We start from the raw sequence: 125,270 nt of genomic DNA on the forward strand, positions 1-125,270 counted from the left end.
CTGTCCCGTGGGATGCGCTGCGCCTGTCCCGTGGGATGCGCTGCGCCTGTCCCGTGGGATGCACTGCGCCTGTCCCGTGGGATGAGCATCACCTGTCCCATGGGATGCGCTGCATCTGTCCCATGGGATGAGCATCACCTGTCCCATGGGATGCGCTGCATCTGTCCCATGGGATGAGCTGCGCCTGTCCCATGGGATGCGCTGCATCTGTCCCGCGGGATGAGCTGCGCCTGTCCCATGGGATGAGCTGCGCCTGCCCTGCGGGATGAGCTGCGCCTGTCCCGCGGCTGCCCACGGGGCTCTGCTGGCAGGCAGCGGGCTCACACCCGCCTGGTGACAGCGGCCCACACCTGTGAGCAAGCCCTGTGTGGCTGAAGGTGGTTGCTGCTGTGTGCCTCAAAGCAAGCACAACACACGTCACTGACAGCGTCACACTTGAAAAATCCTTGAAACGGGCAGTTACCAAAAAGTAAGAGCACACTTACCTGAGTTCCTGTCTGTTGCAGGACAGAACTGACAAGCAATTGCCTACAATACAGTGCTCACTGTAAGGAAGCAACAGAAGTCCACAATACCTTTCAAGAGCCATGAACATCTCGTTACTGCTTTATAGTAGGGTGGTGGATTTTATGCTGATGTGCCTTTAATTGGAACACGGCTGGACTTAAAACCCCAGGTTATGGCTGTGTAACAGAGATTTTCAAGCAAGGACTTCAGAACTGAAGAACTTAAACAGCTGGGAGGATGGGGTCCCATGACCTCTGTATTTAGTGAAGCCCAGCCAGCGCTGACGAGCAAAGCGTGCCGTGGTGCAGGAGCACGCACGGCCCAAGGCCATGTCTCCTCCCCGCGGGAGCCAGAAGGCAGCCCCTCGTCTCAAGCCGGCTGCTCCGGCATGGAGCAGGCTGCGGCTGGCCAGACTGGAGGCGCCAAGGCACACGCAGCACACTGGTTCACCACAGGGCTCCCCTGCTGCCCACCTCCTTTACGGAGTAGAGGCTGGTGCGACGCACCGTGCATTGCCACGTGCAGGAGCAGCACGGGCGGGACTGGCGAGCAGCATTCCTGCACCACTGCTGCTGCCCGCTGCCCTCCCAAGCGGGAGTCCCTACGACACGCAGGTGCCCCTCCAGACAGAGCCAATTCCCCCTTCAGGTGCCGCAGGGAAGGGTGAGCAGCAGGGATTTGGCCTTCCCCAGCTCCTGCAGATGGACGGGAGCACCGTGCTTGGCAGTGGCACCCCCGGCCAGCATGGCCACAGCACAGCAGAGCCGGGGCTGGGGGCACACGCTGCTGCGGGAGAGCTTTGGTCATGCTTGACACCTTCGCTGTCTACAGGCTGCCTGAAACAGCCCTCATAGCCCTCACAAAATGGACATAACAAACAGAGGTTTATACTTCATGGGAACACAGCGACAGAGTGTGCTTAATTTATTAAAATCTCCACATCTTTCTGAAAGTATATTGGTATGTAAAATATGCATACAAAATACAACATTTCAACAAATTATTTACATCCAGGGGCAGCTGAGATTTCAAGCAGTAACTTGAGCAATAGTTTTAAAAATAACTTGCTGCAATGTACACTAAATTAGGTATTTCACAATATGTAGACTGAATTTCATCCCTTTACTGCTATACTAAGTTCTAAAATATTACAGTACTTCCAGATAAAATATTAATGCTTCTTTAAAAAAAAAAAAAAAAGACGACAAACTGGTTTTTTTTAGATTGACAAAACACTACACATTTCTCTTTGGGGACTGAAAACCACAGCAGATTTAGACACAAATGTGATAGCTACATTCAAAATACATTCAGTCTATTTATGCCAAAAAATACATTCATAGCCTTTGGTTACAATTTATTGCACATTTCTTATATTCTGTAGAAATATATTGTACCTCTTAATGCTTTCACCCTCCTCTGCCCTCCCTCCCCGCTCCCCGTACATTCATAAATTGTGCTGCCTGTTCGAACAGAACACGGATGTCTTTCCCTACAGGTTTACACGTACCGGAGTGCCACAACGCGACACGACGGTCCCCACCGCATGGCTTCAGATGCCAGACACGCCGCTCGCAATGCCCCTTCCCAGGAGCTGCTGCGGGCGGGGGCACGGCGCTCTGCCGGCTGGCCAAGGAGAGCTCTGCGGAACTGATGCTAGACCAGAGAGGGAGCTTTGAGTCTCGGTATTCGTAAACATACGCCACTACACAAAAACGCACGCACGCATTTGTACCTGTTGACTGAGACCCATGCCACAGGGTGTCATCCCACCAGTCCTCTCAAGGAACTCTGCTGCGTCAGCGGGACCACTGCTCGCCCTACCCAAGCAACACCTGCCACAGCAAGGAGCACTGGTGCCAAGCACTTCCATGTCGTGGTGAGGCACTTTGTAGGATACTGTCCTCAACAACGACATGTGAAACAAACAAACAGAAACCTTCCTTCCCATTAGCAAGGACGTGCTGGGGCCTGAGGGCAGCCAGAGCCCATCACCAGTCACAGGAGATCCTGGCAGGTACAGACAGCAAGAAGATATTGTGCTGCCCAACATCGAGACCTGTTGTAGGGACTAGATATGCTTCTACACAAATTTATTTATAATTCCTGAATGTATACCCCCCCCCCCCCCCCCCAAAAAAAAAAGTGACCTAACAATGGCTAAAATATAGGATTACATGAGGGAATGATCTTGGTTAAGTGCAAATGACTATTAAAACAGCAAAGTGCAAAAGAGATTACAGTTTGAATTTCTTGTAGGGTATTTTTGTGGGGGGAAGACTTAAGGGAACAAAAAAAAAGGTTCAAGAGAAAAAGTTCATTAATTAACTTTCCCTTTCAATTCATGTTCCATGCATTAAGTTTTAGGTTGTTATTACAAATAAGTTAAAAAAATAGTAATTCCCCCAAACTAGAAGAATCATTTAGGAAGGGCTAAATATGGTCACTAGCCTTGAGCATCATCAAGCTTGAAAAATTCTATGAGCTTCAGAATTTGTGCTTTAACTGGAGATTAGCAGGAAATATACTAATCTCGCTCTTTAGAAACCAAAGGCTCCCTAAAAGAGGAAAGAAATAGCTCAGTATAACCTGTATTTTTAAATTTGAACATGACACATCTACATTGAGAGAAAAGGCAACTCAAACAACGGTTTTGTTTTGTTTTTAAAAGAAGCACATGGTTTACAAACATTTTAAAGCCCAATACAACAGTATCAGCCACTTGGCTCTGTTATGTTAAACTCTGGTTTACTAAAATATATATTTACCTCTCAAAAACAAAACAAAACAAAACAAAAACAAAAACAAAGTCAATGCAAAAATACTGAGCAAAATGAAAAGCGAGGAAAAACAGACCATAGCTTCTGGTGCCACGAGATACACACAGGACAAGATTTGAAGTGTTGACAGGCTGGAGCTGCGACCAAGCCAACCTACCATTTAGCCCAGCAGAGCTTCCCCTGGCTCCAAAGCAGGCTTTTTCAAATTCCAGGACAGTGATTTGCAGGGACTCTATGGGGAAAACTGAAAAACCATAACATAAAGATCCACTGCCACATCTGACTGAAAAAACAAGAAAGAGAAAGTGGCATTTTCAACTTATAAAAAATTGTATATGTTGGTTATTATATATTATGTTGGTGTCCAAAGCCAGACTGGAATAAACAAGTAGGAGGAGCAGGCTGTGATCCAGGGCAAATGACAGAGGAGAAGCAGAAGCATCTCCTTGCTGTGCCCCACAGCAGGTCACCACAGGGGCTGCCCTGCGGCCTGACACCCAAAAGCCCAATATTTAATTTCATGGTGAGACTTCAGTCTAGCACAAGTCCTGACCCAGATGAGCTTCTGCACAGACACCAAATTCTACCAGTGTGCAATGAAATTTACAGGGAAAAAAAGCCCCAGCAACAGTGATCTGATATGCTTCAAGGGCATAGATACTTTCGAAGGATAATATAGGGAAAAAAAAAAAAGTGCATATTAGTGAATTTGAAACGAAGGAAAAGTCCTTACAGAGTATTCTGATCACTATTCCCATGAAGTTCAAAGACTGCCTCCATTTTAGGAAAAAAAAAAATGTAAAGGTCATATAAGGTAACCTTAAGGTCTCCCTCGGTCATCTTGCATCGTGTACATTTTGTACAGCAACTGATCAACTTTCCACTCCTGAGTCCTAGCGCCTCAAGGCTGCTGCCGACATCACCAGCACCACTGCTGAGGCGGTTCCTTCACACTGCTCCTCCCTGCCAGCACGAGCCCGCTCAGCTGCAAACCACGCCGCCAACGCGAGACCGCATGGCTGCCAATGCAGGGCTGGGTGTGCCTCACACAAAAGGGCTTCTGCTGCATTTTACTTACGGCACTTTTTGTTTTATGATTGCTTCCTTCAGTTATTTCAGTGTTGTTTTAAAGTATTATTTGTGTTTTGTGATTTACAACTTCCATGTTCATAAGCAATGCTGCAATTTGTGCTGCCACACCATGCTGTGAGTAGCAGACGTTCAAAAATACACTGGAGCAATTTTTAAAGTTCCTCAGGGTAATTGTTCACATCCACTGTGTAACATCAGGGGGCCCAGTAAGACGGCTCTGACACTTCAGTAGCTTTACTCTTTGGTATGTTCTCCTCGCTGTTAATTGTTCGGGCATGCTGTTTGTAGTGCACATTTGAACACACTGCTCTGGCTAGTCACAAATATTTGATTCTCTTTCCTCAGCACAAAAACTAACTGCATCTGTCAGTGTTGAGAGTTTTGGACAGACTGACCATTTCATCCAGGCACCTTCCCGGGTCCTAAAGCAGTTCTGAACAGTTCATCTCACCTGCACAGCTTAAATGCTTTGAAGAAGCAGCCCTACATCAGCATAGTGCTTGCAGTTACTCTATTCCACTGCTATTGATTTCAGACACCCTATTCTACAATTTCAACACAAGCTGATTTCAATCCATGAGAAGTTGCCTTTTCCCACTGTACACACCTGTTGAACTCTCCTGGTGTAGTTCATGCAGTTGAAGCATTTAAGAATTAAAACTATCAGACGACTTCGATTACATCTCAGAAAGCATACCAGAAAAAAAAAATCCACTAGTAATCTGGTAGAAATGTTCTTCGCCATTCAGCTAACAGACCATAACATGAGGCAAAGACTTGCATTGTTTAACACAAGCAGAAGCGAATAAAAGTTATACAGGAAGGTAAGTTTCACTAGAGCCTATTTACGTGGCAACTAACACCCATAAGAGTCCATAATGTCCTAGAGTTTGTGCATCAGGATGAACCATGCGATATTGATGCTACCAACGTCCCACTCGCTGAAAGTTCAAACCATTCTTCCACGTAGAAGCCCCTGTTCAAGAACTTTCATATCAAAACTTGATCTTAAATACCATAATCAGCTAATAGCTTGCTTCCACAGAATTAAGTGGGTGCTACACCAAATTTTTGCAAAGCTTTACTCTGGAGACATCTCTGGGTTTAACTTCCATGGACTGCCTAGATTTAGATACCTAAAGAAACAAAGTACTTGTGAAATATATAATGCTGGCAACAAAAAACACTAGAATAATATATTCAAATGTGTGGACCACAGATTGGGACAGAAGTCACACAATGCCAGAACATGGGGGCATTTTGAAGACACCCTGCTTTTCACAGCTTGCAGTACTATGGAAATAAGATCAGGGACGTTGAAACTTTCCACCAACCTAGTGCTACCACAGAAATTCATAGGAAACTTCTGAATAGGATGCATTGACTTTTTGCAAGCACATCAGCACTTCACATTTACATTTTATCTGGTACCTAGGCTGTGACAGAAAGCAGTGACCCAGTCCAGAGTGCAGGTACCTCGGGAACAGTAGTGTCAGGCATCGAACGCTCAGGTGGCAGGGAGCACACTAACCCCGAAGCCGCAGGACAGCCCAGTGCACGGCCGCACACCCGAGCCCCATGGTGGCGATGGCAGCGTGCCCCGGGGCGAGGTGGGCTCATCGCCCACGTCGCCACCACAGGAAGCGAGCCCTTCTGCCAGGCTTCCGCTGCTTTCCAAGAACCAGCTTTGTTAAAGCTTCCCCCTAAAACATCAAAAGGCACTACAAAACGTTAACAATGATGGATTGGCAAGATGCTGTTTAAAAATATACATTTTCTCAGCTACGGTAAAATTTCTCCCATTCCATCTCTATGTATCTATCAGAAAATTATTGCCCGCATTTTTTTCCCTACTAACTGTTAAAAAGAAAAATTGTCCCTTGATCAATATGTTCAACTCAGATGAAAAGAGCAAAATAATTCCAAATCTTAACTATAACAATATATATGAAATCAAGACAATAAAAATAAAAGTTATTTAAAAAAACAACTAGATACTTTTGTTCATAATATACACGCTTAATGGAATTTTCATCTTATTCACTTAGGTATTGATAAATACAGTATTTAAAAAATCATTTTACTTATAGCCCCTTTTCAGATTCCTGCGTAGAAATAAGTAAAAAGCTTGAGTAAATTTGGTCTTTTACTTCATTTGAGGATAAAATGTGTGGTTTTTCTTGCAAACACTTTAACCAATCCTGGCTGTTTGCAGTAAGTTTTGGGTTTTGACTAAGGTAAAAAGCGCAATAGCAAAAGGTATTTTTACACTGTGGTAGTGTTTAAAGCTCCTTTCTGCCATTCGACCTAGTATCTAAAATACTTTTGAAAACCCCCACAAACCAGGGACTTGCTGTACAAAACAAGAACTACAGGTCAAAAGCTGCCCCTGCCAGTGGCCAAATATGAAGCTAGATGTCAGTGCTCTGGTCCGGGCACTTAAATACTGAACCACATTATGTGAGGTAGACCAAAAATGAAAATAATATCACATGTTAAAAGATGAACAGAAGAATGCATTCCCATCTTCCTTCAAGGAGTTCTGTTAGGCTTTGGAGTCTTCCTGCATGCAGAGCTGTGAAATTGTCTTCTTGATGCGGAGCGCAGTCAGCCGGGCGGCTCCGTTAGCGTACCAGCACTCGCGCATTATCCGGCCCATCACTCGTAGTGCCTTCAAATCACAAGTTAGGAAAACAGGTCAGGAACAGAACCATCGCCTGCTGCTTTCAGCTGCTTACATGCAATACTAGAAGATAAAATATAGCTCTCTGAAAAGATAGAACAACAGCAATGCCATAAATCAAGACCTACATACCACAGTCAAAGAAAGAAGTTCAGAATTTGGTGCTAAGACAGTTTCCTACGCATTGATCTGGGAGCTGAAACAAGCCTAGACATCTGAATGCATTTAAACTGAGTGGAGGCTGGGCACGGGCTTCCCTCTGTCTCACTGAAAAATTCTGTCTTTATTTAGGTAGGTTTTATAATAAACTGGATAACTGCTTTTACCTCACAGCTTTGCCACTGGTTTGGGATATTTGGTCTGAGCTTCTGCTCACAAACTACCCTTCTCATATCTTCTATCGACGGATCAGAAGGCACAACATCATAGTAAGGCAGCTGGTATTCCTCAGTGATTCCTAGGAAAGATTTATTGTTTAGGGCACACAAAATGCACAATCGCTGCTCCAGAATAAACTCTGATTGTTTTTATAGGCAATGAGAAGGAACAGGGACATTTGGGGCCACCTTGTTTCTTGGTGCAGAACAAGTGCTCAGCAACAGGTTTCTGCCTCCACATTCTACCAGGGTAATTGAGAGTACGGGGCCAGGAACATGGTTCCTTTAATTGTGTTTGGTTTATTTAGGATGAAAGCAGTCTGGACAGCAAAAAAAAAAAAAAGGGCAGAAAGCTCACCTCCAATGCAACACCTTCGTGCTACCTCCCAGTACACTAGCCCAAGAGAGTAGATGTCTGCACGCTTGAAGGACTCGAATATGTTTGTGTTCATTGCATCATCAAGTATCTCAGGAGCCATATACCTTTAAAGGACACACAGGTCAGTTTGCTAGAGCCAGCTCGCACAGATAACTGCGGCTGCACTGCCAAGTGATGGAGCCAGGTAGCAGCCAGTCCTACTGTAAGAAAAGGGAAAACTGAAAATCCTTTTTACAGTAATTCTGAGTGAAAGCAAGAGTGTTGGACTCAGTGAAAAACTACACTGAGACATTCAGGGAAAGTGATTCACACCGTGCAGCGCAAGTGCTTGCTGCACCCTATGCCACCTGAAGCCCCCCTGACATCCAGAGGGGGGCTACAGCAGAAAACTGGGCACATCCTCTGCTGCAGGCAGCAAGCCTCGGCCTTGCTCTGCTGACTTCTCACCCTCAGCTGCTAGCAGCATCACTGACAGACATGCAGACGGGAAAGGGGGATGCCATGGCCGCCTCGTGTCATTGCAGCGCTGGGAAGGACGTGTGGGCTGCCCCAGCGGCGCGCGCAGTGGCCTCCTGTGCCCAGTGCCACCAGCCCATGCTGACCACACAGTCCTGGCGGCACTGCGCCCACTGCACCATGCTGCACCCACCGCACCGCACCGCACCGCAGCGCGCCCACTGCACTGCACCCACCGCACGGCACAGCACCACCCCGCCAGCGCTGGCAGGGACGTGCCGGGAGCCTGCGGGGAGCTCGTTGTGCTGCCTGCCCGCACCTCCTCGTCCCCACCCGCGGGTTCTGTGGGATGTCGATGGTGTTGAGCACGGAGTCGTGCTTCACAGCCAGCCCCAGGTCTGCGATGGCACAGCTCTCGTTCCTCTTCACCAGGATGTTCTTGGATTTCAGGTCTCTGTGTGCGATCGCTGGCTTGCCTGCTCACAGAAAAGAACTGCTGTCTGTTCTGATGATCGCAGTACAAATTTTAGTATAATGAGCAAGTAAAACAAAAACAGTTTTATTCAGCTTTGGTGCTATACCTTGTAAAAAACATGACAGGCAATTTTGTTCCAAGTAAAGCTCTGATCAATGCTATCAAATTATTTTATTTTATTTTTTTAAAAAAAGGAAGGCATTTTTGTTCAGATATGTCTATTTCAGAAACAAAACTGTAAATTCCCACTCCAAAGTCATTTAGAGAATCATTCATTAGCACACCTATAGAGCTGTTCCCACAGATGCTCACTTACAAAGGCTGGAGCAGACAGGCAATGAGTGTTTTTTGAAACAGACACAATTATCTGCAGCACTACCCAAACACAGTGGTTAGCTTTGTGAAGTGGCTGCTTCATTATCACATCAATATCAGAGGAGAGTTTTGTTTATCCGAACAGAGACCGGCCCAATATTCTTTCTGCCTGACTGGCAAGGAAGGGGTGTATTTAGGCTATCCCAAATTACAGCAGAAACAGTGCCAAAGATCAGAAAATCTGCGTTTTAAAAGCTAAAAGGACCACAAACTCAGTTGGGAAGATTGTATTCCTAGTCTCTATTTATCATGTACCATGTATGCTTATGCTAATACCATTTCTGGTGGTGCAATTGTGTAGGATGCCCTGCTGTACCAGCTAAATAATACGTGCTCTACCAGCACCACCGGGTCCCGTAACATACCTGAAGGGCAGAGGGGGAGAAGTGCTTACCCTGCGTGCCCACGATCTCCATGTGCAGGTGTGCCAGGCCACTGGCGATGGACAGCGCCAGTCTCACCATGCCCTCCACTGTCACTGTGCCCCTGTTCAGGTAGTCGAACAGGGACCCTTGTTCGTGGTACTCGGAGACGAGCCACAGCTGGGTCCAGGTCCCGTTATCTGCCAAGAGGATGCGAGATGGTTCAGCTTCATAAGAAATGTCACCAAGAAAAGTCCTCCCCGCCTTTTGGCCAGCACCCACCCCCTCGGCAGATCCAGATGAGGTCCCAGCACGCCCAGAGCGCCGCCCGGCCCTGCCGCCCCTGCCCCGTGCCACTCGTGCCCCGGGCAGGTGGTAGCAGCCCTGGCTGGGGACCTCTGCGGCACTCACTGCAGCTGGGACCGGGGCAGCAGAGCCAAGCCTCAGGCAGACACTGAGCGGTATGGATATGCTGTTGGCCAGCCAGCTTTAAATTGTGAAACTGAATGAGGAAATGCAATTATACCCTTGTTATCAGCAGCAATAAAGCCCAGGATATTTTCATGTCTCAGCATAACCGTCTGATAAATCTCTGCCTCCCGAAACCACGACCGCTCATCTCTTGAGGAGAAGATTTTCACAGCAACATCTTCCCCACACCACTTTCCACGCCAGACTTCGCCAAAGCGGCCTTTTCCTACGATTTCCTGCAGAACAATAGTCCTTGCAATTGTTCTTTGTACGAGCAGAGGTAAGCCTAGTTTGAAAGGAAAAGATGGGCGTCTGTGAAATAGTTCGGCAATTTCGCAACTTTTGCAACAAGGTGTTTTTTGTTGTTGTTGTTTTTTATAAATAGATGTTGCTAAGTCCCGTATACTGTTTACCGCAGCATTTCTCAAATATATTAAACATAAACTGACTTTTCAGATTTGTATGAAGTTTAGAGCATTTTCTTCCTCTCAGAAAAGGATTATATACCCAGGTGCTAAGGAACATTGAGAACAATACCATCTAACATTGTCCTCACTTGGAATACACATACTCACACTCTCTCCTTGTGGCAGCAGCCTTATCAATGTCAGTTGTGTGCGCAAAAGTTAAACACATACGAATTAATAACACTCAACCTCCACTTGGTTTCTTATGTGTATTCTTTTGAATAGCATTTCATTTTTACACATACATAACTGTACTTATGATCCTAGTTTTCCATCGGACCATGCCTCAGTCAGTACATATCCCAAATAGTGTTCATTTACTGAGCACCTGTCACGTTGTTTTGCGTGTGTGTGTGTTTATTTATTTATTTATTTTCCCTGATTATTTGATACGATTTCCCATGCTTCATTTTCAAAATCTTGCTCTAACAAATCTGGAACTTTCTATCATATCTGGAATCTTTTCTATGGTATTTTTGCCTTTGTTTTTTCAAGCCATAAAGCCCTGCCTTGTTTGATTTGATACTGTATTTGTCTTAAAGCAAAAATTTTTATTTTTCTTAAATCCAGACAGCCTGACTTTTAACAGAGCAAAGTAATCAGCAAGAAAAATTACAGTTTGAAGGTCAGCTTATTCAAATTTATTCAAATTTCTCCTCTGGTTTCCCAGGCACCTAGTACCCACTGCTGCCTCTGTACAGCCCTGTCCTGGCTGCTGGTGGTCACCCTGCAAGCATCACGGCCGGGCCACAAGGAATGCGCTTGCTATTTGCCCAAAATCAGACTAAACTGCACCAGTGCCGGTAGATTCTTCCTCTGCCTCCACTGCAGGCTGGCACAAAGACAGCCCTGTGGTTAGCTCAGCTGCGTGTGAGCAGTTAAACCCTCAGGGTAAACAAAGTTTACTCATTATATCCACAAAGAAAGATTGGGGAAGTATAATAAATTGAGCCTGGAGGTATGCAGTTCATGGAAGATATAGTCAATTACATTAAGCATCATTTGCACATTTTTCACCTACAAATAAAATTCAGCACAATTTATGTATTTTTCAGATAAATAAAAATTATAGTTACAGCAAATTGGGCCACATACACCAGATGTGCCACCAACACGATGAACTGGAATTTGGGATTTTGTGATTCTTTGATTAGGCAAGTTCTCAATAGCAGTGGGGGCCTCATAGCAGGAAGGATATTACAAATGGGGAAAACATTAAAAATGTTGGCATACTGCTCAAAAGAAGTATGCGGAGTAATTGTATTTTGGCACAGTCGGGAGGAGGTCAGTAGCGGCTTTCTGCTTCATCCAGTTAACGGCAGTACTTTCTGCGCCCACTATGACCTATTAGCCAGCAATGGCTCTTTTAGCACAGGCAACACACTTCTGAGTCACCTTTTTAACCTTCGCAGTGGAGGAAGGAATCGAGCTTTTGCTACCCGACAGAAGAAGAGCAAACAAAGCCCAGTCAGCCCTCCTGGCCTTCCCCCTCACGCAGCCTGTGCCAGGCATGGGAGCCCGTGGGTGCCCCTGGGGCAGATCCCAGGCGGCCGCGCTCAGAGCACGTCTGCCATCGCTCTGCAGGGCAGGCGAGCGCTTGGCTCAGCGTCACCAGCGTTTGCTCTGAAGCCCCGCAAGGACCCAGAGACAGGGCGAGCACGGCAGCCCCACTCCCCACGGTGCCGGGGGGCACAAGACACAGCACACCCAGCGACACCCACGTACCGGAGCCAGAGCCAGACGTCGTCATGTCGTAAATGAGGTCCTTCAGCGTCTTGCCCGAGTTGACCAGGTTGCACTCGGAGAGCGGCTCCTCCACGTTGGGCTGCTTCTTCCTGCCGTAGGCGCAGCGCCGGCCCTGGCAGGCGCAGGCAGCCAGCACCGCCACGAGGGACAGGACGCAGACGGGCACGGCCACCGTCACCGCCAGCACCACGGGCCCTGCGCTGGCACGGCTGGGGGACTCGGACGCTTTTGGGAGAGACAAGGGAAGGGGTGGGGGAAAACAGACAGCAAGTGAGGGACTGCTGAGCGGATGAGACATCGAGGTTTAATTATTTCCCTGAGTCCTGCTGGCAGCAGGACAGACCAAGGCTCTGCACACATCTTTGCGGGTACCTCAGGCTCAGGCCAACACCACCTTACCGCTGACCAGCGTCACCACAAACACTGCGGATGAGGAGACAGGACCGGCCCGGCAAGCTGGCAGCAGGGCAGACCAAAATGCAGCCAGGCGCCAGGGCTGCCCCGGCACAGGCTGGGTGCGAGGCACCCATGGCACGGCTGGGACTCGGCCCCGCACCCGGCACGACCGAGTGGTGCCACACACCCGATCAGCTCTGCCATCGGCGGCACCGGGCCCTTCCCTCTCCTAATGGCTCGTGTACAGATTTCTCAATGCACTGTCCCAGCCCAAACCAAATCCTTGGAAGAGCTGTTTCCCTAACACTTAATGCATAGGGGGATACAAAGGTATAGTAAATGAGGCAACAAAAGGATTTCTAAGACAGAACACTTTGAAACTTGTGTTCACAAAGTTATATTTTACAAGTGTCAAGAAACGGGACTGTTCTACATCACTTTCCAATTTAAAATTACAGGGGTAAAAACATACCAAGATGCTGCAGGAATACATTATTATGGTATTTACTTGCACTTGGTCTCCTTAATGCCCGCAAAATTGTGAATAAGCTAAAAAAAACAACCACTCTGAATCAAAGCACACTGAATCACAAGTTCCAAATTGTGGGCCTAAAGGCTACAGAAGATTCAAGAATCATCAACTTCACACCATACAAAGTCACTCCTGTAGTAGTTCTAGAAAAAAAAAAAGGCCCTCTTTCCGTTTCAGAAAGTGCTAGGCAGTGAGTGTGTTGCAGTTTGGGAGCAGCTGAGACACTACACAGAAGCACTCTGGAGCTCAGACAGTGCTCTGGAGTCTCAGAAGCCTGACGAGTTCCTGGCTCTCAGTACGGACAGTTACTTTCCTCCAGTTAATACTCTGACTGAAGCAGTTTTTCTTCAAAGGACAGTGTCAAGGCATGCACTCCATGATTCAGAAGTGCCAGGATCAGCAGTTAGCTGTGCAAAGTTAATTTGGTCCTTTTTCTTCTCTCCCTTACTTTTTTAACACAATGCACTTGAATAAGAGAAAAGAAAAGAAAATAAAAAGTTAACAACAGACCCGTGTCTATTCACAGAATACAATTCAAACCATTCTGAAAGCAAAGTCACTACATCTTGCCCACGGGCTTTTCCTTCAATAGTCTTCAACAGGATGTTCACAGGGTTAGCTGGCAGATTCATAAGAGGATTTGCAAGCAGGATTCCTCCTGGTGGCTGCTGCTCGTTAACCGATGCGCTGTGATTTCCTAAGCTGTTTTTGACTGCATCCACATGCCAGAAAGTTCCTCCGGAGGACTGCTGAAGCGCAGAAAGCAGGTATCCTTTATCTCATGAGCTTTGGTGCCGCAGCTGGCTCTGGACACTGTGGGGCCGTGCCTGCTGTGCAGGCACGCAGGGCTGAGCAACTGCTCGCCGCTCCACGCACCAGCTTTGTGTGTGCCGGGCCCTGGGAAGGGCTGCCCAGCTGCACGGAGAGGTGTGCACCTGGTGCGACGAGCCAGGGCAAGGAGCAGGGGCTTGGGTGGTTGGCGTACCAACCACAGGGCTTCCAGTGCATTGCCCGAATCGATGCCCCCGCACACAGACCTAAGCAGGTTCATTGTGTGTCAGCAGGGGCTGGTAAAGGCAAACATGCACAAGGCACTTCGAGATATCCATTCCTTCCACCAACTGCTGAAAAACAACATAAAATGAGAAAATATACAACTTTACTGTCCTTAGGCCCATGCAAACAAGATCAAAAGGAAAAAAACTCGTGAGGCTTTGAACAGCAACAGTCGAGCAGCAGGAAGAGACACTCAGAGAGGTGCTTCCGTGTGCGGTCTTTGGAGACGGGCACACAAACTCAGTGCCCACGAACTGAAGTGACAATCATCCCTTCCTGCAAGAAGCACTGACAGGTGGTCCTCCTATGAAATATTTGCTCCAGCTGCAAGTGACCTTAGGCACCTGCCATGCTTGTGGGTGCTGCCCCCGTGGGATGGCTATGGGAGGCAAAGCAAGCAGTAGTCCTGATGGGACATTCTTCACCCGCGCCTCCTGCTCCTGTCTGCAAGCCTCCATCGCACGCACACACCTGCTTCTGCCGGACAGACGTTTTACTTCATCACCACGTGGTCTTCTGCAAGCTCACTTCTGCCCCTTCCCATCATGTACATTCACTGCTCTCACGTATCCCCCTCCTGGTCCTTCCCTTTTGTCCATTTTCACAGCATCCTCCATTCTAGAGCACTATTCTTGCCAGAAGCAAACTTCTTCAAAATCTTCCATTTAATTCCTTTTTATTTTTTTTCTTTCAAACCTTGTGAGTTCCCTTGCAAGCTTGGATGTCACAGGTGGCAAACCTGTACAGGCAAAAAGGGTAACAGTTACTGTTGGCTTTCTTTTAATCTTAAAATTATGTACTTATCTATGTATATACAAAAAAAACTTTCCGTGGTTTCCTGAAACTGGGTGATGAATGCAAGCACAAAATACTTTGAGCAATACACAAAACACTCTGAGCAAGGCGAGTGGTGAAATGTGCACTCCCACAACCACTTCTTTCATTGCAGGGCATGCTCCTGACTCACACAATGAACCTAAAAGAAAGCACCAATTTTGATGGGATTTTAATATTAAAGCCATACTACGGCAGTCTCTATGTCTACAATTCTATGTCATACATTCTGCAAATCTAGGTTTGGTGTACAGATTTGCAAACAGAACTAAATGGCACAGCAATCCATCTGGGGCTTCTGGAGTGGGGACATGAAAATTTCTGAACTTTCAGTGCACTGGTTATACATTGTACAAAAGAGGTTTTATGGCAGAATTTTGGAGCACCAAAAAAAAATCACTCAGCATGTCTTTAAGAAAAAAACAAAACTATTCTTATCAGTAAAAAAAATGTCTCAAATTGTAGCACCAAAGTGACCTGACATTTTTACTGAATATAAAGCATAATTTGTATTGCTAAACAATAGCAGTGCAGGCTGAGAGAACTTTGCATAACTTAATTTTTAAAGATATTTCCCTCTCAGCACGGTGCTTTGGGAGCCAGGCAAGCAGTGGGGCAGGCTGGAGAAGCTGGCAGGTCTAGCAGGGACACAGCAAGTACAGCAGGCCAACAGGCACATTTTGACCTCCTTGGGCACAGAGCAAAAGAAAACTTGCCTCACACAGGAGGATGGGCGAGGGGACACAAAGATGCTCACGGCCATCCTGGGGACTCAGAGTGAGACGTCAGTGAGGCAAAAGCAAAACTTAAGCACTCTCACATCCACTCAGGAAGGTAACATCCAGAATCAGGAACACAAACAGATGCCAACTTAGGCATGACTTAGGCAGTAACAGTTGTTCAGAATAAAATCAAGCTCAGTGATGCTTACAGGTCTCCTCTGGGATGCTGCTGAAGTTGAGAGCGCTCAAATGCAGGAGGCGAGGTAGCGGTGAGACTGGGAGCTGAGGCATCCAGGGCAGTTTGCACGGGGTCTCCACCAGGTTCCTGGGAAATGAAGAGATCCTGACTGTCTAGAGAAGGTTCTTGGAAGGAGTCAGCTGGAGACCACATTTGTCCTCCCTTAGTCTACTGGCTGTACCAAAGCGTAGATGAAGGCTGCTGGCAACTACTCAAACCCCTTCCAGTTCTTCACAGAGCACACACGGGAGACTTGAGAATTGCCAGCGTTGTGCTTTCTGCTTCACGCTCGGTCGCAGGCCGTCTTCAAGTGCTGACCCCTCGCGGCACGGCGTCCTGCAGGAGGCACCGCCACCGTGCCCTGCAATGTCCCGCTGGTGCTGGGCTGGGACACCGCCATCCCCATCCCCTGCGGCTCCCCACAGCAAAGCCGCATGCCGAAGGAGTGATGAATAGCACAAGCGCAAAATACACAGCGCACAAGGTACAAACAGTAATTTAAGACAAAATCACCAAATAAGTGTGGTAATGTTTACAGCAGTTGTGCAATGTTAAACACTTTGGGAAATAAGAAAATCTCTCATGACTACCTAAAACTATTAAATCAACACCATTAATCAAAATGTTTTGCAATCTTATTTCTAATGTATTATTCAATGACTTACTGATCAAGAATAGACCCTGAAGACATGTTGCCATGCATGAAACAAAAATAGCACATCTGGCAATCTTTAGCAATTTCACAATATGGTACAATTATATTCCAAGTTGTGTAAATAAAAGAGTGCTTTTAGGCAGAAGAAAAAAAAAAAAGAAAAAAAAAGGTTATTTTTCCTCCAACGGAAAAGACATTCTCACACACAGCAGCATTTTCCTGTTTTTTAACATATAATGGCAACCTTTAGACTTCTAAAAGCCCTAAACTATTCATATTTAAGTTCCTAAACTACTCAGGTGGAAAAAAATATGCATTCTTTCCAACGCTGTAAGAAAATATATTGTATCTAATGCAGAGCTCTAATCAGATGTACAGAGTATTTTTAAACAATTTCAAAAATACATAATCTGGACTAGAGACTAAAATCAAGTTTCCCCAGTCTCCACCATGACTGCAAACTCTACCATCCCTTTTAGGACATTCAGAAATCATCTAGGAAAGGTCTGCTGAAGGATCTGGAGATTCAAGCAAAGCCATCAGGGATACAGCTGCAAGACAAACAGATGCATTACCTAAATTCCTATTTCCCCTACTCCCTGTCCCTTCCCCTGCCTTCTCTTCAAATGGCTGTGTTCTTACAAATTCCTCTGGAGAACATGAACCTGGGACAGCCAAGATGTTCAACAGCATGTGAAATATTTGCCAAATTACACATTCACAGAGCAGCTATGACAGGCTGCAGCTCTGCCTACAGGACCTTTTTCAAGGAGAACTTCAGATCGGTCCAACTGGGAGATTATCCTAAGAATTGCATCAGTGGTACAGCACCAAATTGGATAAACATGGAAAGGGAACAGGTTTAGTGCATCTCATGCGGTTATTTTAATCTCTGAGCAGCTCTGCACCACACTACAATCCATGCTGAGCAGCTGTGCTTTGAGTCACAAGCAGCTAACCTCCTAATGGCCAGGCAGAGAACGTGTATAATTTAGAGGCTAAGGTCTTCAGGACAGCTGCTACTGGATCCAGCGCTCCTAAACAGGTCCCAGCGATCACGGCTGCTCCAGAGCTTCCTGGCCAGCTCAGCCAGACACTAGCAGGCTGCAGGGCCCCGGGGTCCAGGTGGAAGCTGGTCAGCAGCAGCTCTTCCTCCCCCTTCCTTTTCTACTCCTGACCTCTGTCCTGATGTCCGTGCCACAGCGGACATCATCTTTTTTGTCAAAAACTCAAAACAGAAAACAATCAACTAAATGAAGTTTCTGCTATTGCACTGCAGCAGAGTAGTAACACAAGCTGTTAGTGTTGGCATTGGACTCTGGTGCTGGCTTCCAAACCCATCAGTTCAGAAGAAACAAAGTGGCCTCAAAGAAGAGCAAAAATATATACCAAAATATTTCCCTTCCTCTTTTCTTTTTGTTGCATTCCTCATCCTCCCTATTTTTATCCATCACTAAACATTTTAGAAAAGTTAGTGAAATAATTGTCTTTTGTCTCTTCGCTCTCTCTGCACCTTCCTTCTAAGCTATTCTTGATGATGTTAGTACTGGGAAAACAAAGAGAAACCTTTACATTGTGTTCAATAACAGACAATGAATGCCAAGAATAAAGAAAAGGGAAAGCCAGAGCTTTGCCCTGAACCCTGACCAGCAGGGCAGCCTGCTCACACATCTGCCCTTCAGGATCCTTTATAACCATGTTCCTTAATATGGATTTTTTTTTTCTCCTTTAAGTTACAGAAAACAGTTACTGCTTTTTCTTACATTTAAACAATTGAACGTATTTCCCTTATAATATATTTTCAAATACTTGATTTCATTCAGAAAGGTATTAGTTGAAGGCTGATTCTCCTAATTTTCTGGATTACTGCGTACCTTATGAACTAGTACAGCAGTATCTGACTTCTTGAATATAAATAAATCTGTGCATTCCATTCACCTAAAAAGGTTTTAATGTCTTTAGGGATTTTCAAAGAGGTAAATATAGTGAAAAGTAATTATTTGTTCATTAAAAAAAAACAAACATGCAGACGATATTAAAAAAAGAGAGAGAAATATTGCCTGGTAATTAGTCTAGCTAGTACAAATCATCTTTCTTATCAATATGAATATGTCCAAGGAATTTTTGTTCTTAGGATTTGTTCTATATTCCACTTTCTTTCATCCTGCTGTGTACCTCTGTAGGTGATATGAGTGCCTTTTGTGACTGCACAGTTTGGGCAATGACAGTAAAGAGAAGAGCTGGCAAGTTACTTATAATTCAGTTTGTTAATTCCACTGGTATCTTAATCTTGTTCCATAAAGCCTCCCCACTCCTCTGACTCATTTTCCATCATATAAATACAGAACAATACATTTTTCATCTCAAAGTCTAGAGATGCTGCACCGCCAGGACCCCAGAGTGAGCACAGATATCATTCTAGCAGTGTGGCGCTTTTTGCTGGAACCACAGGGGTAAATTTGAAGAGAGAGGGGAAAAAAAAAAAAAAAAAAGCTTTAGAATTAAAGCTTTTACAGAGACTTTTTTGTTGTGTTGGCTTTTCCCACCAACTCACAGGTGTGTTATTGTACAGTCTGAACACATCACCAACTTCCTTCTCATAGAGGTCGAGGTTTTCTTTAGGCAGTCACTGAAAGCAGGCTGGTCTGAAAGCCCATAACCCTGTGACAAGTTTGCAAAGCTACCAGTGCCCATCCAGCCTCAGTTTTCAGTATCTGTAAAGACAGAGACTTAATATTCAGCATCACTAGGTGTTTTGAGATCAAGAGTTTAGAATGACAGTCATGTGAACTTTTCCCACGCATCTATAAACAGACAACATGCGAGGTCAAGAAAGCCCTGATTCCTGCACCTGGTAACAAGCCTAAGAAGTCTGAACCTTCAGGCTTGGGTTCAACAGTTATTGAGTCACCGCCTCCACCGAAGGAGGTGACTGAAGCCAACACCAACATTGCTGCTTTGGAGAAGAGATGGGAAACAAGTTCCCCAGCCTGTATGTATTGAGCCATGCTGGGCTCAAACACCGCCCTCCACCACAACCAAATGTAAGCATCGAGTTATGAGAACCTCCAGCCACCTGCCCCAGGGCTGCAGGTAGAGGTCTGTCACCTATAAACAGGCTTGTGAGGGGGCAAAAGCCCTCTCACAAGCGGGGTGGGGACAGATCACAAGGACCATCTCCCTAATTTGAAATACGGTCTGATAGCCCTGTGAGACACCAGTCTACAACTTGAGGAAGTCTTCAAGATCTTAGTAGCAAGTCCTTAAAACAGTCTGCAACATGCTGAGGTGAACACAGGCAATTTCTCGTAGACAGACACATTCATCGAAAGAACCAGCAAGGAAGCAGCATGCAGGCCATTTTCTGTAGACCTGATACGACACCCCACTGACAGAGAAAGGTCCTCTCGGGTCACCGGCTTGGGCAGAAAGTGTTGTAGTTTAAGTAGAAGAAAACTGGAAATAAATTCAGGGTAACACAGAAAAACCCTAATTACTGAAAACCAGTCCTGCACTTTGAAATATATAACCTGTTAATGCAAAAATATTGCGATGAAATCCATGACAAGTATATAAAAAGCAGATATGAAGGTTGCATCTGCCCTTAGAAATGTTTCTTTTCTTACACATGGTAAAAACCCCAACTCGGAACAAGAGCAACCTCCTCTCGCACACGACACAGCAAGGACAGCTCTGCTGCTGAATGAGGCACGCAATGCCACCTGCAGCCTTACCGTGGAAATTCATGCGCGGGCAATCAGATAAAAAACAAATTGCTTTCTGCCTCAGAGATCCTCACGGTGCACGTCACTTTATTGTTTCCCAGTCACTCTTGGTATTTCACACCACGAGCCCTTGGTAATTAACACGCAGCCGAGCTGAAGCGGGTGGGCGCGGAAAAAAGTTGCTGGAGAGGCCTGGGCCCCCGGGCTGGTGGGGGCTGCAGGAACTGGGTGGGAAGAGCCTGCAGAAGCTCCTGCACATCCTGGCAGGGATGTGCCCTGCCCTGGACCTTCCCAACACTTCTCCTCAGTGAAATTTAATCCTGCCTAATGGCAAATTTTCCATATCCATGTGTTCTACTCTTAAACCAGGATCTGCAGAGTGGAAATACATGTTGATATACATTTAACTCTCATATTAAGATGTCTGTACCAGGTACCAAAATTTACTCTTTTAAAGAGAGGGTGGTGGTAGGCGGGCTGGCCTAAATTAGCATCTTGACAAAGCAGCTATATGTTAAAGACCAGAGAGCCTGCATGGCCAAGTGAGGCACCAATGGACAGACGCAGTGGCTTGGTTACCTGCCACCGCTGGCAAGGGACAGCCAACACGAGAACAGCCATTCAGGAGGCGTGTGGTGATGTGCCAGAGGATGAAGCCCACTACACGTGGGCTGCTGGACCAACCACTTCTCTCTGGGGACTTAAATGAGCACACCCTGAGCAGAGCCCTTTCACAAGTCCCGGCTGTGTGAATCCTAGCCTGATCCTTACACAGCAGTGGAAATGAAACTTTTACCACTTCAGCAAGATCCTGGACTGATCACTAAACTTAGAACTTCCTCTGGTTTGCTTTATTTTGTTAATCACACCAGCTGATAGTTGCAGTGCCTACTGGTTACTTGCTACGGTGCCCCCATTTTACATTTCTTTCCTCAGTGATGAGTCCAAGACCTCAATTATAATGTCCAAGTATTACATAGGACTGAAACGAAAGAAGAAAAGATGCAAGCTGAGCAAGGAGTAGCCTAAAAGTTGCTTTGGAAACAGAATCTCACTCAGCGAAGGACCCCCCCCACCGAGGCAGCAGAGGTAGCAGCAGCCAAAGCCTTCCCCGCGGCCCGCAGGCCTCCCTCCAGCTCAAGGCCTCCTGCAGCACAGTGGGCCCGACACAACCCCATCTCCTGCAGCCCAGCTCTTTCGCCTACATACTCAGCAATACCCTTAAGAAAGTTTATTCTTGCTGGAGCCTAAATAAAGCTTTCAAATAATGTTAATTATTTGGAAAAGGGCTGTCCAGCAAGACCAGCAAGCAAATAACATTGGTGCTGTAAACTTTTGACTAACGTGAATTCCCCCAAATGTTTAGAGCAAAGGGCTCAGGCTAAAAATTAAGTAACTTTCTCTGGTACTGAAACACGTAACCAGAGGTTTTGCAACTACTAGTTCAAGTGTTAGGAAGACAGACAAGCCTCCACTCCATCTAAAAATTACAGCTTTCTCCCAAGTTTCCAGCATCCCAACCCGAACAGGTACAAGCTTTTGCTTCTCTAGAGCATAACTACTATTAATATCTCCCTTCTGTTGTTGACCAAAAGACATATACCCAAAAAACCCTTACTCCTTAGGTCAGGTTGGACACAGCGGAGCAGCCCCCCAGCCAAGAGGCCGCTACCCAGCCCAGGTGCTCAGGGGATGCTCGTGGGAGCCAACCCCCCTCCGGCAGCGCCCAGCCCCCCAGTCAGCACCAGACACCGACAGTCCCCAGGGCCAGCCCGGCCACACTCCCTTTGGGTGATCCCACAGGCTCTGCAGGCTCCCACCGCTGCTCCCCTCAGGTGCAGGTACCTGGGCCACGCACACATCACCTGCGGCAGGCACAGGCACTGTCCTGCGGGGTCTGCAGGCCCTGAGCCAAAAACGTCTTCAGCATGGAGACGACAGCAAGGCAACAATGAACTGAAGAAGAGAAGTAACACAGCATGCGAATGGGCTTGAAAAACCAGAGTGGATTGCATCTCCACGGATAAGAGATTTAAAATGCTCATCCATCCATCTGCACACCACTCAGTCAACTCGTACTACCACTACTTGCATAGTAGCGAGTGTCTCTGCTGACATGGCACTAAGTGTCCCCTAAATGGGTCTCCTCGCACGCCATCACCCCCTCCCCCCCCAGCTGCAGTCTCCCAGCCCTCCCTCCCCAAGCCCATCTCCTTCAGTGCCCCCTCTAGGAATCTGACTTTTCGGGAGTCCTTCCCCTCACTGACAGCTGAGTCTGCCCTCCTGTATCTTAAGTATCAAATGCTCACAGAAACGGATGGTTTTAATTCTGTTAGCTACTCTACAATAGCAAATGAAGTGCAAATTACAACTGTAAATTATGTATTACTTTACATCTTTCTTATCTGTAACATCTCTCACTACTGTAACTATACATATAAAGGTATCGTTTGTTGAAGTAGTAGATTTGACAGCTGATTCAAAAAAGCTTGGATAAAGCACAAGTTTTACTAGAGAGAAAAGTGAAGTATATTATCAATAATTAAATCTAAAAATAGTGTAAATATGTTTTTAAAATGGACCAAATCAACTTTACCACAGTTCTGAATCTGACAGACTTGAGTATTGCACCGACTGTGTAATATACAGAGCTCCTGGAAGCATAAATCTTTTTCCTCCCTCTCAGTGGAACCAGGAATCTCACACCTTCCTGTGTCTGCTGGGCAAGAATCAATGACACCGATTTAACACAGAACAAAAGCTGCCCTACAAGCCGCTAAAATGAATTGCAGAAGCCAAAAGCTGAAGACAGACTTACAAAATTGCTGAAACGTAAGTATTTCCCCCAGCAACGACTTTGTATCCTGCGTCTCTCCTCGCCCCCGCCAAGCCAGCCCTAGGTACCACACAAGCCCACGTCACTCCTGTCCCCTGCCCGTCACAACACAGCTGCAGATGCGGCTTCCAACACAGCGACGTGCCTGCACGACCTGCAGCAGCTGCTGGGCGATCCAGGCCAGGAAGGCAGGACGCAGGCTGCGCAAGGGGAACAGGGAGAGCAGCTCCCCACGTGCCGGGGCTGCTTCATCCTGGTGCAGGCTCACCGAGCATCCAGACCCTCATCTGGCCAAAAGCAGGGGCTGGGTTTCCCACATGCCATTCATAAGTGTCTACAACTGCCTTCTTTCCACACCTCCCTAGTCTGAATTCTTACCCAACCTATCTAATGCAGATCTTCTACACTGGCTGCAGAGACGTTTTAGGCTGTATATCTTAGGCTGTAAGGTCCTCATTATCTCCTGGCAAAGCACCAGTTAACACATGATCCGCTTGCTCAGCAACACAGGGTGCTCAGCTCCCCACAACCACCAATTTGCAGCTGCAGTGAGTTGCTGATCCATGCCACATGAGAAGCCCCTGTATGCCAGCCAAAACCTTCCCAAGATCTAAACTAATGCCAAGTCAAACCACAAACTCACTTAAGATGCCCCAGCCTATAAAGATCTGTAAGGTGACAACCTCCTTTTGTCTTCATGGTTAACAGCTCCTGGGATACAAAAGACAGTGTCTGGAACATCTAAGACAATGTGAGAAGTTTCCTTTTCCCCAAACATAGTCACAATTTAGTTTTTCCTGAGTTGGGAAAAAACAGCTTTTGCTTTTACAGCTAGCCTTTAAAATCCAAATTAGCTGCTCTCACAGCCGTGCTCTCTGCCCAAGGTTTCTGCAGCTCCCATGCCATCACAAAGCACTTGCACATCACTTTGCATTCAGGCAGTACGTACCTATGGGCAGGCGGAGGGTGATGTTGTTGCAGAAGTCTGTGTAGCAGCACTCGGTTTTTGTGATGTTTTTGGAACTGTGGCAGAAGACTTGAGCGTTCAGCTCCGGAAGGGAGACACAGGACTTGACCACTTCTTCCTTCCCGTTGGTCAGCATGACCGAAGCCCAGCACGCTCCCTCTGTTTGGCAGGTGAAGTTTGTGTGCTCGCACAGCTGGCACACGCACTTGAGACCTGAAAAATACAATTCCATTTTCCATGAGAAGACTGGGGCCATCTCGCCAAGGCTGGCCCTTTGGTCAGGAGCACCCATGGGCGGCCAGGGCCGGGCACGACCAGCAGGAGCCCACACTGGCCAAGGGGCTTGGGGCGGCAGGAGGCACCCGACAGCAGACATCCCCAGCACCCACTGCTGAGCAGCATTTGAACCGTGTGCCCTCAGTCGCAGGAGAGCTTACAGCATCTCTCACACATGGTGGAGAAGACTGACACCCCTGAACAAACTTCTGGGGAAGCTGTCTTTTGCTTAAATGGGGAGACAGAGATTTGAGTCTTCAGCTCTCACAGACTTGGTGCAACATCTGTAAGTCTCATGACAAGCACATGCGCACACTGCTCAGTGTCAGAACGTATATTTAGCCACAGCATTAGGTACTGAATTTTAAATAATATCAACAGCTGCCATTTATGTGACTGTGGACTTCCCAAAAAGCATCCATTTCTCATCTGTGCCAGCCAGGCACCTGCAGGCTTCCAACACGCAGCCTTGTGGAGAACCGGCTGGCTCGGAGCAATGGGACTGAGGAAGCACCAAGGCGCGACGGGACACTCTGGCACACACCTCCCTACAGGCACACACAGGCAGCAGCGACGGCCTTTTCTCCCCCACGTCCTCTGAAACGATGCACTTTTTTCAGACGTGCAAATGGTTGCCCAATTTCTGTTTGTGCAAAAGTCAGGTGTCTGCTAAGTATTACATGCTTTTAACCATATCGTCATGTGCTTTTATCTGATTTTGTAAAACATTTAATCAGTAACTACTACATTTTCAGGCTTTATCAGCTCTTTCTTGGAAGAAGGGCAGTGAACCCAAGCCATATCATCTCAATGAAACACCAGATGCTGACAGGTTTTTTGCCTTCCTTGTTTTCTTCACTTGCTCAATAAGAAAAAAATTTTACTTTCTTCATGACAAGTTTAGGAACCCATATTAGCAGTGATATGGTAAGCAACGCATCTTAACCTTGGGCTGAATGCAGTTTCTACAGGAAACCCTTCCTTAACTGCACTTTATATGATTATTTTTTTTCTGGTAAAAGAAAAAAAAAAAAGAAAAAAAACATTTTAGAGTACAGAGACTTGATCTCTTCTTTTGACTTAGTTCCTACCCTACCACAGGGTCCCCAAAATGCATTCTGCATGCCTTCACCAGGAAGGCCACCACCTTCACTCTGCAAGATCAAACACTGCTCTACCGACAGGAGATAAAGTCTACAAAAAAAAAAAATCCATGCATCCATTCTGTTTCTTTGGGAACTAGGTGGGGGCATGGAACACGTTTTCTTTTACTTAAAGATAACAGACATCTCAGAAAGGAAAGTCATGAGATGACTAGAATCTAGAAGGGCCACCAGGAACAGACGGGCTTTCTCTGATTGCTAACTAGTGCTCAACAAGGCAGTGCAGGCTAACAGATGATGCATTTCTTATTATGTTGCATTTCCCTGTCCAAACTGGGAGCTAAATCAGACTCTGCCATTGCCCCAAGCTGGCAGCCGACAAAAGATTAATTTCCATGAGAGTGCCCCAGCCCTCCGTGCAATTTATCGTGTCCCACACCCATGTGTGAGGAAGAATGCGAGGTGACCTACAGCTGCAGCAGGACTAAGGGGACTCGCAGCTCAAGCAGCCTCTTCGGGTGAGCCAAGAAGCCCTGACAGATGTCAGTATGAATCCAATTTTTGTTTCTGTAACACTATTTGTTTTCTTTACAACAATCTTCATCCTATGCTACCCTTCTGAAATAACAGCTTGTAGTGTTTATCTTCATCTCGGGCCCGCAACAAACTTCCTTGGCACCATATGTTCATGTTTATCCTGGATGCAGGATATGCCAGGAACCGCATCACTGCATGTCTGTTTCAGTGTTCTCTGCGCAGGGGAGTGAGCACAATCACCCAGCAACAGGAACAGGTGAATCTTCGGTACAGACATAGTCCTGGAAGAGATGCCAGGAGCAAGACTCATCAGATCCAAAGAAAAAAGAGACCTGGCAGAAGAGAAACAGACATCGTCATCAATGCTGCAAAATAAAAGGATTACTTGAGGAAATGAAAATAAATGACTGTTGCAAGTGTCTTCAGTGATTCAGATATGCCATTATGCTCTTTTCCCCCACCTTCTCATGGGCTAAAAATAAAATAGGAAATGGTCTTTCCAATGTCATCCACAGTAGATAACTGCTTTATCTATATCCTGACATTTCGTGGATTGCTTGAAAGGAGAGCTAATCAAAACTGTCACTGCAGTTCCTGAACAGCTCCAAGGGCATTCCGCTGAGCACCATGAACACAGGATGAGAAAAGAGTGTGTAAGAGGCTCTGCAACCCCACTCTGACCAAGCTAAGATTGTCTCTTATTTCCCGAATAAAGGGTCTTTATTTCTTCCCCCTCGAGCCTGTCTGCAACCAGGGGTGGCTGGAAGTCACAAGTGCAGACTGGTCTGACGGTCAGCTCGCTTGCAGGAAAAGCAGAGTGCCACCACAAGATCAGTATTTCCTACTGCTGTATTCAGAGACTGCCCGAAAGAAAGAGTCTAAGCCCATTTTTCCTATTTGTTCTGAATATTTTGCTTGAAACTGACTTGTCCAATTTACTGCCCACAACTGAAAGTTCATGAACCTATGGAAATAAGGGCTATTCCCCACAGAGCTGCTTCTGCAAGAAGCCATTATATCAAGTAGAACAAAAAGAAAAAGCTTTTTGGTAAATATTGTCAGTACAGCCCAACCACAATGTCATTGCTTCTGAAAGTGAAAGGAGATGACAAGCTGGGAGGAGCAGGGAAAGGAGCACAGGGAACTCGATACTCCCAGAGAATTTTTTTGCTCTCTGGAGACCACGAAGTCCTGGAGCCCAAGGCGGCTCTACCAGCACTCCTTCTCATTCAGAAATACCAAGGACACAGAAGTCATGAAAGATACACACGAAGTTTTGATGGGAACACTAAGTTCAGTTTGGAAGAGGTGGAAGAGCACAGAGAGCAGAACTTGTCCACACCCAAAACATTACATCCTAAAAAAACATTACAACATGTGTGTGTCCTGCCACACGAGCACTGCTGTCTTTTTCAGCACTCCTTTGAAAAAAGCTGTGAACCACTGCTCTAGCAAGAGCAGTCTCCAGCCGGTGCTTCCCAGCACACTTCCTTCCAGCTCTCTGTTCTGGTCCTGACTCTCAGCCCATGCCCATCCCCACCTCCCTGTCCCTTTTCCCCCCCTCAGGCAGCTGCAGGCCCCCACTGCCATCTCATCACAGGGACCTCATCACGGGACTGCCTGCAGCTCCCCTTCGTGGCACCCTCTGATCGCCTCTGTTCCTCCCAAGAGGGCTCACGCTCACAATTCACGCCCCACCGGTTCCCAAAGACTCATCGAAGCATCCTCCCCGTCCACACATCTCTTCCTTCACAGTCTCCCAGCTCCTTCTTTATTACTCGCTCTCAGTCACGCTTTCTTTCCTACCAGGTTGCCAGCTGCAGCGTTAGCCCCCCTCGACCTGTCAGTCCCCGTTTCATCAGGCCCAGTCCCATCACTCCCCACCACGCGAGGTCTGGCGCTCTCCCTGCGGGGCAGCGCAGCGATGTGCTGGCAGGCACCAGGGAGAGGTTTCCCTGCCCTCAGCAATGCCCTGCCGCTCTGCACCAGCCTGCAGGTCAGCTCCTCCAGCCAAGGCCCCTAAACCGAGGTGCCCCGGGACGGAGCAAGTCTGTGCTGACAGATGTCCAGGGGACACCCGGGTGAGAACTGGAGCAGCAGAGGGGGCAGCAAGAACGAAGGCTCCGCACGTCTTTGTTACTGACCAGATGCAAAGGGGCTCTACCGAGGCTTGCAATCTGCGCTGCCTGCCCCCTCCTGCCTGCAGTTCAGGTTTTCCTGGTGTTGTCTCTTCTGCCACTGCTCACCCGAGGTTAAATGCTGCCCAGTTTCAAGTCCTTGCTCAAACAACAACCAAACCAACTACATCTATTCGAAGACAAGATTAGAGTCTGAATTGTGGGCAAGATGATACTCTTTCCTCCTAGAAAATATACATAGATCTCTTTTAAATGTAATCCATCCAGAAGCAGGTATCCAACATGGAAAAAACGAACAGAAATTAAGTGTTTGGCAGACATTACAATAAGAAGTGCCTGTCAAGTTTAACAGTCTGAAATTATAGGAAAGTGATAACGTCGCTGATCTCTTGAACAGTCATCCATAACGTTTACAGAAGAAGGAATAAATATCTCAAAAACTGATACATCTAAAGAAAAGAAAGGAGAAAAAAAAAAAAAAAACAGACATGCAAGATTCCCCAGATACCTGCCTGTGCTACTGGCTAATTTCTCCTTTAGAGCTCAGGATAGAATACCCAAAGCAGATTCAAGTATCTGACCTCATTTCCAACATTTATGTACACCAAGAATCCACTGTTAACAGAGCAGAAAGATCACCTTAAAACGTAACCACGGCAGTGCACGGCAGAGCATCCGCCATCAGCTCTCGCCATGTCTGTCACAGCCTTGTGCAGCCTCCTCAGCCTCCCCCCCGCCAACGCTCAGGGACAGGCGACTCGCCGGAACTCGTGACCTATCCATGCTGATCCACTCTGTTTGTGACAGCTTCCTCTATTATCCTTCTCTTTTTATGAGCAGAAAAAAATTTGTCCATATTCAGTTCTACAATCCAGTGGCTACATGAAGTCAAGCTCTCTCACTACACATCCAGTTTCTGCCCTCCTTTCCCCCGCGGCTGTCCCAGAGGGGCTGGCAGGACGCTCGGCGCAGCCCCCACGGACCGGGGGCAGCAGACGACAGACCTGCCCTGCCCTGCCCATCGCACCCAGTGCTCGAGCCGACCTCGCTCCTGAGCTGCGCTTCCTCCTCCAAGTCCCCACCTGACGGTGCGGCCGCGCCAGGGCTGCCGAGAAGGCCTGGGGAAGGCGCGCGGCGCTGCTGGGGTGCCGCGCCAGCGAGAGGTAGGACAAGGGGATGGCGAAGGAGTTAAAGGAAAAGGATCAAAGAGGCAGGAGGAGAATGCGTTCCTAACATTTCAAAATAAGGCACTCAACGCAGTAGCTAACGCGACTCCGTTATTTACTCAAGCGTGACAACATTTCCCTTAAAAGATTGTATTCTCGTGTTGAGAAATTAGGAGAAAGTGGACAACTGAAACGCTTCCCGGCCTCGCAGAGCTATGCCAGGCATCCAGGCAGGGTTACCAGCGGCTACCGGGAGCTCCCCAGGGCCCCCCCAGACCAACGGTTCCCCCGCGCCCATGGGCAGGGATCCCGACAGCGGCACGTGCTGCTTCCTGCCCTCCGCAGAGAAGCGTGGTGCTTGTCCAGATCCACACCGACGGCAGGACAAACAAACAGCCTGGCAGGGAACAGTCAGGTTGGTTCACAGACCGCCAAGGACACAAGGAAAGAAACTTTTAGATATAGAGACCACATGGAACAGGTGCCCCCTCGTTTTAGAATTTTTAAGCCATCAGTAGTTTTTAAGGATTTTTTTTCTCCTGTTGTTGCAATAGGAATTGAGGCTATCCAGTAATTTCTTGGATGTGACCCACTGTGAATCAAAGACAGAATTATTTGCTCATCAGAGCAGAAAGTAACCTACATGACTTATATAAGAAAACAACATTTTTTAAATTTATTTTTAGTTTTCAGGGCAACCTTTAGAAAATGCACAGTACAGGCAAACACCCTGTGAACCTAACTTACGCAGCAGGAAGAACTGAACCAGCACTGGATTCCAAACAAATTAACACAAAGATGCACAAAAGGCTTTTTTCTCTCAAGTGTCAGCTTCAAATACATGAATCACTAGTTATCTGAGGAACAAGAGTGATGTTACATGTAAACAACAGATGGAAGAAAGAGTTTAGGCACCAGCTTAATGAAAGCAGCTAACAATTGAAACAAGTAGATAGATGTAGTGCAACTTCAAAAGTTAAATGGAAAAAATAGAGCATATATTTGGCATAAGCTGACTAATAGTGTGGGGCTAGAAGTATAAGCTAAGAACTATGGGGAAGATGGAACTTGCTACCTCCTCTGGACCACAGGTTTTACATTTAATACTGACTCTTTACTGTACAGATTAATGCAGCATCAATCTTCCATTAAGTCATAATCTGTCCCTATCCACAAAAGTCAGCAGTTTCACATTGTGATTACAGGGCAGTAGAGCATTCAAAACGAAATTTGAAAACAAACATCAACTACGTGAAAAGAAACTTTGCTGCCATGAGGCAGAGCTGTTTCCATCTTTTAACCAGGGGTTATCCTGTTTATCTCGTAACAGCTAAGATAAAAGGTAGGGAGAAAAGCTGTCAGTTTTCACAGCAAGAGGCCGTTATCTCTGCAGAAATGTGCGGTGCTCAATGTGCTCCAGTGATCTGGAAAGGGGCACCGATAATGAAGCAGTAAGACCTGCTGAGGACAGAAAAATTACACCTGACTTCAGAGCATCGCGAAGGAGCCTCACCGCGCCGAGCGACCCGCAGCCAGAGGAGAGTGAAACCAGAGGGGAGAGAACCGGGGCCGTACAGCAGCTCGCTGCTGCCACAGGGAAGGCTTGCCATCAGGAGGTGCCAGCAGACCCACCGCCACCGCCCAGCACACGGGGTCAGCCCCAGCTCCACTCCGAAGGGCACCCGGCAGCTGGGAAGGGGCACTGGGCAGGTGGCAAGGGGGACGAGGAATTTAGAAACTAGGCTCTTCTCTGTAGCGTCATACAGAAACTTTGCGTTGTATTGAGAAGAAGAATGGGATCAGCTGATCATCGTTTCTCATACCTCAAAAGCTCCTGGCACCACAGACATTCTTGACAGCAATTTTACAACAAGCAAGAAGCGCTCCTCCCTTTCATGCTCCCTTGCCCCTTCCCCAAGAGGTCTTATTGCCGACATTTGGGTGGCAGTGTTGGCCTATTTGAAGAAGTCATTAGACAAATCCACCTCCACGGACAACAGTTTCACAGACACTGCTGTGCACAGCGGTACGGCACTTGCAGTCCTTGACCTGCGAGCCGTGAGGGCTGCGGCGTGCCAGCTGCGAGCGCGTCCCCTCCTCTCCTGCCGCGGCTGCTGCAGGAGCAGCGGTGGCCGGCTGCTGCCTTGGCCCGGCCTGCTGCGACCAACCTGATGCTTCCCACACACTGCCGTGAGCTCCGGGTGGAGGAGAATTAACTTGCAAATATTGACCGAAATCTGCAAGTCTTTACACGCAGCTTGAAATGCTTATTTCCCTCCCAGAGCACTGCGCCTGCTCTTAAGGGCAGAGTTCTCCATTTCCTACAATAAGCTGCACTGATGGAAACGATAATGTGACGCTGTCAGTATATTTTCTTGAAACTATTTCTTCAGAAGAGGAAAATAGAGCCTTGAAAAAATGACAGTTCTTTAAAAAGTCTTGCTGTTTGGACTGCTATGAAATATATGGAAAAGCGCTCTTTCTGGAGAGAACTCTGGAAAAAAACATATTAGGAGCAATAGCAGATTAAAGGTCCATTATGTAAACATCCTGCAAAAAGGACTGATATCAGACTAGAAAAAAAAAAAAAAAAAGAAAGCTGTTGGAAAAGGAAAAGTAATTTTTCCAGAACAGAGGAAAGTGTCCTAGAATTAGGGACATTAAATAGTCCCACCGTTTTCATTTCTGAAAAATAGGTATGGAAGTGATTTTAGTAGTACATGCAAGTATCTTGATTTTCGAAGCAGGATGCTGAGTGCTCAAGTCCCCACTCTAGAAAAGCTTAGCAACCATGACAAAACACAGTGGACAGAAACTGAGGGCAGGCATTAAAATTGATATCAGCTGGGCAGGGTGAGGGCAACCCAGTGAAATTATTTGTTGCTGCAATAAACTGTGAAAGGACATTCACTCGCTTCTCAGTAGCTTCAAATGGACAAGGCATCCTTTGAAATGTCCTTTGTGAAACACCAGCTATGCGACACAACACTAAGGTAACTGGCGAGATGTGGTGCGATACAGCACAGACCAAAAGCCTCTGCTCAGCCTGCAAGGCGCCGAAGGGCGCTGCGGGGCCGGGGCGAGGCCGCGGGCGGTGCTGCGACAGCAGGCACTGGCAGCCCCAAAGGCTGAGGTGCCGTCCGTAACGGAGAGCTGGTGGCACCGAAAGGCAAACACAGCCAGTACGTGAAAACAGCTTGAAGAGGTATTTTGCATTCAGGAAGTCACACTGATTGCTTTCTATTGCCACACAGCTCCTCTCCAGTCAAATGCAGCCTGCCTTTTCACAAAGAGTAGATATTGCTGGAGAATGAATGAACGTCCTTAGAAGTCTGACTTTTGAAGATGAAAATTTAAATGTTTCAAAGTTGCTGTGAATAAGAAGAGCAAAGTATTTCAAAACAACATTTGGAATACTAAAACGTCTCTTTTACTTAACTGCCATTGGTTTTGCACAATTCCACGTCATTCTGACACGTTTGCTGTTAGAGAAGTAAATGGGATGTGAGTTCTGCACACATTGCTCTGATTACCTAGAATCAGCTTCCTGATAAAAATGGAATCAAGATAACCATCGACTTTTTAATGTACTTTATTTATTCTTGCCATCACCAAACTGAAGATGAACCAACAACAGGAAGATAAAAATGCTGACTGCATAAGAAAAGCATAACTTGCAAAGGCCTTTTATTCTGGAAAGAAGTGCTTCAGAAGTTACATCCAGCAGCAAAAGTCAGCTACGTCTGTATGAAGTCTGAGCTGAGCACAGCCGCAGCTACATCCAGCCCTTCAGTGGGAAGGGAACAACCTGCACCTCTGGGAGGCACTGGGATTGCAGCATCACCAACAGCATTCAGGACAGCAGAGGTGTGCTAAAGGGACAAACGCTGCCAACTGTACCAAAGCGACGTGCACATGCTCAGATTCATTGGCATATGTCCGAAGTTGTCAGTACGAGCTGTGTTCTTCCTCCCCAAAAGGTATTCATGACATCTAGTTTTAAGCATCTAACTTGGGCTCCAGTTAGGATGCTGCTCTCTGCATGATGAGCAGAGGCAGCGAAGGATAATTCAGAGCCTAATAGCTCTTGAGGTACGAGAGAGGAAATTACATTTTTTAGCTGGGATGGAGTTATTAATCAAGTGTCTCTTTGCTGTCATCAGCTCGCTGCCCAACACTTTCATGTCACTGTTTGGTGAACTACCAGGTAGGTTACCAGAATCTCCTCAGCCAGGCGCGAGCTGAACACCTAGCCTACAAAAACCATCATGGAGAAGAGCCCCTACCCCTACACCCTCCAGTACCCAACACGGAGATGACTGTGATATTACCCCGCCGCACCGCTGGGGTTCGGCATGACATCCAAGACTCCCTTTTCCACAAATTACAGCTGACTTCTCAGTGCCATAACCCAAGAGACCTCGAGGGCCTCGGGCAGCACCCTGGCAGAGCCCCACACCAGCAGCCATGTCCTGCAGCTCAGTGCCCCCCCGATGTGCTGCACAGCACACATGGGGACCACACCGCCCTCGTTCCAGCAATGCTCCCCAAAATGACAAAATATCCCAGCCAGATTAAAGCTTAGAATAATCGTCTGCAAGCAACTGGTAAGGTTCTAAAGCCTACTCCACAGAAAGTAGAACCAAATTACACCCACTCACCCCACATATAGCCTTTTATCTAATGTGCTGCCAGAATTATCAGCAGTCACCCTGGTAGCTTGCAGAGTCAGGATTTACGCTCAAGAAGGCCAAACTAGTTGACCATTAAGTACTTGTAGTTCTCATCTGTGCTACTTTATTAAAGCTTTTTTTATTATTAAAGATTTTTACTAAAAGCTACGAAAAAAGAGCTTCTGTAGCCCAGAGAAACAAGAAGAAAGCATCATATTGGTAATTTGTTACAGAGCAGTGAATTAAATCATTTAGTGGAGAAGTACAACTGCTTGCTGTTACGGGGCTTTTTCTGAGGACTTGCTTTTTTTGACACTTGACAACACGTGGGCTTTTTGATATTAGTGGTTAATAAGGAGTAAGCAAACCAAATCCTGCAGCTGGAATGAAGGTGTGTTTTGCAGAATGCAGCTGTCTGGACTTGTCAGTGAGACATCCACACGCATGTGCAGGTGCTGGTCTGCAGCTCTGTGGGTGGGCAAGCGCTATACCTACACGTGTTCGGGACTTCAGGCTTTACACAAAGTTTACGTTCTATAGGAAGCACTGGAATAAACAGACTGTGCTAAAAAATCAGTCTTAAGTTTCACAGGGCATTTGAGCAACTGCTTATCACAATGCAAGTACATTTTACAGTATGGGAAAGACAAGGATGCAACGGTTGTTTGTTTTTTTAGTACAGTACTACTCGTGTAGTAAAAGTCCGTGTAGAATAGTTTTATGCTATTTTCATGCATTTATCGTTATCTAGCAGCTTTCAATAGCAATCTGTCTTGCTTCTCATTCTTAAGCAAATAAAAAGTTTGTGTTACACCTGGCCATAAGAAGCAGCTGCTTGTGTGTGCGCGCTCCCTGCTCTGCTTTCAGCTGTGCAAACCGATGTTGCTCCCAGAGTCAGGGCAAAGAGCCGTGCTTGCCCTTTCACACCTAACCGAAGGTACAGGCATCTTCGCTGTGCTACAGGGATAGTTCATGGCATGCGTACTTTGCTTTTGGGAAAAAATTAAAATTCATATAAGTGGGAAACAATCTCTCACAAACTGAGAATACGTCTAAAGAGGCTCCTAAGAAAAGTGAAACAAGGCAATTCAGTGCCAAGCGCTGCCCAAGTCCCACATGCCTGCACTGCGCAGAGTAACACATTTCTTTACTGCAGTCCACACCCTTGACTCTGGTTTATTTAGAAATGCTACAGCACACTGAGCGCTCCTGACTTGCCCCAAAACGATGCCGTGATGAGCACAGAAGAGAGTGCTAAACGTTTAACACAGCACAGATTGAGATGTAGGACAACAGTGTCAGGCGTACGGAGTTAAAATATAAGAAAAGCAGCACCAGCAGAATGCAAATTTTGAGAGAAAGAATAGGGAAGCAAAAGTTTACCAGCACACACTTAGTAACGTATCTTGATCAGGCAGGTTTGTAGTGAAACGTGGGCAGTGCAGTGTCGATGCAGAGCTGAACACCTGATACAGCCCTGCTGGGGAGACCTGAACACCCTCCCTAGGTACGCGCAACTCCACCTGGTGCCCCTCTAAGGAACTGTGAAGAGGATGCCTGCCTGTCCAGGCCCATACACGTGCACACCAGCCCAGAGCTGGACTCTGAAAAGATAACTAACAGGGCGAGGAAAATGACGGACAAAACCGTTGTGACTTAAGAGATCAAAGCAACGCATGATCGCTGAATATGAACAACCAAAGCCAACGAGGTCTGTTAGCGTGGTGGATGGTCACCAGAGGCAGGTAGGAAGGGCATGGTGGAGCACTGGTGATGCTTCACTTCAGGTGTACCGGGGGAAAACAAGCGTAGCATGGACTGACTGTTTCTGTGGTTCACTTCCACACTTACATAAAATAAATCCAGACAAAGAGAAGATGCGTCAGATTTCATGTCTCTTGGAAGAAACAAGGGTTTACTAGATGTACCATACTACACACTAGACAGAACTACTCAAAACCTCAACAACCAAGCCTTGTTACTCCTCCCTTCCCAGAAGAAGGGACTGTACGAGTACTTTGACGTGGGAGCAGCAGCAGCCCTTCCCTTCAGCTGAGTGCTGTGACCACCTCTCTCTGCAACAGCATCACCAACATCTGCCGACTCCTGTGGCAGAAGCGTTGAGAGAAAAGGAAACTGGAGTAAGGCTAAACAGAAAAATTAAGACCTGTTCTGGACGTCCCATGCCACCAAGGGAGAAGAAGCTACGACAGCAGACTCGAGACGCCGCAGGCTCAGCGCCCCTGCCCAGAGCCCTCCAGCCGGCCGTGCACTTTGCCCCACGCGTGGTGTGATGGGATGGGACCTGCGATACCCAACGTGGGGCACCCACCGGCGCCTCGAGCTGCCCTGAGCCCCCCAGGAACGCTGAGCAGAGCAGGGGGTGCATGCTGAGGTGCTCTCGGGGTGCGACCCGTCAGACACGGCTTGCGAAAAGCCAACCATCGGCAACTTTCGAGACACCGGTACCCAAAGAGCGTGGGTTGGAGCCCGCTCAGGGCCGGTTATTCCCCATAAATCCCAACTGACCTATTTCTCGCGCGCGCACGTTGATCATAATTAAATGCATTAAGCTCCTTAACCTCCCGAGGAACGGCGCTGACCCCGGCCGGGCACGGCGCAGCTGGGAGCGCACCGGCACGGAGGCAGGGCCGGCGGGGGGGTCCCGGGGCACGGAGCAGCCCCCGGGCACGGAGCAGCCTCGGGACCGCGCATCCCCGCCCGTCCGCGCCCGCTGCGGCTCCGCCACCGCCCCCGCCCCCGCCCCCGGCCCCGGCCCCGGCCCCGGCCCCTACCTGCGCACAGCGACACGGCGGCGCCCAGCAGCGGCAGTGCCCGCAGCGCGGAGCTCGGCGCCCGCCGCATCGCCGCGCATCCGCGCCGGGAGCGGGGCCGGGAGCGGGGCCGGGAGCGGGAGGCAGCGGGAGGCAGCCTGCAGCCGGGCGCCGGCCCCGCCGGGTCCCCGCCTCCGCCGCCCGCCGGGCAGCTATAGCGGGGCTGGGCGGGGAGGGGCCGCACCGGACCGGCCTCGCCCCTCCCGCCCGCCCCCGCCCGCGGAGCCCTGCGGGGCTCGGCGCTGCGGGTAGCAGCCCCCGCACCGCTCCGGGCAGCCCCCGCACCGCTCCGGCTCCCCCCGCACCGCTCCGGCTCCCCGCAGGGCTCCCCCCGCACCGCTCCGGCTCCCCCCGCACCGCTCCGGCTCCCCGCAGGGCTCCCCCCGCACCGCTCCGGCTCCCCGCGGGGCTCCCCCCGCACCGCTCCGGCTCCCCGCAGGGCTCCCCCCGCACCGCTCCGGCTCCCCCCGCACCGCTCCGGCTCCCCGCGGGGCTCCCCCCGCACCGCTCCGGCTCCCCCCGCACCGCTCCGGCTCCCCCCGCACCGCTCCGGCTCCCCGCAGGGCTCTCCCCGCACGGCGGAGGCACGGCGCCTTCCCGCAGACGCTGGCAGGCTGCGGCGGCTTTTCCACGTACACTTGCGTTCTCCAACTTCTGAACTGTTTTCAGCGTTTCTCCACTGCTCCTTTCTCTCTTCAACATCAAAAAATAAATAAAAAAAAAGCCTTGCAGCCCCCAAAGCTCTCCACCCCACCACACAGCCCTGTGGGCTTTTAAAAAAGTTCTTAGGGGCACCATCATAAATCAATTACATTTCAGGTATAATCAGGTACGTTCCAAAAAGGCGAGAGGAGCAGACCACATAGTATGGTTTGTCTTTAGGCACTGTACACGTGCCCGGAGCTGTTTTAAGGGGAAGACGCTACCAAGAGCCCCCTTGCCCCTGCGCTGCTACACGCAGCTCCGGACTGTGCGTGTTGCCAGTTAAGCACCACTTTCCCTGTAGTACATTTTTACTACTATTATTATAGATGTTATAATAATGACATCTCTATTAAGCCTTTTGAACACGACATAAATCAGCGTGTTATCAACAGCACAAAATTTAACCTGCTTACAATTTGTTTAAAAAAAATGAAACTGAAGTGAACTCAGGCACCCGAACAGCACTTGCAGCCACTTACTTTGTTTTACCTTCCCTCAACCTCAGTTCCCTCTCTCAATCAGTTTCAGAAGTTCATCAAGTAAAACAAATACGGTGGTATTTTACTTCCTTAACCAATCAATTCATTAGTCGTGCTGTTAAGATGCTTACAACTTCTTTCTTTTCCCAGCTTTTGAATGCTGAAGTTAGTGGCATTGCCATGTTGGCCTGTTGCAGCCTACCTTGTTCTACCTGATTCTTTCAGCTGAGCTGGAAGAGGTTCCACGATGATATTAAATCCCCAGAGGGAAAAAAAGTCTCCATGCATTGATTTTATTCCTGTACTTTCCTTAAGTACTCGTTCAGGGCAACAACACCAGCCATATGCAGAAAGGCCCTTCCCGGCTCCTACTTCCCCGTTTCTCCTCCCAGCTCCTGCTTCCCTGTGCCTCCCTCTGACTTGCTGGCTCAGCCGCTTCCATCCAGCGCCACTGAACAGCTTCTGGAGGCAGTTACAGGAGGAGTTTCAGCAAGGTCCTGGTGCTTTCTGGAGAGAGGAAAAGGAAGAGAACAGCACAACACACACAGCAAGAGGAGCATGACTGCCTTCCGCACCGGCTACACTTGCATTCAGACAGACCACGGGGAAATGACCTGGGTTATCAGGTAATGCTGCAGCGGAGCATCCCTTTGTCCCCCCGTGCCTTCGGCTGCAGGGGTGTCTGGCCTTCCCTTCCCTTCCCCTCCCCTCCCCTGTGAACACTGCCCCTTGCCGAACGTGTTGACCTGAAGGACAGGGGCTGTCAGGTCAGACAGGCTGACTTCGGATCCAGTGAAGCAAACTCAACATATTCGTTTGTTTCAGTGCTGTGGGTTTGTTCCCTTTATTTTATCATGTGCTTATCTGAACTAATGTGCTCAAATTAGTGTTATTTGATTGCAGTGCTTCTTCATGATTACTAGCACAAGCAAATATCACTTGACTAAATACTTTTAGAAAGAAAATGAATTAACCTCTACCAACAGAGAATTTAAGATACAGAAAAAGTGAAATCCAAATAGCCTAGAATTACATAGCTGAGTTGCAGAGCCATTGGATAAGACAAAAAAATAGCTGCTGTTCTACCCTTTTTTTTTTTTTTTTTTTTGTAATTGTCATCCAGTTATATCCAGGTAAGGTATCTGGGACTTCCATGGCCCCCATCATCAGCTGAATGCAACGGCAATTACAACAACCTGGTTTTACCAAGTCCAACATCTTGACTGAAAAATTACAGGTAATATCAGATTGAAATACCACACAGCACCATACTACACGCCGTACTGCCTTGTACATAGAAAGCAATTAGAAAACACACGCCAAGGTCTAATTAAAACCAGAATGCAGGCGTGGATGTCAAAGCAATAAAATACTTATTGCGGTTGCCCCCTGGAAGCAGGGAGCTGGTGAGCAGTCGCTGACTCCGGCGTGGATGTGTTGAACAACATCCGTGCACGGAGCCCAGGGTCGCGCGGTGCCCCCCGGGACCCCTTTGTCTGGGGCCACCTGCTGCCCCGCGTGGAGGCATGCGCTCCGTCCGTGGGCGCCGCGAACGTTAATCGTCAGCTCCCAATTAGCACTGCTCTCTCCTCTCCTCTTTTGTTGCTGTTGTTCTTGTTCTTCTGCATTTAAGTCTGGTTTGCTTGCTTTAATTTCTCTTAATTGCAGCACACAATGGAAGAACCATGCTTCATGTTCTAATCAGCCATGCTGAAATCAGACTCCATTTGTCCTAATTAGTTTGTCCTTAGTGCACCATGTTTTTTATTACGTGAAATTTGTGAATGTTAATATTTTTTAGCTTGATTTTCAGAAAGGCAAAGTGCCTGACCTTGCATTGAAGTCAATGGGAGCAGAGGTTATAAATAGCCGAAAACACTTGTCTTGTATGTACCGCGAACAACAAATTACAGAAATTTGAATTGGGTGTACTTCTGTCAGAGATTTTGTTTTGTTAACCCTTGCACTTTCATCACACAAATATGAAGCGGCTATCAAATCTAAAGTAATTTAAATAGAACGATGCAGAACCATAGCTTTAATTTTAAAGTTTATGAAAATATCCCATTTTCTGTTCCTGCCTCCCCCCCAAAACCACCTTTTTTTATTTTTAAGCAGAATCTACATTATTCCTTCAACAGCACAGATACTGAGTTTTTCTAGTATTCTTTTGGCCCACATTATGGCTTTGTGTTTTGTTTTTTGTTCTTTGTTTTTTAAATATCTGCTTTCCCTCTTACACCTGCTATCATAACTACATTTTTTTGAGAATCCAGAATACATAAACATTAAAATATTTAAAGTATCCCGCAGTAAGTCTATTTTAATTATGTATTGTAGCAACCTTAATCCCTTCCTTGTGATTCCTCCTTTCCCCACCATCCCTAGTCACCTAGGAGCATGAGTTTATCTTTACTCGTTGACACCAAGAGGCATCTTAAGGAGATAAGTCCAAAAAGTGACACCTACAATTAGTACGTTTCTAGAAGTGTCTAATCAAATCCCTACTCCTTCCAAAAAATGAGGAGTGCTCTAGAAGGTTTTCAAGGAAACAATAGGCACCCTAGAAACACATACAGAACCCATTTACATAAATAAGTTATGTGCAACCAGTCAGTACGTTTGGTTATTGCACTGAGATAAGAGTATGATGAAAGTTTCAGGGTTTGGTATGTTATTCTATTGCCAGGTTCTATATGACTTCTCCTTTATAAATCCAATAATGTCATCTATCAGTAACTACTACTTGTTTGGATCAGACCTAACCAAGAGCATCAGATTGAGATGATGCACAAAGCTTACAAAGTTTGTTTTCTGAATATCAACGAAAGAGTGTGGTTGCATAGCTTATTACTGTTGAGCCACTGCATGACTAACTCTATATCACACGTGACCACCTATTATAAAACTGAGAATTCAGCTTAAAAGCCAGAATGTTCTTGGTGCTTTCCTTATTCTTCACCAAGATCGAAGATATGACAAACTGAGGCAAGGAAAGCACTGAGGGTTGTTATAGGCAGATTTAAAATCAGTGCTTACCAGGAATAACATTAGCTTTCTGCATTCTGACAGAGTACCTTCTTCAAGTGTAGAAGACGGATCTCTCAGGTTTGGTCAAGAACCCAGGGAGTCGGGGGACAGGACACAAGTGACGCTGTCATTTTCTAGCTCCAGTTTGAAATCCAGTTCTCTCTTTTCCTTGTTTGCAAAGAACTTCCGAATTTGTATCCTTGTACTCCCGCCATTCAAAGGCAGTAGCCTACATGGAAATCCCATGGGATTATTTGCGCCTAGCAACAGAAAAAAAAATGAGAAAATCACAGTAATATGGACCACATATTAGTTATTTTGCCACAGGCCCAGTAGTTGATGATGATGAAATTAAACAACCAGAGAGCAGCAGAGCTCAAGGAAAAGCTAACTACACATAAGCACAGTTGTTTTAATTTCAGAAGTCCTGTCCCTAACCCGGGATAGCCCTGTCCTCCCGGATACTTATGGGAGGAGCAAACACCACAAGTTTGACCAAAACTAAAGAAGATGAATTGAAATCCTAGCACCTCCAGGCTTCCTATTTTCCAAGACAGTTCTCTCTCTCTTTCTTTTTCCCCCTGCTCCAGCAACCTTTTAATCTTCTAACACCGGTTAGAAGAAAATATTACGTTTTGGGGGTGAGGAGATTCACAGAAAATTCTCTCTCACCTGAATATACTCCATTTCAGAATGTTTTTATTTTCATGACTTGATGAGAACTGGCTGGGCAGATTTGCATCAGGAGCAGCAGCAGACAAGCAGAACTAAATTAATTTTGAAAAGGAAGTACTTACATGAGAAATCCCACTTGCAGTAAAATTAGAACTTTCTGGCATACAAGGAGATTGGGTTTTGTTGGATTTTTTTTGTTTGTTTTTTTAAAGATACATTAATAACCCAGACATGCCACACATGCACCTTGAAGGTCTGAAATACATCAAGTGACAGCATTCCCACGCACTGCTGTGCAGCAGGTTTTTTGGGAGACTGGGGTGGGGGTGGACCTGTTTAAAGAGAAGCTCCTTCCCTGGGCTCCCCACCACCACCATTCACCCTGAAAAAAGAACTTCTCCTTGCTCAGAACTTGCTGGGAGTTAAACGAATGCTGCATTTCCCTTCAAAATGCTCCAGTGTTCATAGAGTGGGTGTTATTTCAAACTACAAACAAGGACGCAAGGAGAATAAATTTTTGCTAGAGAGAATTGTTCACTTGAAATTGTATTTTCTGCCATGATACCAACTTTGTTCCAAGACAACATCTATAAAATCAATGGCACAGAACCCTGCACAAGAGGCGGTAAGTTATTTTTAATACACTGCTGAGAGAAATTACATGGGGGAAAAAAAAGTAGATAAATTTATGGGTGCAAACCAAACAGTATTTGGTGTTTTTTTGTTTGGTTGTTTTTTTTAGTTGGAATTATGATAGATGACAGATGATGCATTAAGGCAAGAAAGTTTCAGTGAAATATACACTTAAAATCTAGTTCCATTAAAATGTATAGCAAAATTTCCAGCCATATTGAAGAGAATTTCATCATCTGAATGTAACACCCCGCTGTTTGAACAAGTAGGAGAATATATTGCATCTTTCCAAGCCCACCTATATTATGTGTTATTTTACACAAGTTGTATATATAGCTTTTAAAATGGTGGGTTTATTCATTACATGCATTTTGAGAGTGGAGGAGTGCCATGAACTAATTGATGTACCTGTCTATGATGTACCTGTTTATTAGCAGAACTTGTCCCAAGGGATTTCAAAGCCTTCAGCACTGACCACACTGTCAGAGGCTGGATGCGTTCGGGTCGGTGTTTAGGGACTCGAGCACAGACAGCTTCCTTCTAAAAGAGGTTTGGTGAGCTCAGGAGAAGATGCCAGATGTTTAATAATCAGAAAACATACTTTTGGCAACAAGTAAGGTATGTTTTGTGGGACAGAAGTCCTAGTCATCCGATAGACATGGCATTAAGAGAACAAAGGGATGGAAGAGTCCCCTCTAAACATAGTGACACTATATATATAAGCTCTAGAGAATACTAGTGGGGTGATGGACTAACAGACTGAATAATTCAAACAACTGAAGACTTGTTTATGAAAAGCAGTGTCATAGATACTGGTGTGAGAAGGCTGGAGTATTTTATTTGGGACCTGAATACCTATCTATCAGAAAACAGAAATTCTAAGGCTTGCTGACAAAAACAAACAAAAAACCCACAGTCCATATCACTTAGAACATGGATATTGGCAGTGTATTAATTATCTGACAAGTTTTTCACTTTTTGCCTAGTTTATATTTGTATTTATGAAATAGAAGTAGTATATCAGATTAGTAATAATATTGTTCTATAGTACTAATTAGGCAAATCTACCCAGATTTTTCATACATCACATGGCAGTGCTATTGATGTTATCTATTTTAAATAAGGCCCCCTTCAGAAGATCTGATCCTGATAATGTTGTGTGTCTTCGAAACAAATTTCAGACCTTTTGTTTCTCTGTAGGCTATTAAAATTAATTGTCTGGGTACTTAATACACTATTATATTTTGTAGTATAGGATACTTAAATGATCGTTTCAAATTGTCCATTGGGTTTTGAACTCTTATTTCAATTGGCTTCAAGGAAATAAATGTATTAGAATCAGTATAACCACTACTGATACAAAATCACAAGCTGCTCATGTCGCAGAACTGTTTTGAAACTGAATTTTAAGAAGAGCCAGCCCCAAACTCATTGGTATCCTTTCAACCTTCTCTCCTCTTAGTCCTCCATTTTTGTTTGCCTCCAGCACTTAACCTCACCCACAATTTAGGAAGCACCTAGGGTTACTACAATACACAATAAAGTCCATTGCTGAAACAGCAGCAGTACGCATAAATGCCTTTTTACAAAGTTCATGCTCTGAACATTGGCCTTTTCTTGTTTTCCGAAGATTACCAGAACTGCTTTACTCTACAGCCATAAATTTGGTAACTTGTTTGGGATATGATAAACACAGAAAATACAATAACTTGAATTGAAATTGTTAAATTGTGTAGTTTAAAATTGCAGCTCTCTGCTTGTGTCCATGAGCACAGAAGTGGAAACGAGAAGCAGCAAGCGCCCTCCGTCCCCTGCCGCCGCCAGCGCAGACACAGGCAGCGGCTCCTCCACGGACGGCTGAGCTGAGGCAGAAATCTGCATGTGTGGGCCTCTGGCTGAAGCTGCCCAGCACTTCAGGACCTACCAACAAGCTCGTCTGAGGGCCGAGACGGGAGGAGAGCCAGTGACCCACATCTCGTGACGTTTCTGGAGCTTTCGGTGATTTGCAGGTTTGGGTCCCCAGTTACCCGGGACTGCTGATCTTTCACCCTTTGTCCCCAGTCTTCATCAGGCCTTTGACACACCAAATGCCAGTGGAGAAAGAAAAAAAAAAAAGGAAAACAAAGGCATGGAGAATAAAAACAATAAAAAACCACTTTGAGGCAAATGTGTTCCCCAGTTAGATGTTTGCATGGCATGGTTCATAGTAGGACAGAAATAGCATATCCTAGGGATTTAAGAGTCTTTGGAAATGGGTAACACCATAAAAACATCTGCCAACTGGAAGTACTTCTAGGGTTGGCTGGAAAACAAGAATTTTGTTTTGTAATTTGTTTTGTTCCACATCAGGAGCAAACTAAGACCTATTGAAATTTTGTGCAAGCAAAACAGAATAAAATGCATAGACAAGAGCCAGCAGGTCAGTAGTACCACTTACCTTAGCCCTCTACATCCCAGGTCCATGTCCTAACTTCAGAGCAGTCTTGCTGTGTATTTGTCTCCCACTCTGTTCATCCAGTAGTCTGATGAAACCTTCCAAAACTGCCATAAGAATGATACATTTTTGCAAAAATATTACACTGTTGATCAAGGCAACTGAAAAAGAAAAGCCAAAGAATTCCCAAACTGTTCCAGGACCCATTTGAACATTCTCCTGGTGCCTGGTATTTGTAGGGAGTGCACTGAACTGAGCTAGGTAAAATCACCAGCACACGAAACAGCTGTTAAGTTGACAAAGCAGCCAGCGTGACAGCAGCTCAAGTGAAGCAGCTCCACTCCGATTTCACCTTCAGACCACAACGTGGGGCAGGCACACTTTTAGCATGCCAATTCGGTGATCTAGCTCGACCCAGACCCCTGTCAACAGCCCAGACTTCCTTCCGACACAGTCAGTACGGGGTAACGTGAACTCCTCCGGCAGAGGTAGCAGTGACTCAGAAAAACACACCAAAATACTCTTTCTAGGAAAGAAGTTTTACAAGAATAGCAATGGGAAACTCTCTCTTTGCCATCAGACCCCCAAACCCGCGGGACGCCAGAAGTGCCACTTTTACCTCCAGGCCTGCCAAGCCTCCACGAAGCAGTAAAAGAGCACAGCTCCACGAGGGGAAACCCAGCCTCGCTGCCCAGCTGCAGCTCCTACGAAGGGGAAAGCACGTGAACGACAGCAGACACAGCACTCCCACGTTCCTAAAAGAGTGGGGGAGAAGCTGCAGCAGGGTTGCCTGTGGTCATGGCTGGGACTGACTTGTTCAGCTTTGCCAGTGACCAGGAGATGAGTGGCAAACGCACCTCAGGAGAAAACACGAACCGTGCTTACGTGACACTGAACACAGCTCAGGAAGCGAGATCCCCGTGCCATCGCTGTCTTTTCTCCAAAATCATTTGCTCACTGTGCTGCAGCAGCTAAAAATGCCAGCAAAGCGTTGGTCACCACCTCAAATGGCATCGCTAGCAAAACAGCGCTGTTTTACCAGGATATAGCCTTGGTGACTTCACCCGAGGTGTGTATGTCTGCAGTTCTGGTCTCTGTCTGCAAGAACTTCGTGGTGCTAAAGAGCACAGAGAATCACAATATCCCGAGGTGGAAGGGACCCGCAACCACCGTCAAGCCCAGCTCCAGGCTCCGCACAGGAGCACCCAAAAATCAAAATTCAAACCATACATCCGAGAGAAAGGCAGCCAAAATATCCAGGGGACAGAGTATCTACCTCATGCAAAAAAAACTAAGTATCTTGCAAGACTACAGCCAGAACGTACTTTGTTTTCAAACCCCGGCTGGCTGCACTAGCACCGTGTCACACAGCAGGCCGCGAGACCTCAGGAGGCTGCGGAAGCAGATGGGATCAGCGAATTCAGAGGAGTTAGAGTAACACACGGGCAGCAGGTCCATAAAGAGATATTAAATGGGTATTAAGAAGGCAAGGCAGGAGTGTGACTTAAATTACCTATCCCTAGCACAATAGGGATGCTGGACACGAACGAGGGCATAGAGTGCAGGCACCAGGCACACGCGCGCTCCATCGCGCCTCCTTCGCTGCTTGGGTTACTGGTTTGGACAGCGCCTTGCTCTGACCGGTGAGGCACGTTCCTATTTGTGAGTGACTCACTGAGCTTGTGCATTCCTCTAGGCGAGGATGCGTACAGCCAACTAGCCCGTAACTTAAAGGTATTGCCTGACGCCTGTCCGTCAGTAAACGTCCACAGAAGAGCGCGTGCTCAGCGCTCAGCCCAAACCAGCAGGCAGCAGCTGGTTGCTGCTACACACTTCTACCCCCCTCCACCCCCCCCATATCCACCCCCAATGCTGCTTTTTGCAGCTTTGAAATCCTGTTAAAAAATAGCCTTTGAATCTATCGAAGTTTGTATTAACCCGAGTTGGTGTCTTTTTGATGAAGGGAGCCTCTTGGGACATTTTAGCACCATTTAGACGTGGAAAGCAGCTGCTTCATCACTCACACACTTCACATTATAAGCCCTGGTATAAAACCCTTATCTTGCTTCGACACACATGTTGAAACCACAGCACTGGACAACCACCCTCCCTGCAGGAAGGCAAGGGAGAGGCTTTCTCCACCAGTGGCCTCCGCGCTCACCCTGCCTCCCCGCCTGCTGCGACCCCTGCCTTGCCTCAGGGCAGGGAGAAGGCACGAAGGCTGCACAGCATTGTCTACCAAACCCTGAGCATAAGAAGATGGTAACTTCAGTTGAGAACAAGCAAAGGTATTTATTAGAGCTGTAGGTATAAATAGAGTCCCGAGGAGCTACGCTGCCCCAGGCCGCGGGTTCGCGTACCAGCGCCGCTCTGCAAGGCTCCGCTCCTCGGTCCCAGCGTGCTCGGACAAACGCCACCACGCGTGGAGCAGCGCACGCAGCGGTGACTGCGGTGAGAAGGCGTACAAACGTATTTATTTATACAAGTCTCTCAAGTCAGATAGCTGGCAGGCACTTTGGTGTATCGCGGTAGACACCATCCCCACGCGGATCGTGTTCCTGGACCACTAAGGCGTCTGACTTGTACAAAACTGGTTTGACCCAGCGAGCAGATGTCCCAAGCCTCTTGGAAGATCCCTTTTGCAGTCTCCTTCTGTGAAGGAAGTTTCACATGGCTTCACTTTCCGCCACACAGGCTCTGGAGGTAGTGACACAAGTCCATAACCAGCGAGGAACTGCACTCTCCAGACGAGGTCGCAGCTCCGGCGCTAGCGGTGCCTCTTGCAGCCTTCTCTTCCATCACGATGGGCCCAGACGGACGTGAACTGTGCACGGCTGCCCTTAGCTTTCCCTGGCATTCTTTGGCGTGTCTTGGCATGGCTTCTTGGTTCAGACACTAAAAAATGTTTTTTCTTCCAACTGGGAATAAAGTGAATGCGTTATTCCCAGGTGAGAGCATCTGTCAACGGTACATAATTAACTCTACATTTGATAAAATGCTTACTTTTTCCACACAAATCTTGGCTTTAAAATATGGAAGTATTCTGTGTTTGAGAAAGATTTAAATTTTCTCTATACAAACAAGCAGCACCTGTAACATCTTTGTTTCCCTTCTCCAATGCCGACACCTGTGCCAAGGCTGATCTTTTTGCTCAGCAAACATTTCTCCCCACAGGGAAGAGAATTCCTCCTTTTCTCTCTCTATCAAAACAGTTTAATCCAGGTAAATAAGAAGTCTGGAAGGCTTGATAGGGATTTTCATGGAAGCTTTCAGCACAGAAGGCCCATAAGAAAAGTTACAAACAATTGAGAGGAAGACTTCAGTCACATATTCCCAGCACACTAAAACAAGCCTCCGACCACAGGCTTCTTTAGGCAGCTGTCCTGATACACATTTGTCAAAGTGCAAAATAATCCTAACTAGTAATAAACAAATCTACTGCATATGAAAAAGTAGGTTTTTGGGGGTTGCTTTTTTCTTAGAGTACCTCTTTTTTTTGCCTAGCCTCTCCCATATAACCATCAGTGTTACCCATGTGCTGATGCCTCGATGCTTTTTTTTTTTTTTTTTTACATCCATTTACTTCTCTTACGAGAGCTCTGACATACAGCCCGGCCCTGTTTGAATGACAACACCCCAGGTCCGTGCTGGCAGTGTTCAGCGCAAAGTCGCCGGCCACATGAATAATTCAACATCAGCTACGGAACGGCTTGTGCCATCTCCATAGCAATAAATACTGCGACGCCCTGAGAGCAGCAGATTATATATAAGCATTCCAAATCTCTTCAGAAGATTAGATTTTATGGGAGGACTAGAGGACCATCCATTAATAAACATACAGGAAAAATACCATGGGGGGTACAGGGCGGCTGTCTTCCTGTACCCCACTTGGAAACTCTGAAGTGGCTTCCCCCTTGCCCAAGCCGTGACACCTTCAGGGGAAAGCATTTCTCCTGTTACTGTTCAAACAGACCCTTGGAAGTGAGACCAAAGATAACGCCTTGCTCTCACCAAGTTTTTCCTTCTCCGATCCTGGGTGCACCACCCTCCAGTTCCCAAGATTAATATTCAGAACACTTTGCTATTTCTGCTGTTTTGAAAGCACAGACGGTGCCACAGCCAGCAGCTGGACGTTAGGAAAGCACAATGCTGAATGACTTGTTGCTAACACTAACAAATTAATTCCTACGGTATTTTTCCCCACTCAGAGGTGTTTTTTTGTTGTTGTAAATTTGAATGTTCACCTAATTAAAAAAATAGTTAACGTTGCCAGTTGTTCAGTCAAAGCCTAGATCAAGACTAGTTCATTTGCAGGGCACAAATATGGATTTTGTTTAAAAGAACCCCCTGGACATCCTGATCTGCTAAAGGAAGCTACCAGCAGCACCACCGATTAAAGTCATCTGCTCTAGGGCACTGAATGTCCAGCACCGAACTACTGAGGTTCTACTGAGGTTTGTGTTCTTCCTTTAGCTGGTCGTCTCTGCTTTACGGACAGGGAAAGATGAGACTGGAGTTCTAACTTACGCTAAAGTTCCTCAATCAAGTCTGTATCCAGACTCAGCAGAAGACAGTGGTTTCCAGAGCCCTGTCCTGGAAGAGCCCCTTGGAAAGCTGTGCGCCTCCTCCCAGCAGGCCTGGCACCCCACAGCATTCCAGCTGGGTCCAACACAGATGACAGGACTGGTGCCCAGCGCTGCACTCAGAACATCCATACTGCCGAAACGGCGGGATAAGATGCTACAGAGTACACGGAGCTGTGTCCAGACTGAACTCATGTCATTCTTCTACATACACAGTACTTTTCAGAAAATGCTGCAGCACAAAGAGATCAAGTATTTGATGTAACCATCTTTCCTAGTATCTGTCAGATGCTGTGATTTGATATTTTACTGTTTGAGAAAGGCACAATGAATTCAGCCAACACCATCAGTACTGTTAATCATCTACGTGACAGATTGTCTCTCTGCTCCAATACTTTTAGTAGTAAACACAGAGAGGTGAAAACTCCAAGTAAAAAGCCTAGCAAACCCTTTTTAAGCTCACGTTGTGCACTGAACTTTGCCTGAGGCTTTGCCCCGTCTGTCCATAAAGCTACCTCCTTCTCACCTCCACTTCCAGAGGTCCCTGGCTGTCCTCATCTGCGCACTGCGGCAGTCGGGGACCTCTGCGAACAGGCTGCCTCGCGTCCCGTTTGGTTTAAGTACCAGCGCCTGTTCTGTCATACAAATGTATATGGAAGAAACGCATGCGTGCACCAGGCAGCTAGAACCAAGGAACCTCAGGCAATAATCTGCATCAGAAGATTATCGCTAACTTAGCTACTGATTTCGCAGTTGCGACGTTCACTGTTACTTCCACTCACATAACACCTTCAATCCAAGAGATTGATTCATTTGACTCATTTCTGAAATACTCTCCTTCCCAGGCCGCAGCTGTTTAACAGTCAGCCCAGCATGCGTATCCAAAGCAAACCAGAATGCATTCAGGCAACAGAGCCTTTGACCTCCTATTAAAAAACAATATATAATTCTTTTTTGGCAGCACTAGATTTTGTCAGATTCTCGTGAAGTATAATTAAGAAACCTAGCAACTGCTAGCAATTCTGTTTTGCAGAGCTATACTATGCAGTCTCTTAAACCCATGAAGTGCCTATCTGCAAGCTAGGCTGCTATTTCTGCACTAGTAGAAATGTAGAAAAAGGCAAGCCACTCAGTCATAGAAGGACAAGGAAGACTGGGACTGAAAAGGAGAAATTAGAGGAAACAGGAGAGCAGAACCTGGCAGCCATAAAGCCAAGAAAGGAACCTTAAAGCAAATTTTGAATGCAGAGATGAAACATGGCTTAATGGCTCATTACTTTTTAGTTTCTTAGATTACCTGGAGGATTTCAAGCCAACAAGGATTTTTTTTTCAAAAAAGATAAAAGGACACCGTCACTCCATAGTTACTCTTCCATTTGGAGTAACAAATGATATGAAAATATCAAGAGGTACAGGTAGAGAACACAGTCTTCCTTCCAGGTACAAAGCTGAATTCTTCCCCATAAGATTAAGGGACATCACATCCCCTCCTGCAAGACATGCTTTAGGAGGTTTGCATGGACGCAGTTGATGTCATATCCAAAAAGTACACCATTTCCGTGCTGTACTATTTTAGGATCCAGTCCAGCACAGGAAAAAACACACCCAGACAAACAACAGTCAACAAGCCTCAGTACCTTGGTTTTAAATTTTTGTTGACCTGAACCAACTCTACCTGGGAGCATGTGACTGGAAATACCCATTGCTGCATTAGTATACATTTGTTACTAATAGACAGTAACAGAACTAAAAACACTCTTTTGTTTGACTTGAAAACATTCTATTTAATTTATACAAATAACTACTAAATAGAAAAAGTAGATTAAAACAAAATAGTTATTTTTTTCTGGCAGAGTTTAAATGCATATTATATAGCTTAGAAGAAATAAAATGCATTCTCCCCACAGCATTCATGACCTAAAATTCTACTTAATTCCTCCACTGCTTTCCTCTTCTAGATCAGTAAGATACTAGACACATTGTCATGTGGGTAACAGCTATATATATGTTCCATATTTGAACTGAAAATTGTTACAGACCACACACCTACAAATGTGAAGCACTTAAAATGTGACTATTGAGTTGTAATATGATAATACAGAAAACAATTATGTTTCAGGTTATAGTGTTACAAAAACATTTGTGTAAGAAATCATGAAAGAGGCCACATAAAAATAAGCTTTAACTTTATGCACTTATTTTACAGTTTAAAAAACTGGCAAGTGCACTAGTAATAAATAATTTGCAAGTTTTGTATAAACGAGAAATTCCTAATGTTCAGCATTATTGTAAACATCAGTACACATGTAAAATGCAGCTAAAATCTGACAGTTACATTTTCAGTTTACCAAATTCATTTCCTATTATTCAGGCATAGATCAATGTAGTATACAGCCAATCATATTTTTGGCAAGTCATGTCATTAAAATTAACAGTGACAGTGCAAGTAAGGAATGCAAAGAATTCCTAGTGCAATAAAGAAGAGAAGCACAGGCAATATTGCTGATTAAAATTTACCACTTCCATGTGTTCACCCTGGGAGTGATTAGGAGAATTAAAAAAAAAGGGGGGGGGGATAGGGGGGAAGTAGCTGTTCAAAGCCATTATTTAATGCCCTGATCTTGTCTTAGGATTTCTCTGTCTTCCTTCAGGCCACTACCTTTGCAACAGTACATCCAGCATGAGTCTTTACAGCTTGACCATTTGTGAAATGCCCATTGTAGTCACTGAGCAAAGTCCATATGGTTCTGATGTCTCCCAAACAGATGGCTTGGTAGAAACTTCTGCCTCTATAAGAAGCCACATGGGGACCAATTATATAAACTGTCTAGCCAGACTACTTCTGAACCAGACAAGTGCCTTCCTGTCAGGAGAGCACCATGAGAAGGTCAACAGTCAGCTTTCAGTTTATCTAAGGAATTATCAATTTTGGTCAAAGTCTTTTTGATTCGCAGGGCTGTTAGTCTTGCTGATGGATTTTGATACCAGCATTCTTTCATCAACTTGGCAAGAGATGTTAATGTCTGGGAAAAGAAGAAGAAACAAGACACGTGTAAGTATATAAATCATGAGTCAGAAAAGCAATAGATTGGGTTGTTAAGCACTAACACAATATGGTTTTATTGCCTCATTATTAGTCAATTTTCGGAGTCTACAGATAACTTACTGCTATTTGGGTATTTGAAATACAAGAGTTTCAAGTGTTGAGAAGTAGTTCAATAACAAATGAAAAAGTAACTAGTAACTAGACAATGGGTTGATTGCAGTGTCAAACTAGCATCATCTTTAAAAAGTCCAAAAAAATTGTTTGAAAAAACACTATAGAATCTCTTTTCAGTGAAACTGATTCCTACAAGATGAATGACGAAAAGCCAGAGAAAGTACAGATTTTTCTGTCTGATTTCATCACATCCAGAGCAGCTTCAGATGGCTGGGATTCAGAGCTGGCTGATGTGGGAGCACAGGTCACGGCTCTACAACCAAAACCTAACATGAGACTTATCAGCAGTGCAGGCCCTAGCCAGATTCAAACCAAGCTCCACAGTTTTAGTAATAAAGAACACAACAGCTGATCAACCTGAGGAGTCCAGACTAATTCTGTCGAAGAAAAATGTTTCAGCAGCAGCCTTTCAAGCAGAACAGTCCCTTATCCTGTAGGTAGGAGAGGGATCAAAATTCTGTTGTAAATCTGCATGCTTACGAGTCACAGGAAGGCCTACACAGGCTACCGTTCCTACTGCAATTTCCTCCTTGGAGAGTGAACAACAACATAGAGAGAGAAGCTTTAAAGCAATTAATTCATGTTACTGAAGGGCCAGTCTGTGAATAGCTCAGATTTAACAATCAAAATTTTGCTCAATGCATTTTCTTCCTTTTCCAACACCAAGGTCCACACATGTAGGCTTCTGAAATCTGTACAGCTAATGCTCCTGGCAAGTAGCATTGAGATCATTTCAATTTCAAGTGATAACCGAAAATAGCTTGCATGACTACAGCTCGGAAGAAGAAAGATCAGCTCATATATTCCGCAAACCATACACAGGCATATCCACTTACAGGGTCTGAGAACCACCTGTTGGGAATGTTCGGCCTTTGCTGATCTACACAGACCACTTTTCTCATGTCTTCAAAACTGGGATCATTTGGGACCAGGTCATAAAATGGAGGTTTATAGTCTTCTACAATACCTAGTGAGATACAAACAAGAGAGGCATTATTTACTGTCAATGAAACAGCATCTCTGAAAAGAGAACACTCATGATCTAACCACCCAAGAAGCACAAAAAGATTTTTAAAATAAATCAACACCACCATGTCAAACTGTCACAAAAAAACGGAATAGCACTTACTACTATAGGAAGAGTTTTTCCTACCCAAAACGTTAATCGGCACATACTATAATACTGAAGATTAGAAACCATATCCATTTTGCAGATGCTTGAGCTGAAGTGATGAGAAATAAATTCACTTGCCAGAAGGCCACCTTCTATAATGCACAGAAGTTTAGCAACTACTAGAAAACTGGGATTTCTACTAGCAAAGTACAAAAATTTCCAGGTCTGCATTGCTCGTTTGTTTTTAATAGGCTCATCATACACTTTGCCTTATTTTATGATTCATGACGAAGTCCAGAAAGGACACCAGTATCTACAGACACTCAACACTGGTAATTCCTGGTAATTCACGTACAATTTCTTGTTGTTATATAGTAAAATGCCTAGGGTAATCAGAACATACCATCACAAAACCAACCACCTGGAAGTCTGTGGAAACCAGTATTTGCGTTTTCACAGACTCTGCTTTGAAAAGTGAGGAAACAAAAAGCTGATGTGTGTGCTCTCAACTTATCACCCAGGTTACATAAAACTGGCAGGCTAGAAAGCCTTTTGCCTACTCACTGAGGCATGTGCGCAGCACTGCTGCTTCATCAGTGGATTAAGCTCACAAATGATCCAGGGAACTCAACTTTCTTAGGAAGCCAATTTAAAAACTAGTGTTCATAGACAGACATTTGGGCCAGCAGCTCGGAGAAATACTGAGTGAGTGCGGCTCTCTGTGTACAGTAGGAGCATGGGCAGAACAATGCTAGAACTGCTTCTTAGCAGATGGCAGCTGTCCTATAATCAGATGCACAAGACATTCAGGACATTTTCTAAGAACCTTTTTCTACTTTAGTATATCCAAAGCAATAGAAACTTCACTACAGTGGTTGGGATTTAGTTTTCTTGTTCTGTTAAGATGAAAATCCCATAGATTCTCTATCTGCGAAGACTAGTCAAAAGAGAACCGCTCTTCAACAAACTGCAAGTCACGTAGAGAACTGTAGGTCAGTTCAGAGATCTGTCTACCCAAGCAAGCTACCAGAACGAACAACGAATAGGCTGCAGGGTTTGCCTTACGGTGTTCTGATATGGATGCATGACAGACTACGTATGCTACATGCTGCATGAAGCAGCATCACCTACATTTTCAAGCAATTCTTAATTGCATATACTGAACATCATCTAGAAGGCTGAAATCTTATTTTTACATTCCTCCTGCTTCCTCCCAGAACACAAAATAAAATTTATTGCAAGAACTTGAAACTACAAAAAAGCTCTTGTGTATCTGCATCATCTGAAATGGTAGAAAAAGTAGTGTTGTTTTTTTTCTAAACACAATTCAAATGCAAAGCCTCAGAGCTATATCACACTACTCCGAAAGTGATGCCAGGGTCATTAAGACATTAATGGATTACCTTTATCACTAGGAGCGAGTCCGGCTCTATTTTAATTCACTATGTTCATGTGGTCTTTCCAACAGAGTATATGGATGGCTACTTCAGATATGACATATCACATACGAACTGAATTTGGTCTAGCCTTTACTCTAATAGAGTAATTTTGAAGTACTCTGATCTACCACAGCCAAACATCACAGACCCTGTGGGATCACCGCTGGCTCTGCAACAGTTTGTCTGCTATGCCAGCAAGCCACTATAACCTCTAGCCCACACCACTACTCCTAACAAAACTGTCGTTCTGAACTGTGACACGCTTCCCTTTCCCACTTCCAGAGGAAAGAAAACAAGCCTCTTACTACAAGAGACACCCTTGAAGTTGTTCAGCATGACCTATAGCTTGCTATTTTCTGGACAGTTTCAAGATGACTTTTGTCATTGACAATAGGGTGTTGTTTCTTTCCCCGGGGCAGCTGTCTTTTTGCTGTTCAAATCAATTGGAACTCAGAGCAGCATTTTTTCCACCTTTAGTCTTTGTGGCTTTAAAGAAAGCTTATCCTATGCACTTTTTAATATACTGCTGGAGCAATGTAAGATCTACCCAAACACCTAAGTAACAGATACAGCCTTGCAGATACAATGCTGATAACATACCAGTGGTGGCTTTGAGCAGCAACCACCTTTCGGTTTGTGGCATTAACATCAAGGTCACAATACTGGAAATGACACTGAAGGTCCACAAGGAACTGAAGTGCGTGTGTCAGAGGCCAGGTAAACAAAGATGCCACAGCACTGTGCACTAGGGAAGGCACACATTCAGCAGCAGTGGACAACCGCTCTGCGGAGAACAAGCACTGCTCACAGAGTAAGAGACGTGTGGGGCTTAAATCACACTTCTGAGTACCGGGAGAGATGCTGAGGGGCCCCTACCCAAGCACAAAGACAATCCACAAGTACTCTTGGTTGCGGAGGAGTTTAATAACACATTTTCCTCCTTATACCAAGCCACAACAGAAAAGTATTAAGAATCACTATCACCTTGCAGATCATTAGAGAAAAAACCAATCAGACTCACTAGTCAGATTACAGCAACTTAAGAATCTCCAAGAATGGATATGCAAAACCAGGGCGACTCACGGGAACAGACTTTGTCTTTCCACTCGGTACATGATAGACAGCAAGTATCCACCAGCATAGGATAAACAGCAAAAATGTATAGCGCACCTAAATTACAACTGTCTCTTGCCCCTCTAACACATGCTATCACCTGGTTCACACGAGCACACTACCTTGACCTCAGCATGCTCACTCCAAGTGCCAAAGTCTTATTACAGATCAAACAGGGTTATCTGAATGACCACCTGATGAAGTAACGATTTCCACACAGCCAGCCATTCGGATTTTTGAGAGAAAAATGTTTACTTCACCTCAAACCAGTGCAAGGAAATGAAATTACTTCTGGCAACAGCTAGAAATACAAAACAACTGGAAACACGTACGGTTAAATTAGTATTACAGTCGCCTTAAACTTAAGACTTTATTGACATGACTAATGTCATGAAGTAGCCGTATTACTGTTAAAAGTGCTTCCATGGTAGCACCGAGCTCAGTCTGAATTAAATTACTGAAGCCTTTATTTATCTTCTTTGGTAGGTCTGCAGTCCATGCCGAGTTTCATACTATCTTTGTTAAGCTGTAAACACGATCTAAACCTCACTAAATGGCACTATATATTTAAATATTCCCTATATATATATTGATATATGTGCCCTTTCATGAAATTTTCATTTGAGAGGTAACTAGGTAAGCCTGTGTGTTATCTACCATATACACACACTACACAAAAAAATTAATAGATAAAGAGTAAGACATGTAATATTCCAAAAAGGTTCATTAGCCTCCAAAACAGCACTGTAACAAAACAGATTTCAGATGAGCTCCTTAAAATTTAAGGCTAGCAATAAAAACAAACATATCAAAACCTTACGTATGAAGTTTGGTCATGATGTAGACTGCTAGGTCCAAACAGAAGATACTCTACACGGTGCCCACCTAGGAGCACGTACCCCTTAAGCACTGCTGGTCCCACCCCTCACACCTATGAACACCATCCCTCAGAAGACAGCAGAGGAGCACAGTGCACGCGCTCATCTCATGCACAGGTTTCCATCCTTGTAACAGGGAGTGCTGCCTACTACAGTGAATTCATCAGCCCGTCCTACCATGGCAGCTGGTAGACCACAGATCGCTGAAACAGGCAAAGCACAGAATGCAAAGCTGCACTGAAAACAATGAAGTTATGGTCCAAATCCTCAAGGCACTCCACCTGACGTGAACTGCAACCCAGAGGTTTTCAGACACTGGGAAATGCAATCAGCAACGCTTTATAACTGCCTACAACATACATTTGCCAATGAACAGAGTACAAAAAAATTAACACCATGAATTCACAGGACTTTCCTCCTCTCTCCAGTTAACCACATACACCTTAACGTGAGGTCATCATCCCTCTTTGTGATTCAGCTGACATGTTCTTGTACCTCCTCTTGCTGCATCCCTCTTCAAGGAACTCCTCTGATGGGGCAGTAAGAAAGGTGGCAGGATCACAAGCTATGCTCTGGCCACAGACAGAAATCCTGTGGATGTCCCCTTCTGCTCCTAGTGTCACTCCCAAGGTTACACCCAGGAGCTGCACACCCTGCAAGTTAAACCCCAAAACAGCTGTCCAGCCACACAGATTAGCCTGGTCTTTTGATCTCAGAGGAGAATCCATTTTAGATCTCTTTAGAATTACTGAAGGCTTATAAGGACGCTTCAATTAGTTCCTGAGCCTACCCACTGCATTTTACTACCTTTAAGTCAGCTTTGTTTAAGCACCTTTTAAATATCCTAGAGAAGACAGACAGGTGCTTGGGACAGAGCTCAAGTCCCCAGAGAACTTCCCGGCAAATTTGGAAGGTCCACAGATCTTCTCAGAAGTGCCTCCTTCCAAGGGCCTGCCTTCTCAAAACAAGTCTCACTGCAGTGATGGTGGAGACAACTAGCTGCTTGGTGGCTGCTGTACTGAGAACTACCTTTGGCAAGGAAATAATACTTTATTATTTTTTTTAACTCATGGGTAAATAATTTTAGCCAACAACAAATAACATATGAAATGAAAGGTTCTTGTTTAGAAGTCCTGTATTGTAACAGAATAACACCATCTGTTTGCTACTAGAGAACCTACATGCTCCCTGCAGTCCAATGAAACACCAACTGGACAGGATTTCCACTGCCTTCAGCAAGCAGAGGGCAGATGATGCCCAAGAAACAACATGAAGCGAATAACTTAACTTCCTTTGGCATTGGAGCCAGGCTTTGTTACTCTGCATTAGCTACCGTGAGTCTTCGCTGTCCTGGCTTACGGCAGCCTACCCCCATCCAGTCAGTGCTCGCTCACACCCATCTCTCTCCAGTAAAAATGCTTACTCTGTCCCCTTCGGCTCTTGGCAGGTGCCTCCTGGGAACATCTGCAAAGAAACCTTAATCCTCTCCTCTACAGTCTTCCCTCAAGTTCCTACTTGCAATAGTTCCCTCAAAAAGAAGCCACAAACTACCGCCTGCCATTCTGACCATGCTTCCTTTGTTGGGGTTCATGCTTGGACCAGCTGGCACAGGACATCTGCGCTGTGGGGTCCCAACCGCCAGCATGGCTTCAGACATGCCACAGTAACACAACCGAACAGCCATCTTTCCTGAAGCACATTTTTTGTTTGATATCGGTAATGGAATCCCAGTTTTGGCTTACATGGGAGTAACAGAAGTAATAAACAAATATGAAGATTCAGAATTTCCTCAGATTTAAACATGTTACAATTAACAACTTGTCGCTGCCAGCATCTGCGCACGTGCCTGACGGACATCTTCTGAGTCCCCAGAGAACAAAACCCAAGGGACAAAAATCAGAAAGGACTTAGACACTGACAAGGACAAGAAAAACCACACCAGCAGATACCCAGCTTCAAGGTTCTTAAATTCAGATTCCCTTGCCAATGAAATAATGCAACACTGTGCATTACAAAACAGAAATTTCAAGACCACTTTTTCAATCAGAATTGTACTTCAACCAAATCCTGCTTTGTGAGTCTGTTTAACTCGGTAAATCAAGAGCATCCCTGAGTTCTGATCACTTCACTTCTTAACTTTCTACATGTTTTCCTTCTCTGTTCCATAGGTACTGTCATGGGAAATAGACGCCTAGGAGCATTCACTATGGTTTAACGGCACAGAGAAAAGTTCAGAGATTTCATGGGTCTAAAATTTTAGCTCAACCATTTGACATAAATTGTTTCTCATCGTTATTTCAGATTTAGCAAGGGACCCTCCTTCTCTTCCTTAAAAGAAGTGAGGCAAAAATACTTCATCGTGGTACCCAACTTAAATTCTAAAGAGGCAGCAAAACGTCAGGAATATAAATATTTTGGAGGCCCAGTATTTTGCTGTACATTCTACGTATTACAGTGGCAGATGTTTTGCAGTGAATTATTTGCTTAATACATTTTAAAAACAGAGACAGGAGTCCTAAATACTTACCATTGCTAACCATGCGTCTAGCTACTTCCCAAAGGACCAGCCCAAAAGCCCAGATGTCGACCCTTTTGTAAGAGTCGAAGCAGTCTGCCTGGATGGTTTCGTCCAAGACTTCTGGAGCCATATAGCGTTTGGTACCCACACGGGGATTGTTCCCCACATCCAACTGATTCGTGCTTTGGGAGTGCATAACCGCAAGGCCTGAGCGACAGAAAGAAACACAGTTAAATTCCCTTCAAAACTACACATTTAAAATCGAATGTGAGCAGTGACACCCACCAGACAGTTTCTTAAAAGGAAGGAACTGAGAGTCCAACCGTCCAAAGATCAACTGGGTCAGCTCCAAACCTGCTGTCAAAAACAGCCACTGTGTCCATAGACTTAGACCAATTATCTCCTAAGGGATTACCATTAAGCATGTTATTGCACTGTTGTAAAACGTTATTATAGGAACTGAGTGTTTTGCAGCCACTGGATGTCACCGGCGCTCTAGGCACATATATGCAGAAGGCCAGGCATCTGTTACTTAGAAGAAAACAATTTTACCCAGCATTCAAATTTATTTATAGAACTTTTGGGTAGGCGGTTATAACCAAACCGTGGGGAAGAGAAGAAAAACACTGCATGACGGATATACACAAGTTAAAAAAAATAAAGCTGAAAAATAAAACCCACCATATTTGTAGTAGCTTGAAAAATAAACATCCTCAAAGTGATCTAGAATGAGTCAGTCAAAACCACTCTACCTGGTTTCTACTAATTACCAAACATTTAAGCAAAGAACATTATGTGAGGGACTAAATTACTGTAAATTTGGAAACACACAAAGTACTCATCTTGCCATGGTAAACAGAGAGCACTGCAAATTGAACAGCAACAGGTGCATGACATAACTAAGCAATAGGGAAGAAACAGACTGTGATTTCCTCAACAACTCTTGCAAGAAGGACATATACTGTTCACATTTAACATGATTTTATTTTAGATGAAACTTAAGAAGCTTTTACTTCAGTCCCACAAAGCACTAACCTATCTACAATACAGATTGTATTTCACAGTAACACAACCTGGAAAACTCTCTCCTGCAATTTAAATGCCCTTCAGGTAATTTCAGGTTGCTAAGAAAATGCTCATATCTTTCTAGAAAGATACCATTCTATTTTTTTTTTTATCCTCAATAGGTACTTATTATTATTATACATACGTATGTATATTTAATCTTCCACACTGGAAACAGAGGTTAGAAAAAGAGTTCCCGGCAAACTCTGAACATGTCAAGACTCTGGAGAACTTAATCGTTAAAAATCATAATGCTCCATCCAAATTGGGCAAAACAGATCCAATAAACTGACAGGTCAAAGGTTTAGGGCTGAGGGATGCAAGTCAGCATCCTGTACGCTACAAACTAAGAAAGTGTTGCAATAAGGTCAGGGGACAACCATGTTGTAATCAGGTTCTCATCACGGTGGCATCCATGCTGCTTACAAGAGCTAGGAAGCAGATATTGCACTGCTTCATTTTCCTTTCACCTCAGGAGATGTCAATGCACATTTAAATCAAGGGAGCTCTTGAAAGATAAATCTCTGGGGGGGGGGATTGTCAGGGGTACGTATTAAAACACATTGTTTTCAGGATGCCAAACGAATCACCTTTAGCATACCGGAATATCTTCCAGGAACAGAAATTGAACAAATGCATTTTGTTAGCATTCCTCGTGCTTTCCTTACAAATACGATACAAATACTAGAGCTTGCTTCAACCTGATGGTCATGACTCTAGGAGGGAAAGCGAGGGTGGAGTGGAAGGAGGGAGTAAGAAGAGGGTTGAGTTTATTTTTCTTTTTATACAAGCTTTATTCTGCCATTTCTCAACTAAGACCTGTTACCACACACATTTGCTTTACAAGCAGAATTAACTAACTACAGGGCAGAACTTTTCCAGGTCTATCAGTGGCCACAGATTGAAGTGAGGTTGACATCTATCCTTGGACTTTATCACAGTTTCTGTTTAGCTAGGACATACCTGACACAGACAATTTTGTAACTGCAGCTCTGGATACTTGGGGTGCTGTTCGAGATGCTAGCACCCAGCACGCTTGCTGAAGGACAAGCAAAGCAGCTGATTCACAAAGCTCTTGCATTTACTGCCAGCCAGAAGGACTAAGACTGAATGGCAGCAAACACCGAGCTCCAGAAGTGGAGCATCTGAACTGCAGACAAAACTCATACTCCAAACAATAGACATATGTCAAAGCAATTTTATTCCTCAGTTTTCCAAACCAACACATTCTTATAGTGGGTACATTGCAAATCCAGAACCTGGGGTGACTGACAGAACCAAGTCCAGCTTAGCTCTGGGCAGCTGTAGCGAATCTTTATCTGCTCTAATCAGTCTTTAAGCACAATTTTTTTTACATAGCCCATTTGTTGATACAGAAGAGAAGACCACCGGAGAAGGAAAAAAAAAGACAAAGCTATAGAGGAAAAAAGGGCATGAATATATCCCAGAAGCAAGAAAAACCTTCGATAAATCTTCTCCTTACATATAAGTAACAAAGACTGCATCACAAGAGCATACATTAAGTTTTCAAGTTTAAAAAAAATAGATATTTTATCATAAAAACTAAAACAGGAAACATTTATGGCTGTGCTATCCCAGAAAATCTCTCATATTTCTGAGGCTTCTAGATAAATGTAGTAGGAGGGCTACAAAGATGATCAGAGGGCTGGAGCACCTCTCCTATGGAAAAAGGCTGAGAAGGCTGAGAGAGCTGGGGCTGTTCAGCCTGGAGAAGAGAAGGCTCTGGGGTGACCTCACTGCAGCCTTTCAGTACTTAAAGGGATGTTACAAAAAAGATGGAGAAGGACTCTTTACTTGGGTAGATAATGGTAGGACAAGGGGGAATGGGCTTAAACTAAAAGAGGATAGATATAGACTAGACATTAGGAGGAAATTCTTCACTGTACGGGTAGCAAGACACCGGAGCCGGAGCAGGTTGCCCACAGAAGCTGTGGATGCCCCATCCCTGGAGGGTTCAAGGCCGGGCTGGATGGGGCCCTGGCCAACCTGATCTAGGGGGTGGCGTCCCTGCCTATGGCAGGGGGTTGGAGGTAGATAATCTTTAATGTCCCTTCCAACCCGAGCTATTCTATGGTTTCACATGATCAGTGTGGTGATAATCAACGCCAGTATGCTCTAGCCTCTTCTCAAGTGTGAATTATGAACTAAAAGCCAGTCTGTGAAGTTTTGCATTTTTCAACATACGGCTCCATATTTTTTAATTATTATTTTTTATTTATTTATTTTTTAACTTACTATTCCCTCTGCAAATTTAGATAGGCCAGCCCTCTGTGGCCCAGGTGTGTGGCTTTTATGTATTTCCTGGGTGTACCTCATGACCCACAGGAATTATGCACTGGAATTATCAAAATCCCACTTACTAATACACTTCTCATCTAGCCAGTGACTTCCCTGTACTATTATTCTATTATTCTACCACTATCTTCTCCCATGCGTTTACAAAATAAGTTTTGGCAGACAACCCCCCCCCCCCCCCAATATGAACACACTTGCAACTCGTTCTCAGCATCCTACCAGCTAAAAGCCTAAAACCAGCTGGTCAAGGGGAATTCAGTTCTGGACTCCATGAATTACCTTGGAAAAGGCTCTAGCTAGACGGATGTCAGTAAGACGTACAGAGCTTGGAACAGTGAGTGCACGATTCTTAGACATGAAGCAGGAGGACATTTACTTCAGAAGCAAAGTGAACCCTAACAACTGCTACCTGCAGAAACCTATGAATGGCATTCAGCAACAAAAACCCCAAGAACAAGTCAAAAACAACGGAATTATTTCTGAACTCAGACACTGTACTGAGCCTCTTCAGTAGTGGCAGCAGCAGAGCAGCATCTCTAAGTTGTAAGTGCCATCTAGCGGCTGTTATAGTCCTGCAGGGTAACATCAGAAAATCTTAAGGTTATTTTAAGGTTACTTCAAGGCTTTTCAGGTTGGAGTTATCTAATATATTTATATTTATAATTATATTACTGCAGGAACACAGAGTATATTAGCACTGAAATGAACTCACCTAAATCTGCTATGCAGCACTGTCCATTTTTCTTGACGAGGATATTTTTGCTCTTCAAGTCCCGATGAGAAATGGCAGGCTTCCCCTGGGTTCCAAATATCTCAATGTGCAAATGTGCAAGACCGCTAGCTATGGACAGTACTATTCGCAGGCAGCTGACCGTGTCCAGGGTAGTGAGCTGCAGGTAGTCATACAGAGACCCCATTTCATGGTAGTGGGTAATTAACCACAGCTGGGTACTAGAGTTTCTGGAAGTCATATCAGATGCAATAAAACCTAAAATAAATAAATAAATAAATGAAGGAGAGAGGAAGAAAAAAGATGACAGAGCTCCTTCAAGACTCTCCTGAGAAAAGAATCAATACCACTATGCCTCTCCTGTAATTTAAAACTTAATTTAATTAAAACTTGTCCTCCATCATACTGCACTGAAAACAGACTGCAGGTTATTACCATGATCGAAAAAAGAGATTATTTATTCTGGAACTTTAACTCAAGCCTACACACAAGAATATCCATATCCTATTTTTTTTTCAGACAGTCACACCAAACAATTACTTGCCAGGACCACATACTTGAAAAAAGGTTTTAAAATATATTTTTTTTTTTGTTGTTGTTGTTTATTTCTACTCTCCCCCCTTCTCTTCCCTTCCAAAGGACTTGGCAGGTTTAGCTTCCAGTTAAAGAAACCACCAGGTAGTAGCACATCTGCTGTTGTCCACTCAACAGGATTACACTGCAAAGCAGCAATAAAATTTCATTTCTTATTCGAGGACAAGTAGCAGCCAGTGTAAGCTTCTGAGAAAAGGTTTAGAAGTGTTTTCATGTAAGCTTCAGATCTCAGACAGACAATATATGTTGTACCAGCTTCACATTTACATTCAAGGTGAGTCTCTGGAGCACTTCAACAATCAGCCTTCGCATGTCAGAAGCTTACTGTCCCTACAGGAAATGTCACACCCTTCAAATCAAACAGATTGAAGAAAGCACATCTCACCACAGCAACAACTTCCACTCCAGTGATCTGATTGTTTAAAAGGCCACACAGGGATGGCTGCAGCCTGACCTCTGAGGCTGCTCCAGCCTCCAAATGCCTGATCTCCTTAACTGCACACCGGCCCACAACGGAGCCGCAGAATACAGAGCGGCAGATGGCTAAGGAGAGCTTGGCAGCGCCAGGAGATTAGCCTACCAAAAATAGCAGGAGCAGCAGCTCTACTTCAAACCGGTGCGCACGTTACTTCCGCAGTGAAGTAAGGCAGCGCACCTTTACACATCACAGCCGTATCTCAGTGATTTTCTAGAAAGGAAGAAAGGAATTTCTTTTGTGAGCCCATGAACCTCAGCACTGTCTTAAAACTGAACCTAATATTCAGGCGCAGCTCCCTTCCTGTTACCTCTGAATTTGAGTAGGCACGCTGTTGGTCTCAACATCTTTAGCTGGGAAGCAGCCGAAGTTTTACTCTCAAGACAGAGAAACAAATCATGTTTATTAAAAGCCCACATATGACATTTGTCAGAAAGAACACCCACTACTTTCTCTCCTAGAAGTCAGATTTCTCCACAATGCGACACTTTTGTAATCTGCGATATTGTTTAATATTGCATCTAAAAAAATTCTATAAAATAGCCAACAAATTTGACAGTTATCAAGAAAGACTGAACACAAACAGAGGAACATGGGAAGTGCGTAACGTAATTTCAGCCAAGTTAGTTGCTCTCTGGGGAAGGAAAGTTCAATAACTCACATTTCAGGAGACCACTAAATTATTTTTGTAGTGACAAAGGAATTGCTTCAGGAACCAGAGAAACATCTAGCAGGGCAAGCTACAGAGCCAAGGAATATTCTCAGTCAGGAAACAAGAAAAAGGAGCCCAAGTAAAACTGACTGAACTAAGACAAATTGTGAGTGAGGTAAAGCCAGTAAATAGAAGACAAGGTGTTACTTTTATTTGTAAGTGTGGCACACCAAAGAAGGCCGTCTCTACCAGGAATCAAAACGGCTATTTAAGTTTCAGCCACAGTTCACACAACAAAAGCAGCCCTTTTCTAAGCTCTTGGAACTGAGCACACAAGGTACGAAGGATGCGGATTAAAAATCATCACGTTATCTTGTTTCCTTGCAAATATATATTGAAGTTTAAACTTCAATTACAGTTTAAATTAAACACCAACGACGACTTACCAGTTTGACCCAATCTCTGAGCAGAACAGTTACATTAAACAGAGAATAATGAATTCATACCACAGTTTATTCAGGCACAAGGAAAAAGATTCAAATATTTAAGTCTCCTTGTAAACTCCTGCCCACTCTTTCTCCCGGTTAAACTAAAGTTACAACAAAATCAGATCCACTAGAACTTTTCCACCTACATACTGCACAACACCCTACTTTGCCATTTTGCTACCCCACAACAAGAGCTGCAAGGCTGAATTCTTAGCATGAGGGTCTGTGGCACCTCCCTTCATCTCTATATCCTATGCTGCCAACAATGAACTGATCTCGTTGATCATCTCTTGCAAGACTATTTCTGCAGAAGAACAATGAATCATGGCTGCTGAGACACTTCCTCGTTATGGGACTCAGATTTTAGCACCTTCCTGGAAGTTTCCCCCCTTAAAAAATTTCCTTCAACCATTTAATGCAAATACAGGAGTCAACTCCTGAAGACTGCGAGGTATGTGACAAATTTGCAGTACTTTACAAGTTAACTGTTCAGTTATATCACCTTTATGAGCAACATAAATATGGTTGTTCTACTCACCTAAAATGTTTTCATGCCGCAGCAATACAGTGTTGTACAATTCAGTTTCCCTGAACCAGGATTTTTCATCCCTAGAAGAGAAGATCTTCACAGCAACATTTTCTCCTTGCCACTGACCCCTCCAGACTTCGCCATAACGTCCCTTTCCTGGTCAGTAAAAATACACAGTAATTAACAGTTGTAATAACTTTGTATTCGTTACCGTCCTTTGTCTTCTATAATATTAACGGGACAATATGTAAAGACTTATGCCATTAAACCCAAACAAGTTTCTAACAAGCATGAGCTTGCTGTCAGTATGCATAAATACTTAGGCACACGCACACACACGGAAAATATCGTGTGTGTTATTTGTAGCACAGCTGAATAAGGCCACAGGACACAGCTAAAATTTTATTTTCTCTACAACCCAACATAATTGTCTGTTTGCCTCTAAAATTTTCCACAATGCATTCTGTGCAATAATTCCTTTTCTGCTTTGTCTAGAAAGAAAATAGCAGTTCACATACAATTCCCTGAAGCCAGGTTACCTCAGCCTCATGATGCTGAAAACAGCCAATAAGTTTATACAAATATACCAAGGAATTCTGAAGTGAGGAGGACAGAAGAAACGCATACACACACACACCACAGACCATAACCAAAACATCAGTCAGGCGGGGATCAGTACACACTGTCTGCACGCCAAGCAAATAGTTTAAAATAATATATGAAAGTATTAAATGCCCATCAGCAAAGCAGCATCCCAGAGCAGGCACAATGGAAAAGTTTCTGGTCGTCATCATCTTCATGGCAGCTGGAATACAACAGCCTGAGCGTTCACATGCAGTGCGTTCTGTTGGATTTGACAACTATAAACACCCAAATTCTGCCCATCATCGCTGTGCCATTCAGTGTTCCTTAAAGGCTCATATCAATAAGCAGCAGATAAAACCAAATGAACAGAGATACCCATCACTTGATGTCTCAATGATGTCAACCCAGAAGAGAATTCCTGCACAGGCACTTTTATCTCCTCCTGCTATATAGGCTAAAACACGTGGTCTCTGGAAATATCGCCAGCCTGAGTTACCTCAGGAGCAGGCATAATTCCAAGGAGAGACAGGCAGACACACACACCTCCATACTGCAGGCTAGATACCTCTTAATTAAGATAATCGTACATATCACATTCTACAGTTTCTGATGAGGAGAAGTTACACAACCACCCAGGATTTAATGCAAGTGTGAACATGTGTGCCTGCTCACTACATACCAGGAGCCAGAAGCAAAGAGACACTGGCAAAACGTAGACCAAGTCTCTACAGACTCACCACAATTCAGTCACTGTAGTCTCAGGCTTAATTTAAGACCCTGACAAGTTCAAACTTCTAGTGACTTACAATAACATCTTAAATGCTTCCAAGTTCAAGTCACTGAAGAAGCAGCATAAAACGTTTAAAATGTGGTGGTTTTTTTCCCCACCTAAAAGAATCAATCATCATCACACCTCCTCCATCTCTCTTGCACCAGTACAGCATCAAGGCTCAATGTCGCTGCCACAGGACACCTTTGACCCAAGTGCTTCCTAAAATTACTAAGTTCAATTTTAACACCATTCAATTAATACATACATGCTGAAGAAAAATGTAATAGACCCTTAAAGTTAATACTAAAGTTCTGCAAAAAAAGTAGACTCAAAAGAGTTTTAGGGAAGAATTACTAGGAATTTATTCATTCTTAATTAAAAAGAGATGAGAAGAAGCTGCGCTCTTTTGGGAGGGACAGAACAGCAACAATACACCATTGCACACTCCCAAAGCAACGCTGCAGAGCAAGTAAGCTACAGAACATATCAGAAAGACAGATATTTTGAGATTAATATTTGACAGTCTCAAAGTCCTTTTGAAACCACTGTTAAGAGTGGAAGGCTGCAGCAAGGAGTATCAGAGACAAGCCAACTCTGTAGCCTGCGTAAAATGAGGGTTTGGTCCCGTGGCTCTAGGATCCTTGCAGGAACTGAAAGTCAGGGCCCCCTGGTGAAGTCAGGATGGTGAAAACTGCCTTTTCCTTGACTCCCTGTTGTCAGAACATTCACAAAGGAGTACAAGACTCCCATGGTAATGCCTTCTTCAGCCTGAGAAGACTTAAACCCACATCGTTTATGTTCCAATTCTAATCACACATTTTCAAAATGCTATTTTAGCTACGTTGCTTGGTACTTCAACTCCAGATCCAAAGTCCAAATGATGTTTTTCCAGTTCTAAAGCTAATTGAACACCATTTAATGATTCAAAAGCGTTTGACACTTTCAGACTACAAATGGATCTTACTTTTCTTAAGTTATGGTTTATATAGCTTATAAAGTGCCCAAACATGCCTGGTTTGTGTTTTCCAGACAAAACTTACTGAACAAATCTCATTTTTTTCCATATAAAGCACAGATTATATTTGCCACTCTCTTCTGCATAGATCTGAAAGGATTTTTTTCACCCCACTTACCAAAAAGAAATATATCCTGTAAGCTGAAGCATGAAAAGTTTCACGTTATACACACAACTGAGAAAATGGTAATTAGGATGCAAGATAATTTTCTACCTGCATTTGTTACCAAGACTCAGCACTAGACACGAACAAGACTTCTACTAACCTACACACTCTACAAGTGTGATCTGGCGAGCCACCGTTCTTTGCACCAAGAAAGGAAGTCCAGAACCACTGCCAGATGTGCAGGAATGGTCCAATAAATCCTGTTCAAAAGGAAAATCAGAAGATGGAAAACAGGGTAGATCATGTTGTAATTTAAATATACAAAGGTAAACCTCTTCACAGGACAGGTTAAGTCAAAGCTTATTGGTATCTCAATGTCTCTGGTGACACTATTTGGCCACTCAGGACCAAGATATACTGTTGCCACCACTGTAAAGATGGGCAGAGAACACTCTTTGCAAGGTTTTACCATCAGAGGGACCATACCCTGCACAAAAAAGAAGAGAAGGGGACCTACAACTTATGCATAACCAGTTTCTCTTGGAAATCTTATGGACAACACAGCAAGGAACAGCAAACAAATAAAGCCCTGTCTCATTCTCAGATTTCTTATGTCTCTATCTTATTTTGCATTACAGCACAATTTCTTTCCAAACAAGCTTAGTTTGTTTTAAGAAGAATTAAATAACATTTACTGCCTGTGAACCTGGAAGCTCACTTGCAGTGTACAAGCTATCCCCTATTAGGAGATTCTGCTCACACTTTTTTCAGCACTTTGTCCTTTCACTTAGCTTATGACGATCTCTTGACTCTGTATGTCACTTATCCGCCAAAGAAAAACAGCATTTGCTTTTGAATGTTCATGCAGACTTCTCCCATTCTTCCAGTTCCCTGTGGTTTCTCCCTATTAAAGAGGACTAGAAAGGCACAGCACCACAAACGTGCTTTTACTAATCAGAGCTCAGGTCATGTCCCAGCCCTACTGATCTGGGGCATCGGTGATTCTCAAAGTCTGCTTTATGCATCCCTGTGAATAGACATGCGTTGGAAAGCCACTGAGAACTTTTAACTTTTTTACTAAAAAAACAACCAAACAAAAACCCCTGCCACAGCTAGAAGTTCAGAACCGAAACGTGCAATATGACTTGCTTCTTCCATGCCTTTGTAACATCTGGCCCGCAAACATACACTGGAGCTCAGCTTCCTGCTTGGTTGAAGCACTTGGGCAGGGAGGGCAAGCTTCAGTTTTTAAGCACACATTTAAGGCCGCTGCCTCTAAGAGGCTGAAGGTTTGTCCAACCATTTTGCTCACCCTCAACCAGAGGGCAGCAAAAAGCTTCCACGCTGGAGCTGCTCCGCCAGGTGGTGGCACCCAGCACCCAAAACTGAAACCCTCCCGGAGGAGAGCTGTCCTCTTCGCTCGCTCCTCACTCTGCCGCCTGCCCGGTACCATTACGCTTTCCTAACGGCCTCCTCAGCTCAGCTGCCAGGCACGCGCCCCTCCCTCCTCGCACATGAACTAGCTTTTTAAAATCTAAAGTTTCTGAAGTGGCTCAAAAGAGAGAACTCCAAGCGTGCCTGTGGCACTACAGCAGTTCCTCTGATAAATTTCAAGTCCCCTGCAAACTAAAATTTCTTTTAAAAAAACATAATTCAAGTAGTTTATTGTAATTCTCCTTCATTAAAACAGCTGAACCACAGCAGATGAATACACCCTCAAAAAAACTCATCCTGTAGTAGATAAATCGTGGAAGATTTATCATTAATTTATCAATTAAATCATCATTTATCACTAAATCATTAGGAAGAAATTCTTCACTCAGAGGGCGGTGAGGCCCTGGAGCAGGTTGCCCACAGAGGCTGTGGATGCCCCATCCCTGGAGGGTTCGAGGCCAGGCTGGATGGGGCCCTGGGCAACCTGGTCTAGTGGGTGGTGTCCCTGCCATGGCAGGGGGTTGGAACTGGGTGATCTTCAAGGTCCCTTCCAACCCGAGCCCTTCTGTGATTCTATGGAACGTTTTGGCCCACACTATTCAGGATTTGACATAGCTAAGAACAACTGAGAACAGTTTTGAAATGAACAAGGTGATGGGACTATTACCTGCATCACCTACACAAGACATGCAACTGATATCCCAGAAAACCTTTCATGACTTCTTATGAGTTTTATCACTTTCTGGTATTTTTAGTGCATGGAAACCAGACTTTAAGGTGTAAGCTCAAAAAATATGAAAAAGATTCTGATTGAATGTTAAAATATTATTAACCTTTTAAGTGCTAATACCGAGCTACTTTTATAGCTGGACTTATGTACTAGTTCAAAACATCAATAAGTGGGTGCCCTGTAGTACTGGACTTTTTCTTTAAAAACAAAAATAGGATAGAAACGCATAAGCATAATCAACTGTAATATTCCCAGCAAACTGCACTACGAGGCTTCAGCTAGATCCAGTGAAATCCCATTTCTCTTAACAATTTTTTAATGAGTGCTCAAGAGAAAGATCATTTAAGAGTGACTGGAGACCGTTATTTTGCTTTCTAATATGAACTGAGAGCTCATTTTCCTTCCTGCTTGTATCAGAAAGAGACAAAAACTTATCTACAACAATGACTGTAAAAACAAGATTTCAGGAGGCCCCCACTCTTTCCATTCTCCATTAGGAAGCTTAGGGCTGTATTCATTACACTATGGAGACTAATCCTACACGTAAACGAACCTGATGTGTAACAAAACTAGAGATTTAAAGCACACAATGGAGAAGAAAAATCTTGACCAAAGACTTAGATGATGTTTAGATGAACATTTACAGACAAGGAACTATCAATTTTTTATTTTTTTTAAACACATCAACACCCAAGAGGCACAGCAGTGACACTACAATCATAAAGCTACAAGGGTTTGATAGCTGTGAACAAAACTGCTCTATTAAACAAAACAACTTACAGTTAGCAACTTTTCCTATTTCTTTTGAAAGGAATTTGATTTATTCTTCCCAGGCTTTAATCACTGTTTTCAAGGAACATTAAATGAGAAGTGTGAAAGGCCTGCAAATGGAGTGGAAATGGCCTTGCACTGATAAGAGAGCCAGTAAAAGCTGGAAGTCAGTGCTTAAAGACAGAATCAGTTGTACGCATGCCTGGTTTGTGGTGAACACATCAAAACTGACTGTTTTAAAACAGAGAATCAAGCCTTTGGGACTAAATAAAGAGAGCCAAAGACATTTTAAAAATTGCCAAGTATAGCTGATATATGGCCAACCTGAAGCAGAACAGCAGGGCAGTAGCATGAAGCTGCTGCAGTTTACAGCGTACTCGATCCTGCAGTTATCAGGGTGGCCACTGTAAGGTCCCTACAGACCAGTATCTTATCTCTGATCATACCCCAAAGCAACGTCCTTTCATTACAGTACTAGTCACGGAGTGAACTGGGTGATTAGATACATCATAAAATCACAGAATGGTTTGGGTTGGAAGGGACGTCAAAGCCCACCCAGTGCCATCCCCTGCCATGGGCAGGGACCTCCCAACAGCCCAGGCTGCCCAAATCCCATCCAGCCTGGCTTTGGGCACCATCAGGGCTGGGACAGCCTCAGCTCCTCTGGGCAGCCTGTGCCAGTGCATAATCACCCTCTGAGTAAAGAATTTCTTCCTAACACCTAATCTAAACCCACCCTCTTTTAGTTTAAAGCCGTTACCCCTTGTCCTATCACCACACTCCCTGACAGAGTCCCTCTCCATATGGAGAAGTACATAGGGACTTTGGGGTATTTGAGTGTTAGGCTATTGTAAGTGAATTAGAAGCAAGTGTGGGAGCACTGTAACATACATGAGATACTTTCCTCTAATGCCCTTCCAACCTCCAAGCACATTAATATCAGGGACAGGACCCCCTCTGCTGGATTTTTGGGGGCTTCTTTCGGTGGTTAGTTTTCTGTCTTAGGTGATCAGCAACATACAGTCTTCTCATCTTGTTTCGTTGAATGTATACAGACCTGCAGCATTCTAGAAAAATCTTCGGTCCAATGGAACTCCTTGCCAGTTACCAGTTTGTCACACCACCTTCTACATTTTTATCCTTGCTTATTTTGATGTCTCCCCCCATCATTATACTGCAGAAAGTGGAAAACTAATTCCTATCCATCTTCTGCAGTGCATCTCTCCATACTACACCCTTTCAGAAGAACCAGGTCCTTCCTGGATGAAACGCTGGTTTACTTGCTCCCTACGCAGACTATTTCAGAAATGCATACTGGGGTCATCCAGATGACTGGGAGTCTGACTACTATCAGTTTTAACTTACTCTTCCTCAAAAAAGAATTTTACCTGCTCCAGTGGTATCCCTTACTGACCGTCTCAGATGTATTTGTCAGGACGTACTATCCTGTGATGAAAGCAATTCTTCTAGCTCTTATTCACAGCAGTATTTTCTAGAAACATCTCTGCCCCAAAAACAGAAACGCAACAAAGTTTCCAGCTCCCCAGAATAGATTTTTTTTAGTGGTCCCATAGATCCATCTTCCTTTTTAGAAATGCCCACAGCTGGGTCTGCAAAGCAGTTGTCAACTTCAGTGTGAGTAGGTGCAGCAGTTTTCTGTGGTATGTTTCTGGACAGTCAAAACTGCTCCCCTACCTGGTGGTAACCAACTTTCTAGCAAAGACAAAAACTGAATATGGAGTTTACTTAAGTAAGGAATAACCTTCTTTCTCCCACTAAGAGAATTACAGTCCAAAACACAAAGAAAATAGCCATCCAATGTATACAGCAGCATATTGTTAAAAGCATTTGTTTTGGAGTTCTTTTTTTTCCTCCTTTAGCCACTTATCAACTCTTCGGTGAAGGTATGTTATGGAGTAGAAGCACCAACAAGGGAAATACTTCCGAAACTCTTAATGTTTGAAGAGGCTCTAAAGATTTTATCTGAGAAATATAAAGAGGAGAGAATTTCTCATCTATCCATGAGGGGATAGATGAGAGGGTTTGGAAGCGAAGAAAGGTCATATTTTTACCGTGCATAAAGATTACTTACTGCCAATGTACTGTCCCCAACATTTGATGCAATGAGTCCCTCAATTGTGCCATACTCTGCATCTCTAGAATTTAGCCTCTCCATATGGCTTTTCTGTATTCTCCGGATGATCAGCACAGCTACCGCAGAAAAAAATACCAACACTATCACAGGAGCCAGTATAACGATAATTAGTGTTTCCATGCTGTAACCTGCAGCTTCTCCTTGAAGGGTTTGCCCTTGGAAAGGAAAGAACAAAAAAAAAGTTTGAGAACTCCCAGAGAATGAATGTCTTTTTACAACCAGTAGTGCTGAGAACGTCTGGGTGGCTACCAAGTTAAACTAGAAGAGAGGTTGGTCCTAACACAGCCAAAGTTCTGTTCTGTAGTTCTACTACAGTGACTCCTTGCACAACTGCCAGAACTACCCCTGCCCCTCCAGATCAAATCCCACATATGAAAGGGGAATTAGCAACCACAGCCCGCTCACAGTCTGCAGCTCAGCTCTGCACTTCAACCCCCACCATTCACTCGGCAATACAGATTACTCAACCTATGGACATCAGACGTACGGCAGCAGGCTCCAAGACAGAGAATGAAAGTAGGAAGAGACTCACTGTGTTGCTTAAACCCTGATTTTCACTAGCACAGAAGCCATCTCACTCCCATTACATCAGATCAAAGCTAACCATTTTTCTTTCTCAAAATTCATTATATAAATTAACCTCTCACCTTTAGAAGAGGGCAACTGTGCAGTGATATTCATATTGCACAGGTATCCTTGGCAGCACTCGACTGCTTGGTCAGGAGATGGTGGTGTTTTGCACGTCATTTTCCCTTGTTCGTAGACTTGGAAGCATCCTTTCTGGTAAACCTTAGCACCATCATTAATGCTTAGAGAAGCAAAACATTGCTGGCCTTGGCAACGATCTCCATTCCCACAGGACATGCCCTCACACACACATTCGTAGTGGACCATATTCAGCTTCAGCTCATCGTCTGTAAAAACAGAGAGTTGAGAAAGAAACATCATCATACTCTTTTAGTTTCACATATTTAGTGATAACAGTTATTTGACAATAAAATCTTCTGTTTAAGAGAAGAAATATCAGTTGCAATTAGCACTGAAGAGCCGCCAAGTAGGAGCTAATGATACTGATTTATCTGTTTCAGCAAGACAGAAGTATGAGCTTGCACCATCAAAGAAATACCAATCTTATCTGTCCCACTCCAAGCATTCAAATTTCCAGAGTTCAGTGACATTTAACATCGCCTCACACATGTGCGCATGACTTCGGGTATCCAGTACAGGAGGGTCATCTACACAGGAACATTGAGCAGAGAAAAACTAACAGTGTAAATTTAGAGCAGATTTGCTAAACCACATTGTATGTCTATATGGAAATGTTTTTTCTCAAGTATTCTCGAAATGACTAACTAAACCAAATTAAGGCCATTTAAATTCCCAGTAGACACAGCAACACAGGGCTTGGTGGATTTAATTAGCTTGCCTGAACAGTAAAGTTGGAACAACTCCCCCAAGAAGACAAGCCTTTGAGAAGTAGCTTGCGAACCTGAATAACCATGGACATAAAAAGCAAACAAAAGCAGCACATACTATCAGCAAGTACACTGCACACCTTCCAACTCTAAATGCTAAGAAAGTGGAAGAACTTTCAAGAAAAAAATAGTATAAAGTTGGAGACTTTTTTCCCAAGTATCATCAGCAAAACGTCCAGAGACCCTCAGCTGTAAAAAAACAGTGCCCCTGCGCAGAGCTGCGCACACGGCTGCTCTCAGGAATGGCACGTGCCTTTAACACACCTCCCAGAACACCTGGTCTTTTCGGTCTTTGACTAAAGGAGAGCACACCTCTCAACCAGTGAATGAGAAACACTGACAACTCTTCAGCACCCCGGAAAACGCAGATGTGCGTCGTGGTATACGGCACAGGGCTGCTGCGCGCTCACAGGTGACTGAGGAGAGGCCTACTGCAGGACAGCACACACGGCGCCGCCACACACAGCCCCCGTGTACACACGCGTACAGCGGCTCAACTCACGTTCTTTCTCAGTTCTAACAAAGTTTCCAACCACAAATACGGTGGGTGCTCCTAAAATAGCAGCAACGTACCACCACGTGTTTGACTTTTTCAAACCTATCATTAGAGCCTGCCCACTGGGAATATAACTCAGTTTATTTTCCTCCCCTCCTCCCACAATGAACAAGTACACAAATACAAATTTTCTATTTTGGAACCACTAACAAAAGCTAAATTAGGGAAAGTGTTCTGAAATCAGGCAGCATCCGTCACGTTGATTTCAAGTACCGGTACACAAAAACCCAGACTTAAACGTCCTGACTAATAACTTGCTAATTTTGTGGAACTTGAAAAAAAAGACGTCAGACAGATTCCTATAATCAACGTTCTGTTCCTTCTCCGCCCGCAGCAGCGGTGGTGTACAAGTGGTGGTGTAAAACCCAAGCCTTTAATCGCAGCTCATCTGCCTGGAATCACTGACGGCATTCACAGCCAGGGGCCTGAGGGATTTTCTGCAGAGGCACGGCCACGATCTGCCAGACAAGAGCTGTGCCTTCAGTAAAGATCTCTGTCTAGCCCTCTAGTAGCGAGGGTTTCAGCGCAGCCCAGCGAGCGAGACATCTCTGCGTTAGCCAGCCAGCAGGCGTGCGGGCCGCAGCAGCCCGCAGGCCGCCGCCAGCCAGCCCTGCTGGTCAGTGACAGCAGAAAGGGCCGCCCCGCAGCGCACACCTACTCGCCTTCATCCGAGACATCCTCAGGCTGCAAGGAAAATTCACCTGGCTTGCAGCCTGCTCCAGCGCAGCGCTTCCCTCGCCTCGTGACCCAAGGACGCTTCAAGACTGAGGGAAACTCGCACAAACCAGAGGAAGAGCTCTGGCGGAAAGCTGCCTCCCCTCACACGCCGCTCTTTGGAGCGGCTCTGGAACCCCAAAATGGTTCAAGAAGCAACCGCACCGGCCAGTTCATCTGCCCACACAGAGCAACCTGACATCCCTTATAGGCAGTGAACTAACGCACTGCAGCTCTGGACACACACCCCATCCTGCGACCAGACTGCTCCAGTCTGAAGGCAGGGGAAGTGGTTCAAAAGACACGCGGAGGTGGTAGGCAGAGCCACGTCGCGCAGCGTGACGGCCCAGTAACGCTGACTGTGCACGTACACGTGCACTGCTACAGATCCCAGCACATCAACGGCCCCATACACATAGTTACCTGCTGCAGAGAGCCCACACATACAGATGCTCCTTCGTGACAGTTGTTACTCCTTGTGCCCAAACTGCTCCTGTGTTTACTCAGGTGGTTCTCCAGCTGCATGGTGTATTACCACCTACCAGCTGGTCCTTCCATCGTTAATGCTCCTGCAGCACCACTTTCCCCTAAGCAGGCTGAGTTTTACTCAGACCAGAGCTGACTCAGGCTGCAGACGCAGCCCCAGCACCGTGCCCTCTGCTGCTGTCTCAGCGGGCCGCCAGCTGTGCCAGGCCTGCAGGTGGGTGCCCGAGACAGACAGGCACTGCTCCAGTGCATGCTTACAAACTAAACACCGTGCTGCACCAAGATGTTCTCAGCGTGCACAAAGCCAACTCCAAAGCGTTGCTTATTCTAGCAGTATTTTCACAAAGTGAATCCAGCCGTACATGCAAAGCACAGCTTTGCTGGCATACAGCAAATCCACAGAAGAGGCAGTTGTGCTGGATGCTGCCTCTCCACAGCTCTCATAGCTGTGCTAGCAAGTCTGTGGGACAGGTGTGACCAGCAAATGCCACAGGCCAGCTGCAAGCCAGAGATGATGGCTGAAACGCCCAGCTCCCCCAGCGCACCCGGTCAGAGGAGCATACCTGCTGCATACCTGCTCCACAACAGCTCCAGGCGCGGACGGCTGTCAGGCCAGCTAGCAGCCAGGCAGTACACGCGGGCAGGAAGCCAAGCTCAGAAATGCTTCCATTACCTGAACGCATGTGCTGCGTATACATTTGTTTCGTAATGCAGAGTCGCATTGCTGCACTTTCAGTCCATGTATATTGCGTACACCTAAAATCTGACTTGCCACACAGATTCACAGGAACTTCACACAGAGCTTTGTATTCAAGTAAATTTCACACACAGTCCATCATTATGGAAGTGTTGCAGCTGAAGTTCCTCTGTTTTGTTTGCTTATTCACTTTGCAAAAGTCAACAGTTAGAGTGCTGACTCTAATCATCTAGGTATTTAAACACCACAAGATAGTCCACATTGGAAATTCCATTTTACTGATTACAATGTTTAGCCCTCTTTAAAGAGGTCCTTTTTGTGACTGCACAGAATATGCTATGCTGCACAGTGCTCTTGTGGGCAGGCACAGCCCAGCCTTTCCAATCTGAATCCCCATGACACCAAAACAGGAGACTTTGGGAACTGGGTTAACTATGGAAATGTATACATGCAAGGAAACAAAGATGAGGAGTGTTTACTTCTATGTGAATTTTGTTTCACAAGAACAGTTACTAATCTACGCAGTTTTATTTCATATGTTGTATCCAACTCTCGGATTGTAAACATTTTGGTAACTGTTTGAACATCAAGTTCTACTCTCTAAAGAGAAATACACTATAAAATGTTTCTAGGAATGCACCTTGATTTTGAGATGATCTCTTCACATCTAAAAGAATGCTTTGTGTTCTAACCGAACAGCTAGTAAAATAGGCACTAGGCCACCTTTTCTTACTCTTACTGAAGCAACAGCTTCTTAAAGTTTTTTTGATTTCAGTTAACTGTAATTTGAAATAAACACTACGTTAGCTATGTGATATGATCAGCAAATAACAAGCTAATACAAACCATACAAAAAGTCAAAACATGCACCATAGTAAGAGTCAGTTTTCTTTCTGAACTCGGTCTCTAATTAAAGTACATACTAAAGAAGGGTTTTACAGTAACAAATCATTTCCTCCCAGCAATGCAGCACCATTGCATATCCTTTCAAAATTTCAACTTGCAGACAGACCCAGTACAACAATAGTACATGCATTAATATTTAGAGAGAACGCAGTCAGGCGAGTGCTTGGAGGGATAACCTACACGCACCCACAAGACCTCCTCATACGTGGCTGGAAAATATAGGCAGGCGACCAAGAACTGAGGGAGGTATGCGAGCCTTGAATCAACCAGGCCGCAGCTGAGACCTGACTGAATGGCCATGCACATTTAAGAGAACGACTCTGGACATTTGCATCATCCATCTCAGGCACGGGGGATCGCTCCTCCCAAAGGGGATGACTTCCAACCAAATTACAGAGGTTACAAATCCTACACCAAGTCGCAGAGCTGCTGAAAGCTCTAGGAGGGTGGAAAAGGCTTCATATTCAAAGGTCAAAATGTTCAAAAGCAGCTGTATTATTTTTCTTCTTAAATGACTAGGATTAGGGGTAGAGGTGGGATCTGCTAGGGCTTCATCCCTTAATTAATTGCAGACAAAGGAAAGCAGACATGCAAAATTTAAAATCACTTGAGTCCATTCAGCTGTACATTAGACAACTTTTTTTTGATGGTTATCTTGCCTTTATGATTCCCTGTGTACGATATTAAGTATAGGCATTACATTATATAGAAAGTACTGTGCTTTAATAGCGGCTTAGTTTGCTGGGAAATGAAAAAAAGCTTATTTCCGTACTTTACAGGGCTAACAAAGTAACACAGAAGTTGGAGCCATAATAAACTTTTATTTTATAAGTATTTTCTGGACAATCAAGTAAGGAAAAGACATTTCTGCACTTGGAATTCTACCTAGTTTTGCCTTTTTTAAAAAAAAGTCATATATATTTCCACCTTCTGAAGCCTGCTAGCAATGCAGGAACAGTCAAGCATCAACACCCAAATGATGCCTGAAGATATGCCCAGACATTTTTGCTCACGGAAAAAGGGTAAAATAACAGTCAAGCCCAACTCCGAGTGAAAGGAAAAGAACTGAACTGTGAAAGAATAGATTAAGAAAAACAATGAGGAGGCTTTGCAACTTTGTTATTTTGTGCATATATCAAAGGAAAGACAAAGTAACTGTTCTCCACCAAAACAACCCTCTCTAAACAATTTCAGGAAAGCTCATAGGAAAGCACACAGTGCCTGGTACACAAAACCATGCCTGGGAGCAGGCAGCAGAGGATCGACATCCATCCATTCATTCCCCGGCCCGCCGCAGACCACCACGAACAGGGCTGTGCTCCTGGGCTCAGCCCCGCCACTGGGGCTTGCAAACGCCAAGCAGCACCGAAAGGCATTTGGCAAACAAAGCAGCAAGCTCCTGCATTGCTGTGACAAGGCTTCCTCACCAACCAGGCAAAACCTAGATGAAAAAGCATCAACGAAAGTTTGCTGAGGGGTTCACTAGGTATTTCTGCCTCCCCAAATGCTTCTGTACAACCAGCTTGGAAGTAGGAGACCGCTTCCAAAGAAAATAAAACAGCATTACTACTAGCACACGTGAAGAGGGGGAGCAGCAACATTAATGAAATGCACTAGACAAGTAATTGCTCATAGAAAATTCACCACAGGAAGTCTGGGGGGGAGAAGGGAAGGAATAAAGCAAGGAAAAGGAAAGCAAGACTGTCGCGCCTCTTCTACAAGAACTTTCCCAGGAGCTCTCACCAGGGAGGGAAGCGCAGACCCAGGCGCGCAGTCACTGGAGCTGCTTCCCTCAGCACTGCCGCCTCACACCACGAGCAGGAGGCCGCTCTCCGCAGACATCCCTCCAGCTGGCACGGGCGGATGGCCACGGGACGACAGCACCTGCACATCTCCTCTCTGCACACACTCCTGCCCCCACGCTACACTTTCCACAGCCCCTTCCAGCAGCACATCTGGTCCAGCTTTGCCTTTGCTCCCAGCGCAGGCACAATCCTATACCTCTGGCTTTAGGATCACAGACGTTGCCAGGAAAGAAGGAACAGAAAAGGAATGTCTCGGCTTGGATTTAGTAACTCTTCTCTTCCTGATCACCTACTTGCATCTTTTCAACATGACAATAAAGTTCTCACCTCTAAAACATACTTTAAAAAAAAAAAAAAGAGAGAGAGAAGTCAGATCAAACAACTAAGATTTTAACACCTGTAGGGCAGCTTTGGAAGGTAGAGTGGTTTACTTATTTTGTCCTATAGGCTGCACTACACAGGCAGTGCAAGCGTGTGATTACACACGCTATACAAGTAAAGTTAACCAGAAATTCCAACAAAATTAGCAGTTTGATTTGTTTTCCACTAACACCTGTCCAATGTTCCTCCCTGTTTAAGTTTTGTCTTAATTGTCTATTCATAGGCATGACTGAAATCAAACACTAAACCTCCGCATATCTATTTTCACCTTTCACTATCCCTTCTAACAATTCCACTTAATATTCTCCGCCTTTTATTCTTTGCATCAGCATTTGAAAGCAAACATATTTCAGCAGAGTATTTCAGAAAGAGGTTTGACAAGGTAAATAAAAAAGAACATCATCTGCCCCATCCCTGTAAATAAACACTTCCAGGCCAGGCTGGGGCTTTGAGCAACCCAGTCCAGTGGAAGGTGTCCCTGCCCATGGCACGGGGGTGGAATCCGATGGACTTTAATGCACTTTCCAACCCAAAGCATTCTGCAATGCTATGATCAATACGCCACAAACACTAGAGTCACGTCACAAGCCACTTGAAATGCATTTACAACTGAGAAAGAACCATCTGCAGAAAACGTTTACTCAGTACTGAAAAAAGGCTGTTTGGAAGCAGCCATCTCACACAACTTCCAGAAGCCTTCAAATGAACCATCACCACCTCTCCGTGGCAGTGGAAATACCCTTCTCCCACGTTGCTGAAGGAAATCTTAAACGCACTGCATGTCTTAAAATCTTTACAAGCACACAGCTGAATACCAATGGATAACCAGCCCCTCTGCATTTCCAAAGACTTTACAAAAGCCGTCATGGAAAAGTTATCAAATCCCATACTAAATGCTCCAAACAGAAGAATCTTCCTCGAGCTTTAACAACCTCGCTTTAAGAATGCAACTGCACCGGGGCCCACAAGCTGCAAAGAGCTGCTCCTTACATACAGCAAAAGTTGGCCACCCAAGTCAAGTTTCCCATTCCACTCCCCAGGCCCTGCTAAGACCTGTGCCAATCGTACATACTATAGACTTTATACGTAAACAGGCAACAAGTATCCTCTGAAGCAACTCAAAATGGAGAAGCAAACACAGCTCCAGCAGCAGCAGCTACGGCACCGCCACCACGGCACTCACCTTGCACACTGCGGGGGGGAAACGCCAGCAGCAGCAGCACGGGAAGAATCATAACTCCATCTATCATCGTAGGCCTGGGGAAAGAGAAGAGACTTGAGAGCTGTGTACACTTTCACTATCATCTCAAAACGTAGCCACCCCAAAGTCAGTGTTTCTCAATGTCTCATCAATTCCTTATACAAGACTCAGAACAACCAAGCTTGGTCTTGTTTCCTAAATGAGTTATTTCCTTCATCTACAAACCTTGTAATTTACTGCAATTTCTTAAATGTGATTGGTTTTTTTAAGAGTCAAATATCATTTGCAGCTATAGTGCATATTTAGAGGCGTGCTAACAAAGACGTGAACCCTTACAGAGCCAAGCAGGCACATGAAGTAGAAGATAGGCTCTTTCAACCAGGTTAAATAAGAGTTAAATTACTGTGAACTTAAAAGAAAGTCCTGTAAAACTGTGTATTGTTTGGGCTTTGAGAGAAAACAAAAGATCTGAGCCAGAAGACTCTGAATAACTTTCTTTAACCAGCAGAAACCAGTGCTAGATGGCAAGAAAAAGCAAGCTGTCTTTAAGGGAGAAACCACTCTTGGAAGTTTCCAGCTTCATGCCTCTTTTCCAAGGGCTTCCCTCTCAATGACCTAACTTCATTTCTCTGCTATTGAAGATCGGTAACTACTTCTTTTCTGAAAACTCAGAGTGTTTCCAGCATACCAGCAAAGGCACATGTTCCATCTAAAAAAAGCAAATAAAGGAGTGAATTCTCTTGCATACTTCAAATCTTTTCCAGGATACTTGGTCTTTACAAGAACATGAAAGCTCCTCTTTTCACTTTGAAGTAAGAATTACTTAACAGGCTACTGAAAAGAAACTCTTCTGTCTCTTAAATTCTCCACTGAAACGATCACCATTGCAAAGGAACAGAGATTAACTACAATCAGCCTTTGTTGGGACTGAATCCAGCAAGCAGAGCCAGACAACTCAAAGTCCCTCCCGTCCTGCGCTGCTTCGCTCCTACAGAGACACTCCGGCCTAACCACGTGCCGTACGACTGCCACCAAAACAGCGGGAAGCACTACGCTCAAAGCCACTGCTCTTGACCAAGGCACCGAGTCATTACTGTTCCTCTTACAAACAGCATTTACGTTCAGTTACTCAGATTAATTCTAATTAAGCAGATGAAAATTGAAGAAAAAAATTGATTTGCCATTTTTCTTTCCGATATCTTCTGTTGTTGCCTTTTCGAATCATTAGCAGGCTGCCTAAGTGCTTGGCGACTAAAGCCAAGCCATTTACTTCCGTATTTATTTCCTGACATGGATTTGTTTTGTAGAATAAGGGAAAGATTTCGGTAATTGCTTCATCATCAGTTAAGATTGTCAAGAATTTATGAACCCGAGTGCATGGAGCTTTAGTTCTTACGGAGGTTCTTTGCCCAAAGGAAGGACCGAGCAACGCTCACCACCTCACCTCTAGCAAATTTAAACTCTCGCTTTAGCACCCACTCCCTAGGTAACATCGCCTTCCTCGTTCCTGACGCGTGGCCAACGCGCTCTTAATGTGCATCAACGCATATTATCGGCCTTCAGCAGTCACACTGGAAACAGAGTAAAACAAAGTCCTATGCAGCGTGATCACTGAGCAACCAAGCAGCAGGAGGTTTGAACTGGAAGGAAGCTGTCCCCGAGAGCGGCTAGCCGCTCAGCGCCCTGGGTCAGCTCAGCGGGGCCCCGCCACCCGCGGCCGGTGTGGAGCAGGAGCGACGTCGCGCCCCCCCCGCACCTCGCCTAGGCGCTTTTCTCAGCATTGCACCTGGAGAACTTCCTGCAGGCCCAGACGGAGGTGGCTCAGGAGATGCGCCCTCTTTCTTTCAACACGTCGATGGCTCAGAGAGCGGAGGCAGAAGCTTTGATTCCGAGGATGCCATCCCGCGGGGCCCTCGAGCAGGAGGAGCGGCGCAGGAGGGGGCCTGGCAGCGGGACGCGAACGCGAGGCAGAGGCAGCGCCAGAGACAAAGGAGCTGAGCGAGCGGGGCGACGCTACCAGCAGCACGCTGCTCTGCCAGGAGTGCCGAGCCGCTCCCTGGCGTCCTACCGGTCTGCAGCTCGTGGCTGCATCCTCCAGCGCCTGGTTAAGGACAAGCAGCGCTCACTGTTTCCTCACGGCAGGGCACCGTCACACCGCCCCGTGTGCTCAGAGACCCACACGCGCCGCGGCTTCGCCCACTGCCCCTCTCCTGCAACCATCGGCGCCCGCGGGCCCTCCAACACCCAGCCACGTCAGCCCGGCGCCCGCCAGGAACAGGGCGCAGCGAAGGGGACAGCGAGGGACTCGGCTGAGCTCTGCTAGGAAATGAGATTAAAGGCACGGAACTGAACTGAAGGCAGGCTGGAAAGAAGGGATTGAAAGCACGGGAAGCAGCCTGCATACTGAAACCAGGAAAAATGCGCACGTATTTGTTTTCAAACAATTTATATCAAAAATGACTGACAAAAAAAAAGAAGACAGAAACATCATATGGAAGCCCTGGCCCTTTATTTCCCAGAGGGACGAGGAGGAGGGAAACCCACGCTGCACCCCCGCGAGGCGGCCGCCCACCACCCGCAGCGGCTGCTCTGCATCTCAGCAGGGGAGCAGCAGCACTGGCACAGTGCTACAGCTGGCCCCGCACACCCCGAACCCCACATCCCCCTGCCCACACTCGTGCACCAGGACAGAGCCAGCGTGGGCTGTAGCAGCCAGCAGTTCATCTATCTGCAAGCGTGACAATTTTTAAGCAGACCTTGGCAAACAGATTAAATAAGGAAAAAGGCCACAAAACCACGATGACAGCAGTCGTTCCTGATCCCTTGTCCAAAGCACTGCGAAAGGTTCCTGCGCAGCAGAGCCCAAGGATGACTTCACAGAAGAGCACACCCAGAAGGACACCAGGACTTCTGCTAAACAAGCGCGCGCCGCCGAGGCTGGCACCGGGACCCGCGTGCGGGCAGCACAAGCGGCTGTGACTCAGCCGGCGGAGCCTCGGCCCGACCCCGTGCCCGGCGGAGGCCTGCCGAGCTGCCACCACTTCTTGTGCCGGCCTCGGCGTTAAACCCTGCTTCTGCAAAGCTCCGGCCCTGTGAGCGCTCCTCTTCCCGGGCGTCTCAGAGCACCCTGTCTGCTTCTGCCGCACGGAGCCGTGCCAGCGCACCCGCTGCATGGCCTCGGCACGGCGCCTGGGGAGCAAGGAGCCGCGAGCGAGCCGCTGGCCTCCACCACACAACTCGCATTTTCCTTCAGAAGTGATCTGAGAGTGAGAGTAACCGCTAAGAATTCAAAAGCGGCCCTTACCTACGTTAAAACCTTGACGGCTCCTTGCCCCCTGCTGCAGGAGAGCAGGACATTTCGGGCGGGATTAGCGGGGGGAACAGGGGCCCGCCACCAGCCCCTGCCAGCACCAGCCCCAGCCTGCGCTGACCGCGCAGCTGAAGCCGTGCCAGGCACCTCGGAGCTGCCGCGGCCCCTCGCTGGCTGCCATTCTGCGCCTGTTCCATCAGCGGTTAAAAATAAGCCCGGGGAGCCGGCCGCACGCGGCAGCCGGGGGCGCAGGGACAGGGGGGGACCCGCGGCTCCCGCCCGCTGCTCCTTCGGAGGAGACCCAAGGCCCGCACGCAGCGCCACGGCCGCGGCCAGGCTTCTGCTCCGCTGCGTTGTCAGGTTATCCCGGTCCCAAACCCAGCAGGGAGAGAGCTTAAGGCTCTGCCTCCACTGCTTTAACAAGAGGCTTATTTTTAAAGCACTTAATGTACATAAGAACAAAAATCTGTCTCAAGTAACACCAGCAAGCATGTCTCTTCCACTTACTATTTGTTTAGAGAAAGAAAATAAATCTGAACATAAAGAACAAAACATTCTTGAATGAATCTCCATAGCAACGTAAGCACACAGATTCAAACACCAGGTGGTGACTAGTCCACGAGAACTTCTTCTCAGGGGAGGGAGGGGGATTTCACCCAGACAAAGGAAGGGGAACTAGAAAGCAACCAGCGAATAATGCACAACGTTTATTTTCCTTTCTAGGCATATCAATCTTCACTGTTACTTGTCTGCAACTCTTCGGCATGTCCTACGCTGAGAGTCATCACAGCTGCAATAACCACTAGATGGCATTCAAAACATGAGTACCTGGGATTCCTGCACGCCGTGCCATGCTTCCTCCCACCCTGATCTCAGAAGCCGTATGGCAGAGCTGGACACAGGATTCTGGAAATTCCTGTCTACGTACAGTGAAAAAAAATATTTCACATTTTCCCCTAGAAAAGCACGTAATTAGAAAATCTGAAACTTGCTACAGGTCCCAATAGGGAACCACTTGTAAAGCGGCAGCGAACAGATCCCCAAACATCTGCGGGACTGCACACAACAGAGCGAACCTAGCTGCAGATCGGGCAGGTATTACTAGAAAGCCAGCTCTGGATTCCTAAGAAAAGATCAAGTGAACTTTTCAGGAGCATAAATAAGCAGGAATATGTCAGAAACCGTGCAGTTAAGAGTACTCAGTTTAACATACAGATGCACAACTAATTCTTGTAGGTTCAAGAACTGACAGAATTCTTGGTTTCTATTCACCAAGTCCCAAAATTTTAAAGGATCTGTTCTGAAAACCCTGCTCCCCACGCCTTTTCCAGTTCCACGGCAAATACATATCCCTTCCTCTTTTCTTCCTAAGACGACCATTTGTCTCCTCCCCAGACCCTGCTCCGTGGCCCAGTGCGGCAGAGGAGGCAGCCCCAGGACACAGAGCTGGGGCTGACACCGACACGGGCTGCTGGAGGCTGCGTTTGGTCTCTGACACCACCGCCCTGGTAGAGCGAGGAACGCGCCAGATGAGAGAGCAAGTCCAATTAGAGAAGAAATTTCAGATTGCATTTCATCTTAATACGACACAGACATGGGAACACAAACTATTAGAGGAGTTCAGACTTCTCTGATGAGATCAGAAGCACCCACATATCACTGACAGTCCTGGTGGCAACTGGCCAAGAGCCCAAGGGCTGTACATATTTTGCATGTACCTCGCCAGATTTTTATCAAAAGAAAACATCCACAATACCGGGTTGTAATTCTACCATCCACGGTAGCCACACACAAGCTAAGTTCATCAACAGCCATGTCTTTAAAAGGAAAGATGTGCGTTGAAAAGTAATAATTCACGTTTGGTTGACTGAATTGAAGCTCACACGCACGAACAAGCTGCCTCAGAGCAGCACATAAAGGCACTGAGTGTCACAGAGTGGCAGACGTGGGTGCTCCGTCCTTGCCAAAATTCAGCAAGACGAAAACTCAGCCACAAAGCCTGCCTGGTACCCACCTGCAAGCGCACCGGGCACACATCGGTACTTCACAAAGGACTGCCACCTCGAGAGGCTACGTGCTTCAAACGGCCACAAACTGCAGGCCGTGAGCATGCAAGGTGCTGGCTCCCCTATCCCCACCACATGCAAAGCAAAGCCCTGACACTGCTGAACACAAATAAAGTCGCCAGGAGGCGAACAACCCATAGAATGTAAAACATCAATGAAAGTTACAAGTTCCTTCTTACCAAGGTATAGCTCTGAATATCCCCATGCACAGCCAACCCCTAGCGTTTTAAAAGGAAGACGTAACCACGCACGAGAGTAACTTACAGAAATAAAATCCTGCTCAGTCTCCCTCCCGGCATACGTAATTAAGAATACGTGTGTCACCCACTGCCCTCAGCTGACATACCAATCACAGACATTGTTTCTAACTATCTCCCACGCTGTACATCCACAATGTCTGGGGAAAAGAAAAACAAAAAACATTTATCTAAGAGGAAAAATATCTTACCTAGGCAAAAGCGGGCCAGAAGCAGGGAAGCCTTCACTGCCACTTGGAAAGAGGACAGAAGAGGACAAAGCAGGAGCAGCAGCAGCACCAGCGGCTTGGTGAGCGGCTGATGGAGGCCTGGGTCACACCAGCACCCACTGCTCCTGCGGCAGGGGTGACCCCAGGACGAGCAGGGCAGCCCAAGGCCCAGGGTGCACAAGGGGCACAGAGAGCCCAAGCCCCAGGCCGGGTCCCCACGCGGGTCAGCTGGTGAGCAGCTGGGATCGCAACCCTGCGCGCGGGCAGCGAAACCTCTGGGGGGCTGAGGGAGCCATTAGGGAGAAGGGGCCTGTCATCAGAGCAGAAGCCCTGGCGGTAGGCAGACACTGCACCCGTGTGGCTCTCGGGGGCAGCCTGACAGGGAAGGGCTTACTCAGGCGATCACAATCACAGGTGTTTTTATATCGATCTGAAAGTCCCAACGTGTATCACTGCTGACCGCTGCCTCTGAAGTCACACGTGGGTCCTTCCCCACCGCTTACTGCCTTGCAGGTAAGTAAGTTCTCCAGCGGGCAGCTATCAGGATTAACACCGCACCACGGATAAGCCTCCCTCCGCAGGGCCTGCACGCAGGAACATCCCCGGGAACACTCCCTCAGGACGGCGCTGCACCTGGCTCACCCACCACCTCATCGCTGGGAGCACCCTGAAAGTTCGGGACGGTCCCACACGCGCAAAGGGCCAGCTGCACGTGGGTTCGTTTATGCAGGCAAACAGCAAGCGGCATTTGCAAGCAATTTCATGAGACAGCCAAGCGTGACGTAGCTTCACCTCCGTGTCTCAGGCATCGGGCAGGTATTGATTTGAGACATGCACGTCAGATACACCTGTTACTGTTGTTTCTCACATATTTCAAAAGCTCATTAAGCACCCTAAGCATTAGACAAAGATGTTGTTTGATTACACTACACACATTTTATTGCTGCACAGGTATTACATGGAACACGGCTGCTGCTAGAGGGGAGCACTGCGCTCTGCAAGCGCCACGAAAAAGGCTATTTTGTAGTGTGCGGTGGAAATTCTCACAGACATTTTCACTGTTAAAAACAATTGAGAATTACAGACAACCTTGGGCACCACTCACTGTGGTGAGGCCATTCCAAATGCCCACACAAATCGAACAATTTCCATTAACATCTGGCAGCTTAATTTGTGCCAGGACCTTGGGCACAAGAGGCAAAAAAAACACCCACCTTTCCAATCTTGCTACCAAACAGTCCTTTTCTCTCCAGAACTGTTCTTTCTCAGTAGCCAGTATCTGCTGTCAGATCTCAGCAAAGAACTTTAATAAACTCTCTCCGCCCTAAACACAAAACCTGGATTTATCCACTATAGCTGTGCACAAGATCCAAACAAATATTTTCAACTGACAAGTTATCAGAAGTTGTATGTAAAAACTCTTTCCGTATCATAACATTTCCATTAAAAAAATGCACACTGACAGCTACCTGCTTTTAGCTTATTTGAAGTCGACCTCTTTCAGACTTGGCCTGCTTTCACCCAGCAGGCAACGCTTTGTAACGAAGATTTTATCCGTGCAGCATATGACAAGAGTTCAGCAGAAATGCACTTTCGCAGCTTGCAGGCATTTCATACGCACTACCAAACACTGCTTATACCCCATTCTGGGCGTGTTTGCCTTGGCAGATGACAGAAACAAGAGGTATGGGCAGAATCACCAAGCTTAATTCGTATCTGCACAGAAGGGGCATGCGCTTCAACACAAGATCAAAGTCAAGTTTGAGCAGGGTACGGTTTCGCAACCGGCTGGGACCAGCGTAAGGCAGGGGAGCCAAGTCCGGCCCTGCAGCCCTGTCCTCGGCTCGCCGCCGTCACCGACCACACTCCTGCCCTTCCCTCCTGCCTGCAAGGCCGCAGGGTGAGCTGCCCGGGAGCCCTGGTCACCGCTGCACTCCCCCCGCGCATCTCGCTGCCGAGGGCCCGCGGCCCAGATCCCCACCTCAGCTCGCTGCCAGGGACCTGCCCCCAGATCCCCACCTCAGCTCGCTGCCAGGGACCTGCCCCCAGATCCCCACCTCAGCTCGCTGCCAGGGACCTGCCCCCAGATCCCCACCTCAGCTCGCTGCCAGGGACCCGCGGCCCAGACCCCACCTCAGCTCGCTGCCAGGGACCCGCGGCCCAGATCCCCACCTCAGCTCGCTGCCAGGGACCCGCGGCCCAGATCCCCACCTCAGCTCACTGCCAGGGACCTGCCCCCAGATCCCCACCTCAGCTCGCTGCCAGGGACCTGCCCCCAGATCCCCACCTCAGCTCGCTGCCAGGGACCTGCCCCCAGACCCCACCTCAGCTCACTGCCAGGGACCTGCCCCCAGACCCCACCTCAGCTCACTGCCAGGGACCCGCGGCCCAGATCCCCACCTCAGCTCGCTGCCAGGGACCCGCGGCCCAGATCCCCACCTCAGCTCACTGCCAGGGACCTGCCCCCAGATCCCCACCTCAGCTCGCTGCCAGGGACCTGCCCCCAGACCCCACCTCAGCTCGCTGCCAGGGACCCGCGGCCCAGATCCCCACCTCAGCTCGCTGCCAGGGACCTGCCCCCAGACCCCAGCGCGAGGTGGGGGCAGACAGCTCCCGTGGCAGCGGAGCCGCGGGCTGGTCTGGAGTCACCGTGAAGACGCTCCTCGGGTCCCCGCGAGAGGAGGAGACCGAAGGGAGCTCTCCATCACCACTCCCCAGCTCTCCAAATAAAACAGACTTTGAGCAAAGATAACAATCTGCCAAATAAAGGCACTCAGAACATCTCTCCAGGGCTTTGTTTGTTTCGTGCTGCTTCTAGGCTGAAACCAAGTTCCGTGCCTGCTGCTCACTTTCACTTTCCCTTCACCACCCAGCTGCCTCCCGACGGAGGCCGGGTTCAAAGCCCTGCAGCCAGGCTGCTCCGCTGCTGGCAGGCCGCAGCCCCAGAAGGTACAAATACCTGAGAAGGTGCAAACGGCCACCCAGAGGGACCGCGGCAGGCTGGGGCAGGGGGCCCACGTGAACCTAAGGAGGTTCAACAAGTCCCATTCGGGGTGCTGCACGTGGGCCAGGGCAACCCCAGACGTGAGTACAGACCAGAAGAGCTCCCTGAGAGCAGCCCTGCAGAGAAGGCCTTGGGGGTCCTGGGGGACAAAAAGCTCGACACGAGCCAGCAGTGCGCGCCTGCAGCCCAGAGACCAACTGTGTTCTGAGCTGCATCACCAGAGGGGTGGGCGGCAGGGGAGGGAGGGGATTGTGCCCCTCTGCTCTGCCCTCGTGAGGCCCCACCTGGAGTCCTGCGTCCAGCTCTGGGGACCCAGCACCGGATGGGTGCGGGGCTGTTAGAGCAGGTCCAGAGGAGGCCACAAAGATGCTCAGAGGGCTGGAGCACTTCTCCTTCCAAGAAAGGCTGAGAGAGCTGGCGCTGTTCAGCCTAAAGAAATGAAAGCTTCAGGGTGACCTCACTGCAAAAGGGGACTTACAAAAAAGATGGAGGGCTACTCTTTGCTCAATCAGATAATGACAGGACGAGGGGGAATGGTTTTAAACTAAAAGAGTGGAGATTTAGATTAGAGGTTAGGAGGGAATTCTTCGCTGTATAGGTGGTGAGGCCCTGGAGCAGGGTGCCCACAGAAGCTGTGGATGCCCCATCCCTGGAGGTGTTCGAGGCCAGGTTGGACGAGGCCCTGAGCAACCTGATCTGGTGCGTGGCGTCCCTTCTCATGGCAGGGGGCTTGGAACTCCGCAATCTTTGAGGTCCCTTCCAACCCAAGCCATTCTATGATAAACAGGTTCCTTTTAAATGACATTTTGCTCTCGAAAACCTGAACAACCGTGGTCAACTTTGGGAAAGTTTCAAAACATCAGCACGATAGGGTACAGCAAAAATATCTCTGCACTGCAGCTTTACCATATGGTCAAATGCTTCATCACCACGCTGGACTGAAACCAGGCATTAAAACCACCGCGCTTATGTCAAGTTCCTAGCCCTAGAGAAGTCCAAGGCTGTGTCACGGTTTGTGAACTCTGCTGTGATACCAAATATTCCCACACAGCCCTGACCTGCACTTTGTTTTTAAACTCTTCCAGAGAATTACGTTATAATTTCACCAAAAATACATGAATGTTGAAGTTGCAGCATAGATAAAAATCTACAACTATTAAAGTAAGAGCAGGACGTTTAAAGTCTTTTTATTAACTTTTAATATCATCAGATTGCCTATCAAAAGTTTTTCTGAACACCTCAGCCAACATAAAACATTTCTGAAAACAAGTCTTTAGCTCTGGACTCAGCAGGGAAAGTCCTTTCCCCCCCTCAAAGTCACAGCAGTTTGATTTGTTTTCCTCCCTTCCACCCCCACGTTTTAAATACACATCTTAGTCTCGGGCTGTTACCATGTTTTGGTTTATTTTAGTGTAGTGGCTAGGGCCTGATTATATAACATGAACAGTATTTAATGATCACCTCTCACCCTGGCAAGCCCAGCCAGAAGAAAATGCAGTCTGAATCCTCCAGATGTATTAAGCGGTGTCTCACTGCGGGCTAGTTCTGTTTTCACATATGCAGGGACTTTAAAAGGTGCAAATGCCTTTTATTTTCAGCCTCTGATGTTATCAAGCTGGATCATTTAAGAGCCAAACACCACGTAAGGGAATTCAAGGAATGCACCAGAGCGCTCGGGCACTGTGGTCACTCGGTGACCCCTTATCTATTTCGGTGTTTCACCCCCAGTAAGGAACCTCATCCGCACATCAGTAGTCCCAGCCCGGACTGCCTGCCCGAAAATCTGAACCTCCACGACTACTGTCACATTGTCTGCAATGTCAACACAAGAACACTACTTATGACCCTTAGCCCAAGCATCCTAACCAGAATGAAACTCATGGTATTTTGACACAATTCAGCTGAAAAAAAAATAAATATATATATATATATATTTTAATCCATTTAATTGCTCTGGCAGAATAACTGCAGCTAGACCCAGCAAACAGAGCTGTTCACTAACATGAAGCCACCAAACCCACAAAAACCAGCAGGACAGCGAGCTTCCCACCTCCGGCTCGCCCCGATGGGCTACGCGGCACTAGCACGGCGTTCTTCAGGAGTGATGGGCTGCTGCAAGCAGGGAAGGCTAAGGGACGTGAAAAAGTCAGGTGGTTGTTTTGGACACACTTTAAAGCTTAACTACGCCAAGATATCAGCGAGCCAAAGGAAGCCAGATACAAATTAACAAAATATTTTTAGAGCAATCAGACTGAGAACAGAAGTTCCTAACGCTCCATAGGCACGTGTCCCTGAGCAGCCTTTTGTTTCACCAGATTCTTTCATTAACTATTACTTCTGGAGTCCAAAAAGCTGAACGTAATTAGCAGTCCAGAAAGAAGGAAACACCCTGCTACATGAGAAAGCAGAATTCTTCAGAGATTATATTACACCACCACAGAGTTCTAGCAATATTGTTCTACAATTTGGTCTTGCCTGTTCGGACAGGCCAGAGCCATTTTCTTCTGTTCTTCAACACAAAGTACAGAGATCAGATTACACCACAGGCACGGTGGTCCATCTTCCTGCTTCAAAGCAGAGCCATACCAAGGACGTGCACCAGCCCAAAGACCACCTGAGCTTCTGCCCCAGCAACTCTTCTGCTTCCAGGGACATCGTACAAGCAGGACAACACCTCACAGAGGCGTACAGAACTTCGTTACATCTAGAAACATGACACTGGGAGTCAACCATCGCTTCACGATGAAGCGACTCAAAGATGAGTTGAAGGAACTCGTAGCGAACAGCTTTATTCTTCGCCCTGTCTTAGAACTCCAACGAGATCCCTGTCCCTCCCCGAGCAGTGGCACTAACCTGGTTACTAATGATTTTACTGGTGATCTTCACACCACAGCTTTACCCTTTGCTCAGCACGACTCTGCCTCGCTCCTTTCCCCTTGCTCTGCTCCTGCTGCCTCAACGCATCCTGGAAGCTGTCCTCCTTTCTCACCCAAGGTTTCATAAGGCTCTGCAACCTCCACCATGTCTCCATCTCTGTTCCTCTCGAGTCTCACCTGTGCCGGCCTTGCCTACAAACACTGATGCAGCTACCATCCAGACCTGTACGCTGAAAGAGCCTGAGTTGTTCTCCAGCCCAGACCTTTCCTTCTTTCCAAATTACTATCTCCTGACATTCCTTAATTACCATTTTAGCCACACTCTTCTTGATCTTCCAGGCGAAGATCTCTGTCCCTCCTGGTAAAAGGAATTAGGAATTATCTTTTCACAGTCCCAACAGACATTCATTGTTGCCATAGTACACAACCCTCAGTCTAATAATCGGGCACCTTGTCACTGCTCCCTACAACAAATTCTAAATATCTACAGTTCTGACTCTTCTTACCGGAGCTCTGTGCAATGTCTTCCCTTTCTGTGCTATGTCTTCCCTTTTCATCTATTCAGCTATAAGCTTTCAAATTCATGCATCCCACACGGCCTTGCCAAACCTGACTGTACTTGTGTATTTTCAGAAAACTGTTCCATACATTTTAATTGCTGCTAAGAGATGCCAGAAGTAATCGATCAAATTACTATCCACCAGCTAAATTACTGTGACTGCCCTTGCACATACTTCTAGCTGCAAACTGCAAGTCTGGAGTAAAATGCGAGCTAAATTTCTCTTCACAGGCAAGCGCAGCTTTGGATTTCTGAATGAAAGACCATCAAGAAGTCACTCATCCGTGATCACATACAAACTAAGCTGTGCTCTCTTGATCAAAGCGAGCTTGTAACATACATCCACTGGCACTTCCCAAGGCTCAAAATCTCAACACAGAGGATCCATCCGAGATCGTTGTGAATCGTAACAGACTGAATACAAGTCAGGGAGAACCTTCTCCAGCTGCTTCAGAGAGGAAGTGCCCACGTCTGCTCTGAGTCGAGAGCTCACCTCACTAAATGGGACGCGATGGATTAAGAGACCATTCTGAATCCAATACGAGAGAAGCATCTTTCACAGAGAGGGCGACCACAGACCTTTTTTTTTTCCGGTGTCAAGAAGAATTCAGCATAAATCCATTTTTCTCAGAGATGAGAGTACATGAGTTATAGGAGTGAATATAGAAAAACTTCCAAGCAAACTGCTCCCATAAAAAGTGCATTTCCAAAGCTACAGTGAACTAGATTTTGGATGTCCTGGATAGTTACTCTATCAACCCCTCAGTGCAGCTGGTAATATCGATGAAGAGGTCCAACAATCAGTGTCAGAAGGTTTCCTCCTTAGGTCTGTGGAAATGCAAAGGATGGGTCAAGTCAGGGATCAGCAAGGCCAGACCTACCTCCACAGGAACCCACCCACTGTTCACCTATCTCCTGGCCATAAAACAGACTGAGTTTCACAGTGCAAAGCTTCCCACTCAAAGAGAAAACAAAGAAGTCTCGGGTTCCCAGCAGCACGGGTCTAGCCCTGAGAGCTCTGCGGGCTGCAGGAACACGGCTGCGGAGGTGAAGCGTCGCTGCCATGCCTGCCTATGAGCACGCACTTATGCCAGGAACCATCCCAGCCTGGCTGGACTAGACGCTAAGGAAACCACAACAAAATGGACTGAGGGATCTGAAGCTATTCTCAGAAAATAGGCCAGACCGGGCACGAAAACATCTGGGCTTGGCTTGAATCACGAACCACATGAGCGAGACACCCCAGCACTGCCTCCGGGCAGCCAAGCGGAGGAATGCAGAGCCGCACAAAGGTAGACGGCAGAGCCTCCTAGACCCAGGCAGTCTTTCCGCATCTTCCACATCTCCTGCAAACATTTGCAACAGCCTGCTTATTCTGAAGCAATTCCTGCATCCCACTCCTGTAGGGTTTCCAAGGACAGAGCTCCTGTGGCACCAGGCAGTGCTTGCACAGTCACAGCCACTCTGATAACCAGCTCCAGGCACAGACTCCTACTGCTGGGGCAAAACCAAGGCAAAACAGGCTAAATCATTACAATCCTAGCCTGTGTTAACGCACGCATCCAGCTGGCTACGACTGCACGCACACCAGCCGTCTGTAAGGCTTACACCGACACACACCAGTTCCCTCCACACCCACCACCGCACAAAAACAAGCCCTTGTCTCAGCAAAGTACGCCAACTGTGACGTGGACGAGTCATCCCGATCCCAAGCAGCAAACACAGACATGACTTCAGACACCTCCGTAACTTCAGTGAGTCAGCGTAAGCACAAGTAACTTCAGCTTTATGGTACTGAACAGCTTAAGTCACCTAGGATCTCTTACAGTAGCTGCTCACCAAGGTAAAAAAGACTGAAGGACATCTGAACCACATTTGAAGGGGCAGATGACAGGGGAAGCTGCCCACTGACCAGAAACTTCTGTTTTCTAGTCTCAGCAATGGATTTTTTTTTTTCCAAAGGAAGAAATTAGCAGAACTGGAGCAGCCATTTAAAAAACAAACTGCTCGTACATTTTCAAAATAAGCATGATGGGAGGAGCGAGTCAGGAAAAGACAGGGGACGCACGTTTATGTACTTACCCTCACAGCACTGAAAGCCAGCAGAGTACGACGCGCAACCTGTAGGCCAGCACGGGAAGCTGCATTCCTGGCCACCGTCTGTACCCAGTAAGCGTCCCAGCAGCTTTGCCCAGCACGTGCTGCTGCTGGGAGCTGCACAGCAAGCAGCCGGCACCTTCGTGCCCCCGGAGGAGCCCAGCACACGCGGGCCCAAACCACCTCGCAGCGAGCAGAGCGCTTCCGAAACCCCACGGGTGCCCCAAGGCGGGCCGGACGCCACAGGGGCCATGAGACCATCCGCCCCCAAAACGTCCGCGAAGTCCGGATTTACTGCGGCCGCTCCACCCCAGCCTCCCGCACCCAGGCACGCGCCACCTCGCGCGCTGCAGGTGAGCAGGCAGGACCGAGGCGCGTTGGCAGGGGACAAGGAAGGGGACTAAGAATTAACTTTTAACTGGGGAAAAATGAAAAAAGAGTTGCACACCCTAACAAACCCCACTGCTATCCAAGCAAGTTAACGTTTAGTTTTCCTTTAATACTTCAGTCTCTGCAGCTGTCTCCTCTCGCAGTTGGCACTGATCACTGCCAATCTGGGACTTATTTCCAGTGAAGACAGCATTGTTTTATTGGCTACTTAGGCAGAGCATGCACCATTAATGGAGTTTTTATCTCTCCATTTTCCTGTCAGTACAGAACCAGCCAGTCTGACTCTGTTAACATTAAGAATGCTTATTTTTTTCCCCTCCATTCACTATCTTCAAGCCAAAACAACATCTGGAACTTCAGCTTGCCGTACAAAGAAGGGAGACAGATTAAAACTGGAAAAAGCTACACATCAGTTTCCAGAGCATTACATGTTTCTGCTTTTATCCAAGTTTCCCACATGTACCTTCCAAAACAGCCCTGCTGGGAGGGAAGAAAAAGTCCCTCACACAGACAGCACAATGTAAAACCTTTTCCACTTCAAAATAACCTCAAAAAGGATTATCAGAAAAATAACAGGAACAAAACTGATACGAAAGTTTAGAGTAAGAATTTACCATAGCTCTTTAAACAAAAGAAAGGTGACATACCAGTGACCTAGAGAAGGAAATTAAACAAAGAAATACTACTGGTGTGTGTTGCTTGATAAAGTAATGGAAAAAGTACTGGCGCCATTGCAGCACACATGTATGTCCCACTTAAGTGACACTGGAGACAGCTGCCTGGTAAAGTGCGCTTTCTGCTTAGATCACATCCAGCGGATCATGAAAATCAATATAGAGAAAAAACAGAAAGCCGGGCCGCAGACACGCACAGGAGTCAAGCATGTACCAACTAGCACCAGCCTTCTCTGGAGGAAGACGTGCCAAACAAACACAGACTAGTTTTTCCAACAACATTTATTTAACTCTCAGTAGTTAATTAACAGAAGCCACGGCTGCTGGTTACTCTCTAACCAGCCGGCGCGCCAAGGACCAGGGACTCGCGGCTCGCCGCGGGAGGCGGGTCGGGCCGGGCTCCCCGCAGCAGGCCGCGGGGGCACAGCGCTCGCCCGGCCCGAGCCGGAGGGGCTGTGGCGGCTGCCTCCAGCCACCAGCGGCACCGTCCTGACGGCAGGACCCCGGCAGGACCCCGAAACCCGGCCCCATCGGCGGGAGCGCCGGGCTGCGCTTCCTTCTCTCCCCTTCCTGCTCAGCGGCGGCCGTGAGCGGGGGAGGCCCGCTCATCCCCAGCGGCAGGGCAGGCCCCCCGAGGAACGGGCTGCGGGAGGCTGCCGGGCTGCTGAAGCGCTGCCAAGTCCGGTGCTTTTTTCAGCTGACAATCACCTTAAGTGAATGCGAACCACCAAAGCAGGCCACAGTATGCGGTTTCAGGAACAAACAAAATATATGCTGGGAATTTCTACATCCAGCGGAGTTTTAACGTAACGCTGAGTGGAAACCAATTGAAATAGCTCCTAGCTGATAGCGGCGTGATGGATTCCGTTCAGTAAGGGAAGGACGGAGTGCCGACCGCTGCACCGTACAGCCATTTTAGCAGAATCTCAGCAATGAGATCAGCTTCAGACAGACATCTCCTGCCAACTTCAGTCAACTTCGGGAAGCAGCAACAGCATGCACTCAAATGCTGATTTGCTACTGAACGCCCACAAAAAAAAACACCTCTGTGTAACACTTCAGAAATTAGTACGGGTTTAGCAGACCTGTGCTTTACAGCAGCTGTCGGCTGTTCCCGGGGCACCCACTGACTCCGCAGCCATTTTCTCTTTCGAAGGAAGGACGGGTAACACGGGTACCTCGGGAGCCACAGCACCGCGAGCAGCAGCGCCACCCGCGTCCACACACAGCTACACGCTGCTAAGCGCAACAGGCCAGCTACAGCCAAGGGTGCACATTTGTCATCGCTGCCTTAAACGTATCAGCCATCTGTATCCATTGTATGAATAGACAAAAATTACTAAAACATCTCCGTAACTCCCAGACTTTCCTGAACAACGTGAACTTATTTGACAGTTGGAGCTCGTAAGAGCAGTCATCCCTGCCCATCTGCGGGACAGTCATTTACCTTGTGTTTGTGCAGCATTTGCCACAGATGTGGATAAGACCGCACTCATTTGGTCAAAGCCCTAGCATATCTTACTGTTCGCTGATGGAAGGGACTTTTTTGTCCTGCCAGCATTTTTCAGAAAAGATCAAGTAATATTTCTCGGAATCCCAGAAGAAAAATAATCAAGACCATGGCTAGCTGAGTTTGAAACTCACAAACCACTACAGCGTTAAGTTATTTGTCGGTCAGATTTGTTTTCCATGAATAACCATTTACACAATCAAATAAAACCTCTCTGCCTAGAATTTTCCTGAATAAAAAGAACATTGCAGCATTTTCTTAACACCTAGTTTACAGCAGGACATTAAACCAAAATTTCGATGGCTACAAAAACTACATGGCATGAATCATCTAACTAAGAAAAAGCACTTTGATTTCTCTTCTTATTGCGTGCTTTGTCACCATGATCATTTGCACTCGCTTGAAGACTTCCATAGGGATCATTTTCACCCCATTTTCTGGAAACTCCCCTATCCTTACCTTTTCATTTGCCTTCCAATGCACAGACACTCTTTTTGGTCACCTCCTGCAGCTACCTTCCACGCTACTTGAACTCACATACACAACACAGCAGATGATTTTCAGCTTGCTTACAAAAGGTTTAGACTGAACTTGTGTTAACGTCCAAGCAAGAAGTTAATGGAGGTAACACCAACTGGTGCCTGAAACATGTACTCCTCCAGCCGCGTACCGGACAGAAACTTGGGGCCTGGGGTGGGATCTCATTCAGGGCACTTCAGCAGAAGACTAATCAGAGACAACTGCCTTCCTCCTCCACCCTCACGCTTTTTTAGGGGGGTTAAAATAGCTTTTATAACCGAACGCAGTGCACAATCTAACCACTTTTTGTAGCAGAGTTCAACACCCTTTGTTCTTTTTCCTTATCACCTTCTGAAGAGCGCAGCCCAGGTGCCAGTCAGTTGCGATCTTTAGCTATGACCCTAAGCGTTTAACAACACAGCATCTGGGTTTTGATGAAGGTAAGTGTTGCTGGACACAGGTTAACACTGGTTTGGAGACTTAAAAAACACTGCTGCAAGAAACATAATTCTTAATAACAGATCTTTAAATAATAGCCCTCTATAAGGCATGACTTCTTACCTGCAGCTGTTTATAGGGACCTGAAACTGTGCGTTACCTTCCCGCTGTCCTTCTCAAGCAGTGATTAAACCATACATCTCATTTCTGCACTTCGTCTGTTTTCTCTCATTAAAGTCCAGCAACTGCCATATCCCTGAACGGCTGGACGTAGACAACCTCGCATTAGGCCCACACGCGAGCCAGAGCACATAAGGCAGTTCTTGCCTACAAACCCCAGAGAACACGAGCTCTGAGCGAAGGCTCTGCTCCACAGTCCCATCAGCACAGCCTTGGCTCCCCTGGCACCAGCTGCACAGAAAAGGGTTTTAAAAGCTGCCCCAAAGATCCACCTGCCACCCCCCGCAGAAGTCTGAGCTGCCACCGCAGTGCTACAGGGCACCAGCAGCAACGCCAGCTCTGAGCCACGGCACCAAAACCAGCACCGCTGAGGCTCCGTCAGCAGGGCTGCAAAGAAATCAAACAGCTTCAAAGTGCTTTTGTGGTAAGCTTCCTACGGGCAGAGTTGCCAAACTAGCAGTGCTGGGGAGGGGCGATTTGTACAAGCGAGGGATCTTTGCAGGTCTGTACTGCTCCACAGGTAAAAACAATCCCTGGCCACCTGAAAATCCAGCCAGTCTACACGAGCTGCCTCAGGCAAGCAGCGCTGCCCAGAATTATTTTAGCACTGTACAGAGCATTTCCATCCTTCCTAGGCTGTTCCAGCTCTCCGCACCACAACGCCGGGGTGGTGCTATGCCACGCAGGCTTCACAGAAGCTCCCTCCTAGGCTGGTAAAGCTCCCTGTGGTACTGCCACACTCCCTCAGGACTTCATTCCATTTCATCCCTATCTCCTCCCTCAAACTCAATCTTATTCTTAGAAATGCATAAGTATCGGTAAGACTATTTCACGGCACTTCATAACCCCAGCCCTCCCTCCTCAGCTGACGCGCAGGATAAATCCCCAGACCACCCAGCACTCCCGATAAGCCACACTCCACGTTTTGCAGCAGCCACTTCACTTGAACAGAGAATTCTGCACTGGGGATGGGTGCACAGGACGGAGGTTTCCTTGGGCTACCACCAGGAAAAAGGCAGCTACAGAAATCCAAACTGAACCATCCTGAGTAACTGCGTTAGCATAATGATTCAAAGAAAAGCTGAGCAAAACTCAAGGTCAGAGAACACTATTTGGAATTTTACTTGGTTTTCTAGAATTCCCCAACTAGCGTGCTCTGTCTGCTGAGATGGACTGTTCATTTCAGGGTTTGGTGTGTATTTACCACTGTTCAGCCTGGAAGTGCTTCAACTGATTTAAGTTACCAAGTTAAGTCACAACTTTAATAATTGATTTTACATCTGGTTTTCCACTTATATTTTGTTCTTCTCTGACAAAATGTTAATTACTGTTCAACATAAGTGAACATATCGATAATACTAACTAAATACGGACATTAAAGGCCATTTCCCATGCAAAAGACAACCTTGTTACTAACAAGAGGGGATAGAAGGTAAGAATACCACTTTTTACTGTTACTGAGAGCATGCTGTGCTGGCGGGCAGTAAGGGGCACGGGCAGCCCCCAGAGGTGCTTACCCCAACCCACAGTTCGAGCAAAAGGGACTCAAAAAGTGCGTGGGGCAAGAGGCAGCAAAAAAGCATGAGCACGTTGCAAAGGAGGTACACAGCATGGGAGGGAGCAGGACCCAAACAGCAGCTCACATGAAAGAGCAGCCCAAGTCACAGCTGTTCGGGGAAGTCTGCTTTTTACTGCCCCGCGTACATCTCACTACACAGCCCGAAACAGCCCCACGCCTCCGCTTTAACGCCCAGGAACTCCAGTTTCTAGGTTTTACAGCTTACATTTTACTGTAATAGGAGGCGATGCAGGAGAATAAGTTATCAAAACAAATGCAACGAAAATGCTTCAAAAATCTGATCTTTATTGGAAAACGAGTTGTGCAAGCAGAAGATCACCGAGGCTGCCGCCGGTGCACTGGACGCAGGGCGGCACACCAGCAGGAACCGAGCCCGCGATGCTGCTGGCACTGCCCAGGGCACGGGGGCACACCGCAGAGGTGCCCCGCCGCCTTCCCAGCTCCGAACAGCCAGTCTTTGTAACAGGATGGCCTTCCAAGATCAGAACATCAGAGTCTCCCTTTAACATTTAGATACTTAAGTATTTCTTTGGTCGCTCAGGAAATTGATCGAATACTGCGTAAGAAAATCCATTCTACCTTTATTACGAAGAAAAAGCCACAAATCCCGGTTAGCTATACAATCCTTAACTCTTCCCCTTGCTGTTGGCTTGCTTATTGACACAGCAGCTGCCGTAGCCCTCTTGAACAATAATCATTAACCAAAGAAGGACTAACTTTTTTCTTCAGTTCTTTGAACAAAAGATAATTGCAGAATCTGCTGCAACCCTAGGAACAATTTGGGTAAAAACTAGGAGCTGCAGCAACTTGTCAATTAATACATTTAATAGACACCTTGTTTACCCAGTTGTGACCGGTACATTGAGAGCATTAAACCAGACATTTCTGGCTTGCTTGAAATCCATTTTTGGGTTAACATGCCATTGTGAACTGAATTTGGTACATCCTTCCTTGGATGTTTCAGCAGCGCCAAAAGAGTGCACACAAGCCATTCAAAGGTGCCAATACCTTCCTGCAGAGCCTGGAGCACAATACAAAGAATGAGAAAACTCCCAGTGTAAAACTAAGCCCAAACACACAACTAAAAAATGAACCGAATCTAGGCTCTTGTTATAAGAGGGCACCACCTTCAGAAGGGGAGTTTTAGGGAAACTGCTCCCAAAGCACCTTCAAGAGCTAAGGCTAAGAGGCACGTTTTCAGTATGCAACCTGTTTACACATCAGCTCTTCCAAATACAACACGCTAATTTTCAGGAGAATCCTTTCCTTCACATACAACCAGACACTCGTGAAACCGAAACAAGATCATGGCAGAAGCCCTAACACTTTTTTTTTTTTTTTTGGAAAGAGTATTTCAGAACTTTTGGGAGAAAAACAAAAATTTCATGCCCTTTTACACTCTTGGCACACCAAAACCTCAAAGGTTTCCATTTGCAGCTAAGCGTTCATGTCTGTCCGGCGCTGTTTTTATTTCTTCCATACCCGCACTGGTGAGCACGTCAGAAGGGACCTTTCCGTGAGCATCCTCAGGGCCATCGCAGGACCCCCGCCGCTGCTGAGCCCCGGGGAGGCGGGCACGGGGCCTCCCGACTCCTCACAGGCAGAGCCAGGGATTCCCTTGCGCCTCCCGCCAACAAAGAGCTGGTCAGGACAGGCCTTGAGCTGTTACCCGTGCTGTCAGGGGAACTGCTCGGGTGGGACGATCCCGAACCCAACGTACAATCCCGCACCACCACGTTTGTTCTGACTTCCCCCTGAGAAACCTACCGCGGTGCCGTGGCACTGCAGCTCACCAACCGGCGTGCACCAACTCACACGCAGGAACCACGAGGCAAGCGCAAACTGAGAAACGCCACCTGCAGCCTCTAGGAAACGTCTTCAGCTACTGTTCTACCCGTGTCCACAAAACGCAATGTACGTGTATGCACAGAGCTGAATCGCACCAAACCGCAGCTGACAGCTAGCACCTTATTTCTTGAAGGATGCTCAGCCACGTCTGGCCTTCTGCGGTTCACCCCTCTCTCCTGGTTACACACGCAGTCCCACCAACCCTGCTCTGACATCCTTTTCACCACTACCCCACCAGGCATTTACATCCATGAAAAGACAGTCAGAAATTCCAGCTCAGTTCCCCCAAAACTCTCACCTTTAAAGGTCTGACGAGAAGAGACCTCTGCTCCCAGCACGAGGGTTCTTCACCCTGTAAACCCTGCAACCACGGGGCTAGGGCTGCTTTCAGTTCCCAGGCTTTCAAATTTCAGGCTGAAGACCCAACAGAAAGCAGCTTGCATTGGCTCTCCAAGCACCGGGCTGACTCCTGTCCCCCTTCTCCCAGGCAGCTGCCTATGCCCACATCCTGCGGCCCTCTGCCCAATGTTCTTGCAGGTCTCCCCAGCTCCTGCTGAAGGAGGCTCCTCTGCTCACTCAGATTGCCCATGAAGTCCTCCACAACCACCAAACCCTACAGAGAAGTCCGTCTTGTTAAGAGTCTTTCATAAAGGAGCAAAAAGAGCACTAAGGGTGCTCGTTAGGGAAAGAGCTCTCAGCTAGGCACCATCAAGGAAAAAAACCTTCAGCACCCACCCTGAACTGGGAGGCTCCAGCGGCCCTACTCAGAGGCATCCAAATCTACGAGTCACACTCCTCCCCTCCCTAGAAAAACTGGAGTTTGCTCACTGGTTTGGCTCTCAGCTGCCTTAAGGCACACACCTGCCTGAAGAAGGGCACTTGCTTCTCCTTCCAGTTTGTCCCATCGCAGCCAAGGCAGACCGTGAATCTGCCTCCTCCCCTCGCCCCGGCCTACGAGGGAACCCACCAATTTCTTCCACCAGGCCTCTGAAGAACCGTCAAGCACCACGAGACTCGGCAGAAGAACATGCACTGGGAACACTTGCCGAAGGTGCACGTTAAAGGCTCGCCTACCCAAGGGAAGAGTTGGGATGCTTCTCACCGTTCCCTGCTCGGCAGCACAGGCGCTGCAGGAAGCCGGCTGAGGCCGCATGAGGGCTCCTGCTGCCGAGCAGAAAGGGCTACGAAAGGGGAGCAGCAGCCTCTGAATTACATCTGCTGCTCAAAACGTCAACAAGCCCTCAAATCCCTTCCTTCTGTCTGGATCGGCCGCGGTGCTGATGGGCTGTGGCTCCATTAACCCAGCCCTGCAGAACCACCTCACGTTATTACCCTGCTCCCATTTGCTTTCCTCCACTCCCCAGAGCTCTATATCCGGCAGACGCTTATTTTAAAGCTAAGCCAAAACTATTCGAATGCTAACATTTCATGGCCTTCAGTACTCTTGTTTACTTGCAAGAGGGTCTTTAAGAGCATCTGCATGGGGAGCCAAACCAACGTAACTGTAACGGGTCTACACATCGGAGTTTCACAAGTCCCCAGACCAGAAATAAAGTGAGCTTTTCTCCTAGCGGATCCCTTGTTAAAGGAGGCACAAAACTGCCCCGCAGGCTCACACGTCAACTGCTCGCTACAGACTCCAGGAACTGCGTAAGAAAACTGACTGCTTCTAAAAGTGAGCTTGGGCTTACGGCTCGTAAAGGCACATCGCTTTGCCCGTCCTAATTGGGAAGCAAAATTCCCTCAAAATCATAGACACTGTTTACATTAGAGTCCAATAAATATTTCAGTGTCTGAACTACATCCAGGATCAGAACCTTAACTACGATGAAGACTTTTCCCACTCATAAAAAAGCCACTTTTGCACACGACATGGGAATACCGTATTTCTTTCAAACAAATGTATTTTAATGGAGCTTAAGTTTATTTCCATAATTTAAAACTAGTCATACTGATGCACTCATTCTTCGAAATATTGCGTGTGTGAGAGAGAGGTGAGGAACGCGTATGGGGGAAAGGTCTAAATAGCTTCAGATTTTAGAACAGGTTTCGCAGAACAATTAATGCAAGGTCTGCTTCAGAGGTAAGGACATGAGTCTTACATGTGTGTGAGATGCCTACTCAAAGGCTGAAAAAACACCTTATTGTTTAGGCAAGCTGGAACAAGTTATTCATTTAGGTTATTCTCTGCTAAAGGCTGATGCAAACACACGGGTCCACAAACACACGCAAAAGTGTCTACGTGGCATTTCTGGCACATTTGCAAAGGCTTAATTGACAATCAACTAATTTGAGGTTAAAAGAGATAGCAAAGTAAAGCCAAAGAGGTGTGGAAGAAACGTTGAAGAGCACACGGACGGTCCTGACAACAGGAGCCATGAGAACGGACACGGAGGAGAGACCAGCCCCGACGTCTGGAAGAGGGGAAGCGGCCGGCCATACCACGAGCCGTGCTTCGCCAGCGCCGCGCGTGCGTGACGCGGGGACGGGCTGCGTGCCCCCGGCCCCCTGGCAGGCCTGTGAGAGGAGGTGCTGCTCCCCCGGGGACGTGAAGCAACGTGCGTGTCCCTTCCTGGGCAGGGACGGGCTCGAGTTCCACAAAGCTCCTCTCGTGTCCTTCCACCTTGACCTGGGATGCACACAGGTTCTACCATTCAGTCCAAAAACACCGGTCAAGCAGAATAAAAATTACTTAGATCAGTGTCCAGTAATTAAGAATGAACATCTAGAACAAAATTTTGGACTGTTTTCCAGCCATTTACTGTATTTTTCTATTGTAACCACATCTATGAAAAGCACGTCCCTCCCTTTTTTCCTTTCTACAACAAGAGATCAAGTGTCAGCACTGTTTCCATGAGCTACCAGTACATCTACGTTTTTTTAATCACTTAACTTGAGCCAGCAATAAAAAACTCAATTTAAAATTGCTTTTTTAAAATGTAATCTCAATTCCACTCTTAAGTAGATATGATTTAGCTGATTTAATACTCAGACTAGTGCACTGCAATTTGTAACTCCTTTCACTCTGACAGCAGAAAAGAGGGAGTCACGCATTACAGTACCCCGAGATGGACGGCCCCATAAAACACACCGCCAAGTCGTTCCACAGCCCAGGATTTGTCCAGTCCTCGCGATCAAAAGCCGGTGTTTCAGCAGGCTGCTACGCTGAGCTCCAGCTGCGACACCCGAGCACCGGCGAGGAGCAGCTTCCTAACAGGTAAACAGCAGCAGCAAAGACATCACGCCTAACGAAGTCAAGAGTCTCAACACACAGCCTGGACACGACTCTTACCAATAATAAACAACCTGCAAATACCACCTATCTTCCCTTCAACGTAACACGATACAATTAATTTACCGTCTCTTACACCGAACCATTATCTTTTCATTTTATTTTCTCTTTTAAGATTCCGCCTTAAAATGACTTAATTGTTCCAGTCCACCCACACAAACACAAGAGAGAGCTTTATTGCAGTGGGGAGCCCTAAATAGCACGGTCCGTTTTAGGCTGACACAAACACGCATTTAGTTTAGCTCTACATTTGTTCCTCGGGAGACTGCCATCTCCCCCCTGCTCCCCCCAACTGCCATCGCAGGAGGCCGCCGAGCCCCGCGCCCGGCTCGGCGGGGGGACCCGCGGCTGCGAGCGGAGCCGAGCCGAAGGCAGCCCTGGTGACGACCAGTGGGGCTGCACACGGGGCGCCCACGGGCGCTCCACACGGAGGTGGCAGGCGGTCCTCCCCCTCGCCCCGACCGCTCACGCCGTCAGCGACCCCCCCCTCAGCACCAGCACGCGCACGAACCGACCCCAGCTGGAGCTAATCCGGCAAAGAGATGGAGTTTTACCAAAATTAACGCCCTTACCCAGTTCGTCACGTGGCGCACAAGTGCCGGAATAGGAGACAGAACAGCACGCGGGAGGGACGAGCCAGACTCCTTACCTGCCCAGCAAGAAGGCTTGTGCAACCACAGCGCCAACTGCGCCCAACTGCTCAGCCAGGAACCCCGGGCCATTCGGAGCCGAGGGTTCAAGGGGCCTGCTGAGGCACACACATTCATGAAAGCAGCCATCAGCAGCTTGCAGGACTTCAAAAGGAAGCCACTTCGAGCCTCCAAGCTATCCACCCAGCCAAAGGCTGCTGTCGAAAGGCTGCCAACCTGCTCCTACTGTTACAGGATTCACGCCAGACAAACGGCAGACCTGCAATTAGAAGAGGTGTTTGTTGGACTCTCTTCTGCAGCTTATTAGCGGAGAGGCGAGGTTTGTAGCTTCTTGCTCTCAGAAATGCCTGACCTCCGCCGAGCGCAGCTAGCTGCAGCCGCCCTGCACCAGGCCCTCCTGCGCGCTTCCATTCAGCGGGGTTGGAGCTCTGGCTTCAGCACGCTGCGGAAGAGCACCCCAGGTACGTAGGGCGTGAGGTTCAGAGCTGCGGCACCACCTCTGCTGCCGTAGAGAAGCCTCGGTAACAGCCGTCGGCGCTCTCCCCTCTCCCCTACCTCCAGCTTTGCCCAAGCAGACCTCAGATTCTTCACCTGCCTCATCCACCAGCCGAGGTGTTCCCTGCCCACTGACTCCCCCGACCAGCTGCTGTCCTGCTTTCTCCAGGACGGACGGCAGCTCACTTACAAGGAACACCACAGATGTCCACACGCATCTTTTCAGCGGCACCACAGGTAACAGCGCAGAACCGTGGTCTGCCACTCTCAAAAACGGGGGTAATGCTCACCCACAGAAGTCACTTTTACCGGTGCAGCCACCCAGGTGCCCGTTCGGGTCAGCAGGAGAGAACAGGACAGCAACAAACCGAGCGCCCGGCCCGGCAATAACCTGCCGCCCCCGGAAGAGGCGGGTGGCTGGTGCTTCGGAAGAAGCACGAGGACACACACGCAGAGGTCATCCGTCCTCCCTCACTCTGCCCCCACGCTTCAGAGACACATTCCCCAGCCTGAAACTGCATCCGGACCACCGCGTTCAGTGGTCCGCCCACAGACCCACGAAGACATCTAATTCCTTTCTCGAAATAAGAAAACCCTCGCCAGCGTCCCACAGCAGCCATTCCTCACTCACACAGGCACCGCGCAAACGCTGCATTTTAGAACCGCCGACTATTGCCTGCACGATACTCCCCAGCTCCTGCACCACGAGGAGTGACGTACAATCATCACCTCCCGTCTGCTCGCGGTTCAGTCACCAAAGACCTCTGCGGTACTTCCTTTCAGACATTTCCCTCCTCGGCAGAAGTCAGTTGGCTTGGACGCGCTGCAGGCAGCTACGCCACCTCACAGACCCGTAGGGCAAAGCTGAGCAGCCCCACGCAGAACTCCCTGAGTTACCCTAAGAGCTTAGGGAGCTACGCCACCTTTGCACTTGAAAGAAGGGAGCACAATCACTCGAGACGAGGGACGCTGGTCCTGGGGCTTTAGGGGCGTTTCAGAGGGGGCGGCAGGCTGATTCGCAGGCCCAAGGAACGCACGAGGAGTTCCCATCGGAACCGGGCAGCTCTCGGGGGCCCACCGCCTGGCCTGCCCGCACAGCCGCCAGGCCACAGAGCAATACTCCCGGCCAGCAGTGGCTCGGCAGGCGAGGCGGAGCTCCGCCGAGCAGGATGAATTCAGCACGAAATGAAAGCGCAGATCAAAGGAGCCCTGCTTAAAGGAGGGATCATCTAATAACCGGCTGAGACAACGACGCAGCACCTGATGTTGACTATTCACCAGCGGATGAATCATAAGGTCAGTTCTGGCCTTCCGGGGGAAAGTCAGCATCTGAACTGCTAATGAAGAACACCATCAGGTTTCTGCAACGCATCGCTCCTCCTCCCACGTTACTGGTACCATCGCCGCGCCGCCAGCGCTCCGTCCAGAGAACAGCTAGCACCCCACGGAACGAGCATAAAGGCCGCGTTGATGACCCTGGCCTCTATAACCATGGTTCACTGTAGATCTTGTTATTCAAGTAGAGTTTTGAGAGCACCTACTGAACATCAGCAAGGCTTACAAATGCAGATCACTGCGAGACAGAACCCTGCGGACACCGAGCTGCATGCCCCCAAGTGCACGGGGCCACATCTTCAGGCAGGGATCACCCACCAGCTCCGACTGGGTCACACGCTTGCTCGTACTCCAGCCTGGCAAAGAAAACTTTCGGTATAGCTGCTTTGCCATTTGCCCACAGTTCTTACCTACTTTTGAACGCATTACTCTAAAACTGCGTTTTGGCTCCAAACATAGCCAAAGAAGAGAAGAAAAAAGGAGTTCCTTGAAAGCATCTCCACTAAATTCCACACATTTTGTAGTCAGTGGCACTTCCTAAATTAATGATCTCAAAAAAAAATAAAAACCAACAAGAAAACAAACCTTGAACTGTTGTGAATTCAGGTTTCCAACGCTGCTAAGAAATACTGTCATTCCTCACCTTACAGATGCATACAGTTATGTACAACATCTAAATGACTTTTCAGTTCAGACACATTAAGGACCTGTTTAGAGCAGGATTTAAAAGGTGTGTGTTCAGACAATGTCAGGTAATGCTGTAACTAACGTGCTCTTAAGCTGTCTCAGTCTCGCCTACCCCCAGGTCTGGAAGCAAATAAGCCGTCCCTGAACACACTCGCACACCCTCATCAAGCCAAGCTACAACAGATCCCGGTGGATCTCCGTGAATTCTCACACACAGAGGCTGGAAGAGAGCAATTATCGTTCAACACCACCGCTGGCATCTTCCGCAGCTGTGTATGCACACAGACCAGTGGGCTAAGTTTTTAACCCGTTTATGCACAGAAGAGATAAAAGATACAAGAGCAGATGCTGGGATCCCCTTTTGAGAGTTCCAATACCTAAGAACGGGAACAAATTCAAATACCTTTTCCCCCTTTTGGCAGGGGTGAGGCGGTTAAAAGGGGGCCTAGTTATTTTAGGACGGCTGTCCCTAGATCCTATTTTAGCATCAGACTTTCGTTATATATTTAAGCATTGCTTCAGAGTACCAGCTGGCAAACAGAAAATACACACCGCCGTGCTGGCATTGCTTCCCTGCCTCTGTCCTCCTCCTGCCCCGGGAGCTGCCCTGCTGCTGCTGAGGAGCCCGCTGCCTCGTCCCTCCCAAGAAGCACGTTGCACGTGAAAGAGCGAGGCGAGGCCAGAGCAGGGGCTGAGGGGGGCGGTTAAACCGTTTTTATCCCTCTCCCAGACTCATTTGCATCCCTCCCCAACGAGCCGTTTGATGCGCCTGCCGATGCTGCGTCTGGCAGTTCTGGCAAGGTGACGCAAGGCTCCGTCCTCCCCTCGCCGGGCGCAGAGGGCGGGCAGCCCAGCGCCGCCTGCCTTCCCCTCACCAGCCCCTTGGGCTCCCTGGTGGGTTCCCTCACGCCTGCACTCGCCAGCACAGCCGGACCGCCGGCAGGGGCGAAACGGGAAAAGAACCGGCTCCGTACGCTGGAGGACAAACCTTCATGGGAGAGCTAGCCTTACAAATAGATAAGTTTGGCAGGAAATGGTTATATTTAGCCCTTCCCTTTCACCTCGGCTCCTCAGCGCATTCGTGCTCTCCTGCGGAAGGGTCCTTCTGAACGGTGCTAGAGGTCAGCTTTAACGGACCGCCTCAGCGGAAAGAAATGCAACCAACTTAATACGTGTTAACAGAGACCAGCGTAAACAATCGTCAGAATATCAAATATCCAGCTACTAGGGCATAAAAAGAAATCTCGTATCTCGATGCGTTACATAGCCAGCTCCAAGACAACGCTGCCAAAATTACTCCACGAGTTAGGTGCGTGGAGGGCGAGGCTCAACTTCTGCAGGCACCAGTAACGTCTTCACCAGCGCTGCTCTAAGTAACGCAGCTGTGGTGTTCTCCACAGGTACAAACCTTAGGTAACGGCCCCGACAGCTACGCAACCAGAACGCTCCCAGCTCCCTCGGCGCGCACATAACATCAGCCAGGGGGAAGGGAGCTAGCAACAGTTGCCGTACAACAGAAGTTCGCAGGAGGCAGCGGGGGGTGGCTCTGGAAACCTCATCTGCGCCAGGCCGGTAGGATTTCCCGTTCCGAGGGGCAACTTTGGTACGTGCAGTGAGAATTAAAGCCGGAGACACAGCGCGCAGCTTCCCCCCCGCAGGCTGCTCCGGTACCGCACGGCCTCACCCTCCGCACCGCCGGCCCCGCCGCGGCGCAGCAGGTAACGGCTGGCCGAGCGAGGGCTGAAGCGGAGGGGGTCAGCGCGGCACCAGCCCCCGGGGCTTGCCTGGAAGCCGGGCCAGCAGCAGGCAACGCGGGCCGGGCCCGGCACGAGCGGGCAGCGGCAGCGGCAGGCTCAGCACCGCCGCGGGTCGCCGTGCCGCGCCCGGGGGCCGCGGCTGCCCTAGGACGCGCCTCCCGCCCCGGGGCGGCCCCGCAGCGCCGCACGGCCGGCAGCCAGGCGGGGCCCCGGCTCCCCGCAGCTCCCCGCAGCTCCCGCCCCGGGCACCCGGGGCCCGCCACGGCCGCGAAGCGGGGCGGGGCCGGGGGGCGCTCGCAGGGCGGCCGCTCCCGATGCTCCCCGGGTGACAGCGGCAGCCGCCGCTCCGAGCCGCGGCCCGGGGCGGGCCCGCCCCCGCCAGCACCCTCCGCCGAGGGCCGGGGCGCGCGGCCCGGTGCGGCCCCAGCCGGAACGGGGCCCGGCGGGGCCCGGTGCGGCCGCAACGCCCCCCCTCCACCCCCCGCGGGCTGCCTCCCGGGCCCGGTGCGGCGGGGCCGGGCCGGAAGCCGCCGCCTCGCCCCCCCGCGGCGCCGCCGGCGCTGCCCGTGCCGGGGGGAGCAGCGCGCACCCGCCCCGGGCCTCCCCCGGCCGCGGGCCCGCAGCGCACGGGGGGCCGCCGGGTCCCGGGGCCGCTCCCGGCCGCGCCCACGCGAGGCCCGCCCCGTGCCCGCGCCCGGCGCCCGCTCCCCCGCTCCCCGCCGCCGGAGGGGCCCCGCGCCGCCCCCCCCGGCCCCGCCGCGCTCACCTCCCCATGGCGGCGGCGGCAGGCGCAGCTACGGCGGCGGCGGGCTCGCCATGGACGGCGGGCGGCACCGCGCGGCCCTGCCCTGCCCGTCCCGTCCCGGCCCTGCCCCGCCGGTCCCGTCCCGGCCCGTACCGTCGCGGCGCTGCCCGGCCCCGCGTGCCCCGCGGCGCGGCGCTGACAATGGCGCGGGGCGGGGCGGCGGCGGCGGGCGGGCACGGCCCCGCCCCTCCGGGGGCCGACGGGCGGCGTTGCGTCACTTCCGCCCGGCCGCCGCGCCGCGCCGCCCCGCCCGCCCCCTGCCGGCAGCGCGGGGATGCGGGGGCGGGGCCTCGGCGGGGCGGGGCGGGGCCTCGAGCGGGCGGTGCCGCGGGTGGGCGGGGTCTGGAGTGGGCGTGGTCTGGGGTGGGCGTGGTCCCGCGCAGGGGCGGGGCGGGTGTCGCGGGGCCGCCCCCGCAGCAGAAGCCCGTTACCAGCGGTACCGCACCCGGTTACCAGCGGTACCGCACCCCGTTACCAGCGGTACCGCACCCGGTTACCAGCCATGTACCGCACCCCGTTACCAGCGGTACCGCACCCGGTTACCAGCCATGTACCGCACCCCGTTACCAGCGGTACCGCGCCCCGTTACCAGCCATGTACCGCACCCCGTTACCAGCGGTACCGCGCCCCGTTACCAGCCATGTACCGCACCCCGTTACCAGCGGTACCGCGCCCCGTTACCAGCGGTACCGCACCCCGTTACCAGCGGTACCGCACCCCGTTACCAGCCATGTACCGCACCCCGTTACCAGCGGTACCGCACCCCGTTACCAGCGGTACCGCACCCCGTTACCAGCGGTACCGCACCCCGTTACCAGCGGTACCGCACCCGGTTACCAGCGGTACCGCGCCCCGTTACCAGCCATGTACCGCACCCCGTTACCAGCCATGTACCGCGCCCCGTTACCAGCCATGTACCGCACCCCGTTACCAGCGGTACCGCACCCGGTTACCAGCGGTACCGCACCCCGTTACCAGCCCTGTACCGCACCCCGTTACCAGCGGTACCGCACCCCGTTACCAGCGGTACCGCACCCCGTTACCAGCGGTACCGCACCCCGTTACCAGCCATGTACCGCACCCCGTTACCAGCGGTACCGCACCCCGTTACCAGCCCTGTACCGCACCCCGTTACCAGCGGTACCGCACCCCGTTACCAGCGGTACCACACCCCGTTACCAGCGGTACCGCACCCCGTTACCAGCCATGTACCGCACCCCGTTACCAGCCCTGTACCGCACCCCGTTACCAGCGGTACCACGCCCCGTTACCAGCGGTACCGCGCCCCGTTACCAGCCATGTACCGCACCCCGTTACCAGCCCTGTACCGCACCCCGTTACCAGCGGTACCACACCCCGTTACCAGCGGTACCGCACCCCGTTACCAGCGGTACCGCGCCCCGTTACCAGCCATGTACCGCACCCCGTTACCAGCGGTACCGCACCCCGTTACCAGCGGTACCGCACCCCGTTACCAGCCATGTACCGCACCCCGTTACCAGCGGTACCGCACCCCGTTACCAGCGGTACCGCACCCCGTTACCAGCCATGTACCGCACCCCGTTACCAGCCCTGTACCGCACCCCGTTACCAGCGGTACCGCACCCCGTTACCAGCGGTACCACACCCCGTTACCAGCGGTACCGCACCCGGTTACCAGCCATGTACCGCACCCCGTTACCAGCCCTGTACCGCACCCCGTTACCAGCGGTACCGCACCCCGTTACCAGCCATGTACCGCACCCCGTTACCAGCGGTACCGCACCCCGTTACCAGCCATGTACCGCGCCCCGTTACCAGCCATGTACCGCACCCCGTTACCAGCGGTACCGCACCCCGTTACCAGCGGTACCGCGCCCCGTTACCAGCGGTACCGCGCCCCGTTACCAGCCATGTACCGCACCCCGTTACCAGCGGTACCGCACCCCGTTACCAGCGGTACCGCACCCCGTTACCAGCCATGTACCGCACCCCGTTACCAGCGGTACCGCACCCCGTTACCAGCGGTACCGCACCCCGTTACCAGCGGTACCGCGCCCCGTTACCAGCCATGTACCGCACCCCGTTACCAGCGGTACCACACCCCGTTACCAGCGGTACCGCACCCCGTTACCAGCCATGTACCGCACCCCGTTACCAGCGGTACCGCACCCCATTACCAGCCATGTACCGCACCCCGTTACCAGCCATGTACCGCACCCCGTTACCAGCCATGTACCGCGCCCCGTTACCAGCGGTACCGCACCCCGTTACCAGCCCTGTACCGCGCCCCGTTACCAGCGCTACCGCACCCCGTTACCAGCGGTACCGCACCCCGTTACCAGCCATGTACCGCACCCCGTTACCAGCCATGTACCGCACCCCGTTACCAGCGGTACCGCACCCCGTTACCAGCGGTACCGCACCCCGTTACCAGCCATGTACCGCACCCCGTTACCAGCGGTACCGCACCCCCTTACCAGCCATGTACCGCACCCCGTTACCAGCCATGTACCGCACCCCGTTACCAGCGGTACCGCACCCCGTTACCAGCCATGTACCGCACCCCGTTACCAGCCATGTACCGCACCCCGTTACAAGCGGTACCGCACCCCGTTACCAGCCCTGTACCGCACCCCGTTACCAGCCCTGTACCGCACCCCGTTACCAGCCCTGTACCGCACCCCGTTACCAGCGGTACCGCACCCCGTTACCAGCCATGTACCGCACCCCGTTACCAGCCATGTACCGCACCCCGTTACCAGCGGTACCGCACCCCGTTACCAGCGGTACCGCACCCCGTTACCAGCCATGTACCGCACCCCGTTACCAGCGGTACCGCACCCCGTTACCAGCCATGTACCGCACCCCGTTACCAGCGGTACCGCACCCGGTTACCAGCCCTGTACCGCACCCCGTTACCAGCCATGTACCGCACCCCGTTACCAGCCATGTACCGCACCCCGTTACCAGCGGTACCGCGCCCCGTTACCAGCCATGTACCGCACCCCGTTACCAGCCATGTACCGCACCCCATTACCAGCGGTACCGCGCCCCGTTACCAGCCATGTACCGCACCCCGTTACCAGCCATGTACCGCACCCCGTTACCAGCGGTACCGCACCCCGTTACCAGCCATGTACCGCACCCCGTTACCAGCCATGTACCGCACCCCGTTACCAGCGGTACCGCACCCCGTTACCAGCCATGTACCGCACCCCGTTACCAGCGGTACCGCACCCCGTTACCAGCCTTGTACCGCACCCCGTTACCAGCGGTACCGCGCCCCGTTACCAGCGGTACCGCGCCCCGTTACCAGCCATGTACCGCACCCCGTTACCAGCGGTACCGCGCCCCGTTACCAGCCCTGTACCGCACCCCGTTACCAGCGGTACCGCACCCCGTTACCAGCCATGTACCGCACCCCGTTACCAGCGGTACCGCACCCCGTTACCAGCCATGTACCGCACCCCGTTACCAGCGGTACCGCACCCCGTTACCAGCCTTGTACCGCACCCCGTTACCAGCGGTACCGCGCCCCGTTACCAGCCATGTACCGCGCCCCGTTACCAGCCATGTACCGCACCCCGTTACCAGCGGTACCGCACCCCGTTACCAGCCATGTACCGCACCCCGTTACCAGCCATGTACCGCACCCCGTTACCAGCGGTACCGCACCCCGTTACCAGCCATGTACCGCACCCCGTTACCAGCCATGTACCGCACCCTGTTACCAGCGGTACCGCACCCCGTTACCAGCGGTACCGCACCCCGTTACCAGCCATGTACCGCACCCCGTTACCAGCGGTACCGCGCCCCGTTACCAGCGGTACCGCACCCCGTTACCAGCCATGTACCGCACCCCGTTACCAGCGGTACCGCACCCCGTTACCAGCGGTACCGCACCCCGTTACCAGCCTTGTACCGCACCCCGTTACCAGCCATGTACCGCACCCCGTTACCAGCGGTACCGCACCCCGTTACCAGCCTTGTACCGCACCCCGTTACCAGCCTTGTACCGCACCCCGTTACCAGCGGTACCGCGCCCCGTTACCAGCCATGTACCGCACCCCGTTACCAGCGGTACCGCGCCCCGTTACCAGCCCTGTACCGCACCCCGTTACCAGCGGTACCGCACCCCGTTACCAGCCATGTACCGCACCCCGTTACCAGCGGTACCGCACCCCGTTACCAGCGGTACCGCACCCCGTTACCAGCCATGTACCGCACCCCGTTACCAGCGGTACCGCACCCCGTTACCAGCCTTGTACCGCACCCCGTTACCAGCGGTACCGCGCCCCGTTACCAGCGGTACCGCGCCCCGTTACCAGCGGTACCGCGCCCCGTTACCAGCCATGTACCGCACCCCGTTACCAGCCCTGTACCGCACCCCGTTACCAGCCATGTACCGCACCCCGTTACCAGCCATGTACTGCACCCCGTTACCAGCGGTACCGCACCCCGTTACCAGCGGTACCGCACCCCGTTACCAGCGGTACCGCGCCCCGTTACCAGCGACGCAGCACGCGCCCAGAAGCAGCCCAGCAGCTGCCCCAGCCGCCCCCCGCCACGCAGCAGGTCGCCCCGCAGCCCTCCTCGAGCGCGGAAGCCCGGCCGTGTTTTGGGGCTGTTGCCGTGGGAGCCCGAGCCCCGCGTGCTGCACGCACCCTGCGTCCGCAGCACCTTAACTGCCGAGTAACGCCGCGCCGTGCCGCTCTCTGAGTGTGGAAACAGCTCGAACGCTGTAACGGTGACAGAGAGGAAACTTCTGGAAGACTGAGGAATGGCTGGAGCCCAGGCCAGGCACCTAATTTAGGAAAATGAGTTCCCTTTACACTGCCGTGTCTTTCTAATTGAGCAGGAGCCCTGCCATTCTCATTAGCACGGCCTTGACTTGGCACGTGCAGCAGTTAGCAGGGTTACTCAGCACTCTCGAAGCAGATCTAATTCAAGGAAATTTGCGGGAGGTTTTCTGTGCCAGCGCAGCTCTGTGTGGCTGCAGTGCGGGGTCGAGGCTGCAGGCGAGGTGCTGGAGCCTTCGCTGACCCTTCCCTTCCCTTCCCTTCCCTTCCCTTCCCTTCCCTTCCCTTCCCTTCCCTTCCCTTCCCTTCCCTTCCCTTCCCTTCCCTTCCCTTCCCTTCCCCTCCCTTCCCCTCCCTTCCCCTCCCTTCCCTTCCCTTCCCTTCCCTTCCCTTCCCCTCCCTTCCCCTCCCTTCCCCTCCCTTCCCCTCCCTTCCCTTCCCTTCCCCTCCCTTCCCCTCCCTTCCCCTCCCCTCCCTTCCCTTCCCCTCCCTTCCCCTCCCTTCCCTTCCCTTCCCTTCCCTTCCCCTCCCTTCCCTTCCCCTCCCTTCCCCTCCCTTCCCTTCCCTTCCCAGGCAGGGAGCAGGGACCTGCCCGGCCCCGCACAAAACCCCTGCTTTGTAATTACCTGGAGCATGGTAAAGGTTTTAAACTCTTTTAGCATTATTAAAATCAGTACATAAAAGCTTTGCTTACGTGTCGGAGGTGAGCTGTGGTACAGAAATAATAAGCCAGATGACCTTCCATGCTGCTGCTTGTCATGAATTACTTTCTTTTGCCTTGGGGAAATTTCTAAATAAATACACATATATGTACACGCATGGAAATAGGCAAATCTTTCAGTTGTAATACGGGGACAGTTACATCACTGCCCTTCTCAAATACACAGCACAGCGTAATTCTGAGTGCAGCTGCCGAGAAAACCCCGGAAGCCCTCGGTTCTGAAGTGACAGAGCTTGTTTCAGTCCGTGTGTCGCAGCCCTGGGCTGCAGCGCGCCTGCCCCACGGCTGGGTGGCTCAGCCCGCCGAGCCGCAGGCGGAGCAGGCAGCACACGCGGCCTGTCCCAGCAGCTCCGGTGCGTGCGTGCGGAACTCTCATTAACTTCTCCGAGGAAAAGTAATTAGCGCGAGGGCAGGGCTGAGGGCAGGGCTGAGGGCAGGGCTGAGGGCAGGGCTGAGGACACGCGCTGCCCCCGCCGTGCCGGTCCCGCAGAGCTCCCGTGTCCCTGGCCGGGCCGTTGGGGTCCTTACGCGGCCCGTCCGTGGTCCCGCTGTAAAGCCCCCGTGCTGTGGTGCCAGGCGGGTTTCGGCGTGAGGAGGGAGAGTCCAGTCCGCCCCCAAGCAACGAACAACAACACATAATTGCTACTGACCCAGCGTTACACAGGTTGCACACCATTATGGAATTAAGCGAGCCGCGTCCTTGCCTCTGCGCTTGGCGGCACGCCCGTTCCCGCTCCGTTCCCACCAGCCGCCCTCGCGCTGAGGCCGCTCCGCGCCCGCCCGCGCCGGTCCCGTGTCCGCCGGCACCCGCCCCAACGCGCCCCGGCGCTCTCACGGCCGCCCGGGCCTCACGCGACGAAACGCTGCTCTAACAGGCGGTGGCACCGGCGGCACGGAGCGGCCCCGGCGGCTCGGCCCTCCCGGGCCACGCAGCGCTGCTCCCGCCGGGCGCGGGCCGGCTGCGGGCCGGCGGTCACCTGCGGCGCCGCTCCCAGGGCCCGGGGCCGCCGCGCTCCGCTCCCCACGGGGCTGGCAGCGGGAACGGCCCGGCTCGGCCCGGCTCGGCTCGGCCCGGCTCGGCTCGGCCCGGGCCGCGTCCCCCGCCCCGCAGTGCGCCCCCGGCCCTCTGGGGGTCCCCCTGGCGCCGCGCAGGGCCCGCGGCAGGCCGGGGCGCTGCTCCCGCAGGGGGCTGCCGCCAGGCTCCGCCGTCCGCAGCCGGCCGCCACCGAGCGGCAGCTTTCCGGGCGGGAGAAGGGACGCGCAAAAGGCGGGGAACGGAGACAAAACGCTCCGGAACGGCCCCGCGCTCCGGGCGGACGCGGGGAGCCCCCGAGTGGCCCCGGCTCGGGGCGCGCCGAGCTCTGCCCGGAGCCCCCGCCCCCGGCCGGCCTGCCCGCGCTGCGGCACGGAGCGTGGGGCTCGGCGCCCCTGGGGCTGAGTCGCAATTAGGGCGTCTCGGAACACATGTTCACACACGGTGCAGACCAGTTATGTAGCTCTGCTGGCGCAGGACACCGGAGGGGCCTGCCTGGCACTACTGGCCTTTCCTTTTGATCCTGACCTTTCCACCCAGAGGAGACACAAAGCATTGCTGCCTGTGAGGAGCACGCGGCGGCTGGGGCAGCCTCCTGCCCGGGCAGCGACCGGGGGCTGGGGCGGCGGTGTCGGGGCACCTGTGAAAGTCAGAGCTCGCTGGGGCAGGAGGAGAGCGCTACGATCCAAGCTCAGCTTTTTTAAAACGCCCTTTTCTAATAAGAAGGAAAATATTTTTCAAAGTAATAAAGTTCCTGCGCAGAAATCTAGCCGTCGTGTTCTGGAAGTGTCGGCTGCGGATGGCACCGACGAACCAGTCAGCATTCGGCTGTTTTGCCAACGTGGCAGTTCATCACAGTGGGTGAAGAAATGTATTTGCTTTCGGTGAATTGGTCTTTTACAGCGGGAGAATGGTCTGCGCCAAAGTTGCCAGCCAGCCCAGCCAGCAGGGCCCTATCCAGGCCCTTTCCCCTTTGAAATGCAAACGCTGCTGGCTGCAGCCCGGCACGCGGCCTCGCCAGTGCGATTGCACGGCCTCTGGTTCCCATGGGTCAGCCCCAAACACCTGGGTTTTAGAGGCGCCCGCTCGGGTGCCAGTTGTTCCAGCAGTTAGCCATTAACTCTCGCAGCGACGCCTGCTACATGCCGCCGCCTGCGCTGCCGACAGCCCGGGTCGTGTCGCGCCGCTCGCGGGGCGCGCTTCGGCCTGACGCGCTTCGGCCTGCTGGTTTCACAACCTGCCCGCGGCCCCACGGCCAGCGCCCGCGGCCCCACGGCCAGCTCCCTCGCTCGGGGCCGCCCCGAGGACTGGGGCTGGCAGCGCTCCCCCCACGCCTCCGCAGCACCGAGGCTGCGAGGGGCCCGCTTCCACCCTCGCCCGCTGGCCGAGTGCCGCTGCAGGGGGACTGCGCTTGCCTCGGCTGAACCAGCTGGGATCTCAACCCGTGTAAGTGAGGGCTGGGTCTGCGTCTGAGGAGTAATTTATCTAAGTTTCTGTCCCATGAAATGTAGCAGCCACTAAAAGTCCCATTTCAAAATCATCAGAAAAATCACAGCAGTGCTTACCAAGTGCAGTTCTGCTGCTGCCGCCATAACGAGAACTTTCGTGCTCCTGAGTTGCAGGAAACAGAATTGTGCTGCAAGTGGATGAGAGTACAGAACGAAGAAACTCACAGTCACAGTGCTCCTGCAGCTGCTAAAACAGGTTGGCTTTTATGAGCTTTTTTTTTTGCTTTTTTTCCCCAGCACATTGCAGCTTACAGAGCCATTGGGTTCCTGTGCTGGCTCACATATTTAACCTACACGCACTCTTTTCAGAACAGCTGGAATGATGGCGTTGAATTGAATTGCTGAAACGTTTGAATACACGGACATGCAGACAGGGGTGGGCTGGTGCGAGGCCTCGCGTTGGCCCTGCGTGCCGGGGGCTGTCCCCACTGCCCTGCTGGGGTCCCGCCGGCCTGGCCGTGCCACGGCCCGGTGCCGCCGGCCCCGCGAGCAGCCGCCGGACGGGCACCGCCACCGCAGTCCCGGGCTGCTGGCCGCGGCTGGCGGTACTGACGCAAGTGCCCTCGGCAGCAAACAGAGGAGTCTAAACAGCTGCCAAGCACTGGCACCTCTGAGGGTTCAGAAAAGAAAAGAAAAGGGGGAAAAAAAAAAAAACAGTCACATTGATTCATTCACAAGCTTCCCTTTTTCTGCCTTTTTTTTTTTCATGTAAAGCCTCTGTTTTACCCATCCTGGCACATCACATACAGGCTGAGAAAGAGTCAAAGTCACAAAGCTCAGCTCTGTGATTATGAAAAATATATGACCTTCTCTTTTCCTGACTTGTACAGGGCAAATTATTAACCCAGCTCTCTCTGTGCTAACTTCACATGCAGTTCATTCAGTTTTCTAATGAATTTATAGTTTTGAATGGCTAAGAACCTCATCTGTTTAAAATGCTCAATTTTCTAAAAATAGACTATTTAGAGCGCTTCTATTCCACCCTGTTTGGTACAGGAACAGAGGAAAGTAGAGGTTTTCGTGTCTCAAGCTAGAAAAGGACAAGAATTGGAAGGTCAATGTTGTGGATGACTTTCAGGGTGATGAACTGATCGGCTTATGCCTACCTGAACTGAACGTTGGCTGAACATCACGCTGCAGGGACCGCAGTCATGGAATCAGGCTTAGCCAATCTGAAATAGGTTTCAGACAAAATGGGGTTTTCTGGGATAGTTTCATCCTTTATTGTACACGCCTCATCTGCATCCAGTAAGTGGCTGGCAATAACACTTAAAAATGACAAGGGACATGCCAAAAGGGTGCTTTCAGAAGGCTACTGCACTTCCTGAATGGCAAAAGCCCCGTGCCCCTGAGCCCCACTTCTCGCACAGCACCGGAGGTGCCGTATGCCCAGAGATCCCTCACCTCGGTTTGCAAATGAGGCACGAACTGTGTCTGGCATCAGCGGCCGCTGGAGATACCAGGTCAGGACACCTCTGTAGGCAGCATTTGGTCTTTTTTTGTGTTTCCATCTCAAAATATTTGGATAATGTGAGGTTTGGACAACTCATTTTGAAAAAATGGAACCAGTGTAAGTTCACCACTGCCTGGAAGCCCCTAATCCTTGGCAGGGTGCAGGAAGCTGCTCAAGCAGCCCCATGGAGAGAAAACTCAAATCCTAACAAAGCCGGCACGTGGAGCAGTGCAGCAGGGGCGGCCAAGCCCAGCCACCCTGCCTGGGGACCTGCTCGTCCCCTGTCCCCGCGGGCACCCCACCAGCACAGGGCACGTGGGCAGGAGCCGGTGGCACTGGAGAGGACAGGGCTGGGACGCGCTCGGCCAAGCTCCCGTAAGCAGCCTGAAGAAAAGTTATTTCTCATCCAGTTTTTGAGCTGTGATTGGCCTCGACAGGCACAGTGGCTTGGTGAGCTCCACAGAGGCCCCATGCCCTGCGCCTTGTTGCTGTCCAAATCTCCTCCCAGCCCTCCTGCCTCTGCCTGCACCCACAGGCACAGTGCCTGTCACACACACCCGCAGGCCCAGCGAGGGAAGGACGAAGGGATAAAAGTATCCCTGAAAAAAAAAAAAAAGGCAAAAACCCTAGGCACCATCTGGATTCCAAAGCCTGGAGAGCAGGAAAATACCAGGCTGGAAGGGAGCAGGCGCAGCGCTCGGAGGAGCGCACGTGCCGGCACCGGGCGCCGCAGGGTGCCACAGCCGGTCCTGAGTGGGGCAGCGCCGCGGGCGGCCGGGTCGCAGCACGCCGGGCAGCGCCGTGACCGCTCGCACCGCGCTCCAGCCGCTGCGGGCCCGCAGCGGGCGGCCGGGGAGGTGAGGGCAGAGGGGATGGGGCAAGCCAAGAAGTCAGCGGCGGTGACGTCCCCGTGGGTTGCGAAGGAGCAGAGCAGCTAACTCTGCAAAAGAGAGCTCGGGGTGCAGGCAGCTTGGTGACAGACCTCACGTCCATCTCCGGTCACACGGGGCAGGAACAGCGGCCGGACGCGTAGTGTCCGGGTGAGCGTCCACAGGGCGGCCCTGCGTGGCCGTGCGCGTCAGGCAGCTGCCTTCTGCCTGAAACAAGCGGGTTTGTGACAGTGCGTCACCCCGGGGGGAGACGCGTCCTGACAAGCTCTGGTCACTTGCATGTCCCCAGGATTTGTGGTGTCTCGTTTCTTCTCAGGGTGTTTCACTGACTTCTCCCAAAGCCATGAACAGATTTACAGCAATACTAAACCAGGCAAAGAGAAGAACCAGGCAAGCAGTTGATAAATTCTACATTTTGCCTGCCTTGATTGCTATTCTGGACCTGTACCTTCAACACAGGGACGGGAAGGGGCAAGGGCAGGGAAAGCTGTGTACTGGTGGCACATTGCCTTGTTTTATCAGGTGAAAACGACCCCAAGTGCTTTTCCTGCTCTTCCGTGATGATCGCTAGAAATCAGCACTGGAGGAATGCACCAGACATCTCCTAGACTGGGCATTTTCATAAGCTTTCTGCTAACGAACCGCAACTGATGACTTAAAAGCTGCCATGGACGGGCATCGTGCTCATCGGCCAGTGCTGCAGCATCGCGCGTGTCGGCAGAGCCTGGGCACCGCGTCACAGAGGAGGTATCACGGGAGAGAAATCAGAAAGGAGCCGACTTGAAGAGAAACTGCTCAGGCTTGTTTGGAGCAGACATCACAGCAGCCTGGGCAGGACGTGGCGGGCAGAGCAGCTCTGATGTGCAAGGGCTGACGTGCAGTGTCTATTTTAAACCAGCATTTAGCAGAGTAGAGGTGTTGGACGTGTGCAGGAGCGCTGGCTCTCCCGAGCTCCTCACTCGCTCAGAGGCTGTCTAGATTACCATATGCTATCCTGCCGTGTACCTCAGCCCGCTTTATTTGTCATCCCTTAACACATATGCTCGCAGCTCTGCTGCCTGGCACTCGGTAAGTCTGAATTTAGCTCTAAACCAGCCACAAACACACACGCGCTCAGGGCTCCGGTCTCTGTTTCTCACCGTCCTCACTTCCCCACCTGCCTTGCAAAGAGAACACAGTCCTGCAGCGTCTGCCACCGCGGGCAGGACTGCCGGGGGCACAGAGACACCACGCGGCGGGGGAGAACGGCCCCACCGAACAACCGAGGGCATATCTAAGGCATCTCCAACAGCAAGGACAACAGCAAGGACAACAGTCACAACAGAGGAACCCAAGAGTGAGAGGTCTTCATTACTGACCAGAACCTGACCAGGCAGCGAGCCAACCCGCACAAAGACAAGCTCTGAAACTGCCCCAAAACGTACATGGCAGCAGCAACTGCTGTCCCTTCACTTCAGGATCAGTTCTGGGAATCCAAAAGCACAAGTCAACCGTTTCCCTCGGGCTTGTTTACTTACAAAGAACACGCTCGTTCCTTTTACCTTGAACGCGGCAGGGACAAACAACACCAGGAACATTGCTTACTCACAGCTTCTCAGCCTGCCTTCCCAGGCAGAGCTTTGTCCCAAGGGGATTTCTGCCTCTGCTCACTCCACAGGGCTGCTCTCCAAAACCTTGCCTTTTGCCTCTTGGACACCTGTAGCCCTGTGAGGGTGCTGGGTGACCCTGCCCAGACCCAGCGGGGTTGCGCTCAGCCCAGCGGCACTGGGCTCCCGGCAGGGAATATGCGATGCTGTGCTCTGGCACTTCTCCAGTACCTGAGATGTGCTGGTGGCCTCAGCCCCCGGCCCAGCCTGTGGCACAGGGCTGCTCCTGCCCCATGGCAGCACCCAGCGTGGTGCCGGGAAGCCAAGGGCTGGTGGTCACACCATGCCGTGCCCATCACAGCACAATGTGCCCGTCACACCATGCCGTGCCCATCACAGCACAATGTGCCCATCACAGCACAATGTGCCCATCACACCATGCCG

General features: G+C 48.7%; 2 protein-coding genes and 1 long non-coding RNA gene across 13 annotated transcripts; all 3 read right to left on the bottom strand.

Annotated features, from left to right (window-relative positions):
• Window positions 1-1,415: 1,415 nt before the first annotated feature.
• ACVR1C (activin A receptor type 1C) lies at window positions 1,416-41,737 on the bottom strand. Of its 7 annotated transcripts, none has more exons than XM_080600056.1 (10): window positions 41,082-41,737; window positions 38,245-38,549; window positions 24,114-24,344; window positions 12,150-12,395; window positions 10,013-10,243; window positions 9,519-9,686; window positions 8,594-8,750; window positions 7,798-7,922; window positions 7,389-7,519; window positions 1,416-7,050 (listed from the first exon to the last, which is right to left on the bottom strand). In XM_080600056.1, exons 3-10 carry the CDS (start codon window positions 24,265-24,267, stop codon window positions 6,925-6,927), a joined length of 1,338 nt encoding a protein of 445 aa, XP_080456182.1. In that variant the 5' UTR covers window positions 24,268-24,344; window positions 38,245-38,549; window positions 41,082-41,737; the 3' UTR covers window positions 1,416-6,924. The 7 variants fall into 7 exon arrangements, with proteins under 7 accessions (XP_080456182.1, XP_080456180.1, XP_080456181.1 ...); XM_080600054.1 differs by lacking the exons at window positions 38,245-38,549; window positions 41,082-41,737 and adding exons at window positions 15,920-16,035; window positions 36,820-36,975; XM_080600055.1 differs by lacking the exons at window positions 38,245-38,549; window positions 41,082-41,737 and adding an exon at window positions 36,820-36,975.
• A 5,349-nt stretch (window positions 41,738-47,086) lies between these two features.
• Window positions 47,087-118,955, bottom strand: ACVR1 (activin A receptor type 1). 5 transcript variants are annotated; one of them, XM_080600062.1, is made up of 10 exons: window positions 118,330-118,955; window positions 82,300-82,373; window positions 74,744-75,010; window positions 74,034-74,251; window positions 69,167-69,266; window positions 66,538-66,684; window positions 63,773-64,048; window positions 59,689-59,886; window positions 53,454-53,584; window positions 47,087-52,420 (listed from the first exon to the last, which is right to left on the bottom strand). In XM_080600062.1, exons 2-10 carry the CDS (start codon window positions 82,364-82,366, stop codon window positions 52,286-52,288), a joined length of 1,539 nt encoding a protein of 512 aa, XP_080456188.1. In that variant the 5' UTR covers window positions 82,367-82,373; window positions 118,330-118,955; the 3' UTR covers window positions 47,087-52,285. The 5 variants fall into 5 exon arrangements, with proteins under 5 accessions (XP_080456188.1, XP_080456187.1, XP_080456191.1 ...); XM_080600061.1 differs by lacking the exon at window positions 118,330-118,955 and adding an exon at window positions 112,816-113,002; XM_080600065.1 differs by lacking the exon at window positions 118,330-118,955 and adding an exon at window positions 96,681-111,661.
• Window positions 76,255-82,291, bottom strand: LOC308198185. The gene is made up of 2 exons (XR_013953719.1): window positions 80,674-82,291; window positions 76,255-80,371 (listed from the first exon to the last, which is right to left on the bottom strand). It is a non-coding gene; the product is annotated as an uncharacterized lncRNA (long non-coding RNA).
• Window positions 118,956-125,270: the final 6,315 nt, after the last annotated feature.

This window comes from Anser brachyrhynchus (genome assembly GCF_964034855.1).
Source record: "Anser brachyrhynchus genome assembly, chromosome: 7".
NCBI lineage: Eukaryota > Metazoa > Chordata > Aves > Anseriformes > Anatidae > Anser > Anser brachyrhynchus.

Bases quoted from the DNA above. Each gene is read 5' to 3' on its own strand.
- ACVR1C (XM_080600054.1), bottom strand. From the start codon at position 36,899: ATGCGCGGCGATGCGGCGGGCGCCGAGCTCCGCGCTGCGGGCACTGCC. The intron at 7,520-7,797 runs GTGAGCTTTCTG...AATCTTTCCTAG, and splicing joins ACGAAGGTGTTGCATTGGAG to GAATCACTGAGGAATACCAG. The intron at 7,051-7,388 runs GTAAAAGCAGTT...TGTGATTTGAAG, and splicing joins ACCAGTGGCAAAGCTGTGAG to GCACTACGAGTGATGGGCCG.
- ACVR1 (XM_080600061.1), bottom strand. The intron at 75,011-82,299 runs GTGAGTGCCGTG...CTGTTTTTACAG, and splicing joins TCCCCCCCGCAGTGTGCAAG to ACGATGAGCTGAAGCTGAAT. The intron at 69,267-74,033 runs GTAAGTAATCTT...CCTTTTGAACAG, and splicing joins TTGGGGACAGTACATTGGCA to GATTTATTGGACCATTCCTG.